This window comes from Rhinatrema bivittatum, chromosome 2 (genome assembly GCF_901001135.1).
Source record: "Rhinatrema bivittatum chromosome 2, aRhiBiv1.1, whole genome shotgun sequence".
NCBI lineage: Eukaryota > Metazoa > Chordata > Amphibia > Gymnophiona > Rhinatrematidae > Rhinatrema > Rhinatrema bivittatum.
In genome coordinates, this window is record NC_042616.1 from 42,776,445 (window position 1) to 42,898,340 (window position 121,896).

Genomic DNA, 121,896 nt, shown 5'->3' on the forward strand with positions numbered 1-121,896 from the left:
CTACACTAAGGAAAACGAAATTATCAGGTAAGTAATTTCTCCATTCCATTCCTTCCGCAATGTTACTCACAACGATATTGAATAGGACCGGTTCCAACACAAATCTTTGTGGCACTCCGCTTAACACCGTTCTCTCTTCAGAGTAATTTCCATTCACCATCACACGCTGTCTTCTGTCCATCAAACGGTTTGTAATCCACATCACCACCTTGGCGATCACTCCCAAACTTCTCATTTTATTCACAAAAGCTTTGCTGAAATCCAAGTGGATCACATCAAGAACTCTTCCTTGATCCAATTCTTTATCACCCAATCAAAAAAATCAAACAGGTTTGTCTGACAGGACCTTCCCCTGGTGAATCCATGCTGCCTCGGGTCCAGCAATCCTCCTAACTGTAGATAGTTCACTATTCTTTCCTTCAGCAGAGACTCCATTAATTTCCCGACCATGGGTGAGACTAACTGGCCTGTAGTTTACAGCCTTCTTCTGCTCCCACTCTTGTGAAGCGGGACCACCACTGCTCTTCTCCAATCACTTGACACCACTCCTGTTTCCAGGGATCTATTGAACAGGTAATGCAGTGGATCCACCAGCATATCTCTGAGCTCCCTCAGTATCCTGGGAATTTCATATTCCCCTTCTGATTTAGGGGGAAGGCAGGGACAGTCGTTCCTGGTGGCTACTTTGAAACAATCTAGAATGTGGAATTCCGTTGGAGGTTCTGGATCGGGTGGTTGTCACTACCAAGGCCAGCCTCTTGGGCTGGGGAGCTGTGTGTCAGGAACATTTGATGCAGAGCCGATGGTCAAAGAAAAAGGCGTCATGGTCTATCAATCAGTTAGAGACGAGTGTGGTGCGGTTTGCGATACTTGCTTTTCTTCCAAGATTATGAGGTCGTCCGGTGAGGATTTTGTCAGACAATGTGATGATGATGGCTTATATCAACCATCAGGGTGGAACCAGGTGTCAGCCAGTGGCTCAGGAGGTGCAAGAATTAATCCTCTGGGAAGTACAGCATGTAGAGAGGATAGCGGTGTCACACAACGCCAGGGTGGACAATGTGCAGGCGGATTTCCCGAGTAGTCGCAGGGGTTGGATCCGGGAGAATGGGAGCTCTCAGAGGAAGCAATGTCTAATTTGTGAGCGTTGGGGTTCTCCTCGTATGACTCTTATGGTGACCAGGGACAATGCAAAGGCACTCCGGTTCTTCAGCCGAACAAGAGAACATGGTGCATCGAAGCTTTGGTTCTGCCATGGCCTCTCAAAGTGCTGTTGTATGTCTTCCCTCTCTGGCCTCTGGTGGGAAAAGTTATTCAGTGAGTAGAGAGGTATCTGGGTCACGTGATGGTAGTGGCTCCAGGGTGGCTGCGAATCTCATGTATATGGCCATAGATGGGCCCCTAAGGTTCAATCATCTGACAAATCTTCTTCTTCAGGGCCTCATATTTTCATACCAGGTGGTTCACTTCTGTCTCGTGGCTTAGCTTTTGAGAGGAGGCATCTGAGACATTGGGATTATCCCAAGGATGTTATCATTACCTTAATGCAGATCAGGTGGACTTCCACATCTTTATCTTACATGCGAGTGTTGAAAGTCTTTGAGCCCTGGTGTATGGGTTGGGATCTGCAAGCTTTACAGGCCATGGCATCACATACTTTGTCCTTATGCAGGAAGGCTTGGTCAAAGGTTTGGCCTTTGATTCACTGAGGGCTCAGGTAGTGGCTCTCTCTTGTCTCTGAGGGCAGCTGCATGGTGGTTCTTTGTCCGCATATCCTGAAGTTGTGTGTTTTTCTTCGAGGGGGCAAAGATCTTGCGAGGTGAGGAAGTCTTGTCTGTCTTGGAATTTGAATCTGGTGCTTACAGCCTTATGTGCAGCTACTTTTGAAACGCTACAGAGAGCGACTTTTAAGTATTTAACTTTTAAGGTGCTTTTACTAGTGGCTATTTGCTCATCAGGAAGGATTTTGGAGCTACAAGCTTTGTTGTGCCGAAATCCCTTTCTACAGATTTCAGAGGTGGGTGTGTCTTTGCGCACAATGCCCTCCTTTCTGCTGAAGGTGGTGTCAGGATTCCCTGTTAATCAGATGGAGGAACTTCCGGCCTTTTAGGACCTGGATCCCTCGGCTCCTCATGCAAGGGAGCTTAGACTTTTGGATGTCCAGTGGGCATTGTTGAGATATCTGAAAGTGACTAATGATTTTTGTACTTCAGACCACATTTTCGTGCTTTAAAGTGGTCCAAGGAGGGGATGTCAAGCTCCCAAATCTATGATTTTGCATTGGCTCAAGCAAATGATCAGTTCAGCAGATGTTTCCAAGGGTCGACCGGTGCCTACAGGTTTGAGGGTTCATTCAACATGTTTGCAGGCAGCCTCCTGGTTGGAGGCCTAGCAGGTTTCGCCACAGGATATTTGCAGAGAAGCATCTTGGAAGTCATTGCGCACTTTTGCCAGGACTGTGCTGCCCCCCCCCCCCCCCCCCCCCCCGCCGTTCACTGATTCACTTTCCTGGGCCCAACAAAAAAACACCCAGCTCTCTTCAGTGATACAAACTTTAAGAACTGACAACATCCCCCCCCCAAATCCATGGCTGGTGCAAGGCAAACTTTATAGCCTTGCACAACACCCCCTCACCCCATTCAACACACACACAGTTAAGAGTTATGTATTTATATTTTAGATGAAAAATATCAAAGTACAGTATTCTGATATAAAAATATTCCTTATATTATATTTACATGCACTGTTGTAATGTAAACCAGAAATCCCTGCAAAAAAGACACTTGGAACTCATATGGTATTAGGCCTATTGTGATGTCTGTTGGGTGTGGGCTTGACTCTCTGAAAGCCCTAAAATACTAATACACTTCCTATTAAGGGAATGCCTCACCTTAGTCACACATGCAGAACATAAGCAGACCCTCACCAAATAGAGAATAGAGCAACCGTAACATAGAAATACAAATGAACAGACAAAAACAGACAGAAACAGCAATAAGCCAGACACTCTACGCAGTGCAACAATGAAAATATGGAACCATCACCATTCCTCAAGCATCAAACAATAAAATCAAGAAATAAAATTAATACATAATCATAATACTAAAAACATACTAATAATATTTTTAAAAAGCTGATGAATAAAAGATCAAATAATTAAAAACTATCTATGATCCATGAAAAGATGGACGATTTGGAAAAACGGTCCCGACATTGTAATATCCGCATTATTGGTTTATCTGAGCAGGCAGAAGGTAGAGACGCTTGTGCTTTTTTTGCCTCATGGCTTATAGAAAGATAGATATGACGGCAGAAGACCAAACTGCCCATCAAGTCTGCCCAGCAAGTTTCAAACTTTTTTTTTTCTCATACTTATCTGTTACTCTTGGCTCTTAACAACCTTTTGGTTCTATTTCCCTTCCACCCCCACCATTAATGAGAGAGCAGTGTTGGAACTGCAGCTAAGTGAAATATCTAGGGGTAGTAACCGCCACAATAAGCAAGCTACACCCATGCCTATTTGTTTACCCAGACTTGTTGGTTGTTGTCTGCATATAGATCCACCTTTCTTCATTCCCCCTGCCGTTGAAGCCGAGAGTTATGCTGGATATGCATTGAAAGTGAAGTGTCAGACTTTCTCCCCTTCCGTTGAAGCAGAGAGCTATGCTGGATATGCATGAAGTATCAGACTTTCTCCCCTGTCGTTGAAGCAGAGAGCTATGCTGGATATGCTTGAAGTATCAGTCTTTCTCCCCTGCCATTGAAGCAGAGAGCTATGCTGGATATGCATTGAAAGTGAAGTATCAGGCTTATTTGGTTTGGGGTAGTAACCACCGTAACAAGCAAGCTACTCCCCACTTTTTTGTGAATGCAAATCCTTTTTTCCACATTTCCTCTTGCTGTTGAAGCTTAGAGCAATGTTGGAGTTGCATTAACCATATGTATGTTTATTGAATAAGGGTATTATCTCCAGGTAGTAGCCGTCATTCCTGCGAGCCACCCACTCTTCATTCACGTCCTCTAGACTTTATGGATCCACAGTGTTTATCCCATGCCCCTTTGAAGTCCTTCACAGTTCTGGTCTTCACCACTTCCTCCAGAAGGGCATTCCAGGCATCCACCACCCTCTCCATGAAGAAATACTTCCTGACATTGGTTCTGAGTCTTCCTCCCTGGAGCTTCAAATCGTGACCCCTGGTTCTGCTGATTTTTTCCCGACGGAAAAGGTTTGTCGTTGTCTTTGGATCATGAAAACCTTTCAAGTATCTGAAAGTCTGTATCATATCACCTCTGCTCCTCCTTTCCTCCAGGGTGTACATATTTAGATTCTTCAATCTCTCCTCATAAGTCATTCGATGAAGACCATCCACCTTTTTGGTCGCCCTTATCTGGACCGCCTCCATCTTGTCTCTGTCTCTTTGGAGATACGGTCTCCAGGTCTGAACACAGTACTCCAGGTGAGGCCTCACCAAGGACCTGTACAAGGGGATAATCACTTCCCTTTTCTTACTCGATATTCCTCTCTCTATGCAGCCCAGCATTCTTCTAGCTTTAGCTATCGCCTTGTCACATTGTTTTGCCGACTTCAGATCATTAGACACTATCACCCCAAGGTCTTTCTCCTGCTCTGTGCACATCAGCCTCTCTCCCCCCATCAAATACAGTTCATTCAGATTTCCACTCTCCATATGCATGACGCTGCACTTCTTGGCATTAAATCTCAGTTGCCATATCTTCGACCACTCTTCCAGCTTTCTTAAATCCCATCTCATTCTCTCCACTCCTTCCGGCGTGTCCACTCTGTTGCAGATCTTAGTGTCATCCGCAAAAAGACAAACCTTACCTTCTATCCCGTCCGCAATGTCGCTCACAAAGATATTGAACAGGACCGGTCCCAACACCGATCCTTGTGATACACCGTTTAAAACCGCTCTCTCTTCAGAGAGAGTTCCATTTACCATCACACATTGTCTTCTGTCCGTCAACCAGTTTGCAATCCAGGCCACCACCTCGGCACTCACTCCTAAGCTTCTCATTTTATTCACCAATCTCCTGTGCGGGACTGTATCAAAAGCTTTGCTGAAATCCAAGTAGATGACATCGAGTGCTCTTCCTTGATCCAATTCCTTGGTTACCCAGTCAAAAAAGTCAATAAGATTTGTCTGACAGGATCTTCCCCTGGTGAATCCATGCTGTCTCTGGTCCAGCAATTCTCCCGACTGTAGATAGTTCACTATTCTCTCTTTCAAAAGTGACTCCATTACTTTTCCCACCACCAAAGTGAGGCTAACTGGTCTATAGTTACCAGCCTCTTCTCTGTTCCCACTCTTGTGAAGCGGGACCACCACCGCTCTTCTCCAATCACTCGGCACCACTCCCGTTTCTAGTGATCTATTGAACAGGTCACACAGCGGACCCGCCACTACATCTTTGAGCTCCCTCAGTATCCTGGGATGAACTTCATCAGGCCCAATGGCTTTGTCCACTTTCAGTTCTCCAGCTCTTCCCATACATTTTCTACTATAAATGGAGTTACATCTACTCCACTCCCCACCAGTTTCTTGTTAACTAGCGACAGTCCTTCTCCAGGGTCCTCTTTAGTGAACACAGAACTGAAGTATTCGTTTAATATTTCTGCCATTTCTTCGTCTCTCTCCACACATTGATACTTTCCACCTTTCAATTTCACTATACCACTTTGAACTTTTCTCTTTTCACTGATGTATCTGAAAAATGGTTTGTCACCTCTCTTTACCTCCTTGGCAATCCTCTCTTTCACTTGACTTTTTGCCCTGCCCGAATGGCCATGTGAAGATCAACTGGGCCCACCATAGTTTGGCACCGGCTCCCCCTCCAGGGGTCAGCCTAAAGTTGTGCGTATCAAATTGCTCTATTTCCAGGTCAAGCAGAAGATCTTGGCTGCTGCTCATGAAATGGTGGACATTCACTATCAGGGAGCCCACCTTATGTTCTTTCCTGACTTCTTGGCCGAATTATAATGCATACGGAAAGCCTTTGCGACCGTGAAACAAGAGCTGTGGAAACATGAGCTTAAATTTTCTCTACAGTGCCCAGCTAAATTACAGGTGTTTCAAAGGTGGACCTTGGGTCCAAGTTGAGGTGGCACTACCTGCAAGAAGGAGGCCTTGTAGATTCTCATCGTCTGTAGGCCCTTCTCCAATACTAGCCCTTGTTCCTCGCAGGTTGAGCCCTTGAGTACTGGGACCAGTTGGACTTAGGAGCGGGTCTCCAGAGAAGAACAACTCCACGAGGCAGCAAGCCAACGGAGTCCAGAACGAACCAGAAGTCAGGGCAGGTGGCAGTCCTGCAAAATCAAGACTGTAGCAGGAGTTGAGGCAGGCAGCAATCCAATGGAGTCCAGCGCGTACCAGGGATCAGGGCAGGCAACAATCTAACGGAGTCCAGCGACGTACCAGAAGTTGGCAGGCAGAGACCCAAAAAGTCCAGAAGCGTAACAGAAGTCAGGGCAGGCGGCAATCCAGCAGGAAGGTGGAGGATCTTCATAGAAGTCAGGGCAGGATCTTCAGAAGTCAGGGCAGGATCTTCAGAAGTCAGGGCAGGATCTTCAGAAGTCAGGGCAGGCGGCAATCCAGCAGGAAGGTGGAGGATCTTCATAGGATGACGTACGAGGAGAGATTGAAGAATCTAAATATGTACACCCTGGAGGAGAGGAGGAGCAGAGGTGATATGATACAGACTTTCAGATACTTGAAAGGTTTTAATGATCCAAAAACAACGACAAACCTCTTCCGTAGGAAAATAATCAGCAGAACCAGGGGTCACGATTTGAGGCTCCAGGGAGGAAGATTCAGAACCAATGTCAGGAAGTATTTCTTCACGGAGAGGGTGGTGGATGCCTGGAATGCCCTTCCGGAGGAAGTGGTGAAGACCAGAACTGTGAAAGACTTCAAAGGGGCGTGGGATAAACACTGCGGATCCATAAAGTCAAGAGGCCACCAATGAAGAGTGGGTGACTCGCCAGAATGATGGCTATTGACACAATACCCTTACTAAATAAACATACACATGCTTACTGTGACTCCTACATCGCTCTAAGCTTCAACAGCAAGAGGTAATGGAAAAAAGGATTTGCACTCATAAAGAGGGGAGTAGCTGGCTTGTTACGGCGGTTACTACCCCAAACCAAATATGCCTGATACTTCACTTTCAATGCATATACAGCATAGCTCTCTGCTTCAATGACAGGGGAGAAGAATAACTGATACTTCACACATCCAGCAGAGCTCTCTGCTACAACGGCAAAGGAGAAGAAAAAGGGTTCGCACTCAAAACGCGGGGAGTAGCTGGCTTGTTACGGCAGTTACTACCCCAAACCAAATGTGCCTGATACTTCACTTTCCATGCATATCCAGCATGGTTCTCTCCTGCATCGGCATGGGAGAAAGACTGATACATCACGCATTTCCAGCATAGCTCTCTGCTTCAAGGGCAGGGGGAAAAAAAAACAAAAAAAAAAACTGATGCTTCACGCATATCCTGCATAGCTTCAACGACAGGGGTGAAGAAAAAAAAGGATTCGCAATCACAAAGCGAGGAGTAGCTGGCTTGTTACGGCGGTTACTACCCCAACCAAATGTGCCTGATACTTCACTTTCAATGCATATCCAGCATGGCTCTCTGCTTCTACAGCAGGGGAGAAGAAAAAAAAAAAAAAACCAACAAGAGCTGTACAACATAGTCTAGGTAAAACAAATAAGCATGGGTGTAGCTTGCTTATCGCGGCGGTTACTGCCCCTACTACCCCTAACTAATCAAGCTAGATATTTCACTTGCATGCAGCTCCATCACTGCTCTCTACATTAATGGTGGGGGTGGAAGGGGAATAGAACAAGGAGCTAAGAGTAACAGATAAGAATGAGAGAAAAAATGTGTGAGGCTTGCTGGGCAGACTGGATGGGCCATTCGGTCTTCTTCTGCCGTCATTTCTATGTTTCTATGTTTCTATGTTTCTATAAAATCCAGAACAAGCCAAGACCAGAGAAGCAATCCAGAAGGAGATGGCAACAGACAACTAGCTACCCATAAGGAGCATGACCTGTTGCTGAGGCAATGCCGAGGCAGACGAACTGATGTCATCAGAAAGGGCCATGGGAACTTTCAAGCTACGGTCCCTTTAAGAACAGTGGAGAGGTGCACATGACTAGGAAGTCACCAGTGGGGTCAGGCATCGGCGGCCTGAGTAGTGGCTCTGAACTGAGGAGAAGTTTGTCACTGGCAGTGGCTCTCCACTGCTACATGAGGGGTTGGGACTGAACCGGGTATGCGCCGGGTGAGTTCGACCGGCTGCAGCCAGCACAAGCAATAGTGCCCCCTCCTCTAAGCCCCCTTCCCAAGGATTAAGCTTCTTGGGATGAGAGACATGGAACTGTTTGAGTAGATTCTTAACTACTATATTGGAGGCAGATTCCCAAGTATTCTCCTCAGGGATGTATCCCTCCCAGGTTAGCAGATATTCCCACTTCTTATTTCCATGCCTGACATCCAATATTTCTTTTACTTGATAAACCTGTTCCTCCTCTGAGGATACCTTCCGGGGTTCCAAGGTCTTTCAGGAGGGCCATGACAGGACTAGCGGTTTGAGGAGGGAAACATGAAACGAGTTATGGATCTTTAGAGATGTGGGCAGGCGTAGCTGATATGTAATAGGCCCTGTTTCTCGGATGATGGGAAAAGGTCCAATATATCTGGGTGCAAGTGGCATAGAAGGCACCCTGATTCATATGTATCGAATGTTTAACCACACTTTATCTTCCAGCTTGAACTGAAGAGCTGGTCGTCTATGACTGTTGATGGTTTCTTGGCCCTCCAGGCAGCCCTCTGGATCATTGCCTCAGTTCCAGTCCACAGTTAGAGCTCCTGTGTCATTCGAGCTGCTGGGGAGGAGACGGACAAGGGAAGTGGTAGCAGCAGAAGAGTTTGTCTCCCATAACCAATTAGAAATGGTGATGATCCCGTGGTGTCGTTGCTATAAGAGTTGTGGGAAAACTCTGTCCAGAGGGGGAGAGATGCCGGTTGTCCTGATGGTCATTGATGAACGCCCTTAGAAAGATTTGAGGTTACAATTAGTCCATTCAGCCTGACCTTTGGCTTGTGGGTAATAAGCCATTGTGAAGTCCAGCTGGATATTACATTTTGGCATAAAGCAAGCCAGTAATTGGCTGTAAACTGAGCACCGCGGTCCGAGGTGATGTGTCATGGTAACCCATGTAGGCAAAAAATGTGGATGGTAAACAACTCGCCGGTTCTATTGCAGACGGGAGGCATGGGAGAGTGATGAAGTGAGCCATTTTGGAAAAACGGTGGACGACAACCCAAATAATCCGACAGCCATCAGAAGGAGGGAGATCCACTATGAAATCTGTGGGCAGATGAGTCCATGGTTCCTTGGGAGCAGGCAATGGCTGCAATAACCCCAAGGGTCGTCCCACCATGGGGTTTTGTTGGGCACATGTAGGTCAAGAGTCCACATCGGTCTTGACATCTCCTTGTATCTGGGCCCACCAATAATATCATTGCAGCAAAGCCAGAGGCCGAGCCTGACAGGGTGTGCAGCCATACAAGAGTTGTGAGCCCATTCCAAAACTCTCTGGCAATGTTTACAGGGAACAACCATCTTCCCTGGGGGAACTGTCTTCTTAGCAACCAGAGGAATCCTAGCTGGATCTATGATGTGCCCAGGAGGTTTAGATGTATCCTCTGCTTCAAAGGACCAGGAAAGGGCGTCTGCCCAGGTGTTCTTGGTAGCTGGTCTGTACCTTACCACGAAATCAAAGCGGGTAAAGAATAACAACCATCAGGCCTGACGGGTATTCAGTTGCTGGGCAAGACTGAGGTGCTCAAGATTTTTATGGTTGGTGTATATTGTGATGTGAGGTTGCGCTCCCCCCAGACACTGTCGCCACTCTTCTAGGGCCATAGTTACGCTCAGCGGGTGAAAACATACGGGAGAAGAAGGAGCATGGGCAGAGTACCCCCATATCAGAGTGTTGGCTTAACACAGCTCCTACTTCCATGGTAGAGGCATCAACTTCTAAGATGAATGGATGCGTGGGATCTGGATGGCAAAGGCATGGTCCCTGGAGGAAAGTTTGTTTTAATTTGCTGACGGCAACGACTGCCTCAGGAGGCTATTCTTTGGTATTCGCTCATTTCCTGTGTTACGCAGAGAGGTGGACCCCTGGGCAGAGATGAGGTTGGTGCTACCTATAGGAGGGCTTCCTACAGGTCCTCATCGTCGGGAGGCGGACAAGGTGGTGGAGACCCAATCAGACCTTCACCTATAAAGCTCTCATTCCCTGCAGGTTGAGAAGAACCTTGGGTGTTGAGGCCAGCAGGACTTAGGAGCGGGTCTCCGGAAGAAGATGAGCTTGAAGACAGAAGGCGGAAGCAAGGTCGGGCATACCAGAGGTCGGGGCCGGCGGCGAGCAGGAGGATCCAGGGAAGGGCCAGAGGTCAGGGCAGGTGGCTAGCAGGAGAAACGATGAGCAGGCACAGGCAGACAGGGCAGGCAGCAGACAACAAAGAATCCAGGGATGAACCGAGTCAAGAACCAGAAGAGCAAGCCGAGGGGACAGCCAGCACACGCAGCAGGAGCCAGGCACTCATGGAGCAGTAGCAGGAGTGGGACCACACAGAGCAGGAACGGAGTAAACAGTAACTCTGAGCAGAGCGAAACCTGTTGCTGAGGCAAGGATGGGGCAGCAGGAGCTGCCTTAAGTAGGATCTGAGGGTGATGTCAGCATCCAGGACCATGGGAGGGTTTCCCGCCGTGGCCCCTAACAGTGGCTGGGGCCGGCGGTGCAGCGGCGATGGCAGGATCGGCTCCCCACCACGCTGGAGGGAGGTGAAGGCAGCGGCTTGGGGGGGGGGCCGCATGGGAGGCCCAGGCTGGCTCAGGGGTGAGGCTCTGCAGCTGGCCACCGCAACATCCTGGTTTAGAGCAGTGAGGAGAGCCACAATCTGAAAGTAATTAGGAATAAAATGATGATAGAAATTTGTGAATCCTAGGAACCTCTGTAAGGGGCAAAGTCCAGAAGGCTGGGGCCAGTTCAGGATACAGGTCACCTTCTCTGGATCCATGTGAAAGCCGTTACTAGAGACTATATATATCCTAGCAAAGGTAAACTTTCTTTTCAAAGATCATTTCTCCTGTTTGGAGAACAGCTTGTTGCTTAAGAACTTGACAGACATCTTGGCGATGGGACTGAAGATCTTTAGAAAAGATAAGAATATCATCAAGGTAAATAACCACACTGATGTACAGAAGATCCCTGAAGACCTTGTTCATCATATTCTGAAATACAGCGGGAGCATACCACAAGCCAAAGGGCATGACGAGATATTCCCATGTATTAAAGGTGGTCTTAGATTCATCACCAGGCTGGATGCAAATAAGATTGTAGGTTCCCTGAAGATCTAGTATTTATTTATTTATTATTTTTATAAACCGACATTCGATCTGAGATATCACATCAGTTTACATTCAGGTACTGTAGGTATTTCCCGCCGTGGTATTGTAAAAATCTTGGCTCCTTGAAGCCAGTCTAGAACTTCAGAAATAAGCATCAGGGGGTAGCGATCATTTTTGTTATGGCATATAGACCATGGTAGTCTGTACATGGTCGAAGCGTGCCATCCTTCTTGGCCACAAAGAAGAATCCAGCCCCTGCTGGGGATGTGGAGGGCCAGATGAATCCTTTCTCGAGATTTTCTTGGATATATTGAGACATGGCCTTACTCTCATGAAGGGACAAGGGATATACCCTTCCTCATGGCGGAGTAGTGCCAGGCAAGAGATTAATGGTGCAGGCATAGGTATGTGTTCGGTAAGGTCTCCGCCGCCCTCTTGGAAAGCATGTTGGCATACGCAGCGTATGATGGCGGTAATCCTAGGGATGTTGAAGCCAGAGGAACCAGTGAAGGAGGGTTGACCTGGAGGAGACAGGAGGTACGGCAGCATGGACCCCAGCTAGTCAATTGAAAGGTTCCCCAGTCGATGGTGGGACAGTGGAGCTGTAGCCAGGGTATTCCCAAAACAATGGGGTGGACTGCCTTATCAATGATGAAAAAGGTTATCTCTTCCACATGAAAGATGCCAGGTCGAAGCATTAAAGGTGCAGTCGTCATGGTGATTCGACCCGAGAGAGGTTCTTCATAGATAGAAGAAATAGTCAAAGGCGGATCCCTGGGAACCATAGGCAGGTTTAGGTGAGAAACTAGGTCTTTCTGGATGAAATCTTCCCTGGCACAGGAGTATATGAAAGCCAGAGTAGGAAACTCAAGCTGCTCCAACATGATCGCTACTGGCAGAGTAAGTTGGGGAGCAGGAATGGCGGAACGTAGGGTCATCTCCTGCTGACTCCTAGGCTTGGACGTTTCCCTGTTTCACAGGACATTGTGCTAGTAGATGGCCCTTCCCAGCGCAATAGGAACAGAGCCCTTGGATGCGGCATCTGTGCTTCTCTTTGTTGTTCACCTCTCTTTGTTGTTCACCTCTCATCTTTCCAATCCATCAACTCTGGGTAAGATGGCTGCCTCTGCCTCTGAATGCCGACCTCCCTGGTGTCCTCGGGACAGCGTGGGCGATTACCTTCGCCATTTTGATCCAGGAATCACCTAGGGCGCATGCATGTGCGTGCACGCTAGCCCTCCTCTTATGCATGTCATGGCGGAAACCTCGGGGGCATACCCTCCGCATGACATCACTGCCTACGTGTATATAATTTCTCTTCTCATTTCCTCCTATGAGTTAGCAAGGATTCCCTTCCTGCTGGTTTCACCTCGCTACAGACGCTCTCAGCTCTGTGTTCCTGCCTCGGACGACTCAGGTATCCGCTGCTCGGGGGCCTTGCCACACTCCAAATCTACCCTTTGGGGTTACCTTGATTCCAACTCGGATGCCTTAGGTACCCGCTCCGCGGGGGCCTTGTTGCGTCTCGGACATTCGCTCCATGGAGGTTCCTCTCTTCGACTGCCTACTTCTCTCAGAGTGAGTACCATTGCTGTCCAGCCTGTTTCTCTCTCTCTCACCATCTACAGTGTGGATTCACGGCATACCCCACTCTGCGGACCACTACCGGATCTACCTCTATCTGGCCTACCATCTACAGTGTGGATTCACGGCGCACCCCGCTCTGCGGACCACTACCAGATCTACTCATTACTTCAACTTGGTGAGAGAATATCTTCACGCTACCCGCACTGTGGAATACCAACGAGACATTATCATCTGGGACATTCCTCCTCTGAGCAGAGGATCTCTGCCCGCTCCTCGGGTCACATTCATCACTTTCTGTACAATAAAGCCACTGTATATTCTGTGTGTGTTACTGCTGAAGAGTCAGCCCATCGTAGCAAGTCCCCACAGGGCAGAGCCCTGTGGGAGGAGCCATCTCTTGTTGCGACCAAGGGCCCACGTTTCAAGACAAATTATAACAGATTGCTAACTCCATGGACCCGGCTCAGCTCTCAGCCTTACAGGCCATCCCTGGCCTGGCCCAACAGATCACCGAACAACAGAAGTCTCTGGAGACACTAGCTGTTGCCTTCAATGAACTGAATTCCAGGCTAAACACTCCTTCTACTCCAGATAAGGATGCTACTTCGCAAATGGTTATTGTTCGAACTACTGTGCCTCTACCAGCCCCTACATGCTTCTCTGGTGATTTCCTGATGTGTAGGAGCTTCCTTAATCAGTGCTGTATGCACTTCACGTTACAATCGAACGTTACTTGATGGAAGAGCCCTGGCCTGGGCTTCACCTCTCTGGGAACGCAACGATCCAGTCCTGAGCAATCTACCTGGGTTTTTTAATCTCTTCAAGTCAGTGTTTGATGATCCAGCATGCCAGACATTAGCAGGATCTGCTCTTTTACACCTTCAACAAGAGAGTAAACCTTTACCGGACAATATTATTGAATTTAAAACATTGTCTTCAGAACTCCACTGGGACCTGGAATGCCTACATGCTATATTCTTGGAGGGTCTCAACTCCCATATAAAGGATGAACTCGCAGCTCGCGATCTGCCAGATACCCTGGAATCTCTCATCGACCTAGCTTGGAGAGTTGATCGCCGGATACGTGATTGGACCCAGGAGGCGAAGAGCCCTAAGAAACATACCTCGGGAGGTATCCGCCCTCGAACCATGCATATAGCCTCTACCCAACCTTTTGTACCCAGTGAAGTAGACGAACCGATGCAGCTAGGCCACAGCCATTTAACCACGAAAGAGAGGCGTTATTGTAAACTGATGGGTCTCTGCATGTACTGGGGACAATCAGGCCATGCAGTCCAAACCTGCCCCATCTGTCTAGGAAACATGCAGACCTAGGATCCGCTGGAGGACTCTTCCTAGGTCTGACTACACCCTCTCCTCCACTATCTCTCCCTGTCTCTCTCATCTCTGGGAGTCTCGAGTTCCAACACTCGCACTTGTGGATTCAGGTGCTTGCGGGAATTTTATTCTGAAGAGATTAGTAGAGCACCTACGGATTCCCACTACACCCATGGCTACTCCACTGCTACTTTCTTCAATACATGGCGAGCCCTTACCACACAACCCATATGCTTACGCACTGTGGCATTACACACTGACTCTATTTCCTTCCTGGTCCTCGACAAAGCCATTCACCCCGTTATGCTCTGCTAGCCCTGGCTACAAGAACACACTGTTATGGCCCTGCCCGTGGCTCACCCTGGACAGCCCCTCCACCCACCTGTTCTCTCAAACGCAGCAGGACGCCACCAACTCCGTCCTCAGCAGCCTGGAGGCCGCAGCTGTTTCCTGCCCTGCGCGGCAGGACTGACACCGTCTGGAGTCTCTCCTCTTCGAGGCCTATGCCGCCGACGCTAACTTCATGCGGCCTGGAGGCCACACCAGCCAGCTCCTCTCGTGGCAGGGAGCCGCGAACCAGTCTCCTAAGCAGCAGGGGAAAGCCCGCTGCCGTTCCGACGTCATCCTGCGGCCTGGAGGCCGCCCAGAAGCCTGTTTGCTCCTTCACGTCTGCGTGCAGGCAGACGCCGCTGTCCCTGGTGCTGTTTCCTCTTCCTGCTTCCTTTAGGCACCGGTACGCATCTCTTCTCTTCATTTAAAGGGCCCGCGGCCGGATATGCCCCGGGCTCCACCTGATGACCACTTCCTGCTTCAGCCCTTTAAAAGGGGTTCCTCTTCAGTCACTCCAGGCCTTTGGATCGGGTTCCACAGTTGTCTGTGTCTTCTGATCGGTCCAGGTCCTCCATGGTGGTCTTCTGCTTTGACAGCTTCGTCTTCAAGTTCCTGATGTCCTTCATCCATGCCTTCAGTTATCTTCAGGTTCCTGATGTCCTTCGTCAGTGTCTTCAGATGTCTTCCTGTTACTGGTATCCTTCGCTTGTACGTCCTGATGTCCGATGTCCTTCCCGATGCCTTTGTCTTCGCCTCTGCCTCCATGCCCTGGTTCCTTGATGTCCATTTTCCTGGCATGCCGTTGTCATGGTCCGCGACCAGTCCCACAGGCGGGCTGTGTAGGGTGCCTCACGGTACAAAGGCCATCCTCATCTCCACAGTGCAACCCTCCGGAAGACTTCTGCTTCAGTCCTAAGTTTTAATCTTTGTACATAAGAACATAAGAAATTGCCATGCTGGGTCAGACCAAGGGTCCATCAAGCCCAGCATCCTGTTTCCAACAGAGGCCAAAACCAGGCCACAAGAACCTGGCAATTACCCAAACACTAAGAAGATCCATGCTAGTGATGCAATTAATAGCAGTGGCTATTCCCTAAGTAAAATTGATTAATAGCCATTAATGGACTTCTCCTCCAAGAACTTATCCAAACCTTTTTTGAACCCAGCTACACTAACTGCACTAACCACATCCTCTGGCAACAAATTTCAGAGCTTTATTGTGCGTTGAGTGAAAAATAATTTTCTCCGATTAGTCTTAAATGTGCTACTTGCTAACTTCATGGAATGCCCCCTAGTCCTTCTATTATTTGAAAGTGAAAATAACCGAGTCACATCTACTCGTTCAAGACCTCTCATGATCTTAAAGACCTCTATCATATCCCCCCTCAGCTGTCTCTTCTCCAAGCTGAACAGCCCTAACCTCTTCAGCCTTTCCTCATAGGGAAGCTGTTCCATCCCCTTTATCATTTTGGTTGCCCTTCTCTGTACCTTCTCCATCGCAACTATATCTTTTTTGAGATGCGGCGACCAGAATTGTACACAGTATTCAAGGTGTGCTCTCACCATGGAGCGATATAGAGGCATTATGACATTTTCCGTTCTACGAACCATTCCCTTCCTAATAATTCCTAACATTCTATTTGCTTTTTTGACTGCTGCAGCACACTGAGCTGACGATTTTAAAGTATTATCCACTATGATGCCTAGATCTTTTTCCTGGGTGGTAGCTTCTAATATGGAACCTAACATCGTGTAACTACAGCAACAGTTATTTTTCCCTATATGCAACACCTTGCACTTGTCCACATTAAATTTCATCTGCCATTTGGATGCCCAATCTTCAAGTCTTGCAAGGTCCTCCTGCAATGTATCACAGTCTGCTTGTGATTTAATTACTCTGAATAATTTTGTATCATCTGCAAATTTGATAACCTCACTTGTCGTATTCCTTTCCAGATCATTTATATATATATTGAAAAGCACCGGTCCAAGTACAGATCCCTGAGGCCCTCCACTGTTTACCCTTTTCCACTGAGAAAATTGACCATTTAATCCTACTCTCTGTTTCCTGTCTTTTAACCAGCTTGTAATCCACGAAAGGACATCGCCTCCTATCCCATGACTTTTTAGTTTTGGTAGAAGCTTCTCATGAGGGACTTTGTCAAATGCCTTCTGAAAATCCAAATACACTACATCTACCGGTTCACCTTTATCCACATGTTTATTAACCCCTTCAAAAAAATGAAGCAGATTTGTTAGGCAAGACATCTCTTGGGTAAATCCATGTTGACTATGTTCCATTAAATCATGTCTTTCTATATACTTTACAATTTTGTTCTTGAGAATAATTTCTACTATTTTTCCCAGCACTGAAGTCAGGCTCACTGGTCTATAGTTACCCGGATCGCCCCTGGAGCCTTTTTTAAATATTGGGGTTACATTGGCCACCCTCCAGTCTTCAGGTACAATGGATGATTTTAATGATAGGTTACAAATTTTAACTAATAGATCAGAAATTTCATTTTTGAGTTCCTTCAGAACCCTAGGATGCATACCATCCGGTCCAGGTGATTTGCTACTCTTTAGTTTGTCAATCTGGCTTACTACATCTTCCAGGTTCACAGTGATTTCGTTCAGTTCGTCTGACTCATCACCCCTGAAAACCATCTCCGGAACTGGTATCTCCCCAACATCCTCATTAGTAAACACGGAGGCAAAGAATTCATTCAGTCTTTCTGCAATGGCCTTATCTTCCCTAAGAGCCCCTTTAACCCCTCTGTCATCTAATGGTCCAACCGACTCCCTCACAGGTTTCTTGCTTTGGATATATTTTAAAAAGTTTTTATTATGAGTTTTTGCCTCTATGGCCAATTTCATTTCAAATTCTCTCTTCGCCTGTCTTATCAATGTTTTACACTTAGCTTGACAATGCTTATGTTTTATCCTATTTTCTTCAGATGGATCCTTCTTCCAATTTTTGAAGGATGTTTTTTTGGCTAAAATAGCCTCTTTCACCTCACCTTTTAACCATGACTGTAATCGTTTTGCCTTCCTTCCACCTTTCTTAATGTGCGGAATACATAGGGACTGCGCCTCTAGGATTGTATTTTTAAACAATGTCCATGCCTGCTGAACACTTTTAACCTTTGCAGCTGCACTTTTCAGTTTTTTTTTTACTATTTTTCTCATTTTATCAAAGTTTCCCTTTTTAAAATGTAGTTTTAGAGCTGCAGATTTACTTATTGTCCCCCTTCCAGTTATTAGTTTAAATTTGATCATGTTATGATCACTGTTGCCAAGTGGCCCCACCACAGTTACTTCTCTCACCAAATCTTGCATTCCACTAAGAATTAAATCTAAAATAGCTCCCTCTCTTGTTGGTTCCTGAACCAATTGCTCCATGAAGCAATCATTTATTACATCCAGGAACTTTATGTCTCTAGCAAGTCCTGATGTTACATTTACCCAGTCAATATTGGGGTAATTGAAATCTGTAAACAAAAAAGGGAACTGTATTATTAATTTCAAATGTTACCTAAAGTGACGGTGTCAGCAAGCCAGACGTTGTAATTCAAACCCGAATCCAACCGGACCTCTAATCATTCACCATCACTTATAAAAAATCTTTTATTTTTAATGTGTAGCTATCTTTTTATGTTTTTTTCTTTTCTTTTCTAATAAGCATTGAGAGAATGCCAACTATTCCGTGTCTTCACGTCATTAATGGAGTGGACTATATAAGTCTTTATGACTAACTTTTTAAAGAAAAGAAAAAAACATAAAAAGATAGCTACACATTAAAAATAAAAGATTTTTTATAAGTGATGGTGAATGATTAGAGGTCCGGTTGGATTCGGGTTTGAATTACAACGTCTGGCTTGCTGACACCGTCACTTTAGGTAATATTTGAAATTAATAATACAGTTCCCTTTTTTGTTTACAGTTTACCTATTTGGGTTACTGTGTAGACTCTCCTTTTCATATTATTTTGGTAATTGAAATCTCCCATTATTATTGCACTGCCAAATTGGTTTGCTTCCCTGATTTCTCTTAGCATTTCATCATCTGTCTGACCATTTTGTCCAGGTGGACGGTAGTATACTCCTATCACTATACTCTTACCCAACACACATGGGATTTCTACCCATATAGATTCTACTGAACTTTTAGACTCTTGTATGATCTTTATCCTGTTGGACTCTATACCCTCCCGGACATAAAGTGCCACACCCCCACCAAGTTGATCCTCCCTATCATTGCGATATAATTTGTACCCTGATATAGCACTGTCCCATTGGTTATCCTCCTTCCACCAAGTCTCTGTGATGCCAATTATGACAATCTCATCATTTGCTGCTATACACTCTAACTCTCCCATCTTAATACTTAGACTTCTGGCATTGGCATACAGACATTTCAAAGTGTGTTTTTGTGAATCGTGAATCCTGTGCTTGAGTCTTGTCCCAGTCTTTGGAGCCTATTGCAAATTGCGTCTGTCCATATCAAGACTCTGTTCGAACCTGCTCCGCTCCAGCATGGTCCGTGACCAGTTCTGCGGGTAGAATGTGTAGGGCGCGCCCCGGTGCAGGCCTCTTCAGTATCTTCGTCATGTCTCGCGGGTGGACTGTAGGGCAAGCTGCATTGCAGTTTCGACCCAGCGCTTTGATCCTTGCCTTCGTCTACAGTGTCCTCGCTTCAGCCTTCGTCTACAGTGTCCTCGCCTGAGCCTTCATCTACAGTGTCCTCGCCTGAGTCTTTGCCTACAGTGTCCTCGCTTCAGTCCTCGTCCCAAGTCTTCTGTGTTCTAAGGACTCCGTCTGCCCTCATTCTCTGTCCGGCCTGCCGCCTCTTTCCATCCCCAGCTGCAGGTCTGAAAGGGCTTGGAACGGTCGGAGGACTGTTCATCGATCAACATTGCGTTGTTGGTCATCCTGGGGCGTGCAGGTCTGGTAGAGGGTCAGACCTTGTATCCCTGTCTTCTCTTCAGCCTTGTCCTGCTCCTTGCTGCCCATGCTCGCACCAGCTCACCTCCTGTGGTGTGTCTTGGGGCTCCTCCCTGAGTCATGCCATGGCCCAAGGGCTCACATCACCTGCTTTAGAAATGACCGTGCCTCTGTGCCCGTAACAATAGCCGAAGGCCTCCAAGCCCTCAGTTCATAACAGCTGCCAGAGGCCGCGCTCGTAACACACACTCCCCAGTTCATCTGGGCCACGCTGGAGCTTTCACGGTGGGGATCTGGCTGTCATGACCGATGTCTAAAGAGAGTTTCACCCTTACCATGTATACCTACCATTCCATCTCTACCCGGCCTACCGCCACAATACGCGTCCTTCCAGGACGTCTTTTCCAAGCAAGCAGCAGACGTCTTACCACCACATAGAACCTTCGACTGTGCAATTATTTATTTATTTATTTATTTATTTATTTATTTAACACTTTTTTATACCGACCTTCATAGTAATAACCATATCGGATCGGTTTACATAGAACAAGGATAACTGAAGCAATAAATAAAGTGATTAACAATAGAGGTGAATAAGGCAAAGTTACATTTAACAAGGAGTAGAAACTTGGAAGCTTAAATAGCTGGAAAAAAGATAAAAAGGAGGAAGTATTGTAACATAATAATAAAGGATATGGGTTAAAGCTTAAGGTGCTTTAACCTGGAGGTGCCAGAGTCCATCTTTTTGAGAAGATAGCAAACCATTCGTCCAGGTGGGGATAGATTTGTCCAGGTGAGAATAATGGTGACTAGTGATTGTCTGGAGGATCAGCGAAGGCTTGGTGAAAGAGCCATGTCTTGAGTTTTTTTCTGAATGTTAAGAGGCAGGGTTCTAATCTGAGGCTTGAGGGGCTGTTATTCCAGATAGAAGGTCCTGCTATTGAAAACGCTCGGACTTTGGTCGAGGAAAGGCGTGTGGCTTTAGTTGGGGGGTAATTCAGAGTACCTTTGAGAATATCTCTAATTGGTCTGTTGGAGGAGTGTAATTTGAAGGGGATTTCGAGGTCGAGTTGGAGTTGATGATGAATGAATTTGTGTATTAGGGTGATTGATTTATAAAGGATTCTGAAATTCACTGGTAGCCAATGTAGAGTTCTGAGGATGGGAGAAATGTGATCTCCACGGCTGGTGTTGGTCAGTAATCTCGCCCCGGCATTTTGTATCATCTGCAGTGGTTTGGTAGTAGATTTGGGGAGGCCAAGGAAAAGGGCACTGCAGTAGTCTATCTTGGCAAATAGCAACGCTTGGAGAACTGTCCTGAAATCTTGGAAAAATAGTAGTGGTTTCAGACGTTTTAAAACTTGAAGTCTATAAAAGCAGTCTTTGGAAGTGTTGTTAACCATTTTCTTTAGGTTTAGCCGATTATCTAGAAGAGCCCCAAGGTCTCTCACATGCTTATGGGTGATGTAGGAGTTGTATGGGGATAATGGAAGAAAATTTTCTTCATTTGAAGAGATGAGGAGGAGCTCCGTCTTTGAGGAATTTAGGACCAAGTTTAATCTATTGAGGAGGTTAGTGATAGATAAAAGGCAGCTATTCCAGTGGGTGAGAGCTTTTGAAATAGATTCTGTAATAGGGATTAGTATCTGCACATCGTCTGCATAGAGATAATGAATTAAATTAAGATCAGTTAGCAATTGGCAAAGGGGGAGGAGGTAAATATTAAAAAGGATTGGAGATAGGGAGGATCCTTGTGGTACACCAAGGGTGGATTTTGTTAAGGGCGATTCTATATTATTAATTTTAACTTTGAAGGTTCTATTGCAAAGGAAGGATTTGAACCAACTGTGGGCTGATCCGGAGATGCTGATATCTGCTAGGCGATCCATGAGGATGGAGTGGTTGACGGTGTCAAATGCCGCCGAGATGTCTAGCAGGACTAATAAAAAGGAATGGCCTTTGTCTAGACCCATTATGATATGGTCTGTAAGTGAGATGAGGAGAGTTTCCGTGCTACGTGATTTGCGGAAGCCATATTGTGAAGGGTATAAAATGTTGTGATCTTTTATGTACTCTGATAGTCGGGTGTTTACCAGCTTCTCCGTTAGTTTGGCTAGGAATGGGAGATTGGAGATGGGTCTGAAGTTGGCTGGTTCATTGGGGTCTAGATTATGTTTCTTAAGGAGGGGTTTGAGTGCTGCGGTTTTTAAACTGTCTGGATAACTCCCTTGAGTTAGAAGGCAATTTATAATATTTGTCAAAGGTCCTGAGATCGTGTTTGGGATGAGAAGCAAAAGTCTCGAAGGGATGTTATCTGCTGGATGGCTAGATGGTTTCTGTCTTTTTAGTAGGGATTCAATCTCTTTGGTGGAAGTTGATTCGAAACTGTCGAGCTTGGCTCTCGAGAATGAGTGAGGATTTTCGTCTACCTGAAGCCTAACCTTGAGCCACCCAGGGGAAGGATATACCCCCTCTCATTATCAGAGACCAAGGCCATGTTGGCCTACATCCAAGAAAACTTGCAGAAAGGATTCATCAGACCTTCTCAATCTCCGGCTGGTGCGGGGTTTTTTTTTTTGTTGGCAAGAAGGATGGATACCTGTGCCCTTGTATAGATTACAGAGGTATCAACGAAATTACCATTAACATAGAAACATAGAAACATAGAAATGACGGCAGAAGAAGACCAAACGGCCCATCTAGTCTGCCCAGCAAGCTTCACACTTTTTTTTCTCATACTTATCTGTTACTCTTGGCTCTTAGTAACCTTTTGGTTCTATTTATCTTCCACCCCCACCATTAATGCAGAGAGCAGTGTTGGAGCTGCATGTAAGTGAAATATTTAGCTTAATTAGTTAGGGGTAGTAACCGCCGCAATAAGCAAGCTACTCCCATGCTTATTTGTTTACCCAGTCTATGTAATTCAGTCCTCGTTGGTTGTTGTCTTAAGGATCGCTATCCTCTACCGCTGATATTGGAGCTGTTCGGACTCCAGGGGGCCAAGATCTTTACCAAGCTGGATCTAAAAGGGACCTACAACCTGGTTCGAATCTGACATGGGGATGAGTGGAAAACAGCCTTTAACACTTCGATTACTTAGTCATGTCTTTTGGCTTATGCAACGCACCAGCAGTATTTCGAAATATGATGAATGAAATTCTGCGAGACCTGCTGTACCAGTGCGTGGTGGTATATTTAGATGACATCTTAATCTTCTTTCAAGACCTTCAGACGCATCAGGCAGATGTGATAAAGGTACTATGAAGAGTAAGAGACAACCACCTCTACACAAAACTTGAGAAATGTGCCTTTCATCAGGAATCCGTGCCTTTCCTAGGCTATATTGTTTCCAAGTTAGGTTTCCAGATGGATCCTCAAAAGACCAAAAGCATCCAAGACTGGCCGCAACCAACTGGATTAAAGGCACTTCGCCGTTTTCTCAGCTTCACGAATTACTATTGTACCTTCATCAAACACTTCTCCACCTTAACTGCACCACTCACTGCCATGACTAGAAAAGGGGCCAACCCTTCTCAGTGGTCTCCAGAAGCTGTAACAGCCTTTCAAACACTAAAAGGAGCCGTCCTAAAAAAAAAACCTTGCCTTCGCCACCCCGATCCTCGTCGCCCATACATCGTGGAGGTTGGGAGCTGTGCTGAGCCAGAACAGCGATACCAACACACTTTAGCCGAGAGGAATTATGGAAATGGAGATAAAGAGCTGTTAGCTATTAAGCTAGCTTTCGAGGAGTGGTGTCCATGGTTGTAGGGAGCTCAAAACCAAATAATAGTGTATACAGACCACCAGAACCTGGAATATTTGCGTCGTGCACAGCGGCTTAACCATCGGCAAGCTTGGTGGTCATTATTCTACAACTGATTCGACTTTCTGCTCAAATACCATCCTGCGGAGAAGAATGTCTGGGCAGATGCTTTCTCGCGCTCCTTTCAACCCAAGGATTGCCCAATGAACCTCGCCACATCATCAACCCAGAGAAGGTGGTCTTGGCAGCCACTCATGCAGTCCTCGCTGGGAAAACTGTGGTGGCTCATGGAATGAGGAAAAAGCTATTGATATGTGCGCATGACTCTCGTTTGGCCGGTCACTCTGGACAAGCCCGCACGTTGGCCATGCTTCAATGCTTTTATTGGTGGCCCACGATGAAGGCAGATGTACAAGCATATGTAGTGTACTGTGCTACCTGCGTGAGACAGAAACCTCCTGCCCGGACGTCCCTGGGGTCTCCTTCAACCTTTGCCAGTGCCTGAAGAACCTTGGACACACATCTCGACCGACTTTGTGGTGGATTTACCACCCTCTAGTGGGAGCAACACGATATGGGTGACTGTAGATCGCTTCTCAAAAATGGCATACTTCGTGGCACTGCCTGGGCTACCTTCTGCTGCGGAACTGGCTAAACTGTTTGTAAAACATATCTTCCGACTATATGGCATGCCTAAGTATATCCTTTCGGATAGAGGCTTCCAGGTTACTGCTAAATTCTGGAGAGCACTTTGCCGAAAATTCAACATTTCTTTGGACCTATCTTTGGCCTATCACCTGCAATCCAATGGACAGATGGAGAAAATGAATCGGACACTCAAACACTTCATATGTTTGTATGTTAACTCCAGGCAAAGCGACTGGGCAGATTTACTTCCCTGGGCTGAGTTCGCCCTGAACTCTCATCCTGCTTCGGCCACTGGATCTACCCCATTTCAAATTGTTTATGATCGCCAGCCGTTACCTCCATTGCCTCTGCCTCTGTCTGTAGCTTCTCCAGCAGCCCAAACCACCGCAGTGGAATTGCAACAACTTTGGAGGCAAACGAAAGATCTGCTGCTCAAAACAGGGCAAAAGGCCAAGAAAACATATGATGCTCATCACAGAGAGGCACCTCAGTTCCATCCTAGGAGATAAAGTATGGCTTAGTACGAGATTCCTTCACTTCAAACTGCCTTCTGTGCTTTTCGCACCGCATTACATCAGACCTTTCCCTATCCTCCGATGCCTAGGAGCATTGACGTACAGCTTGAGACTATCTTCCTCGATGAAAATACACAATGCATTCCATGTTATGCCTTTTGCTCAATTGTTAAAAATCTTGCATTTTGAGTTTTTGTAAACCGTTATGATGGCTTTACCGAATGACGGTATATAAAACTCATTAAATAAATAAATGTCACTTTTGAAGTCGCTCATACTATCTGACCCAGTACCTCTTAATGCCGAGGAAGATATCACATATCAAGTAGATGACCCAGTACCTCTTGTTGCCGAGGAAGATATCACATATCAAGTAGATGACATCCTGGATGTACGTAAGAGAGGAAAACACTGGGAGTACTTGATTTCATGCGAATGATACAGACCGGAGGAGAACTCCTGGGAGCCTGCTGTCAACATTCTAGATAAAGACCTGATCTAGCAATTCCATCAGACCCATCCTAGGAAACCGAAACCCCCTAGGAGGGGACCTAAGAAAGGGGGTACTGTTGCGCCTGTCGGTCGCAGACGGCTGTGCCCTCTGTTGCTCACCTCTCTTCTTTCCAATCCATCGACTCTGGGTAAGACAGCTGCCTCTGCCTCTGAACGCCGACCTCCCCGGCATCCCTGGGACAGCGTGGGTGATTGCGTTAGCCATTTTGATCCAGGAATCACCTAGGGCACGCGCGTGCCAGCCCTCCTCTTATGTACGTCATGGAGGGAACCTCGGGGGCATCCCATCCGCATGACGTCACTGCCTACGTGTATATAATCTCTCTTCTCATTTCCTCCTATGAGTTAGCAAGGATTCCCTTCCTGCTGATTTTGCCTCTCTACAGATGCTCTCAGCTCTGTGTTCCTGCCTCTGATGACTCAGGTACTCGCTCTTCGGGGGCCTTGCCACGCTCCGAATCTACCCTTTGTGGTTACCTTGATTCCAGCTAGGACACCTTAGGTACCCACTCCTTGGGGGCCTTGTCACGTCTTGGACCTTCGCTCCACAGAGATTCTTCTCTTCGACTGCCTACTTCTCTCAGAATGAGTACCATTGCTGTCCAGCCTGTCTCTCTCTCTCTCTTTCACCATCTACAGTGTGGATTCATGGCATACCCCACTCTGTGGACCACTACCTGATCTACCTCTCTCTGGCCTACCATCTACAGTGTGGGTTCACGGCGTACCCCGCTCTGCGGACCACTACTGGATCTACTCATTACTTCAAGTCGGTGAGAGAATATCTCCGTGCTGCGGAATACCAACGAGACATTATCATCTGGGACATTTCTCCTCTGAGCAGAGGCTCTCTGCCTGCTCCTCGGGCCACATTCATCACTTGCTGTACAATAAAGACACTCTATATTCTGTGTGTGTTACTGCTGAAAAGTCAGCTTATCCTAGCAAGTCCCCACAGGGCAGAGCCCTGTGGGAGAAGCCATCGCTTGTTGCGACCAAGGGCCCACGTGTCAAGACAAATTATAACGCTCTTCAGCCGTAAGGTGACTTCGTCCCAGTTGCATAGGTTCGTCACATCATGGAGGACTGGGCTCAGTCATTGGGCTCTGAAGCAGGGGAAAATGCCGGAGTGAACGTGACTGACCTTCATGAAGTCCATAACTCCTGAGATCATTACTGAAGACGATGGTCGATTCTCCCAGTGAGGTCAATGAGAGCATCAAGAGACCCGGAAAGCTCCCTTGCTGCCAGTTCGTCCTTAATTTGAGGAGATAGTCCCTCCAAGAAAATGCTTTGAAGGCTGTGCTCCTGGCAGTCTAATTCAGTAGCCAGGGTCCATAACTCTATGGCATAGTCCATCAATGGTAGGGATGTGAATCGTTTTAGGACGATTAAAATTATCGTCCGATAATTTTAATATCGTCTTAAACCGTTATGGAACACAATACAATACAGATTCTAACGATTTATCGTTATAAATCGTTAGAATCGTGAGCCGGCACACTAAAACCCCCTAAAACCCACCCCCGACCCTTTAAATTAAATCCCCCACCCTCCCGAACCCCCCCCCAAATAACTTAAATAACCTGCGGGTCCAGCGGCGGTCCGGAACGGCAGCGGTCCGGAACGGGCTCCTGCTCCTGAATCTTGTCGTCTTCAGCCGGCGCCATTTTCCAAAATGGCGCCGAAAAATGGCGGCAGCCATAGACGAAAAAGATTGGACGGCAGGAGGTCCTTCCGGACCCCCGCTGGACTTTTGGCAAGTCTCGTGGGGGTCAGGAGGCCCCCCACAAGCTGGCCAAAAGTTCCTGGAGGTCCAGCGGGGGTCAGGGAGCGATTTCCCGCCGCGAATCGTTTTCGTACGGAAAATGGCGCCGGCAGGAGATCGACTGCAGGAGGTCGTTCAGCGAGGCGCCTGAACGACCTCCTGCAGTCGATCTCCTGCCGGCGCCATTTTCCGTACGGAAACGATTCGCGGCGGGAAATCGCTCCCTGACCCCCGCTGGACCTCCAGGAACTTTTGGCCAGCTTGTGGGGGGCCTCCTGACCCCCACGAGACTTGCCAAAAGTCCAGCGGGGGTCCGGAAGGACCTCCTGCCGTCCAATCTTTTTCGTCTATGGCCGCCGCCATTTTTCGGCGCCATTTTGGAAAATGGCGCCGGCTGAAGACGACAAGATTCAGGAGCAGGAGCCCGTTCCGGACCGCTGCCGTTCCGGACCGCCGCTGGACCCGCAGGTTATTTAAGTTATTTGGGTGGGGGATTTAATTTAAAGGGTCGGGGGTGGGTTTTAGGGGGTTTTAATGTGCCGGTTTTTCGATTTTTCGATTTTTAACGATTTTTAACGATTTTTCACGATATTTTACCCCCCCAAACGGCAACAATACGATTCCCTCCCCCTCCCAGCCGAAATCGATCGTTAAGACGATCGAGGACACGATTCACATCCCTAATCAATGGTCTAGCCCCCTGCCGGAGATGCAATAACTTGAATCTGGCAGTGGTCAACCTACCAGGCTCATCAAAACCTTGCTTGAAGGATTGAACAAACCGCTGTATGTCCTGAAGAATAGAGTCTCCACGTTCCCATAATAGGGAGGCCCAGGCTAAGGCCTTCCCATCAAGGAGGAAAAGGATGAAAGTAGTCTTCATGGTGTCGTTAGAGAATTGCGCCGGTTGTAAGGTGAAATGCATGAAACATTGATTCAAGAAACCCCGACACTGACTAGGATCCCCAGCGTATCAGGATGGTACTGGAAGATGAAGAGTGGTTGAGATAGGTGCAGACACAGGAGGCGCCGTACTAACTGTGGTGGTCATATCCAGCTGGGTGCTGAGGTGTTCCATCTTATCTGCCAATAACTCCAGGAAGTGCTGCTGTTGTTGAATTTTCTGAGCAAAGCCCGTAATGGCCTGGAGTCCTGAGAGGTTCGCTGGTCCATGGCCTCAGCAAACTGTTACGAAGGTGGACCCTGGGTCCAAAACAAGGTTGTCACTACCTGCAGGAAGGAGGCCTTGCAGGTTCTCGTCGTCGGTAGGCAGAGCTGGCTGATGTGGAGACCCAACAGGACCTTCTCCAATACCAGCCCTCGTTCCCCGCAGGTTGAGGCCTTGGGTACTGGGGCCAGCTGGACTTAGGAATGGGTCTCCAGAGAAGAACAAGGACACAAGGCGTCAAGATAACAGAGCCCAGAACGAACCAGAAGTCAGGGCAGGCAGAAATCCTATGGAGTCCAGAGACGTACCAGAAGTCGGCAGGCAGAGATCCAACAAAGACCAGAATCAGGGCAGGTGGCAATCCAGCGAAGTCCAGAACAATCCAAGCCAAGACCAGAGAAGCAATCCAGAAGGAGACGGCAACAGACAACTAGCTACTCACAAGGAGCACGACCTGTTGCCGAGGCAAGGCATTGCAGGCAGGAGCGGGCTTTAGTAGGCAGAAGCACTGATGTCATCAGAAGGCGTCACAGGACCTTTCCTGCCACGGTCCCTTTAAGAACAGTGGAGAGGTGCACGTGCATGCCTAGGATGTTGCTGGTGGGGTCAGGCTTGGCAGCCTGAGCAGCGACCCCAAGCCATGGAGAATTTTGTCACTGGCAGCGACTCTCCACTGCTGCAAGAGGGGTTAGGACTGAACCAAGGCTGTGCTGGATGAGCGTGACCGGCCGTGGAACACTGCGGCCAGCATGTGCAATAGCAGTGAGCGATTGGGGGAAATATATGGCTAAGGAAGCTGACACATGGCTGCAATAATGGCAATCACAGCAAGAGAATGGGGCCTCAGCAATTTGACTCTGTACAGGCAAATCACCTGGTTATGTATGGCGGGAAAACACAAGTAGTGTTTTGATCTTCTTAATTTTTCTTCCTAAACTATGGAAGTTGACTTTCTGCAATTTGTGCACCTGACTCTTTCATTAATGCTGGCAGCCTTCATTTTGTTTTTGTTCAGCATTCTCTACTTTTTCAACTCACTGCTCTTTAGGGTGCATTGTTTTGGGTTTTGTGCATACTTTGGTCTTCCTTTGGAGGCTGGATCTGGCACTGTCTTATTTATTTTTTTCTTTTCATTTGTCTCTCTTTCCTGGATGATAGTTTTTCTTCCCATTGCCTCTTTTGTGAAGCGGGCTTGAAGTCACATGGCCTCTCTCTTTTGATATTTTGTGACTGTGACACTCCCCAGGAGCGACTGTGACATCTTATTTTCACTCCTGTGGATGTTCTGTTCTTAATTTTTGTTTCTGTTTGTTTGTTTTTCATTTTTCTTGCTCTACCTTTTTCTGTGTATTTTTCTCTTTTCCCTTTTTTCTTATCTCTGCTTATTGCCAATGTCAGTTTATGCTACAGTTTCATGCAACTGGCAGTTCTGTGGAGATCTTGCCAGGGTGCTGGTGGTTTCTGAGTTTTGGTTGGGTGATATACTGGCAAGGTTTTCTCTTCCCTGAGTGGGTTTTGTTTACTCTGGGGGTTTCGGTGGGTTTTGAATTTGGATTGGTTTTCTTGCATTACCTTTTTTTTTTTAAATTGTAATAGTTTTCAGGTGTGATTAGTTTTGGAGCTGCTGGGTTCTCCTCCTCGATCCCGAAGCTCCTCGATCTTTGAAGCGGCTGTGGGTTTGTTTGGTTTTTTTGTTTGTTTTTTTAGAGTATTTTGGCTCTGTCCTGGAGTTTTGTGGTTTGGAGGTTTTGAAGGGACTTATTGGGTCTTGGATGTTTGTTTTTTTGGTACATAATATATGGGGATTCGTTTCCCTTTTTTCCATGGCTGTTTTGTGCTGCGCCAACTGATTTCCCTCTCTTTTTCATTCTGTAATTTTCCTTGGTCCTGTGCCAGTCCTGGGATAATTTATGTTATAATACGACGAGTGAGATAATCAAATTTGTAGATGACACAAAATTGTTCAGAGTAGTTAAATCACAAGCAGATTGTGATAAATTGCAGGAAGACCTTGTGAGACTGGAAAATTGGGCATCCAAATGGCAGATGAAATTTAATGTGGATAAGTGCAAGGTGATGCATATAGGGAAAAATAACCCATGCTATAATTACACAATGTTGGGTTCCGTACTAGGTGCTACAACCCAAGAAAGAGATCTAGGTGTCATAGTGCAGTGGTTCTCAACCTTTTTTCTGCGTGACACACTGACCAATGATCGTCATGGGGCTAGATGTAAAAGTACAGTTTGCATCCACGGGAACCCCCCTGACCCACAATAATGGATGTAAAGCAAAATTATGACATTCCCCATACAACTCACCCTACAAAAAAGATATTCTGGTTCTGGTGTCATCGCAGTAACAGCAACTCAAACTCCTTCTACTTCCAGGCTCAATAGCCCTACTTATGAAAAGACAGCAGTTTGCCACCAATGCATGTCCTCTTGAGAAAACACAACAAATAAGACTGATACAAACGCTTACATGCTAGTAAAATATCTCATCTCAATAACAGACACAGAACCGACCTAACATACTCCCAGGATCTGTAGTAATGCACATAAACTAATCCGCACACAGTTACACCTGTATTATGGAATACACTCAAACTGGAGCAACCCTATCTATGAAAAGGCAACACTACAAATATTAAATCAGGCCCTAAAAACCAATACACCTCTTATTAGGAAAACAGAACTAGCAAGCAGCTATAGATCCCCACACAGAAATAATTGTAAAGCTATACTAATAAGCAGAATAAATGTTTCAAAACAGCTATGAACAGAATAACATCCAACAATTAAAAACTCATAAAAACTATTAAAAATTCTCCAAACACCAATAAAATATTTCAAAAGAAGCAGACACATCACATAATATTAAATAATTAAAATGGCAGTCAATCAAGAAAAATAAACTTAAAAAGCCACCTTTACTTACCCCCTCCAGCAGCTCTCCTACTCCTCTTCCATGCAGGCCATAGCACACACAGAAGCAGCAGTAGAGGCTAAGCTCTATACTCATGGTCCTCTTCCTTAGTCCCATGTCTCTCACACACACACACCATACTAGTCATGCCCCCATGACCAGTTTCTGTCTCTCACACACCAATCATCTCCCAAACAGTCTTTGACACACACACACCAGTCACCTTCCTGAACAGATTCTCTCATGCCATACACACACACAGGCTTCCCACTCCTGTGTTCTACTTACATATATGGGCTTATCACTCTCATAATCACTTTCTCCGTCTCACACACACACACTCACCAGTCTCTCACTCCCATGCTTGTTCTCTCCACATGCACAGGTTTCTCATTCCCATAATCACTTTCTTTCTCTCACAGACACACACAAACACACACCAGTCACCTGATCTCTCTCATGCATACACACACACAGGCTTCCCACTCCCATCTTCTCTTTCAGATATACAGGCTTCTCACTCCCATGCTGTGTCTCACACACAACTGTATTACATCATAGAGAGACTACATACATATAAATGTAATTTACCATTTATTAGAAATCACAAGGTATACACCTATCTAAACATTTTAAAATCTAAACTCACACATTCAACCATCATTCACACACCAACATAAAAAATTCTATATTGCACAAATAGTATCCAATAATCCTGAATTACAATTAATTTCCTAACATCAAGTGTATATCATTTTTACATCAGATTATATTCAAATATTTCTGTGTGTTTATCCTGTATGTCCAACAAAGGATCTCCTTGTTTCGCCTTCCACTCAGGCTTCATCAGGGACTTAATTTCATAAAGCCAGTTATATCTCTCACTGTTTATGTCTTGAGTCTTTTGTTCTTATTCCACCACTAAGAAACTCTCATGAAATGCAAATCTTTACACTTTTCGTTGTGCCATCAAATTAGCTCAAGATCTCTTTCAACTGTGAACACGCCTTCCCAAACCGGCTTTTAATCAGCTTCTCAGCAGTGCAAAATATTACAATCGAACACCACCGCTGGTTCCAGTCTTCAAATGACTCATCTCAAACAATTCATCAACAGTAATTCAATATGGGACCTTGCGAGTAGTGCTTCATTGTATACGTGACCCAACGTAGCACTCTACGTTTCATGAGAGTTTCTTAGTGGTGGAATAAGAACAAAAGACTCAAGACATAAACAGTGAGAGATATAACTGGCTTTATGAAATTAAGTCCCTGATGAAGCCTGAGTGGAAGGCGAAACAAGGAGATCCTTTGTTGGACATACAGGATAAACACACAGAAATATTTGAATATAATCTGATGTAAAAATGATATACACTTGATGTTAGGAAATTAATTGTAATTCAGGATTATTGGATACTATTTGTGCAATATAGAATTTTTTATGTTGGTGTGTGAATGATGGTTGAATGTGTGAGTTTAGATTTTAAAATGTTTAGATAGGTGTATACCTTGTGATTTCTAATAAATGGTAAATTACATTTATATGTATGTAGTCTCTCTATGATGTAATACAGTTATGCGATATTAGAGAGTTGTGAAAAAAGAATTTCCCTCTGTTTAATTACCTTGTTGTGTCTCACACACACCCAGGTTTCTCACTCCCATGCTCACTCTTCACATGCACAGGCTTCTCATTCCCATAATTACTTTCTTTCTCTCTCTCTCTCACACACACACACACACACACACACACACACACACCAGTCACCTGATCTCTCTCATGGATACACACACACACAGGCTTCCCATTTCCATGTTCTGTCTTACATATACAGGCTTCTCTCTCCCATGCTGTGTCTCACACACACCCAGGTTTCTCACTCCCATGCTCACTCTCTTCACATGCACAGGCTTCTCATTCCCATAATCATTTTCTCTCTGTTACACACACATACACACACACACACCAGTCTCTCTCTCATTTCCATGCTCGCTCTCCACTGCACAGGCTTCTCATTCCCTGAATCACATTCTTTCTCTCACATTCACACACACCAGTCTCTTTCTCTCACACACACAGTCACTTTACCAACCAGTCTCTCGCTCATGCATGCACACACACACACACACACACAGGCTTCCCTCTCCCATGCTCTCTCTCACATAATCAGGCTTCTCACTCCCATGCTCACTCTCTTCACATGCACAGGCTTCTCATTCCCATAATCACTTTCTCTCTGTTACACACACACACACACACACACACACATCTCTCTCTCATTTCCATGCTCGCTCTCCATGTGCACAGGCTTCTCATTCCCATAATCATTTTCTCTCTGTTACACACACATACACACACACACACCCACCAGTCTCTCTCTCATTTCCATGCTCGCTCTCCACTGCATAGGCTTCTCATTCCCTGAATCACATTCTTTCTCTCATATTGACACACACACCAGTCTCTTTCTCTCACACACACAGTCACCTTACCCACCAGTCTCTCGCTCATGCATGCACACACACACACACAGGCTTCCCTCTCCCATGCTCTCTCTCACATAATCAGGCTTCTCACTCCCATGCTTTTTCACACACACCCCCACAACACCAGGCTTCTTACTCCCATGCTTTCTCACATACCCAGATTTCTCACTTCCATGCTTTTCCTCTCTTTCTCACACACACACACACACACACACACACACACACACACACACATTAGTCACATCCCTGACTGTCTCACACTCTCACATACACATCAGTCATCTCCTTGAGCAGTCACTTTCATTGTCTTTCACATATACACATACATCAGCTCTCTGACCAGTTTCTCTCAATCACACACATGCTCTCGATCAAATACATTCTCTCACTTACACACAGGCTCTCAATCACACACACATTCTCTCACTTACACACTGGCTGGCTGCTTCTCTCTCTTTCTCTCATTCACTTCCTCCTCCCCCCCCCCCCCCCGAGCACAAATGGTAGCTGCAGCAGCCTCCTCCTCCAGCCCCCGCAGGCCAAGAAAGTCATGCTGCTGCCTCCTTTCCGGCTGCTTCAATTGCTTGGGGGCCGATGCTGCTGCTGCCGCTGCTACTTTTCCACGCAGCACGGGCCGGCTCTTTCTCCTTCCCGCTCACCGCGTGTCACTTCCTGTTCCGGGTCATGGGGGGAGGGGGGGCGCGGGAAGAAAAAAAGGTCAGCCACGGGTGCCAGAGCTTCCTCTAGCGCCGCTGCCATTCCCGCTGGGCTTGAACGTTCTGATAGCCCGGCGGCAACGGCAGCAGGGAAGAAAGAGCAGCGGGAGAGACCAGGAGCACGCGACACACCAACCGGTGCTTGGCGACACACCGGTTGAGAATCGCTGTCATAATGGATAACACATTGAAATCGTCGATACAGTGTGCTGCGGCAGTCAAAAAAGCAAACAGAATGTTGGGAATTATTAGAAAGGGCATGGTGAATAAAACAGAAAATGTCATAATGCCTCTGTATCGCTCCATGGTGAGACCGCACCTTGAATACTGTGTACAATTCTGGTCGCTGCATCTCAAAAAAGATATAATTGCGATGGAGAAGATACAGAGAAGGGCTACCAAATGATAAAGGGAATGGAACAGTTCCCCTATGAGGAAAGACTAAAGAGGTTAGGACTTTTCAGCTTGGAGAAGAGACGACTGAGGGGGGATATGATAGAGGTGTTTAAAATCATGAGAGGTCTAGAACGGGTAGATGTGAATAGGTTATTTACTCTTTCGGATAGTAGAAAGACTAGGGGGCACTCCATGAAGTTAGCATGGGGCACATTTAAAACTAATCAGAGAAAGTTCTTTTTTACTCAACGCACAATTAAACTCTGGAATTTGTTGCCAGAGGATGTGGTTAGTGCAGTTAGTATAGCTGTGTTTAAAAAAGGATTGGATATGTTCTTGGAGGAGAAGTCCATTACTTGCTATTAAGTTCACTGAGGGGCAGATTTTTAAAAAATACGTGAGCTCGTACTTTTGTTTGCGCACCAGGCGCGAACAAATGTACGCTGGATTTTATAAGATACGCGTGTAGCTGCGCGTATCTTATAAAATCTGGGGTCGGCGCTCGCAAGGGGGTGCACATTTGTGCAACCTGCGCGTGCCGAGCCCAGCGCGTGCTACCTGTTCCCTCCGAGGCCGCTCCGATTTCGGAGCGGCCTCGGAGGGAACTTTTCTTCGCCCTCTCCCCACCTTCCCCTCCCTTCCCCTACCTAATCCACCCCCCCGGCCCTATCTAAATCCCCCCCTTAACTTTGCGCCTCGCCGGCAACCCTGCTCCGTCCTCTGGTCCCAGGGGCTGGTCCGGAGGCCTCGACCATGCCCCCGGGCCCGCCCCCGAAACGCCGCGCCGTTTCAGGGATGCCCCGGACACACCCCCTCCCGCCCCTTTTCGAAAGCCCCGGGACTTACGAGCGTCCCGGGGCTTTACGCGCACCGGCGGCCTATGCAAAATAGGCATGCTGGCGCTTGGCCCTTTTAAAATCCGCCCCTTAGAGAATAGCCACTGCCATTAGCAATGGTAACATGGAATAGACTTAGTTTTTGGGTAATTGCCAGGTTCTAATGGCCTGGATTGGCCACTGTTGGAAACAGGATGCTGGGCTTGATGGACCATTGGTCTGACCCAGTATGGCATTTTCTTAAGTTCTTATATGCCCTGATCCTGGTTTAGAGAAAACTTCACACCTCAGTATATAGGGGGTGGTGGTTTGTGTAAGTTTCTGGACATCACTGAGGTGCTTGATTTGTTGGACTGTAAGCATCACACAGACGAGAAAGATTTCACTTTTTATTCACCTCGACACAATATGTATAGCAGAATAGATTTTATGGCACACTTAACTTTTATCCGAGAGTCATGAACAGTAAAATCCTGTCCTTTACTTTATCTGATCATCACCCTGTCCAGATCTCCATTGACCTTGCCCCTCTTAGATCTCGTCCCTTCACTTGGCATTTAAATACATCCTTATTGGGGAATAAGTCGAACTTAATGTAACAGGCTTCCCTGCTCAGTTGCCACTGGGATGAGGTCCACCGGTGGCCACATGTGCCTCCCTGTCGGCCATCAGTGCCTCTCTATAGCCCTGCACCCAAGGGCATTGGCCCCCCCTGTCCAGCCCCAGGTACACCATTGCTTCTTCTGTCACTGGTGGACCCAATGCCACCGACAGCATTATAGGCCTCCACTTCTTCCGTCGCTGGTGGAATCCAGTCCACCAGCAGCAACATGGGCCTCTCCCTGCTCCTGACACCGCCCCACCAGGTGTGCCGCCCTGTGTAATTGCACGGTTTGCACACCCGATGGTTCCGGGCTTGTATAAGTGTAGTCATCTCTTGCTAAGACAGGATACAGCTCTACAAGTTTTTCTAATGGCAAAGAAAGAGATGGTGTATTTAACCTCAAGCAGCTTGGAACACACAATGTACCTTCCTTAGAGAAAAATTATATCCAAATCATGTTACAGTATTCCAATAAAACAATTCACGCTTAAGTCATATTCCCAACTGGGTTGCTTTATTATTATTTTATTTATTTATTTATTTATTTAGTTAAGCTTTTTATATACTGACAATCGTTGGGAACATTTTAATGGTTTACAGGGAAAATAATGTAGCAACAGGCTTTACATGGAACACTTAATAAGGGTAATAATATTAGCGGGAATCCAAAAACAGGTGAGGAGCTATAACGCATAATTGCCGATAATATGATGGTTGAAGAACATATATACATAGGCAAACAATGCAGTAGAATAATATTTACATATATACATAGGCAAACAATGCACTAGAATAATGTTTACAAATGTAGGTGTGTGGCTTTGGGATGCAGTGGAATAGAAAAGGAGGTGGTTAGGGCGGGAGGGAAATGGGGCAGAGGCTATGGGTAAGGGAAAGTTAAGGATGAAGTTAAAGGGAAGGGAGGAGGGGGAGGGTGGGGCGAAGACATAGGGTAGGTGAAGAATAGGGTATTAATTGTAGACTTGCTTGAAAAGCCATGTCTTGAGGTTCTGCTTGAATTTCTTATGGCATGGTTCTAGGTGAAGATTGGGGGGCATGTTGTTCCAAAGTTTTGGGCCTGCTAAGGAGAGAGCACAGTCGGAGGTGGATTTAAGCCTTGTGAGTTTGTGTGAGGGAGTACGTAGTGTTGCGAGATGTTGGTTTCTTGTGGGTCTGTTCGTTATGCGAAACTGTAATTGTTCATTGAGGAATAGCATCTTATTGGTGTGTAGAGATTTGTGGATGATGGTGAGAGACTTGTACCGAATCCGGGGTGAGATTGGCAGCCAGTGTAAGTGTTTGAGTACAGGGGTGATGTGGTCATTTCTGTGGACATTAGTAAGGATACGGGCAACCACATTTTGGAGCATTTGAAGGGGCTGGATAGCATTCTTAGGTAGGCCTAGGAGGAGGGCATTGCAATAATCAAGTTTGGACAGGATGAAGGCTTGGAGAATAGTGCGGAAGTCGTTGAGATGTAGAAGGGATTTGAGATTTTTTAGGGTATGTAGTTTGAAGAAGGATTCTTTTAGGGTAGCGTTAATGAACTTTTTTAGGTTAAATTGATTGTCTAGACAGGAAACAGAGAGTAGGATTAAATGGGCAATTTTCTCAGTGGAAGGGAGTGGACAGTGGAGTACCTCAGGGTTCTGTATTGGGACCCTTACTGTTCAATATATTTATAAATGATTTGGAAAGAAATACGACGAGTGAGATAATCAAATTTGCAGATGACACAAAATTGTTCAGAGTAGTTAAATCACAAGCAGATTGTGATAAATTGCAGGAAGACCTTGTGAGACTGGAAAATTGGGCATCCAAATGGCAGATGAAATTTAATGTGGATAAGTGCAAGGTGATGCATATAGGGAAAAATAACCCGTGCTATAATTACACAATGTTGGGTTCCATATTAGGTGCTACAACCCAAGAAAGAGATCTAGGTGTCATAGTGGATAACACATTGAAATCGTCAGTACAGTGTTCTGCGGCAGTCAAAAAAGCAAACAGAATGTTGGGAATTATTAGAAAGGGAATGGTGAAGAAAACGGAAAATGTCATAATGCCTCTGTATCGCTCCATGGTGAGACCGCACCTTGAATACTGTGTACAATTCTGGTCGCCGCATCTCAAAAAAGATATAATTGCGATGGAGAAGGTACAGAGAAGGGCTACCAAAATGATAAGGGGAATGGAACAACTCCCCTATGAGGAAAGACTAAAGAGGTTAGGACTTTTCAACTTGGAGAAGAGACGACTGAGGGGGGATATGATAGAGGTGTTTAAAATCATAAGAGGTCTAGAACGGGTAGATGTGAATCGGTTATTTACTCTTTCGGATAGTAGAAAGACTAGGGGCCACTCCATGAAGTTAGCATGGGGCACATTTAAAACTAATCGGAGAAAGTTCTTTTTTACTCAACGCACAATTAAACTCTGGAATTTGTTGCCAGCGAATGTGGTTAGTGCAGTTAGTATAGCTGTGTTTAAAAAAGGATTGGATAAGTTCTTGGAGGAGAAGTCCATTACCTGCTATTAAGTTCACTTAGAGAATAGCCACTGCCATTAGCAATGGTTACATGGAATAGACTTAGTTTTTGGGTACTTGCCAGGTTCTTATGGCCTGGATTGGCCACTGTTGGAAACAGGATGCTGGGCTTGATGGACCCTTGGTCTGACCCAGTATGGCATTTTCTTATGTTCTTATGTCTAGGGCAGCGGTTCTCAACCGGTGTGTCGCGACACCCCAATGTGTTGCCAAGCACCAGCAGGGGTGTCGCGTGTTCCCGGACTCTCCCGCTGCTCTTTCTTCCCTGCTGCCGTTGCCGCCGGGCTATCAGCACGTTCAAACCCAGTGTAACGGCAGCGGTGCAAAAAAAAAAAAAAAGCTGTGGCATCCGTGGCTGCCCTTTTCTTCTTCCCGCGCCTGCGCCTGCCCCCCCCCCCCTCCGTGACCCGGAACAGGAAGTGATACGCGGCGCGCGGAAAGAAGAAAGAGCCGTGCCGCGTGATAAAGTAGCAGCGGCCGCTGCAGCATCGGCCCCCGAGCAATTGAAGCAGCCGGTAATCGGGAAAGGAGACAGCAGCAGGAGCCTCCCGCGGCCGATGAGATTCTTCTTTCTTGGCCTGCGGGGGCTGGAGGAGGCTGCGGCAGCTACCATTTGTGCTCGGGGAGGGGCGGGGAAGAGGAAGTGAGTGTGAGAGAGAAGCAGCCAGCCTGCGTGTGATTGAGAGCATGTGTGTGAGTGAGAGAAACTGGTCAGAGAGCTGATGTGTGTGTATATGTGAGAGACAATGAAAGTGACTGCTCAAGGAGATGACTGATGTGTATGTGAAAGTGTGAGACATTAGTCAGGGAGGTGACTGATGTGTGTGTGTGAGAGAGAGAAAAAGCATTGAAGTGAGAAATCTGGGTATGTGAGAAAGCATGGGCGTAAGAAGCCTGGTTTTGGGGGGGGGGGGGTGTGAAAGAAAGCATGGGAGTGAGAAGCCTGTGTGTGTGTGTGCATGCATGAGGGAGAGACTGGTGTGTGTGTGAATATGAGAGAAAGAATGTGATTCAGGGAATGAGAAGCCTGTGCAGTGGAGAGCGAGCATGGAAATGAGAGAGAGAGACTGGTGTGTGTAACAGAGAGAAAGTGATTATGGGAATGAGAAGCCTGTGCATGTGAAGAGAGTGAGCATGGGAGTGAGAAACCTGGATGTGTGTGAGACACAGCATGGGAGTGAGAAGCCTGCATATCTGAAAGAGAACATGGAGTGGGAAGCCTGTTTGTGTATGCATGAGAGAGATCAGGTGACTGGTGTGTGTGTGTGTGTGAGAAAGAAAGCGATTATGGGAATGAGAAGCCTGTGCATGTGAAGAGTGAGCATGGGCGTGAGAAACCTGGGTGTGTGTGAGACACAGCATGGGAGTGAGAAGCCTGTATATCTGAAAGAGAACATGGAGTGGGAAGCCTGTGTGTGTGTGTGTGTGTGTGTATGCATGAGAGAGATCAGGTGACTGGTGTGTGTGAGAGAGAGAGAAAGTGATTATGGGAATGAGAAGCCTGTGCATGTGAAGAGAGTGAGCATGGGAGTGAGAAACCTGGGTGTGTGTGAGACACAGCATATGAGGGAGAAGCCTGCATATCTGAAAGAGAACAAGGAGTGGGAAGCCTGTGTGTGTATGCATGAGAGAGATCAGGTGACTGGTGTGTGTGTGTGTGAGAAAGAAAGTGATTATGGGAATGAGAAGCCTGTGCATGTGGAGAGAACAAGCATGGGAGTGAGAGACTGGTGAGTGTGTGTGAGACAGAGAAAGTGATTATGAGAGTGAGAAGCCCGTATATGTAAGTAGAACACGGGAGTGGGAAGCCTGTGTGTGTGTATGGCAAGAGAGAAACTGTTCAGGAAGGTGACTGGTGGGTGTTTCAAAGACTGTTTGGGAGATGATTGGTGTGTGAGAGACAGAAACTGGTCATGGGGGCATGACTGGTATGGTGTGTGTGTGAGAGACATGGGCACTAAGGAAGAGGTCCATGAGTATAGAGCTTAGCCTCTACTGCTGCTTCTGCTGTGTGCTACGGCCTGCATGGAAGAGGAGTAGGAGAGCTGCTAGAGGGGGTAAGTAAAGGTGGCTTTTTAAGTTTATTTTTCTTGATTGACTGCCATTTTAATTATTTAATATTATGTGATGTGTCTGCTTTTTTTGAAATATTTTATTAGTGTTTGGAGAATTTTTAATAGTTTTTATGAGTTTTTAATTGTTGGATGTTATTCTGTTCATAGCTGTTTAGAAACATTTATTCTGCTTATTAGTCTAGTTTTACAATTATTTCTGTTTGGGGATCTATAGCTGCTTGTTAGTTCTTTTTTCCTAATAAGAGGTGTATTGGTGTTTAGGGTCTGATGTAATATTTGTAGTGTTGCCTTTTCATAGATAGGGTTGCTCCTGTTTGAGTGTATTCCATAATACAGGTGTAACTGTGTGCGGATTAGTTTATGTGCATTACTACAGATCCTGGGAGTATGTTAGGTCGGTTCTGTGTCTGTTACCGAGATGAGATATTTTACTAGCATATAAGAGTTTTATCAGTCTTATTTGTTGTGTTTTCTCAAGAGGACATGCATTGGTGGTAAACTGCTGTCTTTTCATAAGTAGGGCTATTGAGCCTGGAAGTAGAAGGAGTTTGAGTTGCTGTTACTGAGATGACACCAGAACCAGAATATCTTTTTTGTAGGGTGAGTTGTATGGGCAATGTCATAATTCTGCTTTACATCCATTATTGTGGGTCAGGGGGGTTCCCGTGGATGCAAACTGTACTTTTACATCTAGCCCCGTGGCGATCATGGGTCAGTGTGTCACGCATGTGAGAACCATCTGTCAGGTGTGTCCCGACAGAAAAAAGGTTGAGAACCACTGGTCTAGGGTGACGCCAACGCTACAAACGTGTGGTGCGAAGTGTTTGGGGAGGTAGGAATGGGTATTGCATGATGAGATGGCTAAAAGCTCAGTTTTGGAGGTGTTGATGGCAAGGTAATTCTCAGAGAGCAGGGAGCCGATTGAGGTGAGGGCTGATTACGATGTTTTCAAGGCATTGGACAGGGTGTCAGTAATAGGTATGAGGATCTGTACGTCATCCACATATATGAAGTGTGGAAGCCCAAGTTCTGATAGGAGATGGCAAAGGAAGGTATATATTGAACAATGTGGAAGAAAGTGAAGAACCTTGGGGGACGCCTTGCGTCAAGTTAAATGGTTTTGATTTACAGTTCCCCATTTTTACTCTGTATTGTCTATTGCAGAGGTACGATTGAAACCAGCGGAGGGGGTTCTTGATATACTACCTTTATAGTTCAAATCAAAATAGTTTAGAAATTAAACTAGATCAATAAAAAAATCATATAGTACATACAAACATGTTATCTACATTGAATCAATAAAAACATTACAATAAAATAAAATACAAGAAATAAAACATTCTGGTCCAGTTGACTAACACGTAATGAAACATGCATTCATGATTCCGTTCCCATTGCTTGAACTTATGAATCATTCTTAAGTATTTGCAGATACATTTTTCACGCTTGCTAACATCTTCATGGATACTATTTTCACTGCTATATTAAGGAAGTTTCAGGGAAAGGCCACTGAGCAGTTTAGTTGTATTCAAGGTTTCTGCCCTAGAAATTACTTTTCTGGCACAAAGGAGCCTTTACTTGGAATCTGGACCCTCTGGGCAGTGAGATAGCCCAGCAGGAGATCAAAACTCACTTCTGACCTACCAGCATTGTCAGGATTGCAGAAAACGAGGAAACTTTATTGGCAGGACAATTTGTACATTTTTCACAATAGACTTCGTCCGCCCCTCTGTGACATCATCAATGTGCGCCGGGCAGGAAGAGGAGGAGCCTTTTCTGTTTCTAAGGGAAGAGCCAGCAAGGAAGGCGGAAAAGAGAGACTTCTGTTCTGCAGCCTTCCAGTTTGAGTTCCTTCTTTCCCCCAGCACTTGAGAAGAAAAAACTCAGCTATTCCTCAGCCAGCGATAGAGCCCCCAATTCAGTTTCACTCCTAAAAGAAGCAAAAGCAGAGAGGAAAATGCCTGCGGGAGCTTCTGCTCAGGTAAGAGATTGTCCCCAACTTCCTGCCCTCTCTCTACAAACACTGCTGCAGCTTTCTAACCTGGGATATTTTAGAGTCAGTCCTGGGATGCCTGAAATAAAACATTACTACCTACTTGATAATTTCCTTTTCTTTAGTGTGGGCAGGACAATTCCCACGAGTGGGTTATGTACCTCTGCCAGCAGATAGAGGAAAAACTGATGTCATGGTCATATAGTCCCGCCCCGATATTAGCCCGTCAGTATTCCCCGTCTCCAGCAGATGGTGGCCATGCATTTCCCTTTGAAGGATTGCCTTTGAGTAAAAAGAAGAAAGAAGTTGAAATATCGGACAGACATGTCTGTGTAGCACTTCTTGCCTCCTGAGGCGATACCGGGGCTAAGCTCAGGTAAAAGTTTTTTACTTTAAAAAAAAATAAATCAATAAACAGTGAAAAGGAGAAAGGGTCTATTACCTTGGCATTCAGCTGTCCCACTCACTTCTCTGTGGAGTTCTGTGAGAGGAGGTAGTGCAGGCACAGCGGGTTGAACACTTGTTTGGCTAGGCCCCACTCCCAGGCTTTTCCCTTTTTGGCATGTAGGTTGTGTGGTGATTTTGCACATTGCTGCATGCTTGTGTGTCCAGTTTGGGCGTTCATCCTTCTGGATGCACACCTTGTGCTTCCAGTTTAGGCATTGTTCGCTTGCGCCTGGTTTGGGTGTCTGGTTGGATGAGTGGCCTAGGCGTGTCCACTTGTATGCACATTTTTGTGTGTCCATAAGAACATAAGATATCCCATACTGGGTCAGACCAAGGGTCCATCAAGCCCAGTATCCTGTTTCCTACAGTGGCCAATCCAAGTCACAAATACCTGGTAAGTATCCAAACATTGGATAAATCATAAGCTACTATTGTTTATTAATTACTGTAATAACAGTTTCTGGATTTTTCTTGTAGGAACTTATCCAAACCTTTTTAAAATCCAGTTACACTAACTGCTGTAACCACATCCCTTGGCAATGAATTCCAGAGCTTAACTATGCATTGAGTGAAAAATAATTTTCTTTGAATTGTTTTAAATGAGCTACTTGCTAACTTCATGGAGTTCTTCTATTATCTGAGAGAGTAAATAACCAGTTTACATTAACTTTTTCAAGTCCTTTTATGATTTTGTAGACTTCTGTCATTTCCTGTCTGTCATCTCTTCTCCAAACTGAACAGCCTTTCCTCATAGGGCAGCCGTTCCACGCCCCTTATCATTTTGGTTGCTCTTCTCTGTACGTTCCCCTTGGTATGGTTAGTCATTTTGGGTGCGGCTTATACGTACGGGTAATCTAGGTGCGAGCCTTTGCCAGTCTGCACGTTTACAACCATTGCTTCTGTGGCGAAGAAGCCAAAGCGATTATCCATTTGTGTTGTATGCCACATCAGGGCTATTCAGTCAGAGCTTTCTATAAGCCTGGGTGAGTGCTGCTTGGATGCTTGGGGAGATTTACCTCCTCCTGATTTTGCTGATAGTGGCCCATCTCCTCAGTCTAAGGGGAGTAGGTCTGAGGGAGATAAGATGTGGGTGTCCCCACCCGTGATCGGTCCATGGACAGAGTCATCAGCGGACACTAACTCTCACAATGTCAGGTTCGAGTCTTTGGGGCCTGGAATTCTACCTTTTCCTGGGTAGAATTCTTCCAGGGATTGCAGACTTTTAAAGGGCTAGTCTTCTGAATCAGCAGTACCTACTACAGTAGATCCATGTGCTAAGAGTGCTCATCATGTAATGTACCACCATCCCGGTAGAGAGAGGTGTGGCACTGAATGATGCTCAGGATAGAAGGATTGAGATTTTTCTAAAAGAAATCTTTCATCTGGTGATAATGAATTTACAAATTACTTCTTGTTGTTCCTTGGTAGCTTAGGCTACCTTGTGTCTTTGCCAAGAATCTGGTAGCACTGTGTCTGATCTTGGATCTATGGTGGAACTGGGGGGCAACTTTCTTAGCTGATGGGGCTATGACTTAGTTCGCACAGCCACCAGAGGAACTGCTTCGATTATTGCAGCCAGGGCGTCAGCTGTGGCTGTGCAACTGGTCAGTGGATACTATTTCAAAGTTCAATCTTACCAAACTGCCCTTTCCTAGCGTGTAGCAGATGGACTCAGGACCAATGGGTATCGTGTACTCCTGATAGCAGTTGGGGACGGATCAGATTTCAATCTGACTTCAGCACCTAGTACATATACCCCTGCAGGAAGTGCAGCTCTTCAGTATTTTCTGTCTCCATAGCAGTTAGGGACTATCTGCATGCTCTCGCAGTGTTAGATCCAACTCAAAGAAAACCAAAATTAAGGGAAAAGAACCTACCTCTGAAGATGAGCTCTGCTCTCCTGCGGTGATACCATCGGGTCCCTCCCCCAGTTGAGATTCCCGAGGTGATTTCCGTGGGCCCTCGGAGGTGAGCCTCGGTCCGGCGGCTGTTTCGCAGGGTGGACCTAGCCCCCGATCCTTGGGTGTGGCTGAGAGGCAGCGGGTGCACCCTCGAGCGCGGCGGTGAAGGTATTTGCCCTCTCCCCTCGCAGCCGGAGACCGCCCGGAACGAAACCGGGAAGCACCGAAGACAAGGTAAGGTAGAAATCTTCTACTTGAATCTGGTCTCCGAGGATCGAGGAGGAGCACAGGTCACCGGCCGAGACCAGTGCCACTGGGTTGATCCACCCTAGCAGGACCAGGCCCCGGTTATTTCCAAGGGTCTACCCACGTGAAGACCCTCCGAGGTGGTCGCCATATTGCCCGCATGGTCGCCATCACCATCTTGGCCCTATTTGCCGTTCTGTTTGCCGTTCGGCCCGAGCGCACAAGTCTAGCTAGGCGCACAATTTACATGTGCCCATAGAGTTACTACGCACATAATCCTTGTGCGCATAAGTTATACACACAAGGGCTGGGCGCACAAGATATACGCGCTCCGCACGCCTATTGAGCTGGGCGCATAACCAGGACTTGGGTGCACATCTCCGCGCATAACCCACACGTATGTCTTAGGCGCACCGCAACGCATAAGGGTTTACGCGCCGACAGCCATGGCACCACCAGAAACAGGGGTAAAGGCTCAAGGCCTCTGGCCAGCATGCCATATCAGAGCCGCACAAAGCAAGGAGGCCAACGCCCTGTGCACTCAGTGCGAGGAGGCCCTGGGAGATCCAGCCCAGGGCCAGTCCCACCCAGGACTGAGTAATAGCTCCTCAGTGGGAACCCCGGACCTAGCAAATCACAGCGGGACACCCCCTCAGACGGGGACACCCAGGGAACCAGCGCCCCTCAGCTTGGATCCAGCTTCTGTCTCATGGGTGGAGTTCTTCAAAGGGATACACACCTTAGTTCAAATGCAAACTGAACCTCCGGCTGATCAGCCACATTCTCTGCCAGAAGACCTTTATGTCCCAGGCCCCTTGAGACCTAGGCAAAGGTTTCCACCGCCCAGAAGCTCCACCTTTGGGGACACGGACAACTCTGAAGAGGAAGCCGAGCCCCTAGAAGAGGGGGAACTGCCCCCGGTGACAGAGCCTCACCGAACCATGAGATGCTTCTTTACTAAGGACGAACCACCTGACCTGGTCACCCACAGCCTGAGGGACCTCGCTATCCCGGGCCCAGATACTTCAGGGGAGCCTAAGCCGAATCCCCTACTGGAGGGCCTCCGCCAGACCTCCCATCATTTCCCTCTGTTACAAGCCGTCCAACAACTAATTGACCTGGAATGGAGTGCTCCAGAGTCCACATTCAAAGGGGGACGAGCTTTGGCAGCCATGTACCCCCTGGACCCGGCAACCAAAGACCTTCTCGCATGTCCAAGAGTTGATGCCATGGTCTGTGCGGTCTCGAAGCGCACTACTATCCCAGTGGAGGGAGGAGCAGCGCTCAAAGATGCACATGACCGACGTCTGGAATCCATCCTTAAGCAGTCTTTTGACGTGGCCACTATGTCCCTTCAAATAGCGGCCTGCTGCATCGTAGTGACACGTGCCTGCTTATCTCAGACCAGGAACAACACCCCTGGAGAAGTCATGGAACCAGCGGTATCATCCCTTGCGGACACTTCTTCCGATCTGGTGCACACAGCGGCCAGAGGAGTGTCATCTGCGGTGGCTGCCAGGAGACAACTCTGGCTTCGAAGCTGGTCGGCTGATGCATCTTCCAAGACTCTCCATACAAGGATGCCCTTCAAAGGATCCCTCCTATTCGGCAGCAAGCTAGAGAAACTGGCCAACAAATGGGGCGATTCTCCATTGCTGCGCCTGCCGGAGGATAGGATGAAGAGAAACCAGCGACTCTTCTCTTGATCCTCAAGGGGCAGAAGTTCACAGCACTTCAGAAGCAACTATCAAGCGCCCCGCCCTACGGGCAGGAACCAGTCCTTTCGGAACAAGCACAACAAGAAGGGAACCAGCTCGGGTACAGGCCCCAGCTGTACCCTACAATGAGATTCCGCCGACCCGTCCAAGGGAAGAAGCCATAGGGGGCAGACTAGCCCTATTCTACCACAGATGGGTCGAGATAACTTTGGACAAGCCATCATTCGGGAGGGGTACTACCTGGATTTTCTGCGAACCCCTCCGGACAAGTTCATGGAGTCTCCCTGCCACGACCTCTCCAAGAGGACGGCAGTGGAGGCTACACTGTCCAGACTGCTGGCCCTCAAGGCCATAACCCCAGTGCCTCCACGAGAAATAAATACTGGACATTATTCCATTAATTTTATCGTCACCAAGAAAGAGGGAACGTTCAGGCCCATCCTGGACCTCAAGTCGGTCAACCGCAACCTGAGGATTCCCCGCTTCCGCTTGGAAACCCTACGATCCGTAATAAGGGTGATACAACCGGGAGAGTTTCTCACATCCCTGGATCTTTCGGAGGCCTACCTACACATCCCAAGTCATCAGGAACACCAGCGCTATCTACGCTTCAAAGTCCTGGACTGTCACTACCAGTTCTGGGCCCTACCCTTCGGGATAGCCACAGCAACCCGGACGTTCACCAAGGTGATAGTGGTGGTGGCGGCAACACTGAGGAAGGAAGGAGTCCTCGTACATCCTTACCTAGACAATTGGCTGATCAGGGCAAAATCACCAGAGGAAAGCCACCAAGCAACCAACAAAGTCAGAACTCTACTGGAGAGCCTAGGATGGGTGGTCAACACTAACAAAAGTTCGCTACAGCCCTCACAGTCGCTGGAATACCTAGGAGTTCGATTCGACACCAGAGAAGACAAGGTCAGCCTGACCCCCACAAGGAGATCAAAACTGTGGAACTGATTACAAATCCTGCTGAGCGAACCTCGTCCCACAGCATGGGATTACCTGCAAGTCCTCGGGCTGATGGCATCCACACTGGAAGTAGTGCCATGGGCGCGAGCCCTAATGAGACCCCTACAGCACTCACTTCTGTCACGGTGGAGCCCACTGTCCCAGAACTATACCGTATGTCTATCACTCCTGGTCAGGGTCCGGACCCAGCTATGTTGGTGGCTACAGGTCAGCCACCTGAGCCGGGAACAAGGCTATCCTCCCCAACTTGGACCCTGCTGACCACAGATGCCAGTCTACGAGGATGGGGAGCACACTGCGAGGAGTTAACCGCCCAAGGGCAGTGGAACACAGAAGAGGCGGGGTGGAACATCAGTTGCCTAGAAGCACGGGCAGTCAGACTAGCCTGTCTGTGGTTCGCTCACAGACTTCGAGACAAAGCGGTCAGCGTGATGTCTGACAACGCCACAACAGTGGCCTACATCAACCGACAGGGGGGACCCAGAAGCCAATAGGTGTCCCTGGAAATAGACCCTCTAAGGGCGTGGGCGGAAGCAAATCTCCAGGAGATCTCCGCCGTCCACATCGCCGGGAAAGACATCATGGCAGATTACCTCAGCAGAGAAAGCCTAGACCCGGGAGAATGGAAGCTGTCGTCCGCAGTGTTCCAAATGATAGTGAACCGGTGGGGGGCACCTGACATGGACCTTATAGCAAACCGGTCCAACGCCCAAGTACTCAGGTACGTCAGCCGCAGGCAGGAACCTCAGACCCAGTGGATCGATGCCATGGTACAGACCTGGCCACTGGGGGCCCCTTCATACGCCTTCCCGCCGTGGTCCCTGCTGGGCGCAATCATTTACAAAATACAGCTACACAGGGGACCAGTTCTGGTGGCCCCGGACTGGCCAAGAAGACCGTGGTACGCAGATATGAGAAGACTACTGGCAGGGAACCCCCTACCACTGCCTCCACACAGAGACCTGCTACAGCAAGGTCCGATACTCCACGAGGTCCCTTCTCAATTCTCTCTTACGGTTTGGCCATTGAGAGGGCTCGTCAGAGAAAGAGTGGATACTCGGGGGCTGTAATCGACACCCTACTCCGAGCACGCAAGTTCTCCACATCGTTAACTTACATAAGGATTTGGAGAGTATTTGAAGCCTGGTGCGAAGACCACGACATCAAGCCACGCTCATTTAAGGTTCCCGTGATCCTGGAATTCTTACAGAACGGGCTACAGAAGGGACTGTCCCTCAATACCATCAAGGTACAGGTGGCCTCATTGTCATGCTATGGCTCCAAAAGAGAGGGCGACAGCATAACTTCTCACCTGGATGTGTCATGCTTCCTGAAGGGAGTCAAACACATCCGCCCACCACTAAAGTGGCTGTCACTTCTGTGGAATCTCAATCTTGTCCTGGATTTCCTAGCAGGGACCGCCTTCAGACCCCTCCGAGTTCTGTCCCTCCGCCTGTTAACCTTAAGACTGTGTTTCTGCTAGCAGTTTGTTCAGCCCGCCGCATTTCGGAACTACAAGCTCTGTCCTGCCGCGAGCCGTTCCTCAGGCTCACCCCGGGATCCATCCAACTAGGCACGGTTCCTTCGTTCCTCCCTAAAGTGGTTTCACACTTCCACCTTAACCAGACCATCTCGCTACCATAGACGGATGACTTGAGGAATTCGGAAGAAGCTCGTAGTCTATGACACCTCAACATCGGCAGACTCCTAGCCAGATATCTGGAAATGTCGGAAGCAGTACGAAAAAGGACCACCTTTTCGTCCTTCACAGCGGGAAGAGACAAGGGGAAGCGGCCTCGCGGGCAACCATAGCCCGCTGGATCAAAGAAGTCATCAAGTCAGCCTACGTAGAAGCAGGCAAACCACCGCCTCTACAGGTCAAGGCCCATTCTACCAGAGCCCCGGCAGTTTCCTGGGCAGAAACTAGAATGCTGTCACCCGCCGAGATCTGCAGGGCGGCGACATGGTCCTCCATCCATACCTTCTCCAGATTCTACCGTCTGGATGTTCAGGCTCGAGAGGACATGGCATTTGCAAGGGCAGTACTAAGTGGGTCACGGGCAACCTCCCACTTGGTTCAGGAGTAGCTTTTATACATCCCATTGGTCCTGAGTCCATCTGCTAGGAAATGGAGAAATCACTTACCTAATAATTTCGTTTTCCTTAGTGTAGACAGATGGACTCAGCATCCCACCCTTGGCTGCATGGGATTTCAAGGGTAAGCCACATTTTCACTTACCTAGGACATCCATCATGCCGGGTGTCGACTGCTTTCCAGTTGAGTACACTGGCAGTCTCCAGCTATAGTCAATCAACCAGTTCAAGTTAATCAAGTTATAGCGTTTAACCAAGTTATGAAGTTATTCAAGTTAATCAATTAGTCAGTCACACATATATCCACAATGCTTTTCGAGGAGAACACTGAAGAGCTGCACTTCCTGCAGGAGTATATGTACTAGGGGCTGACATCAGATTGAAGTCTGATCCATCTCTAACTGCTATCAGGAGTACACTATACCCGTTGGTCCTGAGTCCATCTGTCTACAGTAAGGAAAACGAAATTATCAGGTAATTTCTCCATTCAAGGGCTCGCTTTTGTTTAGCTGTGAATTGGAAAAAATGGCAGGGAAATGGGGGGGAACCCAGGTCCCTCGATTGCCAGAGGACAAAAAACCCATTGCTGATCTTTTTGGGCCAAAGGCCTCTCTTGAGACTACTGGTGTTTTGGGCCTTATAGGGAGGTCCTTCCCTTCCGCAGGTCTCAGTCCTTTCGCCCCTGAGGGCCATGAAAGCTTGCAGGCTCTGTAACTGGAGCCCCTCAGTGTTCCCAATACCTTGGTATTTTATAGTTTTAAAATTGTAGATAGTTATATTTTTTTATTATAAAAGTGTATTTTCCCATTTTTCTATTTTATATATGGTTTTTTATTGTGAACCATTGAGATGGATTATTCTGTGCAACAGTATATAAAACTGTTTAAATAAATAAAATAAATATAAATGTTTGTGGGTTCACCTGTTGGTGCAGGTGATAGGGGGCCGCCAATCCCGTTTTTATCAGAGATGGTTCCAGATTACTTCAGATCAATGGGTTCTCGAAGTAGTTCGGGATGGCTATGCTCTAGACCAGGGGTCCCCAACCACCAGTCCGCGGACCGGGCCGTGGGAGTTTTTTGCCGGTCCGCGGCGCCGCCAAGCACCGGCAGGTGTGTCGCGCGCTCCCGGTCTCTCCCGCTGCCGTTGCCGCTGGGCTATCAGCACGTTCAAGCCGAGCGGGAATGGCAGCGGTGCAAAAAAAAAGCTGTGGCATCCGCGGCTGGCCTTTTCTTCTTCCCGCCCCCCCTCCCACTGACCCGGAACAGGAAGTGATACGCGGTGCGCGGAAAGAAGAAAGAGCCGTGCCGCATGAAAAAATAGCAGCGGCGACAGCAGCATCGGCCCCCGAGCAGTCGAAGCAGCTGATAATAGGTAAAGGAGACAGCAACGTGAGCCTTCCGCGGCCGATGGGATTCTTCTTTCTTGGCCTGCGGGGGCTGGAGGAGGAGGTGGTGCAGCTACCGTTTGTGCTCGGGGGGGGGGGGGGGGAGAGGAAGTGAGTGAGAGAAAGAGAGAGAAGCAGGCAGCCAGCCTGTGTGTGATTGACTGGTCAGAGAGCTGATGTGTGTGTGTGTGTGTATGTGAGACAATGAAAGTGATTGCTCAGGGAGATGACTGATGTGTATGTGAGAGTGTGAGACATTAGTCAGGTGACTGATGTGTGTGTGTGAGAGAGAAAAAGCATGGAAGTGAGAAGTCTGGGTATGTGAGAAAACATGGGCGTAAGAAGCCTGGTGTTGTGGGGGTGAAAGAAAGCATGGGAGTGAGAAACCTGGGTGAGTGTGCATGCATGAGAGAGAGAGACTGCTTGGTAAGGTGACGGTGTGTGTGAGAGAAAAAGACTGGTGTGTGTGAATGTGAGAGAATGTGATTCAGGGAATGAGAAGCCTGTGCATGTGAAGAGTGAGCATGGGAGTGAGAAACCTGGGTGTGTGTGAGACACATCATGGGAGGGAGAAGCCTGTATATCTGAAAGAGAACATGGGAGTGAGAGACTGGTGAGTGTGTGTGTGTGTGTGAGAGAGAGAGAGACAGAGAAAGTGATTATGAGAGTGAGAAGCCCGTATATGTAAGTAGAACACGGGAGTGGGAAGCCTGTGTGTGTGTGTATGGCATGAGAGAAACTGTTCAGGAAGGTGACTGGTGTGTGTGTGCCAAAGACTGTTTGGGAGATGATTGGTGTGTGAGAGACAGAAACTGGTCATGGGGGCATGACTGGTATGGTGTGTGTGTGAGTCATGGGCACTAAGGAAGAGGACCATAAGTATAGAGCTTAGCTTCTACTGCTGCTTCTGGTGTGTGCCACGGCCTGCAGGGAAGGGGAGTAGGACAGCTGCTGGAGGGGGTAAGTAAAAGTGGCTTTTTAAGTTTATTTTTCTTGACTGCCATTTTAATTGTGTGATGTCTGCTTTTTTGAAATATTTTATTGGTGTTTGGAGAATGTTTAATAGTTTTTATGAGTTTTTAATTGTTGGATGTTATTCTGTTCATAGCTGTTTTGAAACATTTATTCTGCTTATTAGTATAGTTTTACAATTATTTCTGTGTGGGGATCTATAGCTGCTTGCTAGTTCCGTTTTCCTAATAAGAGGTGTATTGGTTTTTAGGACCTGATTTAATATTTGTAGTGTTGCCTTTTCATAGATAGGGTTGCTCCTGTTTGAGTGTATTCCATAATACAGGTGTAACTGTGTGCAGATTAGTTTATGTGCATTACTACAGATCCTGGGAGTATGTTAGGTTGGTTCTGTGTCTGTTACCGAGATGAAATATTTTGCTAGCATGTAAGCGTTTGTATCGGTCTTATTTGTTGTGTTTTCTCAAGAGGACATGCATTGGTGGTAAACTGCTGTCTTTTCATAAGTAGGGCTATTGAGCCTGGAAGTAGAAGGAGTTTGAGTTACTGTTACTGAGATGTCACCAGAACCAGAATATCTTTTTTGTAGGGTGAGTTGTATGGGGAATGTCATAATTCTGCTTTACATCCATTATTGTGGGTCAGGGGGGTTCCCGTGGATACAAACTGTACTTTTACATCTAGCCCCATGACGATCATGGGTCAGTGTGCCATGCATATGAGAACCTATGGTGAGTTGAGTCACATTCACATTATAAATGTCATAATTAAATGATAAGTGTGCACTAAAATCCAACCCCCTCCATAACCCCACCCTCATATGACCAAAGCCCCGCCCTGCCGGGCCATGGAAAAATGGTCTTGCTTGAAGCCGGTCCCTGGTGCAAAAAAGGTTGGGGACCACTGCTCTAGAATTTCTTCGCATTCCTCCATATGTCTATGGTCTCTCCATGCAACTTTCCTCAGATGAGGGTAGACGTGGAAGCAATGATACAAAGGCTGTTGAACCTGAAAGCGGTGATTCCCATTCCCAAATCGCAGCAAAATACAGGCCGTTATTTCATTTATTTTGTTGTGCCCAAGGAGGAAAGGCCCATACTGGATCTCAAGGGAGTCAACCAACATTTATGAGTCATGCGTTTCCAAATGGAAATGGTGTGCTCTGTCATAATGGCAGAACAAACAGGGGAGTATCTCACGTCTCTGGATCTGATGGAGGCATAGTTCCATTTGTCGGGAATATCAGTGGTTTCTCTGGTTTGCTATTATGGATCGTCATTTTCAATTTCAAACCTTGCCTTTCAGGCTAACCACAGCACCCAGGATCTTTTCCAAGGTCATGTGGTGGTAGCGGTGGCTCTCCACAAGGAGAGCATTCTAGTTCATCCTTATCTGGATGACTGGTTGATTAGAGCCAAGACCGTAGAAAAGTGTCTTCACGCTTCCCGCAGGGTGGTTTCCTTGCTACAGGAACTAGGCTGGGTGGTGAATCTGGCCAAATGCCATTTGCATTGTCTTAGATCCTGGAGTTCGATTCAATACAAGACAAGGCAGAGTATTTTTGCTGGAGGCTCGGATCCACACTTTGATTGTGAGAGTTCGATCCTAGCGGAATTCTGTTCGTCTAACCATGTGGTCTTATCTGCAGGTCCTGGGGTTGATGGCTGCCGCATTATAAGTGCTTCCCTGGGCAAGGGCAGATATGCACATATTTCTTGGAGTCCGCAGTCACAGAACTATGCGGAGAGGCTGATCCTCCTGTTAGAGGTGAGATTTCAGTTGAACTGGTGGTTACAGGCGGATCATCTCAGGAAGGGCATTTTCCCTGAAGATGCCAGATTGGATCGTACTCATGACAGATGCAAGCCTTTGGGGCTGAGTGGGTTCACTGTCTGGAGTTGATGGTACAAGAGCACTGGAATGCAGCAGAGCGGCAGTGGAACATCAACGGACTGGAGACACTAGTGGTTCTGTTAACATACCTCAGGTTCGCTGAGTGTATAGAGGCTCGGGCAGTTTGGTTAATGTTCAACAATGCAACGACGGTGGCTTACATCAATCATCATGGTGGAACCAAGAGTTAGTAGGTATCGCAGGAGATAAATGCACTTCTGGTGTGTGAGGAGCAGTATTTTCTAAGCATATCTGCCTCTCACATTGCGAGAGAGGGCAATATCAGAGCTGATTTCCTCAGCAGGAGAGACTTGGACCCAGTAGAATGGGAGCTGGCAGACGAGGCCTTTCAGCTCTTCTGGAACCACTGGGGTCTACCGGATCTAGACCTGTTGGCGACCTTCAACAACCCAAAGGTTTCATGCTGCTTCAGTCGCAGGCGGGACCGAAAAGCGATGGGCATGGATGCTCTCGTTAAGGAGTGGCCATGCGGCTCCCTGCTCTATGAATTTCTGCCTTGGCCTCTGATGGGCAGGATGGTCTAGAAGATTGCGAGTCAGGCCAACACCGTTCTTTTAGTAGCACCAGATTGAGCTCAGAGGAAAAGGGTAAACAGTGGAGTGCCTCAGGGATCTGTACTTGGACCGGTGCTTTTCAATATATGTATAAATGATCTGGAAAGGAATATGACGAGTGAGGTTATCAAATTTGCAGATGATACAAAATTAATCAGAGTAGTTAAATCACAAGCAGACTGTGATACATTACAGGAGGACCTTGCAAGACTGGAAGATTGGGCATCCAAATGGCAGATGAAATTTAATGTGGACAAGTGCAAGGTGTTGCATATAGGGAAAAATAACCCTTGCTGTAGTTACACGATGTTAGGTTCCATATTAGGAGCTACCACCCAGGAAAAAGATCTAGGCATCATAGTGGATAATACTATAAAATCGTCGGCTCAGTGTGCTGCAGCAGTCAAAAAAGCAAATAGAATGTTAAGAATTATTAGGAAGGGAATGGTTAATAGAACAGAAAATGTCATAATGCCTCTATATCGCTCCATGGTGAGACCACACCTTGAATACTGTGTACAATTCTGGTCGCCGCATCTCAAAAAAGATATATTTGCGATGGAGAAGGTACAGAGAAGGACAACCAAAATGATAAAGGGGATGGAACAGCTCCCCTATGAGGAAAGGCTGAAGAGGTTAGGGCTGTTCAGCTTGGAGAAGAGACAGCTGAGGGGGGATATGATAGAGGTGTTTAAAATCATGAGAGGTCTGGAACTGGTTGATGTGAATCGGTTATTTACACTTTCGAATAATAGAAGGACTAAGGGGCATTCCATGAAGTTAGCAAGTAGCACATTTAAGACTAATCGGAGAAAATTCTTTTTCACTCAACACACAATAAAGCTCTGGAATTTGTTGCCAGAGGATATGGTTAGTGCAGTTGGGGTCTAAAAAGGTTTGGATAAGTTCCTGGAGAAGAAGTCCATTAACGGCTATTAATCAAGTTTACTTAGGGAATAGCCACTGCTATTAATTGCATCAGTAGCATGGGATCTTCTTAGTGTTTGGGTAATTGCTAGGTTCTTGTGGCCTGGTTTGGCCTCTGTTGGAAACAGGATGCTGGGCTTGATGGACTCTTGGTCTGACCCAGCATGGCAATTTCTTATGTTCTTAAAGGCCATGATACGCTGATCTCCAGAAACTTCTAGCGGGCAGTTCCTTAGGCTACCGTTGCAGAAGGATCTGTTATGTCAGGGGCCGATTGTGCACGAGGATCCATGTCAGTTCTGTCTTATGGTGTGGCTATTGAAAGGGCTTGGTTGTTGAAGCGGGGATTTTTGCCTTCTTTAATTTCCACTCTACTTTGTGCCCAGAAATGTTCTACTTCTCTAGCATATGTTAGAGTTTGGAGGGTCTTTGAGGCCTGGTGTTCTGAGTGAGGTACTTAACCGCTGAAGGTGGATATTCCTTCGATTTTGGAATTTATGCAGAATGACTTGCTTAAGGGTTTGGCCCTTAACACATTGAAGGTTCAAACTGCAGCCCTAGCTTGTTACAGGGGGAGAGTCAATGGAGGGCCTTTGTCTTCCCATCCAGATATGTCTCATTTCTTACAGGGAGTTAGGCATCTTTGCCCCTTGTTGCTTCCATTGCCTCTGTGGGACCTTAACTTGGACCTTGAGTTCTTGGCATGTCTGACTTTTTGACCACTGCGTCCTCTTTCCTTATGGTGGTCTTCCTTGAAGACATTTTTTCTGGTGGCAATCTGTTCAGCATGCTGTTTCCTGCCATGAGCCTTTTCTCCGTATGACTACAAGTGTGGTTCAACTTTGGACTGTGCCCTCTTTTTTTTGCCAAAAGTGGTTTTGGATTTTCATTTGAATCAGTCCATTTCCCTGTCTGCCTTCGACAGGGACAGAGATGAAGTTGAGTACCGTATTTTGCGTTCTTTAGAGGTCAAGCTTCATTTGCTGCGGTAATTGGAGGTGACGAAATCTGTTCAGAAGTCTGATCGCCTACTTGTGCTCCATGATAGAGATAAATAGGGAGCACCAGCATTGTGGTCAATGATAGCCCGCTGAGTTAAGGAAGTCATTACAGCAGCCTATGTGGCTGCTGAAGTGTTCTTGCCGAAACAGATTAGATTGCATTCCACGAGGGCTTAGGCGGCATCGTGGGCTGAACTTTGTTGTCGCCTGCTGAAATTTGCCGAGCGGTGACGTTATCATCTCTGTACACCTCCAAGCATTACCACTTGGATGTTAGAGCTAGGGAGGACGCCACATTTGCGTGGGTGGTATTGACTTTACTGGTTGCAGTTTCCCGCCCTTTTCATGATTGGCTTTTGTACATCCCACTTGTGGGGATTGACCTGCCTGAATGCTAAGGAAGGAGAAATTACTACATACCTGATAATTTCTTTTCTTTTAGTGAGGGCAGATCAATCCCCGACCCACCCTAGGGTGCTGATGTTTAAATTTGTGGTTCGCCTCCTTCGGGTGAGCTATGCAGAGTAAGCTTTGTGCTTTTCATTGACAACTGGTAAGAGGCTTCTCTAGCCCTTAATTTGCTGCTATGTTCCTTCTTTTGGCTGAGCTCGGTGTTCCTGTTTGGGAAACATGAATGGTTGATTGCTAATAGTAATATTCAAGTACAGTCAGTTTTGTCCACAGTGACTTTTCCAGAGAATACTGGGCGGCTGATGGGGCAGGACTATACAGCTTTTGTTCTGTCTCCATCTGCTGGTGGAGGAGCATAACCCACTTGTGGGGATTGACCTGCCCTCACTAAAGGAAAGGAAATTATCAGAAAAGTAGTAATTTCTCCTTTCTTTTCTTGCTTTTATAGGCTTAAATCTATGAAAATGATCCTGTTTGAATGATTTAGTTGTAATTTTGGGATAAACCTGTCCCCTTGAAATTAATTATGTTTTTAACAGTGAAATTTAACTAAAATCTTTAAAAGATCAGTTTCCTTATATAATTTTTGTTCTCTTATGATTTCTGATAGTCTTATTCCAAGGTCTCCTTTTCTTATTTCATTAGAAAATCCCATTTTATAGAATAAGAAGTATGTATTTCTTGAATGTATATCATTCTTGTATATATCATGTATATCATCCTCCATGATCTGCTCACAGACTCCAATCCTGATATCTGCGCTATTACTGAATCTTGGCTAAAGGATTCAGATCAGGTCTTCCTTAACCAGCTCCCCCTACAAACTTACAACATTTTCTCCATCCAGAGACCTAAAAAAAGAGGCGGAGGTTTACTCTTGGCTGCCAGAAAACACCTCAACCTCAAACCCCAAACCTCCTACCCCCTCCCCCCCAGATTAGAAATTGGGCTATTTAAATCTAACTCTCTGCAGGTCTGCCTCATGTATCCCCCCCCCCCCCAGGCCTTCTCGAACATGACCCTTCCCCTATCATTGAATATCTTGCAGACAATCTTAAACCCGACACCCCTGCAATTATACTCGGAGACTTCAATCTCCATGTGGATGTCCGCCCTGTCTCACCTGCACATGAAATCCTCCTTGACACCCTCAAGGCCTTGGGCTTCAGACAGCTTATATCTGTGCCTACCCATAAAGCAGGTCACACCCTCGACCTCCTCTTTGTTAACTCCTACATTACAGCTTCCAACATCCCCTGGTCCAACCACTTCCTCATTAACGCCCAACTCTCCACCAATACCATCCTGCCAGCTTCACTAACACATACCAAGACAATCTCCTTCCACAAACCTTGCTCCTCTGAGGACCTCACACTAGCTTTTAACAAAGTAGCCAAGAACCGTGACATTACCAATCCAGATGTTGCCCTACACTCCTGGAATACCATCACCACCACTGTAGCCGATGAAATCTGCCCCATAATCCAAAAAGAAATACCCCTGTCGTGAACAGATAGAAAACCCTGGTACACTATTGAAATAAAAAAGATAAAACAGGACCTCATATCTAAAGAACGCACCTGGCATAGACAACCCTCCCCCGTACACAAAACAGCTTACAATAATATGCTGCACACCTACCGTCAAGCCAAACGGGATTTCTGCTCAGCTAAAATTTATGACCATCAATTCAACCCAAATGTTCTTTTCTCATAAGTTGCGGATCTTAAAAAGACCACCCCTCCCACCACCCAAGAAGAAAACACCAAAAATAAATGTGAAGAACTAGCTAAGTACTTCCTGAACAAGATCACCAATATTTTCCTTCTGTTCCCCATCAATCCCTCCCCCACCTCTCTGTGCCCTAATTACAATGGCGTCAATTTTGGGTCTCTCGACCCTACATCAACCTTGGAGATTGAATCCATCCAGAAAAAGATGAAACCAGCTACACACATTTCAATACTATCTCATCGAAAACCCTCCTCGCTATCCCTACTGCCATTGCAAAACCCATAGCTGACATAGTTAATTGCTCACTTACTTTTGGTAAAGTCCCAGACTCCCTTAAACTTGCTGTCGTCAAACCCCTCCTCAATAAACCCACCCTCGACCCCCACCGACCCAACAAACTAAGACCCGTAAAAGGGACCATATCACCCCCATACTAAAGGATCTGCACTGGCTTCCCATCCCTTACCGCATTCAATACAAAACTCTCACCATCCTTCACAATACGCTTTACAAACACAACCCTTCCTAGCTCGAAAAACTGCCTTGTTTCCGCACCTCCAACCGCCCCACCAGAACCTCCCTTGCAGGCACCCTTCACACCCCATCCCTCAAAACTGCACACCTTACCAGAGAAAGAGCCTTCTCCATTGCTGGCCCCACCCTCTGGAACTCCCTCCCCACCGATCTCCGTCTTGAACCGTCCCTACGCAACTTTAAGAAAGGCATCAAGACATGGCTTTTCAAACAGGCCTACCCGGATTGTAACCAAACCTAGACAATGCCCTCCCTGCTTCGCAGAACTCTCCCTAAATTACTTTTATGTATATAGTCCAGTTCTTTATGTACTCCTCCCATGATGTAAATATAGTAAGTTTCTATAGTTATGTTGGTTCCTCTCCACGTTCTCCTCTTATCTTTGTTTCAGTATCTTACTGAGCCTCTCGTTCCCAGCCCTTCTTCTCCCTTTTTCTCGCCTGCTCCCCTCCCCCCGTTAAATGTAACTTTCCCTTCTTTGAGTTAATTGTAAACCAGCATGGTGTGTTCTACGAATGTCGGTATATTAAAACTTCTTAAGGAAAGAATTTATTTATTTATTTTATTTAACAGTGTTTATGGGGGATCATTCTTCAGTTGCTGCAGCTTTGAACAATGTGAAACTTTTTCACCCTGTGACTTACTAACATATGGAAAACTCTCTACCTGCCCTGCTGAGCCCCAGTGCTGGGAGTTCTCCTGATAGAAGAGATGTAGAAGGTGCTGAGTGTGGAAGGATTTGTGTTTCAGGATCCAGTAACCTTTGAGGACATCGCAGTCTATTTCTCCCAGGAAGAGTGGGAGGATTTAGAAGAACAGCAGAAGGAGCTTTACAAGGATGTGATGATGGAGAATTATCAGACCCTCATCTCTCTGGGTAAGGAAGAACTTTACATTTTTATTAGGGGATCTCAGCCATCAGGGAAAAGGAAATTCTGATTGTAAGGATTTCCTGGTGTGATTTGGTAAAAAAGTCTGAAAAAGAGCGTGTGCTGCAGTTATCACTTAGCTTCTTGTCAGGTGTAAAAATGCGGCAGATGTAGCATGATCAGAGAGTAGAAAGAAACATGTAGCTGTCAGTAATTTACAGTGAGGGTAGAATGGATGTCATGTGGCTGTGTCAGTGGGATATAGTGAAGTTAAAATGGATGTCATACTGAACTGTGTTAGTGGGATTTATTGAGAGTAGATTGAATGTCACACGTAGCTGTGTCATGGGAGTTACTTAAGAACATAAGATATGCCATAATGGATCAGACCAAGGGTCCATCAAGCCCAGTATCCTGTGTCCAGCAGTGGCCAACCAAGTCACAAGTATCTGGCAAGTACCTAAACATTAAATAGATCCCAAGCTACTGTTCCTTATGGATTAATAGCAGTTTCCTGTCGTGTAGCAGATGGACTCAAAACAAGTGGGTTATACCGTGCTCGTGCTAGCAGTTGGAGACGGATCTGACGTCAGCACGGGTACATATAACCCCACAGGAAGTGATGCAACTCAGTAATTTCCGTCTCCAAAGCAGTTTGGAGCTCTCCCACGCTCGCTGAGCGTGTTTCTACTTCCAAATTCTAAACTTCTACATTGACAAAATTGAAGATCGAACCCCGCAGTCCTGCGGTGACACCCAACGGTCCCTCCCCCAGTTGAGTTTCCCGAGGTGACTTCCGTGGTCCCTCGGAGGTGAGTGCCTCGGTCCGGTGGCCGGGTCGCGGCAGGGACCTAGCCCCCGAGTGAGAAGGGCTCGGGCGCGGCGTGAGGCAGCCTTGGTCCCGGCATGGACTTGGCCCCCGAGCGAGACGAGTTCGGGCGCGGCCTAGAGGCAGCGGGTGCACTTCCTAGCGCGGTGGTGATGGTACTTCCCCTCTACCCCGCAGCCGGAGACCGCCCGGGTTTCAGCCGGGAAGCGCCGAAGACAAGGTAAGGCGTACATCTTTACTGCGGTCTCCGAGGAAGTGTGGACTCGCTGGGACTGCCCGTGAGGCAGAACACTGAAGTTGTCGCCATTTTCCTGCTTTTTGCATTCCTAGCGTTGCTAGGCGCACATAGCGGTTCGCGCGCTGCGGTAGGAGCACATAGCTGTACGCGCGCTGCGATAGCTACACATAGCTTTCCGCACGCGGCGATAGGCCCGCATTGCTTACGAGTTTGGTTATACGCGCACGTTTCTTGAAGACGCCCGTTCATAGGCGCACATTGTTTAGGCGCTGCTTATACGCATACGTTTTTAAGACGCCCGCTCATAGGCACACATCGCTTCGGCGCTGGTTTATACGCGCACGTTTCTAAAGACGCCCGCTCATAGGCGCACGTTGCTTAGGCGCTGGTTTCTACGCGCACGTTCCTAAAGACGCCCGCTCAGAGGCGCACATTGCTGGAGGCACGCATTGCCAAGGCGCCCGTACCTAGTAAGACGCCTGATCTATAGGCGTATAGCCCAGTGGGTGGCAATAATGGCTGACATGGAACAACAGGGAGCCCAGGCATCTCCGGAGCCGGCTCCTCCTGACTCTGACATGCATACTCTGAGCCTCTGCTCCGCATGCAGCCTCAGAGCCACCCAGAGCGAGGATTGCCTTTGTGCCCAATGTGAAGAGGCCATGGGAGTTCTGGGCCAGAGCAGGTCCCAGCCTAGCGGTTCCTTGGGGAACACGCCTGATTTGCCAAGCAGCGACGAGCGACCTGGAACTTCAACAGGCCTGGTGCCTATACGTCCAGATCTGGCCTCCTTTTCCTGGATAGAGTTCTTCCAGGGCCTTCACACCTTTGTGCAGAGGCAGTCTGCCACTCAGGTGGGCCCTCCCGTTCCGGTGAGTCAGGATCCTGGTCCTTCGCAACCTCGGCTGCGTCCCTCCCCGCCCGACAGCCCGGGGGATCCGGCGCGTCCCGGGGAGGGTGATGATTCCCCTGAGGAGGATGACTTTCCCTCAGGGATGGCTCCATATCGGACCATGCGACGCCTCTTCCCAAAAGAAGATCTTCCAGGCCTGGTATCTCAATGCCTTTCCGAACTGGCCATTCCGGCCCAAAACGCCCCAGCAGACCCGAGCCTGAACCCTCTGCTGGAGGGCCTACGCCAGCCGGCCCACCATTTTCCTCTCTTACAGGCAGCACAGCAGCTGATTGACTTGGAGTGGAAAGCACCGGAGGCCTCTTTCCAAGGAGGTCGGGCCCTGGCGGGCATATACCCTCTGGACCCGACGTCTAAGGAACTTCTGGTGTGCCCTAAAGTAGACGCCATCGTTAGCGCCATTGTGAAGCGCACCACCATTCCGGTTGAGGGGGGAGCGGCCCTCAAGAATGCCCATGACCGACGCATGGACACCATTTTGAAGCAGGCTTTTGAGGTGGCAGCTATGTCTTTGCGAATTGCGACTTGCTGCACCGTGGTTACACATTCCTGTTTATCACAGGCCCGTACCAACACCCCTGGAGAAGACATGGAGTCCGCTCTCGCATACCTCACTGATGCAGCCTCCGACCTCGTCCGTACGGCTGCCAAAGGAGTGTCCTCCGCGGTAGCGGTCTGGAGGCAGCTATGGCTACGCAATTGGGTGGCTGACGCCTCCTCCAAATCCCGCCTCATGAGAATGCCCTTTAAGGGGTCCCTTCTGTTTGGCAATGACCTCGAGTAATTGGCTAGGTCCTGGGGTACCTCTCCATTACCCCATCTACCTGAAGACAGGCCTAGAAGGAGCCAGCGTATATTCTCCAGGACACCTAGAGGAGGCAGCTCTCAGTGCTTCCACCCTTATAGGACTCACTCCCAAGCATCTCGTCCTCCCGCCAGGACTCAGCCCTTTCGGGCTAGGACCAAAAGGAGAGCCGGCCCGGGTTCTGGCCCTGGCCGGACACCACAATGACAATCAGTCGACCCATCAGGGGGTAACGGCCATAGGGGGCAGGCTAACCCTCTTCTACCACAGGTGGGTCGAGATCACCTCTGATCAATGGGTCCTTACCATCATTCGAGAAGGATATTACCTGGATTTTCTTCGGCTTCCGCCAGCCAAGTTTGTGGCGTCTCCCTGCTCCCCTCTCAAGCAGACGGCATTGGAAGAGACCTTACGGAGGCTTCTGGCCCTAAGAGCCATAGTCCCAGTCCCTGCAGGGGAAACAAGTTCTGGGCATTATTCCATTTATTTCATAGTGCCCAAGAAAGGGGGCACTCTCCGGCCAGTCCTGGACCTGAAGTCCGTCAACCGACACCTCCGGGTCCCCAGCTTTCGCATGGAAACCCTGCGATCCGTCAAGCATGCTGTACAACCAGGGGAGTTTCTCACCTCCCTGGATCTGTCGGAAGCCTATCTACATATCCCGATTCATCAGGACCACCAGCGCTATTTGCGCTTCAAAGTCCTCAATCAGTACTTCCAGTTCCGAGCCCTACCCTTCGGGTTGGCCACTGCGCCACGGATCTTTACCAAGATAATCGTGGTAGTGGCGGCAGCTCTCAGGAAGGAAGGAATCCTCGTTCATCCCTCTTTGGACGATTGGCTGATCAGAGCAAAGTCGCAGGAGGAGAGCCGCCAGGCAACCGGCAGGGTTATTGCCCTCCTGGAAAGCCTGGGTTGGGTAGTCAACTTAAGCAAGAGTTCACTACAGCCGTCACAGTCGCTGGAATATCTCAGAGTCCTATTCGATACCCAGGCGGACACGGTCAGCTTGACCTCCAAGAGGATATCAAAGCTTCAGCCTTATCTGCAGGTCCTGCTGCGCACCTTCCGGCCCACAGCTCGGGATTACCTACAAGTCCTCGGCCTCATGGCCTCCACTCTGGAAGTGGTCCCATGGGCACGGGCTCACATGAGACCTTTGCAATGCGCCCTCCTATCCTGGTGGAGCCCTCGATTGCAGAACTACACCGTACACCTCCGGCTACCAGCCAGAGTACGGATTCAGCTACGATGGTGGTTACAGCCCGGCCACTTGAGCCGGGGCTCGAGATTGTCCTCCCCAACCTGGACCCTGCTCACCACAGATGCCAGTCTGAACGGCTGGGGAGCACACTGCGAAGAACTCACCATCCAGGGGCGATGGAGCAGAATAGAGTCGGGATGGAATATCAACCGGCTGGAAGCAAGGGCGGTCAGGCTCGCATGCCTGCAATTTGCCCACAGACTCCGCAACAGAGCGGTCAGAGTGATGTCGGACAACGCCACCACGGTAGCGTACATCAACTGACAGGGCAGAACCAAGAGTCAACAGGTATCCCGGGAAATAGCTCCACTGATAATTTGGGCAGAAGTAAATCTTCACGATATCTCCGCCGTCCACATCGCCGGGATAGACAACACCAAGGCAGACTTCCTCAGCAGAGAAAACCTGAACCCGGGAGAATGGCAGCTGTCGCCCACAGCTTTCCAGAGGATTGTGGACCAGTGGGGAACTCCGGGCATGGACCTCCTAGCGGACCGGTCCAACACTCAAGTTCCCAGATATTTCAGTCGCCGTCGGGATCCTCTATCCCAGGGGATCGACGCCCTGGTACAGCCATGGCCTCAAGGGATTCTGCTATATGCCTTTCCTCCGTGGCCCCTGCTGGGGGCCATCATACGCAAGATTCAGTGGCACAGAGGCCTAGTTCTTCTAGTGGCCCCGGATTGGCCAAGAAGACCCTGGTACGCAGACATGAGAAGACTACTGGCAGGGGAGCCTCTTCCCCTGCCTCCTTGCCGGGACCTACTGAGGCAGGGTCCCGTCCTCCACGAGGATCCGGCTCAATTCTCTCTTACGGTCTGGCCATTGAGAGGGCTCGACTGAAGAAGAGAGGTTACTCGGAGGCGGTAATCAATACGCTCCTCTGAGCACGCAAGTTCTCCACATCACTTACATACATAAGAATCTGGAGGGTTTTTGAAGCTTGGTGCGATTCTCACAGCACCAATCCGCATGCCTCCACGATACCTGTCATTTTGGATTTCCTACAGGATGGACTTCAGAAAGGTCTTTCCCTCAGTTCCATCAAGGTGCAGGTAGCGACGCTGACCTGCTATGGTCCCAGGAGGGAAGGCAACACCATTGCCACACACCCTGATGTGTCCCGCTTCCTGAAAGGGGTCAAGCACATTTGCCCGCCACTGAAGTGGCCGGTGCCTCTGTTGAACCTCAACCTAGTGTTGGATTTCTTGGCGGGATCCACCTTCAGGCCCCTGAGAGGCCTGTCTCTCCGTTTGTTGACCTTGAAGATGGTTTTCTTACTGGCTGTGTGTTCAGCCCGTCGCATTTCGGAGCTGCAAGCATTGTCCTGCCGTGATCCGTTTCTCAGAATCACTCCTGAGGCTATCCATCTTCGCACAGTTCCTTCCTTTTTACCCATGGTCGTCTCACAGTTTCACCTCAATCAAACCATATCCTTACCCACTACGGATGGTTTGCAGAAGTCGGAAGAAGGTCGAATACTACGTCATCTCGACATTGGCAGATTACTGTCCAGATACCTGAACATGTCAGACCCAGTACGAAAGACGGACCATCTGTTCGTCCTGCACAGCGGGAAGAAACAAGGGGAAGCGGCCTCATGACCGACCATCGCCCGCTGGATCAAAGAAGTCATCAAGGCAGCCTACGTAGAGGCGGGGAAGCCACCTCCTCTCCAGGTCAAGGCTCATTCTACCAGAGCGCAAGCAGCCTCTTGGGCAGAAACCGGGATGCTATCGCCGGCAGAGATATGTAAAGCGGCGACGTGGTCCTCCCTTTACACTTTCTCCAGATTTTACCGTCTGGACGTCCAAGCGAGGGAGGACACCGCGTTTGCGAGGGCAATCCTACAAGGTCACTAATTCCTGTTGAATATTTATCATACTATTACCATTCACAACTGTGTCATATTTATTCATTTGATTACCTATGTACCGTTTTATAGTCTTATTTTTTCACTTGCTATTCTAATGTATCAATAGGCTGAAATGTAAATATTGTGCTGTTCAATTTCTCCCCTTCCATCCCAAGTTTATTTTCCTTGTTTTTTGTAACTTTCCCTCTCCCTTTTTCTGATTCATTGTATTTAAAGTTCAAGGTTCTTATTGAAAATATTGTTTTTTACGTTACGTTATGCTTTACACTCCTTGTTATTTGTAAACCGGGTTGATGTGATGCCTATCATGAAACTCGGTATAACAAAAACAATAAATAAATAAATAAATAAAAGGTCCTCGGGCAGCCTCCCGCCCTCCCGCCCAGTCCGGGAGTAGCTTTTGTACATCCCACTTGTTTTGAGTCCATCTGCTACACGACAGGAAATGTGGAGATTACTTGCCTGGTAATCTCGTTTTCCTTAGTGTATGCAGATGGACTCACCATCCCGCCCGGCTGCCGGTATTCATGGGGATTTGCCTATTCATGGTAAGCCATGTTTTTTGCTTCTTTGGGGCTTCCACCCTGCCGGGTGTCGACGCCTTCTGGTTGAAGAACACTGGCGGTCTCCAGCTACTATCGATTTGACAGGGGAATCCTGTTCCTTTACGAGATCGGTCAGCTACACTGATATAGCTCATAACAGCTTTTGCAAGGAAGATTACTGAGTTGCATCACTTCATGTGGGGTTATATGTACCCATGCTGACCTCAGATCCGTCTCCAACTGCTAGCAAGAGCACGGTATAACCCACTTGTTTTGAGTCCATCTGCATACACTAAGGAAAACGAGATTACCAGGTAAGTAATCTCCACATTTATGGACTTCTCCTTCAGGAACATATCCAAACCTTTTTTTAAACCCAGTCACACTAACTGCCAAACACATCCTCTGGCAATGAATTCCAGAGCTTAATTGTGAGTTGAGTGAAAAATAATTTTCTCCGATTTGTTTTAAATGTGCTACTTGCTGACTTCATGGAGTGCCCCCTAGTCCTCCTATTATCTGAAAGCGTAAATAATCGATTCACATTTACCCATTCAAGTCCTTCATGATTTTGTAGACTTCCATCATATCCCCCTCAGCCATCTCTTCTCCAAGCTGAACAGCCCTAATCTCTTTAGCTTTCCTCATAGGCAGCCGTTCCATGCACTTTATCATTTTGGTTACCCTCCTCTATACTTTCTTCAGCGGAACTATGTCTTTTTTTGAGATGCGGCAACCAGTACTGCACTCAGTATTCAAGGTGCGGTCTCACCATGGAGCAATACAAAGGCATTGTGACATCCATCATTTCATTCACCATTCCCTTCCTAATAATTCCTAACATTGTTTGCTTTTTTGACCACCTTAGCATACTGAGCCGATGATTTCAATGTATTATCCACCTTGACGCCTAGATCTTTTTCCTGGGTGGTAACTCCTAATATGGACCCTAACATCATGTAACTACATCAAGGGTATTTTTCCCTACATGCATCACCTTGCACTTGACTACATTAAATTTCATCTGCTATTTGGATGCCCAGTCTTCCAGTCTCACAAGTTTCTCCTGCAATTTATCACAATCCCCTTGTGATTTAACTACTCTGCATAATTTAGTGTCATCTGCAAATTTGATCACCTCACTCGTTGTACCCCTTTCCAGATCATTTATAAATATATTAAAAAGCAGCAGTCCAAGTACAGATTCCTGAGGCACTCCACTGTTTACCTTTTTCTATTGTGAAAACTGACCATTTAATCCTACTCTCTGTTTCCTGTCTTTTAATCAGCTTGCAATCCACAAAAGGACATCGCCTCCTATCCGAAGACGTTTTAGTTTTCTTAGAAGTCTCTCATGAGGGACTTTGTCAAAAGCCTTCTGAAAATCCAAATGCACCACTTGTACTAGCTAACCTTTGTTCACATGTTTATTAACCCCTTCAAAAAAATGTAGATTTGTGAGGCAAGATGGGTAAATCCATGCTGGCTGTGTCCTATTAAACCATGTCTATCTAAATTTTCTTTGATTTTATTCTTTTCCCGTTGATAGCAAGGCTGAATTAGCCATGCTGTCATGGGAACTGTCCATCAGGGCCCAGGAGGCGGAGCTTTAACAAGCAGAGATTAGAGTTTTGAGTTTCTGCGGCTGCACGTATGTTCCCGCACTGGAAAGTAACAGATTCTCCTCAGTCCGTTCTTTCCATGCGTGGGAGCACACGCGGAGCTTGTTTCTCTCCTCAACATGTCTAAATCACCGAAAAAGCCATCCGGCTTCAAACCTTGTCCTTGCGGTAAGGTCATGTCCGTAACCGACAGACATGACAGTTGTTACCGCTGCCTGGGACATTCGCACAGTCAAAAAGACTGTGAATTCTGTTTAAGAATGTCACCTAGGGCCCAGCGGTATCGGGCCTACAAAATGCTAGAGCTCCATCCTCCTTCGGAAGCCCATTCGTCCCCCGGGCCAGCTAAAAAAAAACCGGGCCATTCCAGACGAAGAGCATCATCATGGGACCCTCAGGCCTCTTAAACGGGAGGTAAGGACTTTGCTCAAACCCAGGGACCTGGGGAACAATTAGCGCCGAAGTTGGCGTTTCGGGGGCGGGGGCGTGGCGCCGGCCCGGGAGCGTGGTCGAGGCCTCCGGACCAGCCCCTGGATCGGATGACGGCGTGCCAGTAGTACGCTGGCGTGCGTAGATTTACGTCTGCTTCTAGCAGGCGTAAATCGAAGAACAAAGGTAAGGGGGTGTTTAGATAGGGCCGGGGGGGGTGGGTTAGGTAGGGGAAGGGAGGGGAAGGTGAGGGGAGGGCGAAAGGAAGTTCCCTCCGTTCTCTCTGAAATCGGAGCGGCCTCAGAGGGAACGGAGGCAGGCTGCGTGGCTCGGCGCGCGCAGGCTGCCCAAAATCGGCAGCCTTGCGTGCGCCGATCCCAGATTTTATAAGATACGCGCGGCTACACGCGTATCTTATAAAATCCAATGTACTTTTGTTTGCGCCTGGTGCGCCAACAAAAGTACGCGATCGCGTATGTTTTAAAGATCTATCTCTATATTATTTAGTTTTATAGGACCATCATATAAACCAACACGGTACCATGTTTCGCAAAGCTGCTTCAGGGGCTGGAATCAAGATGTTTCAAAGTCCACAAATATTCTCTTTTTCTGTTTCAGTCCCGTACTTATTTCTGTAACACAATAAATGCAGGTTTCAATGTCTCAAAAATTAAAGCAAAAGCTAATAATAGGAAAGTAACTTACTTGAGTGAACGCCACTGTTGATTTCTTCAAAAATGCATTGTTACCCGTCACAAGCTCGGCGTCTTCACAGGATTTAGAAGACCAGTTTTTTTAAACTTGTGACGTAATGACTTCACCTAACAACGTGGATTCTACTACTTCTTGAAGGAAATATTTAATATTTACACTTACGCAAATACGTCAGTTCTCTGTCAGGTAGTCCTTGACAGCCCTTTAAATATGCTGATGTGCTGGGCAGAGCAGCAACTGCCTTTGATAGCAGTTTCGCACATAGTGCGACAATATGTTAGCAAATTATCTCAGCGGACAACAATTGGATCCCGGAGAATGGGAGCTATCGGAGGAAGCAATTACTCATTACTTGCAGATGGGGCGTTCCTCATATGGATCTGATGGCAACTCAGTAGAAAGCAAAGACACCACGCTTCTTCAGTCGCCGAAGACAGCGCGGAGCGGGAGGGGTCGATGCCCTGGTTCTTCCTTGGCCGCACTACATTCTGATCTACGTGTTACCGCCTGGCCTCTGGTGGGCAAGATGGTGAAGATAATAGAGATCCACTCAGGAAAGGTGATTCTCATGGCTCCGGAATGGCCACGGAGACCTTGGTTTGCAGATTTGGTCAATCTAGCAGTGGACCGCCTGTTAAGACTGGGCCATCTGCCAAATCTTCTATGGCAGGGCCTGATATTTTCAGATCAAACGGATTGCTTTTTTCTAGCGGCTTGGCTTCTGAATAGCGATTAAGGAAGAGAGGATATCCTGAGTGTTGCGTCCGTCGGTCTCGGACGGCTTCGACCTATGTGCCTTACCTTTTTTCCTTCTCTCTCCTCAAGCCTTGGGAAGTTGGCTGCTGCTGCGTCTTCATGCCACTTTCTCCAGCATCCCTGGATTGGCAATGGCGACGGTGTTCGCCATGATTTTCCTGAGGGCCTCCTAGGGTGCTCGCGTGCACGCCTATATCCTTGTCATGGCGGGAACCTCGGGGGCATCCCCTCCGAGTGACGTCATCACATCCTGGTATTTAGCCTGCCCTTCGTTTGCTAACAAACTGAACTAGCAAGGATCGGACTGGATAGATTTGGATTGCTTCCGGTCTAAGCTGCTCTGCCGCTTCCTTGCTGCCGCAGGAAGATCTCTCTGCCCTTTGGGATATTGTTCACTAACCTGGGTACCCGTTCCTCGGGGGCCCTTCTGCTCTATTTTCAGGTACCTGTCTTGGGAAACCGGGGACTCACTCCTCGAGGGCCTGCTCTCCCTAATCTGGTGCCTGCCACTGATCAACTTCTGCCTGTCAGGACTTCCTACAATATAGCTTCTGCTTCAGTGAGTATTAACCTTTTCAGTCTGTCTCATCTTCAGCTTCAGCGCTCTGTGTCTACATCCGGAACCTGTTCCTGCTGCGCCGTGCTACCTATCCTACTCGAGTGTGAGACTGGTCTCCTCTGATGAGGACCCTTGGACTACTTCTGCTGGGTTACCTTCACTGCTGTCCGCCCCTGGACAGTACCACCAAGCTGTACAATAAATACAACTTCTCTGTGTCTGCGTGTATAGAGTCTAGCCTAGTACTGTGGTTCCTCATGGGGCTCCTCCCCGTGGAGTGGCCATCACCGCAGTACCCAAGAATCCACTCCAACACCTCATAACCATAACACTGAGGATGGTATTTCTACCCTGTGGCAGGCTTGAAAGACTTCTACTTCCTTGGCGTATGTCCGGCTTTGGAGGATCTTTGAGTCTTGATGTACGGAGCAGGGGGTTGATCCTTGGTGAGCGTCGGTGGCGCAGATTCTGGCTTTTTTTGCAGAGAGGCCTAACGAAAGGTTATTTCCCTGAGAGTGCAGGTGTCAGCCCTGGGCTGTTTGCGAGGCAGGGTTCATGGAACAACTCTAGCTGCACATTCGGATGTGGTACATTTCCTCTGAAGGGCAAAGCATGTGCGCTCCCCCTGTTCGTAAGGTGTGCCTATTTTGGAGCCTTAACTTGATCCTCAGGGGAATGTGTGTGGCACCGTTTGAATCTCTTAAAAGGGTCACCATAAAAGATCTCACTTTGAAGGTGGTTTCCTTGGTGGCAATTTGTTCAGCTAGAAGGGTGTCAGAACTTCAAGCCCTGTCATGTAGGGAGCCTTTTTTGCAGATTTCGGATTCCGGGGTCTCTTTGCGGATTGTTTTGTCTTTTCTACCAAAGATAGTTTTGGCGTTCCACTTAAATCAGTCAGTGGAGCTTCTGGCTTTTCCAAATCTGGAGGTTGGTGCACCTCATGCAAAAGAGTTAAGACATTTTGATATCAGAAAGGCATTGTTGCAGTATCTAGAGGTCAATAACAGTTTCAGATTGTCAGATCACCTTTTTATGCAATGGAATAGTATGAAAAAGGGTCAGAAGGCATCAAAGGCCACCATTGCACGTTCGTTGAAGGAGGCTATTGGTTCTGCATACATCTGTCGCGATCTTCCTATCCCTGAGGGGTTAAGGCTCATTCTACTCTGTCCCAGGCGGCCTCATGGGCAGAATGTCAGCTAGTTTCGCCGCAAGAGATTTGCAGGGAGGCTACTTGGAAGTCTTTGCATACATTTGCCAGACACTAATCGATTGGACGTCCAGACTCCGGAAGTCGGCAGTTTTGATACAAGTGTACTTCAAGCGTCTCTCACAGTCCCACCTTGGTTAGGAAAGCTTTGGTACATCCCAGGAGTCTGGACTGATGTGGCTACATACAGGGAAAGGAAAATTAGTTCTCTTACTTGTTACTTTTCATTCATGTAGTACCACATATCAGACCAGGCGGTGGAGAGTAGATTTGGAGAGTCCGCTCAACCTGTTAACTATAATGATTCTGAAGAATGGCACAGGTTTCTGGTTAGTCCTTACAATTAGTGTTCCAAAATTAGATAAAGTTATTAGTTATACATTTTCCTCTTTCCTCTGCTCATTGGGAGATATTATTGCATTATAATTTTTTTGCTGTTTTAGCTTGGGTACTTATTGAGGGACTGCAGGTGGCACACCAGGTTATGTGGCAGGGGCTGTGAAACTTTCTGTGTCTCCATCTGCTGGAAGGGAGGCAAAACCCATGAGTCTGGACTGATCTGTGGTACCACAGGAACGAAAATTAGCAGGTAAGAACCAATTTTCCTTCTATGGATTTCTCCTCTAGGAACTTATCCAAACCTTTTTTAAACCCAGCTACACCAACTGCATAACCACATCCTCTGGCAATGAATTCCAGAGCTTAATTATGTGTTGAGTGAAAAAGAATTTCATTGCCAGAGGATGTGGTTACAGAAGTTAGTGTAACTGGGTTTAAAAAAAGGTTTGAATAAGTTCCTAGAGGAGAAATCCATAAACTGCTATTAATCAATAAGGAATAGTAGCTTGTATGTGTATTTTGTATATCGCTTAGACCTAACAGTGTTAAGCGATTAATAAATTCTATAAATGAAATGAAATGAAAATGTTTGGGTACTTGCCAAGTACTTGTGACTTGGATTGGCCACTGTTGGAAACAGGATACTGGGCTTGATGGACCCGTGGTCTGACCCAGTATGGCATGACTTATGTTCTTACTGTGTGGCCATTTCCTGTAACAAGAACTCTGTGAGCATAAATGTTGAGTGGGAGTAGATGTGCATGTATACAGTGTGTGCACTGCTAGTGTATGCATGAAACAGAAAATGTGAAGCTGAGGCAGTGATAGGAATGTAGGGTAAGTGAGAATATTTGGCTGGCTGATTTGAATGTAGGGTCTGGTTCAGTGATAGGACTACTTTATTCACAGCAGATCATATCTCTACAGAAGCAGCTTTGAGATGCAAAAAGACTTTGACACCTTTTCTTCTCTTTGCCTCTTATAGAGTACAATGGCATGGCTGGTTTTAGTTAGATCTGATAATCTGGCCAAGAAAGGAATAGAAAATAAGTGACAAAATTGCCTGTGTCAAAGGTCCCTGGGTGGTAAATTTAAAATAGTAAAAATATGTGGGTGAATTATCCTTGTTGGGACAGTTCACAAACGGAGAATATTAATGGAGTATCTGTGGGGATCCTGCCCCCTGCATAGCCCAAATATCTTTCTTTGAGCTGTGCTGGGTGCTTTTTTTTTATTTTTTATTTTAAATCTTCTCCCTGTATATCATCTGAATAACCCTTTTTATTACCAGATTGGACTATTTCAGTCGCAGAGAGATGGCCTTATCGTTAGTAGCAGCCAATCAAAGGTGACAGGAACAGCAGGGCATGAGTCCCACCCATCAGACCTAAAAAAAAGCATGTAGGGAATAAAAAAAGCCGCAAAATAAGTTACCCGCAAGTTAAAAAAAAAAAAAAAAAAAGAAAAAGCATTTCCTGAAAAAAAAACCATGCTCAAACATACGGTAAATAAGCAAGGTTGGCAACACTATTTTTCTTAGCATCCAGTCAAATGAATCCAGATCAAATGGGTCATGCACCTTTACCAGTAGATGGAAATGGAGAAAACTGATGTCACAATATATACATCCCTGCAGTTACATCAGCTTGCCAGTATTCTCCGTCTCCAGCAGATTGTGGACGTGCATCTCCCCACTAGGGATTACTTCATTTTAAAGTAAAGGAGAATTAAGGAAAAAATGTCTTGCTCTCCTGCGGTGATATCAAATGGTCCCACCCCCAGCTGAGAATTCCTGAGGTGATTTTCTTGGTCCCTCAGATGTGTGCCTTGGTCCGGTATCTGGTTTTGCTGGTGTGGACTTAGCTGCTTGAGTAGCTGAAAGGGAAATGGGTACAGGAAGCCGAGTGTAGCAGTGATGGCACATGCCCTCTCCCCCTGCAGCCGGAGACCGTCTCTGTGCTCAGCCAGGTAAGGCTGAGCTCTGGTAAGTTGAAAAAAAAATTATATATATAGATAGAGAGACTTAGAATGAGGGGGTTTTTTTTGTGTAATTATTTTTATTGAAATAAGTCACACTTAACACCAGTACAATATACAAATGAACATAAAAGATTGTAAAATACAAAGACATCTCATGCTATAGACTCGCCCCTTTGTACTCCCTTGTGCGGAAAAGCCTAACAAGGATTGGAATAGAGTAGTAGAGGGGCCTTGGCAGACCGTGATGTCCCCATGAAAAGAACGTGACTGCTAACGTTTTGTGGTTATAATTGTGCCCGTACCAAATCGCACACAATCATTCCTTAAGCCCCTCCCTTTTTTAATCCTACCTCCCACCCCTGAAACCCCCTTCCCACCCACCCTACCGAGACACTGGTAAGTTATAGATCTACATTACTATGGTATGAGCTTCAATAATGGAGGTGTTATCAACAAAACAATGGCTTAACTCTGGAATGCAGAGAATTATAAAGAAAACTGGAAAGTAATTGACATGTAAGGATGACACCGAAAAGGACTAAAATACCAAAGGAAGTTATGAAAGGGAGTGCAGGATGGAATTTGCTGCACTCCACGTGGAGCTACCTCACAGTAGAGCAAACGTATGTTATGGTAGAAGATTTATCTCGTCATAGAGAATTGTCACATAAGCGTCCCAAATGTGTGGTGCCTTAGTATATTGTGCCATGGATTTGTGCCTGGCGGTCAGTAGCTCCAGATGCATCAGTCTGTTGAATTTGGTCTGCCAAACCTGTTTGTAGAGTGGGGAAGGATTCATCCATTGGGCCAATATAAGAGTCCCTTGCATTAAGAATAATTTTGTTCAAAAGACATAACTGTGAGTCTTCTAAAATGAGAACTTCGTCGCAAATTATATCAAGGAGCCAGCTGAGAGGGTCTAACGGAAGAACATAGCCCCAAAGTTTCCGGAACAATTGTTGCAGATATGTCCAGAAGTATTACAATGATAGAAATCAGGATTCGCATGAGCACACCTAGTGCAGCTGCTGTCCGGGGTTACCCCCATGTAATAGGCATGTCACTGGGATAGAATGCTTGGTGAAGAAATGTGTACGTCTTATCCCGCAGGTTGACATTTTCCACAGTATCAGGTATTCTCTGAAAACAAGATTTGTGTTCATTCTGCGAGATAGCTTGTGGGAGCAACTTGTTCCATTTGTTAACCACTCGGTCTAAAGCTGAAAAAGAGGCAAGGCCCATCAATGCCTTATAGTATTGAGAGCAGGACTGCCGCTTGCCATCCACCCCCAGCAGGAAGGTCCGCAAACCCTGATAAAGAAAGAAAGTAGGGTTGACTCTTCGTTCCTCAAGCATAAAATGCCTCAATTGCAGATATCCATAAAAGTCAGTAGCAGGAAGGCCATAACGAGTTCAAAGCTCTTGGAAGCTGCATATCCTGGGGAGGTCGGTTCCTTCGTCCAGTAGTTGAAACATAAACTTCAGGCCTAGCAGAGACCATTTTTGAAAAAGGACTTGAGTCATGCCCGGTTGAAACAGCCGACAGCCTCTTATGGGCAAAAATGCCGGCGATCCAGGCTGAGCTTTAAGTTGCCGGCATAATAGCTTCCAAGTTAAACGAAAAAGACGAACCACCACACTCCCAGTTATGTACTTAGGAAGTAGCTCATTCCTTAGTGGTAGTGCAGCCCCAGAAGAATGTGGAGATAGCCAAGGTTTATACAGGTCCATAATATGCCTGAGGAGGCTGGCATGATTGTAACCTTCCAAGCTGGGACAGTTAAGACCCCCTTCCAGTTTGGGTTTCATGAGCGTCTTGAGAGGTATGCGGGCACGTTTACCATTCCACAAATAGGCAGTATGTCCCTTATGAATGTCAGAAATGTCCTTCTTTCCTGTCGTGTAGCCAGATGGACTCAGAACAAGTGGGTATAGTGTGCTCGTGCTAGCAGTTGGAGACGGATCTGACGTCAGCACAGGTACATATACCCCCACAGGAAGTGAAGCTCTTCAGTAATTTCCGTCTCCAAAGCAGTTTGGAGAGCCTGCACTCTCGCTGAGCGTGTTTCCATTCTACTTTCTACTTTTCTACTTTCTACTTACTAAATTTCTACAGGAACATCTAGCCCCGCACTCCTGCGGTGATACCATTCGGTCCCTCCCCCAATTGAGTTTCCCGAGGTGATTTCCGTGATCCCTCGGAGGTTTAGGCCTCGGTCCGGTGGCCGAATCGCGGCAGGGACCTAGCCCCCGAGCAAGAAGGGCTTGGGTCGGGCTGAGAGGCGCCTCGGTCCCGGCGTAGACTTGGGAGGCAGCGGGTGCATTCCTCAAGCGCGGTGGTGAAGGTATTTACCCTCTCCCCCCGCAGCCGGAGACCGCCCGGGTTCCAGCCGGGAAGCGCCAAGGATCAGGTAAGGCGCACATCTCTTACTTTTGGTCTCCGAGGTACGAGGATCGGCGGCATTGCCTGTATCCGGCAAGCCGCGGAGGTCGCCATTTTGTCGGCCTTGTTAAGGTATTGAGCACCCATGATAGGCGCCGGTATCGTACTGAGCGCATATATATATATATTGTATTGAGATTATATTGCTGACCGCATATTGTTGAGCGCATATTGTATTGAGCGTATATTGCTGACCGCATATTGTTGAGCGCATATTGTATTGAGCGTATATGGCTGCCGCGTATTCTTGAGCGCATATTGTATTAAGCGTATATTGCTGACCGCGTGTTATTGTGCGCACATTGTATTAAGCGTATATTGCTGCCGCATATTATTGAGCGCATACTATTGAGCGCATATTATTGAGCGCTTGTTGTATTAAGCGCATATTGCTGCTGCATATTCTTGAGCGCATATTTTTCACCGATGGAACATTCAGATGCCCTGGCGTCTCCGGCGGCGGCGCCTCCTCATTCAGGCGTGAAGGCCCTCGGCCTCTGCTCAGCATGCCAGCTTAGGGCCACGCACAGCGAGGAGCCAGACTCCCTTTGTGCCCAATGTGAGGAGGCAGTGGGAGCCTTGGGCCAGGACCAGTCTCAACCAAGGTTTGTTGACCGTTCCCCAGGTGCCACCCCGGATCTCACGGGCAGTCTTGAGCAACCTGGGATCCCGGGGGACTTGGTACCCCGACGTCTTGAGACCACCTCCATTTCCTGGGTGGATCTCTTTAAGGGGATCGTGGGCCAGCACACCCGCCTCCGGGCAGTCCGGTTCAGGCAGACCCTGATGTTTCAGAGGACGAATCAGAACCCTCCGAGGAGGGGGAGCTTCCCTCGGGGATAGAGCCGTATCGAACCATGAGGCGGTTCTTTCCCAAGGAAGATCTCTCCGACCTAGTATCTCAGTGCCTGGTGGAGTTGGATATTACTGGCCCCAGCACTACAGTGCCATCCACACAGAACCCTCTGCTGGAAGGTCTTCGTCCTACAGCCCGCCATTTTCCCTTCTTGCAAGCCGCACAACAATTGATAGATCTGGAATGGGCTGCTCCGGCGGCCGCATTCAAAGGGGGTCGGGACCTGATAGGCATGTACCCTCTGGATCCGGCCATCAAGGAGATGCTGGCGTGCCCTCAGGTGGATGCCTTGATTAGCGCTGTGGTCAAGCGCACTACCATTCCAGTTGAAGGGGGGGCGGCCCCTCAAGGAGGCTCATGACAGGCGACTGGACGCCATCCTGAAACAGACATTTGAGGTGGCAGCTCTGTCTTTGCGAATTGCAACCTGCTGCACATTGGTGACGCGTTCCTGTTTGTCACAGGTCAGAAACAATGCTCTGGCAGCGGACATGGAGTCCGCTCTTTCATTCCTCACGGATGCCGCATCCGACCTAGTCCGTACCACAGCCAAAGGGGGTCTCATCTTCTGTAGCTGCCAGGAGGCAGCTCTGGATACGGAATTGGTCAGCTGATGCTCCTTCGAAGTCATGCCTCACCAGAATGCCCTTTAGGGGTTCTTTCCTGTTCGGCAGTGACCTTGATAAACTGGCCAGCACATGGTGTGCCTCTCCAATACCTCGCCTGCCGGAAGATAGGTTCAAGAGGAACCAGCGCGCCCTTCCAAGGCCTTCCAGGGGCAGAAGTTCTTAACGCTTCATTCCCTATAGGGGTCGCTACCAGGCACCTCGTCCTCAGGCCAGGAATCAGTCCTTTCGACCCAAGCAGCAGAAGAGGGGAGCCGGCTCGGGTTCAGGCCCCGGCCGCACCACCCAATGAGAATCAGCCGACCCATCCGGGGAACGGAGCAATAGGGGGCAGGTTAACCCTCTTCTACCCCAGATGGGTTGAGATTACGTCGGACCAGTGGGTCCTCGCCATCATCCGAGAGGGTTATTTTCTGGACTTCCATCATCTCCCTCCGGACAGGGTTGTGGAATCTTCATGTCCAATCCACAAGAAGGCAGCATTGGAAGCTACCCTGGTGAGGCTCCTGTCCTTGAACGCCATAATCCCGGTACCTGCACGGGAAATGAATTCTGGGCATTATTCCATTTATTTCATGGCACCCAAGAGTAAGGGCACTTTCCGGCCCTTACTGGACCTCAAATCAGTCAACCAATACTTACGGGTCCCGAGGTTTCGCATGGAAACTCTGCGCTCAGTCAAGAACGCAGTACAGCCAGGAGAATTCCTCACGGCCTTAGATTTATCGGAAGCCTACCTGCATATCCCGATTCATCAGGATCATCAGCACTACCTACGCTTCAAGGTGCTGGGACGACACTTCCAATTCCGGGCTTTGCCCTTCGGGCTAGCCACGTCGCCGCGGACCTTCACCAAGGTGATTGTAGTGGTAGCAGCGGCGCTCAGATGGGAAGGAATCCTGGTCCATCCCTACCTAGACGATTGGCTGATCAGGGCAAAATCACGAGAGGAGGGCCATCGGGCAACCAACAGAGTGATCGCCCTTCTGGAAAGCCTGGGATGGGTAGTCAACCTAAACAAGAGTTGCCTGCAGCCTTCCCAATCTCTGGAATATCTGGGAGTCCAGTTCGACACTCTGGCAGACACAGTCAGTCTCACCACCAAGAGAAGGTTAAAACTTCAGTCGCATCAGCGGTCCTTGATGGGAGCCAGTCGGCCCACAGCTTGGGATTATCTGCAGGTTCTCAGTCTCATGGCATCCACCCTGGAAGTGGTCCCCTGGGCAAGGGCCCATATGAGGCCTCTACAACGCTCCCTGCTCTCTCGATGGAGCCCCCGCTTCCGGCATTACTCCATGCATCTCCCTCTACCAGCCAGGGTATGGACTCAGCTACGCTGGTGGTTGCAGTCCGACCACACGAGCAGGGGGTCAAGGATGTCCTCACCCACGTGGACTCTGCTCACCACAGATGCCAGCCTGAGCGGATGGGGAGCACACTGCGAAGAACTCGCCGCCCAAGGGCGGTGGAACAGAGAAGAGTCGGGGTGGAACATCAACCGACTAGAGGCCCGGGCAGTTCGGTTAGCCTGCCTGCAATTTGCTCACAGACTGAGGAACAGAGCGGTCAGAGTGATGTCCGACAACGCCACCACGGTGGCATACATCAACCGACAGGGCGGAACCAGAAGCCAACAGGTGTCCCTCGAGATAGCCTCGCTGATGGCGTGGGCGGAGGCGAATCTTCAGGACATCTCCACCGTCCACATTGCCGGGAGGGACAACACCACGGCAGACTTCCTCAGCAGAGAAAGCCTACATCCGGGACAATGGCAGCTGTCCCCCACAGCCTTCCAGATGATTGTGGACCACTGGGGGATTCCGGACATGGACCTACTAGCGGACAGATCCAATGCGCAGGTACCAAGATACTTCAGCTGAAAACAGGATCCATTCTCTCAAGGGATCGACACCTGGTTCAGCCATGGCCCCCAGGGGGCCTGCTCTACGCCTTTCCTCCGTGGCCCCTGCTGGGCACCCTTCTCCACAAGATTCGGAAGCACCGGGGCCTAGTTCTTCTAGTGGCACCAGACTGGCCAAGAAGACCCTGGTACGCGGACATGAGAAGACTACTGGCAGGGGAGCCCCTTCCCCTGCCTCCGCTCAGGGACCTGCTACGTCAAGGTCCCATCCTTCACGAGGATCCAGCTCAATTCTCTCTTACGGTCTGGCCATTGAGAGGGCTAGACTGAAGAAGAGGGGTTACTCGGAGCCAGTGATAGATACACTCCTCCGAGCTCGTAAGTTCTCCACATCCCTTACCTACGTCAGGATTTGGAGGGTGTTTGAAGCCTGGTGCGATACTCACGGCACTAATCCACATGCGACTACAGTCCCTATTGTTCTGGATTTCCTGCAGGATGGGCTTCAGAAGGGTCTCTCCCTCAGCTCCATCAAGGTGCAGGTAGCTGCGCTGTCTTGCTATGGTCCCAGGAGGGATGGCAAGACCATTGCCACGCATCCAGATGTTTCTCGCTTCCTGAAAGGAGTCAAGCACATTCGTCCGCCACTGAGGTGGCCAGTGCCTTTGTGGAACCTCAACATTGTTTTGGATTTCCTCGCGGGATCCACCTTCAGACCCCTTCGGGGCCTGTCTCTCCGTTCTCTCACTCTGAAGATGGTGTTCTTGCTGGCGGTGTGTTCAGCACGCCGCGTTTCGGAACTACAAGCACTATCCTGCCGTGATCCTTTTCTTAGACTCACTCCAGAGGCTATCCATCTTCACACGGTTCCATCCTTCTTGCCTAAGGTTGTCTCACAATTTCACCTTAACCAAACCATTTCCTTGCCTACCACGACAGGTTTGAAGAAATCTGAAGAAGGGCGTTTACTACGCCATCTCGACATCGGCAGATTACTGCCCAGATATCTGGAAATGACAGAAACCGTACGGAAAACTGACCATCTGTTCGTCCTTCACAGCGGGAAGAAACAAGGAGAAGCGGCCTCACGGCCCACCATCGCCCGCTGGATTAAAGAAGTCATCAGAGCGGCCTACGTAGAGGCCGGGAAGTCACCGCCTCTGCAAGTCAAGGCTCATTCTACTAGAGCCCAAGCAGCATCCTGGGCGGAATCTAGGATGATGTCGCCTGCAGAGATATGTAAAGCGGCGACATGGTCCTCCCTCCATACATTCTCCAGATTCTACCATCTGGATGTCCAGGCCAGGGAGGACACAGCATTTGCAAGGGCAGTCTTACACGGTCCTCAGGCAGCCTCCCGCCCAGTCCGGGAGTAAAGCTTTTGTACATCCCACTTGTTCTGCGTCCATCTGGCTACACGACAGGAAATGGTGAGTTTACTTACCTGATAATCTCGTTTTCCTTAGTGTAGACAGATGGACTCAGCATCCCGCCCAGCTGCCTGGCTACATTGGGTTCACCGATTCAAGGTAAGCCTTATCACTTCTTACATGAGTGTGTCCCCTCTACCAGGTATCGACGCCTTCTGGTTGGGAATGCTGGCGGTCTCCAGCTCCTGTCAATCGGTAAGGGGAATCCTGGTTTCACTATTGCATTGATTATCAGCACACAGGTATCCATAACAGCTTTTGCAAGGAAGATTACTGAAGAGCTTCACTTCCTGTGGGGGTATATGTACACGTGCTGACGTCAGATCCGTCTCCAACTGCTAGCACGAGCACACTATACCCACTTGTTCTGAGTCCATCTGTCTACACTAAGGAAAACAAGATTATCAGGTAAATAATCTCTCCATTTTTTAGCCATACTGGTAACATTTGAAATAAATACAGCCATTTGGAAATTTCCATCATTTTTAACAACAATATTTTACCTGATAGAGACAAAGGCAAACCTTTCCAGGCAGAGAGGTTTTTAAGCAGCTTCTGTTTCAAAGGGTTAATGTTCAAAGCATATAATTGACTGGGGAAGCTGGTATGTAAACCCCTAAATACTTGAGGGAAGACTGGACCCACTTCAGAGGAAAGACACCTTGCCAGGTAAGTTTTAGGGTACCCAGAATATCTAAGGCCTCTGACTTGTCCACATTAACCTTTAACCCTGCGAATGTCCCGAAGGTTGTTTGAATATGGAGCACATGAGGCAAGGAAACAGCTGGGTTACATAAGAATATGAACATATCTGCAGACGCAGCCACTTTAAAATTGCCATGTTTATAAAGCATCCCCTGAGTGGTGGGAGATTCAGCCAACTTGCGAAGTAGGGGGTCCAAGGACAAAATATATAAGATCGGTGACAAGTGGCACCCCTGGCGGACACCTTGCCTGATATGGACTGCCTCCGAAAGAGTGTCATTCGCCACAATATGAAAAACCAGATCATTATATAAAATAGGGATGGCGTTAATGACCTGGTTAGGAAACCCAAAGAGCTTAAGAACTGAGAACATGTACTCCCATGACACATGGTCGAAGGCTTTCTCAGAATCAAACCCTACCACCATAGACTCAATATGTAAATAATGGGAAATTTCTATGGCGGAGAGGAGTCTTATGACATGAGCCCTAGCATTACAGCCACCTACAAAACCAGCCTGATATGGAGATATTATTATGGGTAGGAGGACTGAATTCAGTTACATAGCCAATGTTCGTGCATAAAGCTTTAGGTCGCAGTTTGATAGGGATATAGGGCGGTATGAGGAGGCCTGAAGGGGATCTTTCCCTGGTTTAGGTAGGACAGTAATGTGAGCCTTATTGAAGTGTGGGGGAAAGTGGTTAACTTCACAAGCATGGTTAAAAAAGGACACCAAGGGGCCTGCAAGGGAAGTACACAAGGGCCCGGCGACTTATGATTTTTACTAGAGCGGATTACTCCTCGTACCTCCCCTTCCGAAATGGGTCTACTCAGAAACTCCCTCTGTACATCAGGGATCTAAGGCAATTTTAAATCTTGAAAAAAAAGACTCTTCTTCGGCTTGTCCCCCCAATCTTTCCTTGCAGTATAGCTCTTCATAAAATATTCTGAACACTTCACAAATTTCCTTACTCGTTGTTACATGTGTCCCAGTATGGGTTTTCAGGCTGCCAATAAATGCTTCTTTCTGCCTAATAGTCACTAGCCTTGCTAATAATTTACTCGATTTATTCCCGTGGCGAAAAAAGAAATGCTCTGATGCTTTAAGAGATCGTTGCAGACGTATGTGAAGATGTGCATTTAAAGCATGAAGACAAGCCCTATGAGGGAGGCGCAATAGCCTAGTGGTTACAGCAATGGGCTACAAACCAGGAGACCAGAGTTCAAGTCCTGCTGTCACTCCTTGTGACTTTGGGCAAGTCACTTTACCCTCCATTGCCTCAGGTACAAACTTACGGGCCGATACAGTAAAGTCTGCGGGAGAGCAGGCAAACACCCGCTCTCCCGGCGCACACACGGGCTACTTGTCGGTGCACGCGATTCAGTATTTAAATTAGGTCTGGCGGTAGATCCAGGTAAAAGGAGGTGCTAGGGACACTAGCGCGTCCCTGGTGCCTCCTTTTTGACAGGAGCGGCGGCTGTCAGTGGGTTTGACAGCCGACACTCAATTTTGCCAGCGTCTGTTCTCGAGCCCGCTGACAGCCACAGGCTCGGAAACCGGACACCGGCAAAATTGAGCGTCCGGTTTTCGGCCAGACAGCCGCGGGCCGAATTCAAATTTATTTTTTTTTACTTTTTTTACTCTTTGGGACCTCCGACTTAATATCGCTATGATATTAAGTCGGAGGGTGCACAGAAAAGCAGTTTTTACTGCTTTTCTGTGCACTTTCCCGGTGCTGGAAGAAATTAGCGCCGACCCAAAGATCGGCGCTAATTTCTGAAAATAAAATGTGCGGCTTGGCTGCACATTTTACTTTCTGTATCCCGCGCGCATACCTAATAGGGCCATCAACATGCATTTGCATGTTGAAGGCGCTATTAGGTGCCGCGGGTTGATGCGCGTTTTCCTCCCCTTACTGAATAAGGGGTAAGGGAAAACGCGTGTCTGTACTGTATCGTCCTGTTAGATTGTAAGCCTTCTGGGGTTAGGGAAATACCTGCAGTACCAGAATGTAAACTGATGTGATATCTCAGATCAAATGTCAGTATATATTAAAAAAAAAAAAAAAGCCTCTCTATTAGATGACATGGGAGATGTTGCTAATAATCCTTTAGCACCTTGAAGCTGAGTATCCAATTGTAAAATAGTTGCATTTAATTTTTTTGCAATAGCGTAAGCTATTATGGCTCCCAGTAGCACCACCTGCTCGCCTCCCAGAACAAAGACGGGTCATCACGATGTTGCTCATTGTTTGTAGCATATTCATCCCACTTCTGCCAGATATACTGATGGAAGTCCTTATCATTTAAATGACCAGGAAATCTCCAGACCTTCTGACCTGTCCGAGGCATGGACATCCACAAGTCTACCTAGACCAGGGCATGGTCAGCAATTACAGTGGATCCTATTTCTGCCTCGGCTACACTGGCAAATAAAGAGTCTGGTAACAAAATATAATCAATCCTAGACATTGTACAATGTGCCCTCAAGACATGGGTATATTCCCTTACTTCTGGTTGTAAAAGACGCCAGACATCCAAGAGCCCTAAGCGTTTACAGAATTGTATAACACCAGACTGCAATGGTGTTCTAAAACTTTTGGGCGGTTGTGATTTATCTAAAAAAAAAAAAGAAGCTAAAAACATGGCTATTCAGCCAAGCGTTCCCTGAGAGCTAAGATCCGATGATTGGCGTTTCATTGACGTTGCTCCACTTATGCCACTGTATATATGTTTTGAACTGTACTAATTATGTTAGCTAATCATGCTTTTTAATTGCATTTCCACTTGTTCACTGTAAGTTCACTTCATCCTTGTTCCAATGTATCCGCCCCTGAGGCGACAGTTCAGTTCTCTGTAAACCGGTGCGATATGTATTCTATACAGGAACATCGGTATATAAAAATTAAAAATAAATAAATAAACTGATATTGAGAACACTATTAAAATCTCCAACTAAAAGGAGTTCACCCTGAGAGTGAGCCAAGAGTATGTTAGACAACCGTGTGACAAAAGCTGGGTCTGGCAAGTTTGAGGCATAAATGTTACAAATAGTCATACTTTTTCCCGCTAATGTTCCATTCACTATGATAAATCTACCTTCGGTGTCTTTAATTTCTTGAGTAACTGTGAAGGGAGTGTTCTTGTGGATTAGAATCGCTACTCCTTCCTTCTTCCCTTTAGCTGCAGAGAAATAACAAGCAGCCGCCCACTCTTGACATAATTTCAAGCTTTCTGAGTCTGTTAAATGGGTTTCCTGGAGGCAGGCTGTGCTGACCTTTAAAAGCTGCAGATGTTGAAATACTTTCTTCCTCTTAACAGGGGTGCCCTGCCTGTCAATATTCCAAGAAATCAATCTCGGGGCAGCACTGACTGAGACGCAGCATTCCTCAGTCTTAAAAAAAAAAAAAAAAAAAAAGACAGAAGGAGGAGCGTTTTTAAGGGCCAGTGCCGAGCGCCTAGAACAGAGCCTACCTGTGACAAATTCGGGGGTGATTGGTGCACTTTGCTGCCTGTCCTGCCTTCCCCCCATGCCGCGACCACGGCGATGCGGAGCATGTGGGGAGCCCAGATCGTGGCTCTCCCGCTCCGGGCTCTGTACGAGGTGCCTTCCCGGCGGGGAAGGGCCCTCGACCTCGGGTGCACGTTTTTCTTCGCGCTGCCAGACGCACCTGGCTTCAGGTTGGCCGGCCCCATTCCCGAGCAATGTGGGAACGGCGGCTCTGCGGAGAGAAGGTATCCTTGTTCACCCATATTTGGACGATTGGCTCATTCGTACGAAATCCGAAGTACACTGTTGCCAGTCGGTGGACAGGGTTCTGCACCTTCTCCACTCCCTCGATTGGGTAATCAACTTTGCCAAGAGCAATCTTACTCTCTCTCAAGCGCTCGACTTCTTGGGGGCACGTTTCGACACCAAGTGGGCAAGGTGTTTCTTCGCCAGGATCAAGCATGGTCCCTTCGTCTACAGGTACAACGTTTTCTGGACCTACCGCTCCCAACAGCTTAAGAACAAAAGAATATGCCATACTGGATCAGACCAAGGGTCCATCAAGCCCAGCATCCTGTTTCCAACAGTGGCCAATCCAGGCATTAAGAACCTGGCAAGCACCCCAAAAGCTTGGGACTATCTTCAAGTTCTCGGCTCTATGGCTTCCACTATCGATGTGGTACTATGGGCTTTTGCATATATGTGGTTTTTGCAGAGGGAATTGCTCTCCCGCTGGAAGCCGGTTTCCCAGGAATTTCAGGCACCTCTGCCGCTCATGGAAGTTGCCTTGAACAGCCTCTCCTGGTGGCTCCTTTTGGACCACCTGTTGTGAGGGATGGATCTGGAGATCGCGCAGTGGACGGTCGTTACCTCGGATGCCAGTCTCTCCGGGTAGGGAGCTGTGTGAGGCAGGCAATCGACGCAGGGCCAGTGGACAAGGTCGCAGACGTGGCCAATCAATCGCCTGGAAACCAGGGCGGTCCGCCTTGCCCTGAGGCACTTCCTCCCCTTAATCCAGGGCAAGGCCGTGCAGGTGCTTTCTGACAACGCAACCACGGTGGCGTACATAAATTGCCAGGGAGGAACAAGAAGCAGACAGGTCTCGCTGGAGGCGGACAAGCTGATGGAGTGGGCAGAGCTCCACCTTACCCCTTTGGCGGCCTCTCACATAGCCGGGGTGGACAATGTCCAAGCGGATTTCCTGAGCCATCAACCCATCAATCCAGGAGAGTGGGAACTCTTCCCGGAGGCAGTGAATCTCATCGTTGCCACGTGGGGTCTCCCACACCTGGACCTAATGGCCATGTGGCAAAACGCGAAGGCCCCTCGCTTCTTCAGTCGCAGGAGAGAGCACGGGGCGGATGGCGTGGATGCTCTGGTCCTTCCATGGCCAAGGGATCTTCTACTCTACGTGTTTCCACCGTGGCCCCTCGTGGGAAGAGTTCTTCGGAGGATCGAGTGTCATCAAGGGCCGGTGATTTTGATAGCTGCAGAGTGGCCTCGATGGCCATGGTTCGCAGACCTGGTCAGTCTTGCGGTGGACGGTCCTCTTCGACTCGGACACCTCCTGAATCTCCTTCATCAGGGTCCCGTATTTTTTGACCGGGCAGATCGCTTCTGTCTTGCGGTCTGGCTTTTGAACAGCGCAGGCTGAGGAAGAAAGGCTATCCTGAAGATGTTATTTCCACCTTGGTTCAGGCTCGAAAGATCTCCACCTCCGTCTCTTATGACCGGGTCTGGAAAGTATTCGAGGCTTGGTGTACCTCAATTCATATTCTTCCGCATCAGGCCACGGTACAGCAGGTCCTTACCTTTTTGCAGTGCGGCTTGGAGAAGGGACTAGCCTACAATTCTCTGCGGTTTCAGGGGTCCGCACTCGGGGCCCTGGTCCCTCGCCTGGAGGGAACACCTCTCTCTTCCCATCCTGACATAGTGCGTTTCCTAAAGGGTGTCAAGCATGTCAAGCCACCAGTCTCCTTCTTGGAATTTAAATCTGGTCCTCCGATTCCTCGGGGGCCCACTTTTTGAACCTCTGAAGAAGGCTTCTATCAAGGATCTCACTCTCAGGACCGTTTTCTTGGTATCTATTTGTTCTGCTCGGAGGATCTCGGAGATCCAAGCTCTGTCGTGCCGGGAGCCATATCTTCTTTTCACCGACTCAGGAGTTTCTCTGCCCACGGACTTCCATTTGAATCAGTTGGTGGAGCTGCCCTCATTCATGGACGACAAGCCCAGAGAACTACATCGGTTGGATGTGAAGCGTGTCCTTCTGCGCTACCTGGAGATCACGAACAATTTCTGTCTTTCAGACCATCTGTTTGTTCTATGGAGTGGACCCATCAGGGGCCGTAGAGCGTCTAAGACCACTATTGCACGTTGGCTGAAGGAATCCATCTTATCGGCGTACATTGGGGCAGGTCGACCTCCTCTGGAAGGTATTCGAGCTCATTCTCTTCGGGCCCAAGCGGCCTCTTGGGCGCAGAGTCGAGCGGTGTCTCCACAAGAGATTTGTCGCTCTGCAACTTGCAAGTCTCTACATACTTTTGCACATCACTACCGGTTGAAACTCCAGGCACCAGTCTTTGGCTCCTTTGGGGCGCAGGTCATTCGAGCAGGTTTCTCTGGGGCCCGCCCTACTTAGGGAAGCTTTGGGACATTCCACAGTCTGGACTGATCCGGGTACATACAGGGAAACGAAAATTATTCCTTACCTACTAATTTTCGTTCCTGTAGTACCACGGATCAATCCAGACGCCCTTCCTACTTGTTCTCGAATTTGAGGGTTCTACTGCTCGAATGTTCAGTTACGCTTATTCAGTGTGTCTTTTGTAAAGGATTAATGGTTCTTTCTGAAAGTTGTTATTGTTTCTTGGTTTTTCGAAGTTTTTTCCTTGGATATGTTTTTCATGCAAGTTGACAAGTGGTTAATTCTCCTCTGATCTATCCAAGTGGGAATTTCTTTTCTCTGCTTTGCTATATTTTATACTGAAGGGATACAGAGGGAGCACCAGCTTAAGAGAGGGTGCCCTTTCAGTTTTTGCTCTGACTCCATCTGCTGGACGGGGGACATAACCCATGGTCTGGACTGATCCGTGGAATGAAAATTAGCAGGTAAGGAATAATTTTCTTATGTTTTCAATTAGGGTACCGCATATGGGGGCGTATGCCCGACGCAGTGCGGCTACTTTCGCTGAGTAATCTGGCGCCAGGCGTATAGTTGTGCCTTGAAATTGTATGTTCTCACACTGACGGGCAGCCTGCATAAGGAGCTGTTTATGGTGAAAGTTTAGGAATTTTGCAATTACTAAGCGGGGTCTCGCCGGGTCCAATCCCCGAGCCCCCATGCGGTGCACTCGTTCAATTTCTAAAGTCCCATTTAACTCCTGGAGGCCTAAAGCGTTGGGCAGCCATTTTAGTAAAGTATGCCGGAGCAGGTGATCTAGTGTCTCTGGGAGCCCTATGAAACAGATATTCGATCTCTGCGCCCTCTTTCAAGATCGTCTGCTTTATCTGCCTGTTCTTGGAGCAGCTTTTCTAAGTCTGTCACTTTCCCAGTTAACTTCGACATAGAGTCCTCGAGAGAGGACGTCCGTTCCTCAACTTGTGTTAGGCGCAGGGCATCTTCCGTGTACGCTTCTCGCAAAGCAGAAATTTGGTCCGAAATCCCTGTTAGTTTGCAGTTTAAAGCTGCTATTACCGCGTCCTTAATGTCATTAGCAGTGGGGGATATTGGGGAGTAAACCTGTGAGTGTTCCCCGCTCGCAGCATCAGGTGCTCCCAGCGCCATTTTGAGATCAGGCCCCCTGGGTTTTTCCTTGTCCCGTTTCGCCAGTTTAGGAAGCATTCATTGGCGATTTCGACATAAAAGAAGTGATCAACATATGCTGGACTCTTTCTCATTGGAATGAAGCGTCTCAGTTTATTTTTGCAGGCAGATGGAGGCGGGAGCAGGATGTGCCGCGCGGAGCAGGATCAGGAACGTCCAACTGCTCTCACTTCATCACGTGATCTCAGCAGAAGGTTTTTGTTGTACAGGGTTTCCACTTCCCCTGGTCTTCTTGCTCGGCGTGCCGGTCTGACATTCGTACCACTCTATGGGAGGTCGAGGGACGAGGGCAGCCTGGCAGGTTGAGCAGCCTCTTTAGGCTAGGCCGTGCTCCAAGGCTTTTTGTTGCGCGCCACGTAGTAGGTCGCAATGGCTTTTTGTGCGCTTTCTAAGGCTGTACTCTACAGGATTGTTGGCCCGGCCTGTGCATCCAGGTTGTGTGCCCAGTTTTTGGGCGCACAGTGGAGCCTTGTAGTCTATGCGCCCACATTAAGCGATGTGTAGTGGCCGCATGCTTACCTATGAGCAAAAGTGGTACTGTGCGCTTAAGTTTTTTGTGTGCTTAAATTTTGGATGCCTAGGTAAGCACCTAGGCGTGTGCACCTAAGTGTTGGACGCATAATTTGTAGGCACCTAGTTGAGCGCATCCAGTCGCTGCTCAGCGCGTTGTTGGCCATCATGGTGCCTGTGCCTAAGAAGCCTAAGCATTTTTCTCTTTGAACTGCTTGTTATATATGGGCATCTCAGACAGAAGTGCCTGCTGATTTGTGCCAATGCTATTTTCCTAGCGTGTAGTAGATGGACTCATAACAAATGGGTATAGTGTGCTCGTGCTAGCAGTTGGAGACAGATCTGACGTCAGCATGTAGTACATATACCCCTGCAGGAAGTGCAGACGCTCAGTAATTTCCGTCTCCAAAGCAGTTTGGAGCTACCTCACGCTCGCTGAGCGTTCTTTCCAAATTCTAACAATTAAATTCATAGAAGAATCCTACCTGAAGACGAGCCCCACACTCCTGCGGTGATACCCTCGGGTCCCTCCCCCACTTGAGTTTCCCGAGGTGATTTCCGTGGTCCCTCGGAGGTAAGAGCCTCGGTCCGGTGGCCAAATCGCGGCAGGGACCTAGCCCCCGAGTGAGAAGGGCTCGGGCGCGGCCTAGAGGCAGCGGGTGCACTTCCTCGAGCGTGGCGGTGATGGTAATCACCCTCTCCCCCCGCAGCCGGAGACTGCCCGGGTCGCGGCCGGGAAGCGCCGAAGATCAGGTAAGGCGTACATCTTTACTTGGTCTCCGAAGAGCGAGGATTAGCGGGGTCTGCCTACATGGAAGCCCGCCATTTTGCCTGCCTGCTCGCCGTCGCCATCTGCCCTGGTTCGCCACCTCGATCTAGTGTTAAGACTAAGCGCACAGGCAACGGGCGCGTATGTTAGGCTCCTGAAAGTAGTTGGGCGCACATTGATAACGTTGTTAGGCGCATGTTGATAGGCGCACATTGATAGGCGCACATTGATAGGCGCACAGCTTTCGCGCATATTACAAGGCACATACTTTCGGCTGAGTGCGCACCGGCGCATAGAGATAACAGACGCAATGGAGCGTATGAGAGCCCAGGCGTCCACAGAGCCGGCACCTCCAGAATCAGGCATAAGAGCTCTAGGCCTCTGCTCAGCATGCCACCTCAGAGCCACACAGAGTGAGGAAGCAGACTCCCTATGTGCCCAATGTGAGGAGGCCCTGGGAGTTCCCGGCCAGGGCCGGTCCCAGCCCAGATTAATGCCAGTTCCTCAGGGAACACCCCGGACCTAGCAGGCCAAGGTGAGCAGCCGGGGAACCCTAGAGACCTGGTGCCCCTGAGGCTAGACTCTGCTTCGCTCTCCTGGGTGGAATTCTTAAAGGGGATTCACGCCTTTGTCAAAATGCAGTCTGATCCCCGAACGAACCCATACATACCAGATGACCCTGCCCCTGGACCCTCTAGACCTAGGCATGGCCACCCGCCACCCGGAAGCCCCACTTATGGGGATTCAGATTGCTCTGAGGAAGAAGGCGAGCTTCCCGAGCAGGGAGAACTTCCCTCGGGGATAGAGCCGTATTGAACCATGAGACGCTTCTTTCTTAAGGAGGATCTCCCAGACCTGGTCTCTCAATGCCTGTCGGAGCTGGCTATCCCGGGCCAAGGCATCCCAGGGGAACCTAGAATGAACCCCCTGCTAGAGGGCCTTCGGCAAATGGCTCACCATTTTCCCCTCTTTCAAGCAGCACAGCAGCTAATCGATCTGGAGTGGAATGCACCGGAGGCTTCATTTAAAGGGGGTCGGGCCTTGTCTAGCATGTACCCCCTGGACCCGGCAACTAAGGAGCTGCTGGCGTGCCCCAAGGTAGACTCCATAGTTTGCGCAATTGTGAAGCGCACCACCATTCCAGTGGAGGGAGGGGCGGCCCTCAGGATGCGCATGACCGGCGCATGGACGCCATTCTGAAACAAGCCTTCGAGGTGGCAGCCATGTCCCTACGAATCGCGACCTCTGCACCGTGGTGACGCGTTCCTGTTTATCACAAGCCAGGAACAACACCCCGGGAGAAGAAATGGAATCAGCTCTCTCATTTCTCACTGACGCTGCCTCCGACTTAGTTCGTACGGCAGCCAAGGGAGTGTCATCCTCAGTGGCAGCCAGGAGACAGCTCTGGCTACGAAATTGGTCGGCCGACTCCTCCTCCAAGACGCGCCTTACAAGAATGCCCTTTAAGGGATCCCTCCTGTTCGGCAGCGACCTCGAGAACCTGGCTAACAAATGGGGCGCCTCTCCATTACCCCGTCTACCAGAAGACAAGTCAAGGAGGAACCAGCGCCCTTTTCCTTGGCCATCCAGAGGTAGAAGCTCTCAACGCTTCAACCCCTACAGGACTCGCTACCAAGCACCTTGTTCTCAGACCAGGAACCAGTCCTTTCGAACCAGGCACAACAAGAGGGGAACCGGCTCGGGTTCGGGTCCCGGCCGCACCCCACAATGAGAATCAGCCGACCCATCTGGGGGAAGAAGCCATAGGGGGCAGGCTAACCCTATTCTACTGCAAATGGGTCGAGATTACTTCGGACCAGTGAGTCCTCTCCATCATCCGAGAAGGGTATTACCTGGACTTCCTTCATCCCCCTCCGGACAAGTTTGTGGAATCTCCTTGTCCACCCCTCAAGAGGGCGGCACTGGAAGCTACCTTGCGGAGGCTCCTGTCCCTAAAAGCCATAATCCCAGTGCCTGCATGGGAGATAAATTCTGGGCATTACTCCATTTATTTCATCGTACCCAAGAAGGGGGGCACCTTCAGACCTGTCCTGGACCTCAAGTCAGTCAACCGGTATTTAAGGGTCCCAGGATTTCGCATGGAAACTCTGCGGTCAGTCCGAAGTGCAATACAGCCAGGGGAGTATCTCACATCCTTGGATCTGTCAGAGGCCTACCTGCATATCCCAATCCATCGGGATCACCAGCGCTACTTACGCTTCAAAGTCCTGAAACAACACTTTCAGTTCCGGGCTTTACCCTTCGGGTTAGCCACCGCGCCGCGGACCTTTACCAAGGTAATAGTAGTGGTGGCGGCGTCACTCAGGAAGGAAGGAATTCTCGTCCATCCCTACCTAGACGATTGGCTGATCAGGGCAAAGTCACCAGAGGAGAGCTACCGGGCAACCAACAGAGTTATATCTCTTCTGGAAAGCCTAGGATGGGTAGTCAACATGAGCAAGAGTTCCCTACAGCCTTCGCAGTCGCTGGAATACCTAGGAGTCAGATTCGACACCCAGGGAGCCAAAGTCAGCCTGACCTCCAAGAGGAGATCAAAACTCCGGAATCATTTACAGACTCTGCTGAGCACCACCCGACCCACAGCTTGGGATTATCTACAGGTCCTCGGCCTAATGGCGTCGACTCTGGAAGTAGTACCATGGGCACGGGCTCATATGAGACCGTTACAACGCGCCCTCCTATCTCGGTGGAGCCCACGATTACAGAACTACACCGTGCATCTACCTCTACCGGCCAGAGTACGGAATCAGTTACGGTGGTGGCTGCAGCCCGGCCACACGAGCCGGGAGTCAAAAATGTCCTCCCCAACCTGGACCCTGCTCACTACAGATGCCAGCCTGAGCGGCTGGGGAGCACACTGCGAAGAGCTAACCGCCCAAGGGCAGTGGAGCAGAGAAGAGTCGGGGTGGAACATCAACCGACTAGAGGCACGGGCAGTCAGGTTAGCCTGCCTGAGATTTGCACACAGACTTCGAAACAAGGTAGTCAGAGTGATGTCAGACAATGCCACCACGGTGGCATACATCAACCGACAGGGCGGAACCAGAAGCCGACAGGTGTCCCTAGAAATAGCCCCCCTGATGGCTTGGGCGGAAGCAAATCTCCAGGACATCTCCGCTGTCCACATTGCCGGGAAAGACAAAACCACGGCAGACTTCCTCAGCAGAGAAAGCCTAAACCCAGGGGAATGGCAGCTGTCACCTACGGCCTTCCAGATGATTGTGGATCAGTGGGGGACTCCGGGCATGGACCTACTAGCGGACAGGTCCAACGCTCAAGTACCCAGATACTTTAGTCGCAGGCGAGATCCTCTATCCCACGGGATCAACGCCTTGGTGCAGCCATGGCCTCAGGGGATCCTGCTGTATGCCTTTCCCCCATGGCCCCTGCTGGGTTCCTTTATACACAAGATTCAGCGGCACAGAGGCCTAGTTCTGGTGGCCCCGGACTGGCCAAGAAGACCCTGGTACGCAGACATGAGAAGACTACTGACAGGGGATCCTCTACCCCTGCCCCCTCACAGGGACCTGCTGCGACAAGGTCCCATCCTCCACGAGAATCCAGCTCAATTCTCTCTTACGGTCTGGCCATTGAAAGGGCTCTACTGAGAAAAAGGGGATACTCGGGGGCGGTAATAGATACACTCCTCCGAGCACGCAAGTTCTCCACATCACTAACCTATATAAGGATCTGGAGAGTATTTGAAGCCTGGTGCGAATCTCACGGCACCAATCCACATGCCGCTAAGATCCCTATCATTTTGGATTTCCTGCAACATGGGCTTCAAAAGGGTCTGTCCCTCAATTCAATCAAGGTTCAGGTGGCAGCGCTATCCTGCTACGGCCCCAGGTGCGACGGCAACAGCATTGCCACACACCCAGACGTTTCACGTTTCCTGAAAGGAGTCAAACACATTCGCCCGCCACTGAAATGGCCGGTGCCCCTGTGGAACCTCAACCTAGTTTTGGAATTCCTAGCGGGACCCACCTTCAGACCCCTCCGAGGCCTGTCCCTCCGTTTGTTAACCTTGAAGATGGTGTTCTTGCTGGCCGTATGCTCAGCACGCCGCATCTCAGAGCTACAAGCGCTGTCCTGCCGCGATCCGTTTCTCAGGATCACCCCAGGGGCTATCCATCTTCGCATGGTTCCTTCCTTCTTACTCAAAGTAGTCTCACACTTCCACCTCAACCAAACCATATCCTTGCCAACCATGGAAGGGTTGAAGAAATCGGAAGCAGGTCGAATACTGCGTCATCTCGACATCGGCAGGCTGCTGTCCAGATACCTGAAAATGTCGGAAACAGTACGAAAGATGGGACCACCTGTTTGTACTTCATAGTGGGAAGCGGCAAGGAGAAGCGGCCTCACGGGCGACTATCGCTCGCTGGATCAAAGAAGTTATCAAGGCGGCCTACGTAGAAGCGGGAAAACCACCACCTCTACATGTCAAGGCTCACTCTACCAGAGCACAAGCGGCCTCCTGGGGAGAAACTAGGATGCTGTCGCCTGCAGAGATATGTAAAGCGGCAACGTGGTCCTCCATCCATACCTTCTCCAGATTCTACTGTCTGGACGTCCAGGCAAGGGAGGACACAGCATTTGCAAGGGCAATCCTAACCGGACCTCGGGCAGCCTCCCACCCAGTCCGGGAGTAGCTTTTGTACATCCCATTTGTTATGAGTCCATCTGCTACACGCTAGGAAATGGTGAGATTACTTACCTGATAATCTCGTTTTCCTTAGTGTAGGCAGATGGACTCAGTATCCCACCCGGCTGCCGATATATATGGGGATTCACCGTTTCAAGGTAAGCCATGTTTCCTTACATAGGGCATCAACCCTGCCGGGTGTCGACGCCTTCCAGTTGAGAACACTGGCGGTCTCCAGCTACTATCAATCCATCAGGTTAATCATGTTCAGTTAATCAATCGGTCAGTCACACATATATCCATAAAGCTTTTGCAAGGAAGATTACTGAGCGTCTGCACTTCCTGCAGGGGTATATGTACTACGTGCTGACGTCAGATCCGTCTCCAACTGCTAGCACAAGCACACTATACCCATTTGTTATGAGCCATCTGCCTACACTAAGGAAAACGAGATTATCAGGTAAGTAATCTCACCATTGGAGGCTTAGGGTGAATTGTCTTCCTCTGATTTCACTAAGCCTAGTTCTTCCCATGATGGGGGTCTAGGTAAAGATGATTCAGATACAGGGCCTGATTTTGAACTCCCCTAACTGGTTCCTCAGCAGGGGAATGTAGCTCAGTGAGTACTCCTCAGGTACCTCCCGATCTGGATGCTTCTACTTTTTCATGGGTAGAATTTTTCCAGGGGTTGCAATCCTTTCTTCAGGCACAGTCCTCAGCCCTGTCCCATGCTCCTAGACCACAGGCACAGGGAGAAACCTTACCTGGATTTTTTGTTGGACACTGGAGTACTCCTGGAGCGGCAGAAGGTCCTCTGGATGGAGATCCGGATAGTACGGATGATGACGCCGATCCTGCCTCTCTCGAGGATGGTAAAATTCCCTCTGGATTAGAAACGTATAGAACTATGTTGCGGTTCTTTCATAGAGATGAAATACCAGCTCTGATTTCCCAGAACTTGAAAATGCTTGGAATTCCTGGAGCAGATTCAGTGTTTGAGCCAAAGAGAAATCCCATTTTGGTTTCCCCGTGATGGAGACAATTCAAGAATTAATTGATCTTGAGTGGGGCACCCCAGAGGCTAATTTTAAAGGGGGTCAGGTTTTAGAAGGCCTGTACCCTCTAGATCCGGTGATGAGAAAGTATTTACGTTTTCCAAAGGTAGATGCACTTGTGTGTGCAGTCTCCTAGCGGACCACTATTCCCTTGGAAGGAGGAGCGGCCATGATGGATGCTCATGATAAAAAGATTGAGACTCTCCTTAAGCAAGCATTTGAAGCAGTGGCAATTACCTTCTAGATTGCTTCTTGTTGTTCCTTGGTGGCTCGCTGTTGTTTGCTTCTCTCCCAGAAGGTTGATGACTCTGGAGTAAACTCCAGGGCAGTTATGGAGCCGGCTGCTGCCTTCTTGGCCGATACAGGCTGTGATTTGGTCCGCGCTTCAGCCAGAGGGGTAGCTTCGATTAGTAGTGTCCAGGCATCAGTCATAGTTGAGAAATTGGTTGGCTGATGTGACCTCCAAGGCTAACCTTACCTAATTGCCCCTTAACGGCTCACTTTTGTTTGGTAGCGAGTTGGAGAAACTTGCCAGTAAGTGGGGTGACTCTCTGATTCCTCGTTTACCAGAGGATAAAAAGCAGACACCAAGCTCCTTTAACATGAGAGGTCATGCTAGAGGATCCAAGCGTTTTTGATCCTGTAGAGGGGCGACTTTTCAGAGGACTCAACTCTTCATCCATTCGTCCCCGACAACCCAAAAGAGGTGCAGGCTCAGGTAGTGGATCCTCCCGAGTCTCCCAATGAAGGTTTGCCAACCCACTACTGGGAACAGGAGATAGGGAGATGCTGCTTTCTCTCTTTTATCAGAGATAGGTCGAAATCACATTGGATCAGTAGGTCTTGGAGGTGATACGAGAAAAATCTGTGCTGGGGTTTCGCAATGTTCCTGGAATGTATTCATGTTGTCTCCCTACCACTCATCACAGATAAAGCAGGCAGTGGAAACTTCATTGGCAAGGCTCCTCAGTAGGAGGGCTGTAATGCCAATGCCCACGTCTCAAGAAAATACAGGGCGATTTTCCATTATTTTGTTGTGCCAAAGAAGGTGGGATCTTTTCGTCCCATCTTGGACCTCAAAGGCATCAGTCATCATCTGCAAGTGAAGCGTTTTCGCATGAAGACATTGCGCTCGGTGATAATGGCTGTGCAGTCGGTGGAATTTGTTACCTCTCTGGATCTGTCTGAGGCGTATCTCCACATTCTTATCTGACTAGAACATCAATGCTTCCTGTGGTTCACAGTTCTGGGACACAACTTTCAGTTTTGGGTGCTGCCCTTTGGTTTGGCCACCGCTCCCATAACCTGTTCCAAGGTAATGGTGGGGGTTGCAGCAGAGTTGAGAAAGGATGGAATCCTAGTACACCCATATTTGGATAACTGGCTGGTTCACGTCAAGTCACTGGAAGAAAGCTACCTGGTGATTCGCAAGGTGATTTCCCTGTTGTTGGAGCTTGGCTGGGTTGTGAATCTAGCCAAGAGCGGTCTTCAGCCTACTCAGTTGCTGGGATACCTGGGGATTCCATTCAACATGAACCAGGGAAAGGTGTGCCTGCCGGAAGCTCAAATTCAGAAGTTGCCAGCTCAACTCCGTCTGTTGTTGAACTACTGCGCCCAACTGTATGTTTTTACCTGCAGGTCCTTGGCTTAATGGCGGCGACCTTGGAAGTGATAGTGTGGGTGAGGGCTCATATGCATCCTCTTCAGCGCCCCCTGCTGTCTCAGTGGAATCCACAATCTCAGGCTATTCGATTTGGCTCCATCTGCTAATGGAAGTCTCCTCACAATTGCCATGCTGGCTGCTGGTGGATCATCCATGGAAAGGAATTTCGCTATCTCCTCTGAACTGGCTGGTACTGACAACGGATACGAGTCTCCTTGGTTGGGGAGTTCACTGTCAGGAGCTGATTGCGCAAGGGTGCTGGAGTACAGAGAGTCTCTCTGGAACAACTGTCGTCTGAAGGCCAGGGCGGTCCAGTTGGCATGTTTGCAGTTCGGTGATAGGCTGCAGGGTTGCTTGGTCCACATACTATCGGACAATGCAATGACTGTGGTTTACATCAATCGGCAGGGAGGTAGCAAGAGCCTACAAGTGTCGCATAAAATAGATCAACTTATGGATTGGGCAGAGGTGCATCTCCAGATGATCTCAGCCTCACACATCGCAGGCACAGGCAACGTAAGAGCAGACTTTCTCAGCAGGGTGAGTCTGGACCCAGGAGAGTGGGTGTTGTCAAAAGTACGCTGGATTTTATAAGTTACGTGTGTAGCTTATAAAATCCGGGGTCGGCGCGCGCAAGGGGGTGCACATTTGTGCAACCTGCGCGCGGCGAGCCTAGCGCGCGCTACCTGTTCCCTCCGCCACCCCCCCGGCCCTATCTAAACCCCCCCCTAACTTTGCGCGCACCGGCTGGCAGCCCCGCTCTGTCCTCCGGTCCCGGGGGCTGGTCTGGAGGCCTCAACCACGCCCCCGGGCCGGCACCACGCCCCCAGGCCCGCCCCCAAAACGTCATTTCGGGAACACCCCCGGACACGCCCCCTCCCACCCCTTTTTGAAAGCCCCGGGACTTACACGCATCCCGGGGCTTTACGCGCGCCGGCGGCCTATGCAAAATAGGCGCGCCGGCACGCGAGGGCCCTGCGCGCGTAAATCCGGAAGGATTTACGCGCGCAGGGCTTTTAAAATCTGCCCCATAGCATATATAATCCGAGTGGCCGGGTAATATGAGTGTAAACAATTACTGAGAAACAAGTAAAAATTGCCTATAAAGTGTAACACTGACTCTACAGTTTCAATAGGCAAAAAAATGCCGACTTGTCATGCCACTTTTAAATAGAACAGGTGTTTTAGTCATAGTGACTATACTGGTGCTGTAATGTAGGGAATTTATTTATTTATTGTACAGAGAACATATTAACATATGCCTTAGCGTTATACATAAAACAAAATAATAAAAAGTAAAACTATTACAATGAACAACTCAAGAATGTGGAGGAGGCAAACAAGGTTTAAGTTAATTAAATATGCATAGCAAAGTGTAATTAACAACTTAGGATATTACTTAAAAATAGCTTAAAAATTAACATTGGTGGAAATAACTTAGTATGAAGGGAAGGTTGGGGGAGTGGGATGGTAGGAGATAGAGTAAAAAGTTGAGAGAGAGAGGGGGGAAGCGTGACGTCACGCCACGGGATGGCTGCTTGATCCTTAAGCTCCTCTCGCCCCTCCGCTTTATCCACGGCAATCTGAGTCCAGACTGACCATCCGGCTCTAATCTAGCCCTGTGAGTGCACTGCAACGCCACGCGATGTCCAGCAAAAAAAGAAATTTAGATCTTCAGCGTTTCTCGTACCAAAAAGAGGGCCTGAAAGATTTGGGCGGCCTTCCAGAGGGAGAAGATAGCGGTCAAGATGGCGCCGATCCCCGCGCCAAAATTGGAGAGCCCTCGCTTCCTGATTCGGACACCCCCGAGGAACCACTTACAGACCACCCGACCCGTGCCGAATTTCGGGACTGGTTCGCGGGGATTCGAGCGGACTTAAAAGCTTACCGCCAGGAACTGCTGACCCGCATAGAGGAGGTAAAAGAGGATCTCTCGGCCCTGGGTCACCGCGTGGGGGATATCGATGTGAGGGTGGAGGCCCAGGCCGCACAAATTTCAGCTAACACAGGCACCTGTGATACGTTTCGAGCTGAGAACGCCCAGCTCACCGCCAAACTTGCCGATCTAGAGAATCGTGCACGGAGAAGTAATTTACGATTCCGAGGGTTCCCCGAGGCTACCGGACCGGAGGACTGTCACGAACTGATCCACGACTTCTGCCTTTCTATGCTTGGGGAGTCGGGCTCAAATTAAGATATTTTCCTTGAATGTCAAGGGCTTTAATTCTCCCCACAAGCGATCTCTTTTTTACAGGGAAATCGCGGCTTCTAAGCCAGATATTGTATTTGTTCAGGAGACACACCTCACCCGCAGATATGAAGCCTTAATGAAGTCCCGCAATTTCCAACATCAGTACTTTGCTGTTGCAAATAAAAATTCCAAGTATGCAGGAGTAGGCATCTTTTTCTCCTCACAATTGGTGTTTGAATGTGTGAAAGTTGTCACTGACCACAGGGTCGCTACTTGCTATTAGGGGTTAAGATGTTTGACCTTGAATTCACCTTACTTAATGTGTATGCCCCCAATAAAGAGCAGGCGGGGTTCTTCAAGCACCTACAAAATGTCCTCACACAGCATGCCTCGGGATATATTATAGTGGGTGGCGATTTCAATGTTACAGTATCCCCAGCAATAGACACATCCAAGGGTTCCACGCACACGGCCATGGTCCATACCAGAGCCCTCAAAGACTTTCTCTCTGAACATGATTTAGTGGATTCTTGGAGGGCTACCTATCCACACTCTAGGTCTTATTCATTTTACTCCAAACCACACGACTCATACTCCCGCATTGACTATTTGATGGTGGACAAAACCTTATTTCACCGGATTCGTAATCCCGAGATTGGCATAGTGACTTGGTCTGATCATGCTCCTGTCTCAGTACAACTTACTGTACCTGTGGAGGCGCATGGTCATAAATATTGGCGTCTTAATGACTCCTTATTACAGGATCCTGGGTTTGTACATTCTACAACACAGGTTATCCGTGACTTTTTTGCTATAAACACTGGGTCGGTCTCGTCCCCGGTCACGGTCTGGGACTGCTTTAAATCTTATGTGAGGGGCCACTTCATCTCCCGTGCCTCCCATATCAAAAAGAAAAGAGAAGCGGCCTGTCTCCAACTTAGAAATAGAATAGCTGCTCTTACGGCGCAGCATAGCAAATCCCGCTCCGCACATACTCTTAAGCAGCTTACGCACTACAGGGAGGACCTGAATAGGCTAGAATTAGATCAAGTCGCGCACGCTCTTAACATCACCCGCCAACAGCATTTTGAGGGGGATAACAGGGCTGGCAGGCTACTGGCCCATCAACTGAAAAAGCAGTCCTTTCAAAATCACATCTTAAAAATCAAAGATGATAAGGGGCATATAGAGACCTCAAACTCGGCGATCACTCAGCAATTCCTTAAATTTTACCAAAATTTATATTGCGCTGAATCCCACATACGGACCGCGGATATTCAACACTATTTTCAGGAGCTTCCTTTACCTCGTCTGGCCCAAGACATGAGGGATAGATTAAACGCTGAAATCACGACACCAGAACCTGATGGCCTGACAGCCAAGTTTTATAAAATATTTGGGCCAGCCTTGGTCACCCACTTACAAGCTCATTTTAATTACCTCAGGGAGGGGGGGGCAAGCTTAACGCTGACTCTAACACCGCTGGTATCACTATTATAGCTAAGCCAGGGAGGGACCCCGCCTTATGTGCATCTTATCGGCCAATTTCGCTGATTAACCTAGACCTCAAACTTCTTGCTAAAATTCTGGCCGATAGGATCATCTGTTTTATTACACACATTATTCACCCAGACCAAGCCGGCTTTATTCCTGGCCGCATGGCCAGCGATAACGTCCTTAAAATCATCAATGTTATTTGGGGGGCTTCACAGCGCCGGGTGGACCATCTCCTTCTGGCTATAGATGCGGAGAAAGCCTTCGACATGGTCCACTGGCCCTTTTTATTTCAAACATTACATGCAATGGAATTTGGACCCTCCTTCCACAACTGGATACAGGCGCTCTATCATAACCCCCTAGCTAGTCTAAAAATGAATGGCTGCTACACCACTCCCTTCTCCGTGCAGCGGGGCACTCGGCAGAGTTGCCCCCTGTCGCCCATCTTATTTGCTATTTTCTTAGAACCCCTGGCCATCTCAATATGAGGCAACGGGGAGGTGCGGGGCTTTCCTCTCAATACTTGCGAGCCCAAATTATCTTTGTTTGCTGACGATATTATTTTTACGGTTGGGAACCCCACTGTCTCCCTCCCGTTGATTGAGACGGAGCTGGCTCAGTTCAGTGCCATCTCTGGGTTCAAAATCAATTGGGACAAATCTGAGATATTGAATGTCACCTGTCCCCCTGATATGGTATGTAAATTAAAGGCTAACCATGCATTTAAATGGGCTACCTCTAAAATTAAGTATCTTGGGGTATTTTTGAGTAGTCACACTTCTGATCTTTTTCACCATAACTATACTCCTTTAATCAAGAAACTCGATAAGGACTTGGAAAAGTGGAGTTCTCTCCCCCTTACTTGGATCGGCCGCCTAGCTACCATCAAAATGAATCTATTACCTAGATTGCTGTACCTCTTTCAGACTCTGCCTATACCTATCAGCCGAACTACGCTACTACAATGGCAGCGAAAGCTGCTCCGATTCCTCTGGCACCACCGCCCTCCCCGTGTAGCCCAAAAAATTCTTTATCAATCCAAGGCTGAGGGAGGCTTGGGTCTTCCAAATCTCACCTGGTATTACGTAGCAGCTCAAATACGGCCCACCATTGACTGGCATTGCTCAACTTCTATAAAGCCATGGGTTGCTCTGGAGCAAGAATGGATAAGGCCGACACCATTGACATCACTTCTCTGGCAACCTAACAAAACTTGGAGATCGAATCTTCAGCTCGCCCCTTCTACCAGACATACCTACAATGTGTGGAGGAGATGGAGACACCAGCTGGTGGGGACTTCGGAGTATTTCTCACTTACCTCCTTGTTCCACAACAATACGTTCCCAGCCGGCCTTCCTACTAAAGCGTATGAGATATGGAAAGACAGTGGCATTACTTGTTTCCACCAGGTCATGCAGCGGGACCTTCCAAAACCGTTTTTGGTACTTCAGGAGACATACCATTTACCTTCCACGGAGTTTCTTCCATATATGCAGCTACGGCACTTCCTGCTCTGCGCCCGGGCTAAAGGCCTCATATCACCCTCTCGCTCTCTGTTTGAGGGCTATTGTACTGCTACACCTGCCGTGGGGGGCCTTATTTCTAAAATCTACAGGCAGTTGTCTACTCGACCATTCGGCAAACACCCTCACATGCTGGCGTGGGAGGCCGACTTTGGGAGGGCCTTATCTGAAGAGGAATGGTCTACTATCTTCTCCAAGGTCTCCCAGGGAAATACCTCTATACGGATCATCGAAGCCAACTATAAGATGCTCTTTCGGTGGCACCTCACGCCGGCCAGACTACACCATTGCTACCCCCGCTTGGATCCACATTGTTGGCGGAATTGTCATCACGAGGGCACATTTCTGCATATGTGGTGGGACTGTGTCTTTATTAAACCGTTGTGGACCCACGTTTCCACTTTATTATCACAACTTCTTCAGGCCCCCTGTACTCTCACAATGGACCAGGCGCTATTGTTTGCTTCAAAGGACTCTTTAGACCTACCAGGTCAAATATTGGTGCAACAAGTGTGTACGGCGACTAAAATGGAAATTGCATTCCTGCTGGAAGAGACCCTTACCACCTACTCCGGAGGAACTACTATGACGCCTGGATAGAATTTGCACCCTATATCGTCTCACGGCCCTGAAATATCAACGTCTGGCCAAGTTTCATACCATTTGGAAGCCCTACATTACATGGAGACCTTTGACCTTCACATATCCCTGAGTGTGCATGATCTAGTTATCTGCACACTGCCCAGAACTGTTCTAGAGTGGCGGAGGTGCGACCGGCAATATGCCAACCAGTTTCATTTCAATTTCAAATGACATGCGGGGGGGAGGGGGGGATGGGGATAAATGTTAAACACTTTGTTGCTTGTATGTTTCTAACATGTTGCAATTTTCATACGGATATATGCTTCAGGTGGCTGTATTGGTTTATGATGGTGCTGTTTATGTACTCTTGTTCTATACAGCGTTAATAAACTTTCAATTATAAAAAAAAAAAAAAAAGTTGGGAGAGAGAGGCTGTGACAGAAATTGCAAAACAAAAATAAACCGACGCACTTTTAAAGACTCAGTCATAGTGACTATACTGGTGCTGTAATGTAGGGAATTGCAAAATAAAAATGAACCGACGCACTTTTAAAGACTCAGTAGTATTCACATAGCATTTGTATTCAGAGTAGCCAGGTAATATATGTAAACACTTACTGAAGAACCTAGTGAGAAATACCTTGAAATTGACACACTGACTAAGCAATTTCAATACGCAAAAAATGCCGAATTGTAGCACTACTATTTTAGAAAGCCGACAACGGCCGTTCTTATTAGGCTGGCAATAAAATATATAATATGCTAAATTCGGAATAAGCTACTGTAATTTAAACTCAGGTATGTATAGGCAAATACCAAATGCAAACATGTAAACAAACCGCTATCAAATTGAGCCAAATAACGTGTGCGATAAAAAAAAAAAATATTTAGTATGGAAACTTACAGAAAAACAGTATAATCATTCAGAATACTTACTGCTAAATGAAGTAAGGATACGTATGGTCTCCGATCGAGTACACCAGGCACATTTAAAAAGCTATTGCGCCGATACCACTTTTAAATAGAACAAAAACCGCGCCAAAAGAAGTTGTCAATCTTATAAGATAGGAGTGGCTTCAAAATGCCCGTATGTGCTGGGACCGAAGGATATAATAAATGTATCTGAGGAAGCTAAATTGATATTTATAAATGAAAAACTATTGTTAATGTATCAGTGAACCAAAAAATATTGGTTAAGACAGACTATAGCATTGCGAGTATAAAAAAATGTATTCACAAAAATTTTTTTAAAAAGATCATAATCTTACTATGATTATATTTCATACTTTGTACATATATTGTGCACTCCTTAAAATTAGGGGGCGAACAATATAGTGGATTTCCATAAGTATTTTGCTATAAAAATAAAATTCTTACTTAAAAATGCCTTCGGAACAAAAACAAATGTGACAAAAAAAATTTTTTGTATCATTACGATCAAATAATAACTAAATTAAAAGAATTATATAAGTAATAGGGGTCTCTGGTCAGGTACATACGGGTCATTCGATAAATACTAATTTATGTGAAAAACGCGCCAAAGGTACTAGTCGATTATATCAAGGCAGAGTGACAAAATAATATCACTTAAAAAACATGAATTGAGAAAAAAATGTTGAAAAAAATATTGAAAAACACTTGAGTCTTATTTGAACTGAGACAAAATTAATATCGGATAAATTAAAAACACTTATTTAATCATACTATTGTACACTGAGACTAATAACACTCTTATGCTTACATGTAAAAAATCTGTACCACCTACCACTCACCATCTAGATATATAGAACAAGATAAAATACTATGGGGTAGATTTTTAAAAAGTGCGCCTTCGCGTACTTTTGTTGGCGCACCAGGCGCAAACAAAAGTACGCGGGAGTTTAGTAGATACGCGCGTATCTGCTAAAATCCAGAATCGGCGCGAGCAAGGCTGCCAATTTTGGGCAGCCGGCGTGCGCCGAGCCGCGCAGCCTGTCTCCGTTCTCTCCGAGGCCGCTCCGAAATCGGAGCGGCCTCGGAGGTAATTCGCTTTCGCCCTCCCCTCACCTTCCCCCTCCCTTCCTCTACCTAACCCACCCCTCCCGGCCCTATATAAACCCCCCCCTACCTTTGTCGGGGGATTTACGCCTCCCGGAGGGAGAAGTAAATCCCCGCGCGCCAGCGGGCCACTAGGGGGCCGAGACGCGACCCGGGGGCGGTTCCGGAGGGCGCGGCCACGCCCCCGGACCGCACCGGGCCGAAACCACGCCCCCAGGCCCGCCCCCGAAACGCCGCGTCTTGCCCCAAAAATGCCGCGTCGATCGGCCCCGCCCCCGACAAAAAACCCCGGGACTTACGCGAGTCCCGGGGCTGTGCGCGCGCGCCGGCAGGCCTATGGAAAATAGGCGCGCGAGCAGGGCTCTTAAAATCCGCCCCTATATGCATACTATTAATCCATTTCAAAGTTGCATTGTGATCTTGAATCAAAAATTGTGTCAAAGCCGCCGCGTGTGGTAATTAAAATACAATAGTAATGTAACCAAATATCTCATTATGTAACAGATAAAACAAAATTAAAAAAATAGTGAAACATTAAAAATGGTAAATTTTTTTTTTTAAAAGATGAAAAAATTAAATGTGGTAGAAAATAGTAATTTGTACATTTGTGTAGAATATAAATGGAAGTAATCACAAATAGAAAGGTAAAAACATTGATAAAAGACAGAGCACATAAACAAGGAATTATTTATACAGACAAGAGTTAAAATAATGAAAATTATAAAAAAAACAGAGTAATCAATTTCTATATTGAGTCCATTAGGTTCCATGGTTTTAAATTCAAAAATATACTTTTGCTCTAGTTGTAATAGCATTTTTCCAAATCTCCGCCATGCCAATTCGAAACCACTTTTTGAATCACACAAAATTTGAAATCACTAAAGTTGTGGTTAATTTGGATAGCATGTTGAACAAGCGGTTTGGATTCAATTTTCCTTTTAATGTTACTTTTATGTTCAATTATGCGCTCACTAAATTGTCCTAATCTCTATGCATGGGGCATGGTGACTTCCACATAATGAAGCTCGCAGGTATTGAGCTGAGATGGATAATATATTACAGTCTTCATAGTGGGGGTGAGAAAACAAAGATGAGGAAGGTAGGTTAACACGTCGTTTTGGAGATGTATCGGGACTCTGAACTTGCCGCTAAGTGAGGATCTGAATATTTATTTTTATTGAAGATAATCAATATCTGCATGCTGGAAGTGTTTTAAATTGCTTACTTTGGAAAAATAAAAGCCAGAGGGATTATGTAAAACCTAATGCTGTGTTCTTACCCCAGGATCAGGATCTCAGACTGCCACACCTAATATCATTTCCCACATTGAACAAAGGGAAGAGCCGTACATCAGGGATGAGCCAGGAGCAGAGGAAAGGGAAACTGGGAAAAGCAGCTGCTCCGGTGAGTGCAGTAATAAGAGGGACTGGGGTAAAACTGCTGGGATCTGTAGAGACCCTTTCCCCAGCAACTCTGAGATTGCTTTAATCACTTGCAGGGTTTTTGTTTCAGGCATCAGTCACATAGAATAGTCTTTTTGAAACCCAATTACCCAAAGACCAAATATCATCTGAGAAATCATAGTGTGGTCTGTTTGAAAAGAAAGATGGGGACCATCCCTGCTGACCAGTCCATAATTTATGGAGCTTTGTCGTATTATAATAGAGCTCTACATGTTACTTTTCCCTCAGTTAGGAATAAGAAGTGCTTTATCAGCTTTTCCTGTTTACTGTTGCATGATCAGAGAGTCAGTGCTGAAGTCTGGGGACCCCCATGGGGCAGTCTCTTCATCATTAACTGAAAATCCTTTATTCTAGAGGAAAGTGAGCTATTGCCCATATCGGACCTGAGGTGGTCAGATGCATCTTGGCCTGCAGGAGTGGGAGCATTACATCAGCAGCCCAGAAGTGATGATGTCATCATTGGGCTTCCAGTGGACATCAGTTCTCCCCCACCCCTCTCAGACAGTAAAGGGCCTCCTCTGCCCAGATCATTATTTATCTCCACACACACAAACCTATCCTTATTTGACCCTTAAGCCCAAAGGTATGCCCACCCCAGCTTTACTCCTTGCTGAGACTAACTTCTAGGCACAAAGAGACTCTGACTTTTCTGGAGTCTCTTAGTCTGTGTCTCTAACAAACAGACTAATACTCTGTGTTTACTTTTAATCTAGAAAATGATGATCCTGGAATTAAAAATAAAAAGGGACAAGAGTCGAATGCCATTCAGAATCCAGAAGGAAAGGTGTTGATATTATCAGGAATAATTAGAGAAGTTACTTCCTCATGGTCTGCTTTGGAAAGAAATTGCAGGAATCAGTGCATCTCAGAGAAGAAGCAAAGAAATCCAACAGGATACTCAGTTACGAATTCTGTGTGTGAGCACAGTGCCAGTAATGTCACACACACAGGTGCAGAGCAGAGAAATGAGATAATAGAACAAAAAGGCTTGTATAATGCTTTTCTGAAATCTCAGAGATCTCACACTGCAGAATTATTTATCTGTGCTGAGTGTGGTAAAATCTTCCATAGCCAGATTACCCTTACAACGACATGAGAGCGTCCACAGGGGTGAGAAACCATTTACATATATTGAGGTTGGTAAAATCTTTGGCCAGAAGAAAAATATAACAAGTTATGAGAGACACCACACTGCTGTGAAATCATTTACATACAGTGAGTGTGGTAAAAGATTCCATCTTAAGCAAAGCCTCATAAGCCACCAGACAGAACATAAGGTTGAGAAACCATTTATGTGTAGTGAGTGTGGTAAAAGGTTCCGTCATAAGGTAGGTCTGACCAGGCACCAAACAGTCCACACTGGTGAGAAACCATTTACATGTACTGAGTGTGGTAAAAGCTTCAATCAGAAGAGATATCTGATCAGACACCAGAGAGTCCATACTGGAGAGAAACCATTTACATGTACTGAGTGTGTTAAAAGCTTCTGTGAGAAGGAAAGCCTGACCGCCCACCAGAGAGTCCACACTGGTGAGAAACCATTTACATGTATTGAGTGTGGTAAAAGCTTCCGTGAGAAGAAAAACTTGACTGCCCACCAGAAAGTCCACACTGATGAGAAACCATTTACATGTACTGAGTGTGGTAAAAGGTTCCGTCATAAGAGAGGCCTGACCGCCCACCAGAGAGTCCACACTGGTGAGAAACCATTTACATGTACTGAGTGTGGTAAAAGGTTCCGTCATAAGAGAAACCTGACCACCCACCAGAAGGTCCACACTTGTGAGAAACCATTTGCATGTTCTGAGAGTGGTAAAAGCTTCTCTGAGAAGAAAAACCTGACCACCCACCAGAGCGTCCACAGTGGTGAGAAACCATTTACATGTTCTGAGTGTGGTAAAAGCTTCACGCAGAAGAGAAATCTGATCTGGCACCAGAGCGTCCACACTGGTGAGAAACCATTTACATGTACTGAGTGTGGTAAAAGGTTCCGTCATAAGATAAGCCTGACCAGCCACCAGAGAGTCCACACTGGTGAGAAACCATTCACATGTTTTGAGTGTGGTAAAAGGTTCCGTCATAAGATAAGCCTGACCAGCCACCAGAGAGTCCACACTGGTGAGAAACCATTCACATGTGCTGAGTGTGGAAAAAGATTCCGTCATAAAGTAAGCCTGACTAACCACCAGAGAGTCCACACTGGTCAGAAACCATTTATGTGCTTAGAAGGTGGTAAAAGCTTTACTCAGAAGAAAAATCTGATCAGCCACCAGAGAGTCCCCACTGGTCAGAAACAATTTACATGTACTGAGTGTGGTAAAATGTTCTGTCGTAAGGTAAGCCTGACTAGCCACCAAAGAGTCCACACTGGTGAGAAACCGTTTACATGTTCTGAGTGTGGTAAAATGTTCTGTCGTAAGGTAAGCCTGACTAGCCACCAAAGAGTCCACACTGGTGAGAAACCGTTTACATGTTCTGAGTGTGGTAAAAGCTTCTGTGAGAAGAAAAGCCTGACTGCTCACCAGAGAGTCCACGCTGCTGAGAAACCATTTACATGTTCTGAGTGTGGTAAAAGCTTCAATCAGAAGGAAAATCTGCTCAGGCACCAGAGAGTCCACACTGGTGAGAAACCATTTACATGTACTGAGTGTGGTAAAAGGTTCCGTGTTAAGGTAAGCCTGACGAGCCACCAAAGAGTCCACACTGGTGAGAAACCATTTACATGTACTGAGTGTGGTAAAAGCTTCCGCGAGAAGAAACGTCTGACCAGCCACCAGAGAGTCCACACTGGTGAGAAACCATTTACATGTTCTGAGTGTGGTAAAAGGTTCCATCATAAGATAAGCATGACTGGCCACCAGAGAGTCCACACTGGTGAGAAACCATTTACATGTTCTGAGTGTGGTAAAAGGTTCCATCATAAGATAAGCATGACTGGCCACCAAAGAGTCCACACTGGTGAGAAACCATTTAAATGTTCTGAGTGTGGTAAAAGCTTTAATCAGAAGATAAATCTTATTAGCCACCAGAGAGTCCACACTGGTGAGAAACCATTTAAATGTTCTGAGTGTGTTAAAAGCTTTAATCAGAAGAGAAATCTGATTAGCCACCAGAGAGTCCACACTGGTGAGAAACCGTTTACATGTACTGAGTGTGGTAAAAGGTTCTGTCTTAAGGTAAGCCTGACCAGCCACCAAAGAGTCCACACTGGTGAGAAACCTTTTACATGTACTGAGTGTGGTAAAAGCTTCCGCGAGAAGAAAAGCCTGACCAACCACCAAAGAGTCCACACTGGTGAGAAACCATTTACATGTTTTGAGTGTGGTAAAAGCTTCAATCAGAAGAGATATCTGATCAGGCACCAGAGAGTCCACACTGGTGAGAAACCATTTAAATGTTCTGAGTGTGCTAAAAGCTTTCATCAGAAGATAAATCTGATCAGGCACCAGAGAGTCCACACTGGTAAGAAACCGTTTACATGTTCTGAGTGTGGTAAAAGGTTCAGTCATAAGTTGAGCCTGACCGCCCACCAGAGAGTCCACACTGATGAGAGAGAATCACTGGAAGCAAAATTCTAATACAGTAGTGGAGAAGGAAGACGGTGTGATCACCTGGAACATTCCTATTTCCACAGAAGATCAATGCATGAAAACCAGAGATTGTGGTGAAGTAGAAGAACACAAGAATGGCATTGCTGATAAAAGTACCAGCACCCAGAGATTATTCTGTGGATTGTATGAAGAAGGGAGAGATATTTATTTATCAAAAGATGCAATCAGAGACCAAGAACATGTGGCAGAAAGATACAGAAGTAGTCCCAATTATATTGGGTGCCACTAATCTGATTAAGAATTTTCAAGTTCATCTTGATATGTTACCTGTTAAGATTACACCTTATGACCTCCAGAAGGAGGCTCTCTCTGGTATAATGCATGTACTAATAAGGGAATGTATAGTAAATTTTGAGAAATTTAGCTCATCCCCAACATGCCATGGCTTACAAATGATGATCATTCCTGTCAAGGTCTGCACAAAACAAATCCAACTGGAGAGATTGCCCTGTGGGAAACCATTTACATGTACTGAGTATGGTTAAAGATTCCATCATAAGACATACCTGACAAGTCACCAAAGAGTCCATACTGGTAAAAAGCTTTTGCATGTATTATGCAAAAAAAAAAATATATATATCCCATTATGGTAGCACCTATCACTCAAATGTTAGGTCTAATAACTTTCTCTATTTTTCTTTTAAATACACAATCTCTACTAAAAAAGATCACTCTACTAAGTGATATCCTCACAGATGAAAAGCCAGACATATGTGCGATCACCGAATCATGGCTAAAAGATACCGACACAGCCATAATAAATCAACTACCCATTGACACATACAATGTTTTTTTCCATTCCAAGGAACAAAAAGAAAGGTGGAGGTATTCTCCTGGCTGCCAAAAAGAAATTTAACTTTACAGTTCAAACTACTTCCCCCTCCTCCAAAATTGAGACTGGCCTTTTCAAATCCAAGGATCTTCAAATTTGCCTGATCTACTCCCCCCCCCCCCAGCATACTTGAAAATAACCCATCTCTACTTACAGAATTTATTATCAAAAACTTTGATATTCACCTCCCAACAATTATACTCTGGGAATTTGAACTTACACTTTGATCGTATACCACTATCCCCATCCTGCGAAGCATTATTGACCTCTCTTAATGCTCTAGGCTTTCAACAAGCTGTGACCAACCCGACTCATAAAGCTGGTCATACCCTTGATGTCATTTTTACTAACTCCCTTATTGAAACAAAACCTCCCCACTGCACTCCTATTCCTTGGTCTGACCACTTCCGGATTGACACCTGCTGTACAATAAAGCAATCACCAACTAATGTTCACAGCAAAAAAACTATCTACTTCCGAAAACAAGGTCAAACAGATGAAATTAATAATGTGATATCAGAAGATCTCAAAAATTTAGATCTCACGGACGCAGAATCAGCTACCTCTTCCTGGTTTAAAATTACCAGTAACATAGCAGAGAATCTCTGTCCCATTCAATCCAAAGAAATCAATTCTGAAAAAATAATTTAAAAAAACCCCCTTGGTATACTCCTGATCTTAAAGCTATGAAAATGGAGCTACGTAAAACAGAAAAAGAATGGCGCAGAAACCAAAATTCTACGACATTATTAAAATTCAAATCATTGCTACACAAATATCGCCAAACCACCGATAAAACGAAAAAAGATTTCTATGCTGCCAGAATTCACCAATATCAATTCAACCCTCAAGCACTCTTCCAATATGTCAAAAGCCTTGTAACTGCTCCAGCTCACAACAGTCCAAACAATAACGATGATTCAAAATGTGAGGAACTAGCTACGTTCTTTTTTAACAAAATACATTCTATTCTAACGCGATTTAAGTCATATCCTGCTCCTTCACACACCAACCAAGCTACATCAGCCACTCAAGATAAATCTGAAACAAAGCTAACTAATCTTGAGATCACTACTGGTATTGAAGTTGAGTCAATTCTAAAGAAAATGAAATCAGCTTTCCACCCCACAGACATCTTGCCCACTAAGACTCTTCTTTCAATACGTTCTATAATAGCAAAACCTATTGCAAAGATTCTTAACAAATCCATCACCACAGGCATAGTTCCCTCTATACTCAAACATGCTATCATAACTCCAATGATAAAAAAAAATCTAACCTAGATTCATCTGATCCAGCAAATTTTCGACCAGTATCAAACCTACCCTTCCTTTCAAAAATTATGGAAAAAGTCATCAACAAACAACTAACTGATTATTTAGATGATCATCAAATACTCTTCCCATCCCAATTTGGGTTCAGAAAGTACCACAGCACGGAAACACTTTTGATATCACTTTCAGAGGTGCTACTAAAAGCTTTAGATGCTGGTAAATCATATCTCATTGCCCTTCTTGATATATCAGCTGCTTTCGATACGGTAAATCACAACACCCTTTTTATCCGCCTCTCTGAAATAGGTATCTCTGGATCGGCACTACTATGGTTTCAGTCATTCCTGAGCAACAGAACTTACAGTGTTAGATGTGGACGAAGTGAATCCAAGCCAAGAAACCTCTCTCAAGGAGTTCCCCAAGGATCCTCTCTCTCCTCCACATTATTTAATATTTACCTTACACCATTATGCCGGTTACTTTCAAAACTGGGTCTTCAACACTTCATCTACGCAGATGATGTTCAGATACTCATACCTATTACCAGCACAATCACAAATGCCCTGAGCACTTGGAAGACAGCTTTATTAGAAATTAAAACAATCCTCACAGACAACCAATTGGCTATCAATACCAATAAAACTGAGCTAATCATAATTTCACCTCCAAAAAATACAACACTGATCAACTCTGGTACTACACAAGACATCTCCTCTATGTCACAGCAAGTACGCAGCCTTGTTATCATCATTGACACCAATCTCACGTTTAGAAAATTCATCGCGGATACGGTTAAAAATGGTTTCTTTAAGCTACACACGCTTAAACGTATTAAACCTCTTTTATACCAATATGACTTCCGCACAGTCTTACAAGCTACTATTTTATCAAAGATTGATTACTGCAATGCTCTGCTACTGGGTCTACCTAAAGCTACAATTCAACCTTTGCAAATGTTGCAAAATGCAGCTGCCCGCATTATCACCGACACAAGCCGCCACGAGCACATTACTCCAGCACTTCAGTCTTTGCACTGGCTACCCGTGGCTTCCAGGATAATATATAAATCTATGACGCTGATACATAAAGCCATTCAAAACAGAGATATGCACTGGTTCACCGATCATCTTCAATTCAAAACTTCATCCCGCCCAACGAGATTCCAGCATTTAGCCAAACTAAAGATCCCAGCACCCAATCTAACCAAACTTTCTACTACAAAAGAACGATCATTCATCATTGCTGGATCAACAATATGGAACACCATGCCCTCTGAATTACGCCAAGAACTTTGTCACAAAAAATTTAAACAAAACCTTAAAACCTGGTTATTTAAAAAAAGCCTACTATTAATGACCTGAGTCCTACTATTCTTCCTAATCTCCACAGTCTATCATATATTGTTTATTTTCTATTAATACAAAGTTATACATGGTATTGTATTTGTTCAGTTACTATGTTATATTGTAAAGCGCAATGCTGAATTATTGTTTGAATGTAAACCAAGGTGATGTTACTTACGTACCCCGGTATATAAAAATCTGTAAATAAATAAATAATAAATAAATGTACTGAGTGTGGTAGTAACTTCCATCACAAGTCAAACCTCAATAACACCAGAGAATCCACACAGAAATGAAAGTATTTATTTGTACTTGGTGTAGAAAAAGTTTCAAATAGACAATCCAACTCTCAGGACACCAGAGAATCCACAGAAAGAGACCATTTTCATGTTCTGAATATGAGAAAAGCTTTATTAACAAGGGAATGCAATGTTTCTTTTTTTCTTTATGCATTTACAAAATAATCTCAAGCAAACACTTGAAAAGTAATACATGTGTTCCTAGCGTGTAGCAGATGGACTCAGGACCAATGGGTATAGTGTACTCATGCTAGCAGTTGGAGACGGATCAGATTTCAATCTGACGTCAGCACCTAGTACATATACCCCTGCAGGAAGTGCAGATTCTCAGTATTTTCCGTCTCCAAAGCAGTTAGGAGCTATCTTCACGCTCACCGAGCGTTAGAACCAATTTAAAGAGCAAAAACATCCTGAAGACGAGCCCCGCACTCCTGCGGTGATACCCTCGGGTCCCTCCCCCAGTTGAGTTTCCCGAGGTGATTTCCGTGGTCCCTCGGAGGTAAGAGCCTCGGTCCGGTGGCCGAATCGTGGCAGGGACCTAGCCCCCGAGCGAGAGGAGTTCAGGCGCGGCTGAGAGGCAGCGGGTGCACCCCCTTGAGCTCGGCGGTGAAGGTATTTACCCTCTCCCCCCGCAGCCGGAGACCGCCCGGGTCGAAACCGGGAAGCACCGAAGACAAGGTAAGGCGTACATTTTCAATTTAAACGGTCTCCGAAGTTCGAGGAGGAGCAGGGTCTGCCCACGTGGAGACCCTCCAAGGAGGTCGCCATATTGCCCAGACGCTCGCCGTCGCCATCTTGGCTTTCTTCGCCGCCCGATCGAGCGCACAAATTAAGCTAAGCGCATATTATAGGCGCCCAAAATTAGCCGGGTGCATATTTTAAGCTAGGCGCCCAATAATTGGGCGCGTATTTTAGGCGCCGATTTTAGGTGCTCATTATAGGCGCCGATTTTGGGCGCGCATTATAGGTGCACAAACTTTGAGTGCACATTATGGGGCGAACCTAAAACCTCCGCGCATAAGCTTTGCGCACAGTGCAAGGCGCATACCTACGGCTCGGAGCTAAACCGGCGCGCATATACAGACGCAATGGATCGCATAAGAGCTTACGCATCCACAGAAGCGGCACCTCCAGTAATAGGCATAAAAGCCCAAGGCCTCTGCCCTACATGCCACATCAGAGCCGCACAGAGCGAGGAAGCGGACGCCCTATGCGCACACTGTGAGGAGGCCCTGGGAGACTCAGGCCAGGGCCATCCCCACCCGGGTCCCAGTGCTAGCTCCTCGGGAGGCACCCCGGATCTAGCTGGCCCCAGTGATTCCATCCCTCAGACGGGGAACCCCAGGGAACTGGCGCCCCTCAACTTAGACCCGGCATCGATCTCCTGGGTGGAGTTATTTAAAGGGATTCACGCCTTTGTCAAGATGCAGACTGAACCCCGGGCCGGCCATCCATATGCTCCGGAAGGCCCTCATGCCCCAGGACCCTCGAGGCCTAGGCACAGGCTCCCACCACCCAGAAGCCCCACCTATGAGGACACGGATTTCTCCGAGGAAGAAGTTGAACCCCTGGAGGAAGGAGAACTCCCCTCGGGGACGGAGCCGCATCGAACCATGAGACGCTTCTTCTCAAAGGATGAGCTTCCGGACCTGGTATCTCAATGCCTGTCGGAACTCACTATCCCGGGCCAAGGCACCCCAGGGGAACCTAGAATGAACCCCCTGCTGGAGGGCCTTCGACAGACGTCCCATCATTTTCCCCTCTTACAGGCGGCACAACAGCTAATTGACCTGGAGTGGAATGCGCCGGAATCCTCATTCAAAGGGGGTCGAGCCTTATCAGCCATGTACCCCCTGGACCCAGCAACCAAGGAGCTTCTGGCGTGCCCCAAGTGGACGCCATGGTTTGCGCGGTCACTAAGCGCACCACAATACCAGTGGAAGGAGGAGCGGCCCTCAAGGATGCACACGACCGACGCCTGGAAGCCATACTGAAACAGGCCTTTGAGGTAGCAGCCATGTCCCTACAAATTGCGTCCTGCTGTACCGTGGTGACACGCTCCTGTTTATCCCAAGCCAGGAACAGCACCCCGGGGAGAAGCCATGGAACCGGCCCTTTCGTTCCTCACTGACGCTGCCTCCGACCTAGTACGCACGGCAGCCAGAGGAGTGTCATCCACAGTGGCAGCCAGGAGACAACTCTGGCTGCGTAATTGGTCGGCCAACGCCTCCTCCAAGACACGCCTCACAAGACTGCCCTTCAGGGGATCCCTCCTGTTCGGCAGCGAACTAGAGAAGCTGGCTAACAAATGGGGCGACTCTCCAGTACTCGCCTACCAGAAGACAAGACGAAGAGAAACCAGCGTTCCTTTCCCAGGCCCTCCAGAGGCAGAAGCTCACAGTGCTTCAACCCTTACAGGAACAACTACCCAGCGCCCCGCCCTACGGGCAGGAACCAGTCCTTTCAGAACAAACACAGCAAGAGGGGAACCAGCTCGGGTCCAGGCCCCATCCGCACCCCACAATGAGATTCAGCCAACCCATCCAAGGGAAGAAGCCATAGGGGGCAGACTAACCCTATTCTACCGCAGATGGGTCGAGATAACTTCGGACAAGTGGGTCCTAACCATAATCAGAGAAGGATACTACCTGGACTTCCTCCGAACCCCTCCGGACAAGTTCGTGGAATCTCCCTGCCACAACCCCTTCAAGAGGTCGGCAGTGGAAGCTACCCTGACCAGACTCCTGACCCTAGAGGCCATAACCCCGGTTCCAGCACGGGAATTAAATTCCGGGCATTACTCTATTTACTTCATCGTACCCAAGAAAGAGGGTACGTTCAGACCCATCCTGGACCTCAAGTCAGTCAACTGACACCTAAGGGTCCCAAGATTTCGAATGGAAACCCTGCGGTCAGTCTTACGGGCAATACAGCCAGGAGAATACTCACATCCCTGGACCTGTCGGAAGCCTACTTGCACATCCCAATCCATCAGGAACACCAGCGCTACCTATGCTTCAAGATCCTGAATCACCACTATCAATTCCGGGCACTACCCTTCGGGTTAGCCACTGCACCGCGGACCTTCACCAAGGTAATAGTAGTGGTAGCGGCGACACTCAGGAAGGAGGGAATCCTTGCCCATCCTTACCTGGACGACTGGCTGATCAGAGCAAAATCACCGGAGGAGAGCCACCGAGCAACCAACAGAGTCATAGCTCTACTGGAAAGCCTAGGTTGGGTAGTCAATACAAACAAGAGCTCCCTACAACCATCGCAGTCGCTGGAATACCTAGGAGTCCAATTCGACACCAAGGAGGACAAGGTCAGCCTGACCCCTACAAGGAGATCAAAGCTGCGGGACCGACTACAGACCCTGCTGAGCACCCCCCGGCCCACAGCATGGGATTACCTTCAAGTCCTCGGTCTAATGGCATCCACACTGGAAGTGGTACCATGGGCGCGAGCCCACATGAGACCCTTGCAGCGCTCACTCCTATCATGGTGGAGTCCACGTGTCCAGAACTACACTGTGCATCTACCCCTACCGTCCAGAGTTCGGACCCAGCTAAAGTGGTGGCTACAGCCCAACCACATGAGCCGGGGATCAAGAATATCCTCTCCAACCTGGACCCTGTTCACCACAGATGCCAGCCTACACGGATGGGGTGCACACTGCGAAGAGCTAACCGCCCAAGGGCGGTGGAACGAAGTCGAGGTGGGGTGGAACATCAATCGATTAGAGGCATGGGCAGTCCGGCTAGCCTGCCTGTGGTTTGCCCACAGACTTCAAAACAAAGCGGTCAGAGTGATGTCGGACAACGCCACCACGGTGGCCTACATCAACTGGCAGGGCGGAACCAGAAGCCAACAGGTATCCTTAGAGATAGCTCCCCTGATGACCTGGGCGGAAGCAAACCTCCAGGACATCTCCTGCCGTCCACATCGCCGGGAAGGACAACACCACTGCAGACTTCCTCAGCAGGGAAAGCCTAAACTTGGGAGAATGGAAGCTGTCAACCACAGCCTTCAAGATGATAGTGGACGGTGGGGGACCCCAGACATGGATCTTCTGGCAAACAGATCCAACGCCCAAATACCCAGATACTTCAGTCGCAGGCGAGATCCGCAGTCACAAGGGATCGACGCCCTGGTGCAGACCTGGCCACCGGGGACCCTCCTTTACGCCTTTCCCCCTTGGCCCCTGCTGGGCGCAATCATTCACAAGGCACAGCGACACAGAGGTCTAGTTCTGCTGGTGGCCCCGGACTGGCCAAGAAGACCCTGGTACGCAGACATGAGAAGACTACTGGCAGGGGACCCTCTGCCCCTGCCCCCACACAGGGACCTACTACAACAAGGTCCTATCCATCACGAGGATCCAGCTCAATTCTCTCTTACGGTCTGGCCATTGAGAGGGCCCGACTGAGGAAGAGGGGATACTCGAGGGCAGTAATAGATACCCTCCTCCTAGCACGCAAGTTCTCCACATCGCTAACATATATAAGGATCTGGAGAGTTTTTGAGGCCTGGTGCGAAGATCACAATATCAAACCACACTCCTCTAAAGTCCCAATCATCTTAGAATTCCTACAGAATGGACTCCAGAAGGGCCTGTCCCTCAACTCAATCAAGGTACAGGTGGCAGCGCTGTCATGCTACGGCCCCAGGAACAAGGGCGACAGCATAGCTGCACACCCAGACATATCAAGATTCCTGAAAGGGGTCAAACACATTCGCCCACCACTAAAGTGGCCAGTGCCCCTGTGGAACCTCAACCTCATCCTGGAATTCCTAGCGGGACCCGCCTTCAGACCCCTCCGAGGCCTGTCCCTCCATCTACTAACCTTGAAAATGGTGTTCTTGCTGGCCGTATGCTCGGCCCGTCGCATTTCAGAGCTACAAGCACTGTCCTGCCGTGATCCATTTCTCAGAATCACCCTGGGGACCATCCATCTACGCACGGTCCCATCCTTCCTCCCCAAAATGGTCTCACATTTCCACCTCAACCAAACCATTTCATTACCAACCGTGGAAGGTGTGAAGAAGTCGGAAGAAGGCCGGTCTCTACGCCATCTCGACATCGGCAGACTACTATCCAGATACCTGAAGATGTCAGAACTGGTACGAAAGACGGACCACCTGTTCATCCTGCACAGCGGGAAGAAACAAGGGGAAGTGGCCTCACGGGCAACCATCGCCTGCTGGATCAAAGAAGTCATCAAGGCGGCCTACGTAGATGCGGGAAAACCACCACCTCTACAGGTCAAGGCCCATTCCACCAGAGCCCAGGCGGTTTCCTGGGCAGAAACCAGAATGCTGTCGCCTGCCGAGATCTGCAGGGTGGCAACGTGGTCCTCCATTCATACCTTCTCCAGATTCTACCGTCTGGATGTTCAGGCTCGGGAGGACACAGCATTTGCAAGGGCAATCCTTATTGGACCACGGGCAGCCTCCCACCCAGTTCGGGAGTAGCTTTTATACATCCCATTGGTCCTGAGTCCATCTGCTACATGCTAGGAAATGGAGAAATTACTTACCTGATAATTTCGTTTTCCTTAGTGTAGACAGATGGACTCAGCAGCCCACCCTCGGCTGCCATTACACATGGTCATTCATCGAATCAAGGTAAGCCTTGTTTTACTCATCATAGAGAATCCACCCTGCCGGGTGTCGACGCTTTCCGGTTGAGGACACTGGCGGTCTCCAGCTATAGTTGATCAACCAATTCAATCCAATCAGAGTAAACACATTAAGTTAATCAATCGGTCAGTCACACATATATCCATAAATGCTTTGCAAGGAAGAATACTGAGAATCTGCACTTCCTGCAGGGGTATATGTACTAGGTGCTGACGTCAGATTGAAATCTGATCCGTCTCCAATTGCTAGCACGAGTACACTATACCCATTGGTCCTGAGTCCATCTGTCTACACTAAGGAAAACGAAATTATCAGGTAAGTAATTTCTCCAATATTACTGCAAAAAACAGAAAAAAAAATGAAGAAATACACAATCAAATAATCACATGTCTAACAAGCCCACTAGTTAGGATCCAAGATTTACAATATCCAAAGGAAAGTCTTATAAACAGCATCGAAATAAGGGAGGAAAGGTTGGCATATCAATTATGAGAGGTCAAGTTGCAACATTTGTGGAACTCATTGAGCAAGAACTGGAGAAGAGCTGAGCTGACCCCCACCTTTATTAGATAGAAAAGATGTTAATTGGGAAGGTTGAAAGAACAGGTAAAAAACCCCCAGATATTTAATCATACATTTACATGGAAATTTTAATATAAATAGCGACCCTAGTTCTAGAACCGTGGGCCACAATAGCAAAAACGGATGTCTTCTCCTTTTAGTTTGCTTTGAAAGACCTGGAAATATTTGAACTTTATGATTAAGAAAAAGCTCTGTGCAATGAGCAAAGTATTTTTTGAAGATCCATTCCCTATCAGTCTCAAGCAAAAAAAGTAAAAATCAAAGTGGAAGATGTTGCCACATTTTCATCTGACAATTCCAAAACTGCAGAAATATCCAAATGTGGTGTTTCAGGAGGTATTAGAACATACATAGTATTACTCTGAAGAGGGCTTTTCTTCAATGGAGGAATATAATATATCTTGGAAATTATAGGAAGAGTAGGCTCTGGAGTTTTAAGTATGGCCAACAAGAGTGTAAAACTTTAATGAGCTCCTAGATAATCTTAACATACAACTGGTGACTCCCCACAGTGACGGTCTAAGTATACAGCATAGAACATCATCGCCCATGAAAGAGATCTGCTCACGGCAAAAGGATCACGTTGCAGCAAAGGGAAGTTGTCAGTTTAGAGATTTCCCGCCCACCTTCTTTCCCAGCGCGTGGTCCCTGAATACTCAGTGCTAGTACGATGCGGCAGATTGTATGTATGATTGATTGAAAGGGAGCACTCCGAAGGAAACAAAGGAGGCAGATTTAGCGCTCT

At 47.7% G+C, this 121,896-nt stretch overlaps 1 protein-coding gene across 1 annotated transcript; it reads left to right on the plus strand.

The window, feature by feature from the left end:
- The first annotated feature begins 42,380 nt into the window (after positions 1 to 42,380).
- Positions 42,381 to 112,657, plus strand: LOC115085976 (zinc finger protein 585A-like). Its single transcript, XM_029592561.1, is given in 5 exon segments — positions 42,381 to 42,598; positions 60,173 to 60,299; positions 107,389 to 107,508; positions 108,281 to 108,568; positions 108,570 to 112,657. Coding segments are annotated over 5 exon segments (3,135 nt in total). The 5' UTR covers positions 42,381 to 42,574; the 3' UTR covers positions 111,146 to 112,657.
- Positions 112,658 to 121,896: the final 9,239 nt, after the last annotated feature.